Source organism: Haemorhous mexicanus, chromosome Z, assembly GCF_027477595.1.
Source record: "Haemorhous mexicanus isolate bHaeMex1 chromosome Z, bHaeMex1.pri, whole genome shotgun sequence".
NCBI lineage: Eukaryota > Metazoa > Chordata > Aves > Passeriformes > Fringillidae > Haemorhous > Haemorhous mexicanus.
The window spans coordinates 7,150,051-7,280,606 of NC_082381.1; the positions used below are offsets into that span (position 1 = coordinate 7,150,051).

The 130,556-nt window shown below is 39.2% G+C and overlaps 2 protein-coding genes and 1 long non-coding RNA gene across 3 annotated transcripts; 2 read left to right on the plus strand and 1 right to left on the minus strand.

Annotated features, from left to right (window-relative positions):
* Window positions 1-65,389: 65,389 nt before the first annotated feature.
* Window positions 65,390-66,286, minus strand: LOC132322132 (nascent polypeptide-associated complex subunit alpha, muscle-specific form-like). The gene has a single exon (XM_059836421.1). The coding sequence runs from the start codon at window positions 66,284-66,286 to the stop codon at window positions 65,390-65,392; it is 897 nt and encodes a 298-aa protein (XP_059692404.1).
* Window positions 65,950-119,875, plus strand: SLC12A2 (solute carrier family 12 member 2). The gene is made up of 27 exons (XM_059874126.1): window positions 65,950-66,785; window positions 82,326-82,445; window positions 83,474-83,549; window positions 84,066-84,161; window positions 85,782-85,921; window positions 86,706-86,816; window positions 89,703-89,811; window positions 90,233-90,360; window positions 90,448-90,532; window positions 94,500-94,660; window positions 99,161-99,268; window positions 99,887-100,010; window positions 101,225-101,326; window positions 102,436-102,591; window positions 103,336-103,435; window positions 104,250-104,361; window positions 106,502-106,642; window positions 106,844-106,950; window positions 108,494-108,573; window positions 109,863-110,000; window positions 110,720-110,767; window positions 112,239-112,361; window positions 112,524-112,635; window positions 113,118-113,204; window positions 115,039-115,174; window positions 115,909-115,976; window positions 116,727-119,875. Exons 1-27 carry the CDS (start codon window positions 66,285-66,287, stop codon window positions 116,860-116,862), a joined length of 3,405 nt encoding a protein of 1,134 aa, XP_059730109.1. The 5' UTR covers window positions 65,950-66,284; the 3' UTR covers window positions 116,863-119,875.
* LOC132341958 (uncharacterized) lies at window positions 66,803-71,464 on the plus strand. Its single transcript, XR_009490360.1, has 2 exons — window positions 66,803-69,924; window positions 70,023-71,464. It is a non-coding gene; the product is annotated as an uncharacterized LOC132341958 (long non-coding RNA).
* Window positions 119,876-130,556: the final 10,681 nt, after the last annotated feature.

Sequence of the window (130,556 nt, forward strand, 5' to 3'; positions counted from 1 at the left end):
CTGACAGCAGCATCAGCAATCCAAAGCACTTTTCTCCCTCTTCTCAGCATTGAAGGTTCTGCTTAGACAGACACAGCAGAATTTCAGGAGTTCCCTACTGAGGATTTGTCATGTCCCTTCACTGCAGCCACAGACACTGTTTGGAGAGAAAAAAGAAGAAATCAAGACAGAAGAATTTGCTGATTACTCTCCAGCAGAGATGTGTTTGCACTGCCAGTTTGCACAAACCTCTTTCCACTTCTTTTGAGAGGAAAGATGCAGCTCTCCCTTGAGCACCAGAGGAACAATTGGTTCAAATAACATTTATTTAGTAGTACAACTATAGAGGCCCTGACACTGCAAGAACATGAGGCAGAACAAACTTTGTGAGACAGTGTATTCCACTAGGCCAGCTCGTTTGTACATTTAGAAAAATACAGCAAACTTGTGAGCACACAAGGTTTTCCCCAGGTTTGAAACTTCAGTCTTGACTTGAGTTCTTTCCTGTGTCCATGAACTGTCCTTAAGCCACACTGAACCAGGCTTTGAATTTTAGAATATTTGTATGTCCCCCACCTATTCTGTTTAACTATTGTTCCACGACTAGTTATGAAGGGTTTCCTCTCTGAAACAAAAACTTTGATATTTAGTCAAAATAAAGCCCAGAAGCATCATCATACCTGCTTGAAGATGTTTAGTCCAGGTTTTGGGTTGGGATTTTTGTTGTTTGCTTTATTGGGAGGGTTTTGTTGGTTGGTTTTTGGGTTTTGTGCGTTTGAAGGGGGTTGCTCCTTGCCTTTCCCTTTCCCTTTCCCTTTCCCTTTCCCTTTCCCTTTCCCTTTCCCTTTCCCTTTCCCTTTCCCTTTCCCTTTCCCTTTCCCTTTCCCTTTCCCTTTCTTCCCCTTCCCCCTTTTATTTTTTCTGATTTTTTCCTTGGACTTCTACAGAGTTGAAGTTTTGAGTTATAAAATTCCTCCTGAGTTCAGTGTTATTTGGTTCAGGGATAAAAATCTCATCTCTTAATTATTTAGGATATTGTGCAGATATTTAACTGCACAGAAAGCTCAGGCAGATGGGAGGACTGACTGCTCAGCTCAGGGTCTTGAGGTACCTGTGAAGATTAATAATTGGGATAAGCAGAATTCCCTCAGCCCCTGAACCAGACTGCTGGATGGTGCTGTGGGGTTTTTTGCCCCCTCACAGTTTTCTTTTTGCTGAGGCAATCTGCTTGCCTTATACCTGTTTTAAGACAGAAGTTTTTCACACAGGCTCAAAATCCCTGAAAGTGGTAATTATGCTCTTACAGTGACTCCAAGCAGCTGTTGAAACAGGAGAGAGAACAGGTGAGGGAGCATGACATATAAGATTCTTGAGCTTGCTGTTCCTCAGATTTCCTCAGAGCAGAAGAAATGTTACAGCCCTGCTTTTTGCTTTTTTTTTTTTTTCCCTTTCTTGTCTTTTTTTTTGTTTGGTTTTTTTTTTGTTTGTTTTTGTTGTTTTTTTTTTTTTTTTTTTTTGTAATAGAAACTGAATAGCTTGTTCTTGTTTTTCCAGTTTTTTTAGGAACTCTCCCAGAGGAAAAGCGTGGGTTGTATAAATCTCCATCTGCCCCAGCTGTGATAACCTTCCTGCAGACACACACAAGCACAGGAGGAGAACTGGGGACCAGGACCTCAGGCAAGGCATTTGAAATCCTGCCAATTTAGCCAGTTGCCTCCTGCTCCAGAACTAAGCTGCAATCTTGTCAATCAAGGAGCTAGACAGCAGTGCAGGAAACTGGGATCCAGGCAAGAAACTGATGAATCTGCTTTAGATTATTTGATTTGCACAGGACAGCAATTCTTTTTGCTAACTTTACACGGGTGCTTTTATATAGGAGCAGAGAGACAAAAAAAAAAAAAAAAATCCCCTTTTGAGTCATCTAACCTAATCTTCCAAAACAATAATTCTCAAGCCCTGAAGAAAGGTAAAAGCACTGAGCTCCAAAGTTTGGGTCTCAGTTTCCATCAGATATTGGGATGATGAAGAGGGAGAAGCTGATTCCTTCACCTGGAAAGACAGCAGATATTGAAGATAGAAGACACAAGTCTCCTCTCTCCAAAATATTATTTCCTTTGGGGGAAAAAACCCAAAAAGCAAAACAAAACAACCAAACATACAGCTACAAAAAGAAATCCACCAAAACCCCCCCCAAAAAAACAAACAAAAAAACTACCCCAAAAAATAAAAAGCAAACCAAAAAAATATCCCAAAGGCAAACAATCCCAACCCACTTTGTATTTACTACTGAAATAATGTTTCAAAAATTCAGACATCATCCAAGTGCCTGTTACTGTAGAGTCTGGTGAAATAAAGTGGGGTTAAGTTACTTCTATTCAGAAGTACAAAATTATTACTAACATCTTTTGCTACCTGTGTTTTCTTGATGCTGAAAATGAAGCAGAGTGTGGCTGCTTCATGTAAGTCTCAAGTCCATAATTTGAGTAGGCAGGGCAGGGTTTGGAGTTTCAGCTGACAGATGCTCAAAAATCTGAGATCTGGGTTAAAAACTCGACAAAGACAGAAGCTTGTTAAGATTTTTCAGGGTTTTCTATCTTCATGTGAAGCAGGAAAGAAATTTTTTTCATGTCTGTTCCCATTTTATCAAAAAATAATAGGTTACCTTCCTCTTCTTTGAGCATTAAATTAATGCTCTGCCTTTTGGATTGAGCCTTCTTCAGGCTGGCTTTCATTTCCAAAGATCTGCTATTCTTTTTTAAATTCAATCCCAATCTTGAGAATATTCCAATCAATATAATAGGGAGATCACACCAACACCTGAAACTGTTCTCTTTCACAGAAGAAGAAGAAAGCAGCATGATTTTATTAGCTCTATAATTTATTGGACAGAATGAATTATTGCAAGGTAATTCTGTTGGGAAGAAAGGAGAAATTAGATAATGTGCTTGTAAAATTGGCACATGAACGAATTGATAAAAATCCTCAGTTGTGTCTGCCACCTAAATAAGTAATCACAATTTCTTTTTTCTGTTCGGACATTGCAGATCTAGAAGTGACATGTGAAAATTGATTTTTTGGGTTTTTTTGAATGGAAGGACTGTTGAGATTTTGATGTAATTTAGGTGTCTGGCTATCTTCCCACTTACTTTGTTGAAGAAAGAATAGACGGACAGGTGCAGTGCTTCTGAGGTAAATGAGGTTGTAACTGGAGTAGGTGAAGTTGAACCACAACAATGTGGTTCTTAGCCTGTGGTAACCATAACACATAATAATGTTAAAGCTGATAGAATCATGTATTTTTACCTTTGGTGCCAGATAAATGCCAAGAACAATTATTTTTAGAACCCTATAAGATTGCTAGATACAGACAGGACAAATACTTTTTTTATTCCATAAAAAAAAGGGAGGGGGGGAAGTTTTTGTAATTAAATAAAGTAGGAGATTTTGAGACAAATTAGGATCTAAGTAGACTTAGGGAATTGCCTGTCTAAATCTCAATGTCTCAGCAGTAAAATAGACAAATAATTGTGAATTGCATGGGGATTTTTAAAATAAAACAGGCATCTAACTAAAGAGATCTCAACATAACCTTGTTTTGGTAGAGAAATGGGCTAAAAAGAATCACAGCATCACTTGAGTAAGCAGTGTCAGTTTTGAACTTGTATTTGAGGATGCTAATTAAAAAATATGGTCTCAGAAATCCTACATCCCAAGTCCTGGGCTCACTGTAGGGTTCAGGAACAGCTTAAATGGAGCTGTGAAGTGCAGACACTAAAAGGCAGTGGTGGTATTACCAATATTATAAATCTTCAGTCCATATCTGGCAATCAGGATTTATTTTGAGCCAGCAAAATCTGGCCCTGATTAGCTGAACCCGTGACCAATTTTGAGACTTTGGTGACAGTGGGAAAGGATTAAATGTGTTTTCCTGTGAGACAGAGACTGATGATGCCTCACCCAACCCAAATTCAAGAGAGAGATAAGCAAAGAGGTGAGAGGAGGAAAGTTGGAGAGATTTGAGCAGGCCTGAGGCAAAGAGGCCTGGGGGCATTTAGGTCTGGCAGATATTAATTAGTTTTGGAACAAAGGAGAGCCCTAGGAAAGGGGCATGACAGTGCTGAAAGTCACTGTGGGTGTGACTCATGAAGACATGTCTCTATTTTCCACCTTTTTTAGTGGCATTTTAATGTTTCAGTGTTTTCTTTAATACTGGCAGTTTCCTAAAGCAGATGCTTTGGTTCCTTTAGTTTAGGAACATTTGGGGAAGAAGGTAGCAAGTTCATTTTTGGCAGAAAACATTCACCTCTGAATGAGAAAGAAAAAAAATATTTTAAAAAAAGCAAACTTCCTCCTGACATTGAGTAAAGGGCTTAAATAGCTGTTTCATGAACATTTGTTCCAGGAGTCCTGGGTTGCAATTTTTTTAAGGCTGCCTTGACCTTTAGAAGCCAAGTTCTTTAAAACCTGAGTTCTGAACACCTTGTTCCTGGAGGCAGCCAGTGGGGAAGTTTTCTGGAGCAGGCAGGAGTCTGGGGTGAGTAGGTGGCATGGGGACAGCCTTTGCATCAGCAGGCAAAAAGACTTTTGTCAGGAAAAACATTTTTCTGTTGAATTCTAAGTTTAGTTAGGTGGCCAAAAATCACAGAGACACGGAATGGTTTGGGTGGGAAAGGACCTGAAAATCCCATCTTGTCCAAGACCTTCCACCAGACTTTGGTTTCTCAAAGCCCTGGCCTTGAACCAGGCCAGGAAAGGCATAAAAATAACCTGAACGTGGTAAAGGAGTAATTCCTGCTGCTGTCAAAATGAAGAGCTGGCAAGTTCTCAGAAAATTCCTGCTGCCTGGACCTCCTGAGTGAACTTGTGGGTGCTGAGGATCCTTGAGGTATCCTGCTCAAGACTGAACTTGGGCAAAAATAACACTCATATCAAGCAAAAATACCTAAGGGTAAAAAGTTCACAAAGCCAAAGAAATTAATGGCTGTTTGTCCAAGCACCCCTGGGAGCTGCTTTCTATAAGTGAATTTAAAATATCAGATGGCAGCAGATGACAGTAAACAAACACAAATTCTCTCACTACAGCCAGGGATTATATTCTTCCCTATGACGGTTGAAAGTGTCCAAACAGCACTACAGATGTTGCTAAAATTATGCCATTGTTATTGTTATTATTATTATTATTATTATTATTATTATTATTGGTATTATGATTGTTATTATTAATTATGCTAAGTTTCAAATCACTGCATTGCATTTTTTAATAAATGTTTCTCTAGAGTTTTCAGGAGAACAACATCAGGAAAAGACCTGCACTGGTCAAAACAGCTAAAATAAATCTGGGTATCACAGGCAAATTCTTATTTCGGTTGCATGAGAGTTCAAGGAGAGCTCAACTACACAAGATGATCCTGAATGTAGAATTTTTTTACCTTCTGAGCTGTTAAGGATGAAGGACTAGGGTCCACTGACTACTGAATTATTACTGAGGTCATTAAATAGCATGTGATTTCTTTTAGAAAAGAAGTGAAGGCTGAAAAAAAACCCCAAAGGTTAGTATTTAAAATTAAACTTAAAACATTTAAGGGAACGCTTTGTCTTTGTATACAAAGACAAAAATATTCTCTGATGTAGTAGCTATTAACCAGTGATTTCTGATTCTGATTTTTTGAAAAAAAAAATTACTTTATTTTGAAGAGACACATCCTAAAGTCTTCATTCATTATTCCCCAGAAATAAGTATACATTGAGGTGTTGGCATGTTAAAAAGGTAAAAAATTGGTGGAAGAAGAAGCAGAGAGATCTGAAAAAAAACAAACCCCTAAGTACTCAACAATTTATTTTCCACTTTTTCAAGCACTGTTCATGTTTCCTTTGTTTACATTGACACGCCCTGCTGGACTCCAACCTCCACCAACTCCCCCCTCCTGGATTTATGACATTTTATCCTCCCAAAACTCATCAGATTTGGCCCTGAGAGCTGCAGATGCTGCGCCAGGTGCGTGACACGGGGCTGGGCTGTGTCACAGCACTCAGCACCACGTCTGTGTACACCAAAACCCCTTTATCTTGGGAAGGAAGGGGTGATAAGATTAAATGTCCTTCACAGAGGTCTAGAAAAGGTGTCTTTTCTCAGCTTTCTGAGCCCTGCTCCAGGACTTGGCCCTTTTAGGTATTCAGACAGCGAACCTCTCTCCTTGGTGTGTTGGAAGAGCAAGTTCCAGACAATAATTGAACAAAAGTCTGCAATTATTGTGTTCTCTGGTGAGTTATGCAATGAACCATCCATTTCAGAGCTCACAGGAAAGGTCTGAGTTCATCTCCACTAACACACAATGACATCAGAGACAAATTGGATTTTTTTTTTTTTTTGCCCCTAAATCACAGCAGCACACGGGATATGCTGGATGTTGGTGCAGCATCTCAGTGAAGTTACCTCAAGGGGTATTTTTTTCAAAAAGTAATAGTTTTAAGAGGAAAGGAGTACCTTGTTTTAGCAAATTACACACCAAAACTGGTGTAATTGTTGCTTTTTCAAATGTCTGGAGCACTGTATGGTGTAGCTGCTCTTGCCACAGGGATGGGCTGCTCCATTCCCTCGACTGCAGGCCGGTAGATTTGCATCTTACAAGCAGTGGAAAGTATTTGTAAACAGAATTTTACATCATGAATGATCGTTCACATCAGCTGAACTGTGAGTGAGATGGCAGGAGATCCTCTCAAGGGCTAATTCTTATCCCAAGTTTGCCAGCCACTGCATGGTTATGTGCATGTTTCATGTAAACATGCAAGGGTGAGTGTACCTAAACACACAAGTATGTATATATATAAATATATATGCACTGAAAATGGGAGCAGGCTGCCCAGGGGAGTGTTTGAGTCACCATTCCTGGGAGTGCTCCAAAAATGTGCAGATCTGGCACTTGGGGACGTGTTTTAGTGGTGGATGTGGCAGTGCTGGGTTGGTGGCTGGACTCAATGAATCCAGAGGTCTTTCCCAGCCCAAACCCCTCCATGGCTCTCTGGAAAGCACACAATCACACAAGTGTGCAATTATTAGATGGTATTTTGTATTTAAATAGTATATAAATCATATATATTTTAAAATTAAACACGCACACACATATATGCAAGGCCTAATCCAATTGTCTTTAATTAAATAAAATCTGGCTCATTCTAAGCAGGAAAAGAACTTTTTCTATAGTGAATATAAGTAATTTTTAAGTTTCATGGATGACAAATATTTACTAAGTGTGAATGGGAAGAGCAAGATACAATGCTTAGAGCACCACAGTAATTTCTTTTAGAGAGGGGTGTTACCAACTGAAAATTTCCCTATTCCAGGTTCTTACAGGCTGACTATGTTATTCACTTTATTCTTTAAAGATAATGCATAATTCATAACAACGCTTTCAAATCTGCTTTAATCTGCATTTATGAGATGAAGTATATGCAGCTGTGAACAGTCTTTCATTTAGCTTCAGAATAATCTGGCATTAAGCAATAGTTTGCAGGGGTTTATTAACAGAAGTTACAGATGATTTTGATCAATTTCTTTGTCTGTTTATCACACAGTATTTTTTTACTCCTGTAGCGTGTTATTTTCTTCTTTCTTTCTTCTGTGCCAGGTGCAGAATTAAATCAAATAGCACATGCTATAAAAAATTTTTAAAATTAAAAAAATTAAAATCTGCTTGCCTTCCTTCATTGCTGCTTTCTTCCCCAGTCAGCACTGCCTTATTTGAACAAGTTTGGTCTGGTTAAAGTCTTCCACTGTGAGCTCTGCAGCATGGGCTGTCTGCAGTGCTTCTTCACGTCGTGCTGGTGCAGTGGGAGAGTAATCAATGGCTGAACACTCTTGGTATAATTTTACACCAGAATTCAGAGGCCTTTTGTTTGTTGTGGTTTTGAACAGCAGTTGGAAGACAGCTAAACCAACATCCACATAATTTATTCCTTGGCTCTGAAGAAATGACAAAACATCTGAGCTCTGGGGAAAATGAGATTAGATTTTTATTTTAAAGACACAGGAAGAGATGAAGAAGACTGCTGGTGATCAGTATGTTGTATAAAATCAAAGTCTTCATCAGGAGAGAGGAAACCCTTAAAAGACTAAAATCAGTCACTGAGATGATTCCCCACCCTATTGAACATTACATTATTCGATTACTAATTACAATATTCTTTCCCCACATCTAAGAAGTGATGGGGTTTAAGGCTTTATCTGTGAATATCCATGAAAATAATTTAAAACCATTCCTGATGTTCAGAAGACAGAGCAGATATTCTGGGCAAATACCTTATGTTCTCCCCTCTCCTCCCAGTTCCTTGCTGAGACTGAACCTCCTGTGCTATTTCTAGTAAAAATAACCACTCAAAGATTTCCCTAGCCAAAACCAGAGAATAACACCCTTGTCTTCAGCACTGCAGCTTCACCTCTCTTGTGTCTTTGAGAAGTGACATTCTCATTTAATTGGACTGATATTGGCACGTACTGTGTGCATTTCACCAGTAATGATTTTTCCTATTATGATGAAAAATTTGCCACGAATTTTCCGCGGTTTCTCGGTGGAAAAAATTATTTCTGATTTGTTTTTTTTTGTTGGTGGTTTTTTGTTTTGGTTTTTTTTTGGTTTTTTTTTTTTTAATCCTGCTGCTCATGAAAACATTCCAGTATCAAACTGCAGAAGTTCACGGAGGGAAGCTCCTGGCAAGTGCCTGAGTGTCACCTTCAATAATCATCTTGGTCCTCCTGCTGGCTGGGCTTCCTAACCTGACCCCACGGCCCTGAGACCACCAGAACCTTTTCCCCAAGAAGAAGGAGCAAAGTGAGGATGCACGGATGAAACCCAAGTTGTCTTCAGGGAAAGAAGAGGGAAAGCTCAGCCTCTGAGCTACAAATGCTGTGTGGAGCACAGAAAAAAGCCTGCTTTGGAGTTTTCCAGCCCAAACTGGAGATTTTCGCTGCAGAGAAATGGGGAGGCACAGAGACCTTGTCCTGCTCCCACCTGATCATCTCACAGAAACTATTTTCACATTTTATTTCCAGCAGCTCTGCTAAACAAAGGCAGACGGGGGAGAATGTGTGAAAGTTTCTTCCTTTTGGTCCCCTGGGTCTCACAAATCCCATGCACTCTGCAGTCATCAGTGTAAATGTTAGTGCCATACCTTTGAGAGAACATTCCAATCCCTGTTCCACAGAGTAGCCTGTTTGGGAAGAGACATCTTTACCTGTCCTCTCAAGGGTCAAACAGGGCAGATGAAGAGCACTGGAGAGGCAGCTAACAAACTTTTAATTCATAAACCAAGCCTTTGTTAGACAGGTTAAAGAGAAATAATGCAGACAGTAGCCCCAAGCCTGGTCTGGGGGGTTTTTTTGGAGACTTTTCAAGGCAGAACACCAGCAGGGAATGCCTACAAGACATATCCTATGCTCCTGTGGCTAGGACTTAGCCAGGACATCACTGCAATTAAATCTTTAATCTGTGTACACAAACGTGCCTGGCTGGAACACCCACGTGAGGTTTCTGCACTTCTCACAACTTACATTGGGGAAGAGACAGAAACTTCTGAGTTGTGCTCCTTAAACCTCCTGCTTTGGACACTTTCACAAGGACTGGGGGCCATTTGAGTTGGAAATAACTATTGATCAGCCATTCTATGGCTAAGTAAAGGGAATTTTCTCTCCTTTCCTGTGGCACAGAGCCCCTGAGCTGAGCATGGACTGGCCCCGTGGCACTCAGGCATGACACAGCCTGCAGAGAGCTCCAAGCAGGCAGCAGGTCTGGCCTGGGGGCTCTGGCTGCTTCAGATTGCTCCTTCCTGATTAGTTTTGCTCTGCTCTGCTTTCCCCATCAGATGGATTTGTGACTCACCAACCGAGCTGACCCAAGCAAACCTCACAGCTGTGTTCCCCCCACTCACACTCACACACCTGAGAAGAAGGGGAGAAGCAGAGTGGGGGAAGCTCAGTCACTAGTGCAGATCTAGATTACATCTAGGCATTTGTGTTTGGAGCATTATTGCCTTCTTCAGCATTTTAGAGAGTTTCATCACTGCTTCCTTGTGAGGAACTCGATAGGGTCAATTTCCAAGCTACAGAGCAGTGATTCCATTGGAATGTACCCCAGCAGGACAAGGAATTAAAGCAAGGCTTATATTTTTCAAGTGAACATTTGGTTTTGGTTGTTATTATTTTTTTTTTTTTCCTTTGTAGTTTCTTCTAGAAAGTTTTCTCCTGTCCCACAGTCTGGTGTGCAACTGATTTTTATCTGATTTTCCAACCTTTGCTTCATGAGCAATAGTGAGTAAAGCATCAAACTTTACTGCTCTGTCTGGACCACAGACAGTGATAAAGATCTCTTCTTGAGAAGATATCTCTTGCAGGGCAGCTGCTCTCCTTCGCTGTGAAATCTGCCATGCACTCCTCCCCAGCTGCATCCACTGGATGATTAATAATATCTGATGCCTGGCCATGAAGCCTACACCTTGGACATATGTGCCTCTCATAATCTTTTTTTCTCTTTCACACTCTTTGGACAGCACTAGCAAAAATGTTTTACAATCTCTTGTGTCATTTACCTTACACTCTTGATTTTAAAATTATTGTCCATGTGCTTCTTTTCTCTGTTCCCTCTTTCTGCTGGATTCGGGGTTGGGAATTTGGTTTGGAACTTTCTGCCATTCCCAGTCAGACCACTAAGTACATTAAATGATATTTTTTATGTTTCTGTCATTGCATATCCTCGTTTCACACCACCCTTGATGGCTGTCAGCCCAGACAGTTTTCCTTTGTGGTGACTTTTCTATTAACAAGATGAATATGCAGTAGGAGCCTGGTACAGGCACTATCACACAGCTTCTGAGGGGTTAAAACCTGTCCATTCACACTTTACACTCAGTGTTTTCACTGAAGCCTCCATTCTCTGGGGCTAAATGCCAAATTAAAATGTGAATTTTCATCTGCTGCATGTTCACAGTCAGGAAAGAGAAGCTTGGAACATGAAGGTCATTGCAGGAGTGTAAAGACTGTGATTTTGGTTAAAACTTTGGGGTTGGGAGCTCTGTTTCAGAAGAGAAGGCATCTGACAATACCTTTGTCCTTGACAGAGGTTTCTGGAGGTCACCTGGCAACCCAAGCACAGCAAATCTTGTCTGTGACCGTTCCTGACACTGGTGCCTGAGGACCTCAAAGTGAAAAATATCAAAGTATGTAAATAAATCACAGGAGCCAAGGGTTTAGATTAAAAAGACATTGTACAATATAATAAAGCCTTTCTCCTATGAGTGACAGGGCCCTTTCACACTTTATCCTCCTGAACTCCTGCTTAAAAAAGTAGCTGGGCCTCAGAAACACATCATGTACTTCCCTTCCCTTCCCTTGTTCTTGTTTAACGAAAATATTTAGATAAAAAAGGGGTCCTTATTTCCTAACAGTTCATCCTCCTCTCCTGTTTATTCTCTACCTGGTGTCACAGTCCTCTGAGCTTTGGCAGCGTATTAATTTCCACAGCAGTCCTGCTGGGATGTCACAAGCAGAGCATTAGGATTTCAGACTCTTAATAAGTTAAAAAAGAAAGATTAATGCTTAAACAAAGACTCCGTCTTCAAGTAAATATCCTCAATAACGTACAATAAGGAAAGAAAAACAGGGGAAATGTCTAATACCCGAGCAGAGCTGTACAAAAACAGTTTAGCTTTTTCAAACTCTTCCACAAACTCCCAGATGGGCTTCAGGAATGCCATTGCCTTTTGTCTTCCCTCTCCATCAGAAAGCTGCCTCTGTATTTTTTTGGGGGCAGAAGAAAGTGGACTGGCCTGAATAAAATTTTAATGACCTTTTTTTTGCACAGCTAAATGGCAGGATCCCACCTTAAACAAAGGCCTGGATTCCCAAAACAAACAGAGAGGATTCCTGTCAGATGGAGGCAGAGCAAGGTGGGGATGGGATGGGCTGGGGAGAGCCAGGCTGTGCTGCTGCTGGTCACATTGAGGGCTTGGGGCTGTGAAAAAAACATCAGATGTGGTTCTGAGGGGGACCCCAGTAGTTTTTTTAGGGCTGTTGTGTCCTGCATGGTGGATCACACCAAAACAGGGAGGTGGGTTAGCCAAGCACACAAGTAACTGAGCTGGTAAGATTTTAATTCCAAGCACTGTGAATCCCACAAAGCACTTAGGGTTTGCACCATGAACACAAACCCCCAGGTGTAGCTCACCTACCTGAGAAGCAAGCTAAAATAATCCCTAGGGGCCAGAGTGTGCCATCAGGATTCCCATGAGGACGTTGTTTATTCTCCAAGTAAATCTCTTTGAAACCCATCCTGTTTGGAACAGCAAAATCTGCTGTAAAATAGGCACCAGTGAATGGCCATGTGGCAAAAAAGAACCCTATGAAAAATTATGCTTCCACGTCTAAGTTGTCTGACAGAGTTACTAAAATAAGGCTTTAAATGTATTTTTACTGTTACCAGAATAATATTCCAGTGATAGCTCTCCAAGTCACAGCATCCCAAGATGGTAGGATGGTACAACCAGAGTCCTCAAAAAACCTTCATTTTTTTCTGAGAGGAAATCATACTGATATAAATCCCAAAATTCTGAGACCTTCAAAAAATAATGTCCTGTTTTCCATGGAACATGTTCCACTGCAATTCTGCACATCCTGCAGGCAGATACTTTAATGCTTTGGCTAAAAGAAGCAACACAGTTCTTAAAAAGACTGCTATTTTAAACATTATATTTTGTTTTCCAACAATGGTAATGTCTTAGGTTAAACACTTCTCTCCAAAGCACTGGATTGCTTACCTACCTGTCTCTGAGGAAGTCCTAAATTCCTGAAAATTAAGCCCAGAATAAAAGTGGCCCTTGAGTACACTGGATGAAAGCTGTGCCATGCTCTTGTTCCAGCAGGTTTTCAGGACTGGATTTGCATTTCATGTGTGAGTTACCTGGACCAATTAGTAATACTCTGATGAGTTTTCTTTTACGTGCCTGTAGCAAGACATTGTGTAATTTGTTCAAACTGTGGTTTCATTTGCACATGCAGTCATTACAGCTATATTTGCAAATTAAGCATGTATTCATAGACACACATGGGATAACCACAGACACTTATTTATTTTATTATTTGGACCATATCTATATTTTCAGGTCAGCACTTATCCAGTTTGCACAAGTCTTCCTTCTGGATGGGAACAACTGTAGCCTGCAAAGTACTTACCTACCCCAGAAAAGGAGTTTGCTGGCATTTTTACAGCTCCATCCCTACACCAAGTTGTAGAAAATTGTGATGTCAGAAAACTCTCCCCATTGCAAGTGCATTTCTTGGTGGCTGGAGTGCCAAGCCCTCCAGAGCTGAGCTATTCCCTCTGGCAGTTTACCTGTTGCAGCATTGTCTAATCACCCACATATTTCCACAGCTTTTGGGGTGGATTTCTGGATTTCTGACACTGAATTCTGCTGGTGTAGGTGGAGTTGCAATGGGTTTTACTACAAGCTGACAGGTGCCCCCTTTTCCCCTACCCTGTGCAAGTCATTACATACACACAGACAGCCAGGAAAATCAGGGAAAATGAGAACTGATTGCCACAGGGGGGCATTTAGGGATTTGGATGGGTTTCTTTGCATGGGGTGTTTTCTGGGTTGTGGTTTGGGTTGTTGTGGGGTTTTGGGGTTTTTTTCCTTTTTTTTTTTTTTTTCCTTCATTTAGAAGAAAATGTGAGAAATTAAAGGCAAGAGGCAAGAGGAGAAATGCCAGGTGGGGTGAATGTGTCACTCCAAATTGTTTTCCCCTACTGAGCCAGAGTGGAGCAATCTGTCACCTGTGGATCAATTACACATTGGCAAGTGGTGGCAGGTTCCAGCTGCAGGTAAGTGGCCTCCAATAAATTTTGTACACTTAATAAGTGTAAAAACACTGTGCAGGCATCTCTGTGGATGAAAGGTGTGTCACTTGTGTACTCTCAGGGCTTTCAGGTGCACCACCACCACTCATGCTTTACCCAAAGCATGCTGTGAAATCTCTGATGTGAAAAAACTCCTTGGGTTTGTTTCACTGGGAGAATTTTGATAAAGAACTCAAAGGGGTTTTTTTTCTTTTTTTCTTTTTTTTTTGTTCACAGCATCCAAATCCAGGCAGCAGTAAACACTTCAAAGCCCCCAGCCCTTCAAGAATCAGTCCTGGGAAACAGGATATGGGACTTAGCATGCTGAGTAGTGAAAAAAAACCCCACCACTTTTATGTAGACAACATTAAAATAACAGGAAAGCCAACTTCTTGTAGAGCCAAGGATCCCTGAGGACTTTAAACAGGAATTGTCTTTCTGCAGTTGCACATCTGCAGGTGCAGATGGAAACATCTTTGAGCGGGAACCACAGAGTAGATTTTTCTCAGCTATGGGTGATGGAAAAATGTGTGTTTTGAAAGTCAGAGGAACTTCCATAGGATTTTAGGGTGTTCCTGTTTTAAGCTGGACAACCTGCTACCACAAAATCCTGTTCAATTCAGGATTCATTTAATTTATTGTTCCTGAAAGACTGGGCTGCAAAACTACTGCTTATGTCTCTGTGAGGCTGAGGGGCTACAGGGAACACAAAATCAGTTTAATATCCCTTTGTAGGTGTGCAAGGACCTGAAAAGGTGCTAACAAGGAATGCAGCTGCTGCAAGAATAAAATGGCTACACATTTTTAAAAATCCATTATGAAAAAAATCTAGGAATTCCACAGCCTTGTAATGGTAATGTGCATCCTAAACTGAATTTTGCCTGCAGCTTCCACTAAGGAAGCAGGCTCAAAAGTGCACAGAGAGGGGGATTCAGAGAGAGGGAGTTTCTTTTTGGAAGGTAAAATGGAGTTGTTGCACAGGACAAAGTTGGGAAGTTCTTTATTTTCTGACTGAAGAGTTGATCCTTGGATGGCCAAAGGACCTGGATTTAGGCTAGGCATTACAATAACAACCTCTCTGGCAGCTCATTTTGGAACATTGTCTTATTTTATTTTTTTTTTAGTTGACAACGATTATAAAGAGAGAAAAACCAAAACCATGACCTGGCAGAAGAGAATTTATCTGGGGAGGGGACAGTGATGCTGTGGTTTCTGACATTGTATTTTTTTTTCATCAGGTACCTCCTCCTGCTCTCTCATCTCCATCAGGTCACATATTGGGATTGCACTGGAAATACAGCACCCCCTCTGTAGTGGTTGGGTGGCTTTCCTGCCTTTTTCCTTGTTCATCACTTATTTCTTCTGTGAATCATTACCATAATTTTGTGCTAGGCATATTTGGGGTTGAAAAATAAGGTATTTGTGTCTAAAAATCAGAATACTGTGGAGCTTTACAATGTCAGGTCTACTCTATTTTATTTTAGGAGAAGAATTTTGGTTTGGTTTTTTTTGGTTTTTTTTTTTTTTTTTTTAAATGAATGAAAGATAATCAGAGTTCTTACATTTTTAGGATTCACTGAGGTCCTTTTGTGGACCACAGGGTAATTTCTGGGACAAACAACTATTATTTTATTTTCAAGCTTTTATCAAATGCATTGCAACTAATCAACCAATTTATTATCCTTACCATAGGAAATGAATGGCCCCTCATTTGCAGCCTCAAACTTCCATGAAAGAGTATTGGATAATTTGTGGATCAATATAACACCATTCTAAGCCATTTAATGGGATATTTTCATGAAGCAAATTATGTGAGATAAATACTTTTACAAAAATATTTTCTGTTGTTTTCCTTGGTGCAGACAATAAAATGTTTCAGCACTGTGCTGAAGAAGAAGAATTAGAAAACAAATTGAAATTCTCTGTTTTCATTTATCAAGATGAGAGGAAAATCAAATGACATTTCTATCAAATGATAGAAATAGCTGTTCAATTTGTCATGTTGTTTCCTTTTAAATTATCAGTTGTGGAAGACACAGCTTTCTTAGGGCTCATGGGATGCATCTGGATTCAATCTCACTGAGCTTAGGGGTAATATTTAGTTTTGTAGGGACTGTTGTTACTGAGAAGAGAGACATTGTGAGTTTAGAGCTGGTTGGGAGTTCTTCTGTTGTGTGCAGGCATTTCAGCTGATCTGAAATACCTAAAAATTACTAGAAAGATACTAAATGTACTAGAAATTTGTAGCTTGGCATTGTCTGGGTTTTTTTTCTTAATTTGTGTGGTTGATAGTTGCTACTTTAATGTGCTGTACTTCTTCAATTATTCTTCTGCATTACCCTGCAATAAAGTGAAATTATGAAATGTGGCCAATATTAAAAATCCTTGAAATATGAACAGCAATTCATAGCATGCAACTTTCCCTTACACAGAGAACATTAGAAAAATTGAAAGAGAAAAATCTCCATGCATGTTCAATTATTCTTTTTTCCTGTAGAAAGTTTTATATGGATCTGTTCAGACTGAGGCCTTCTACTGTGCTGTAATTTTTTGCTTTCACAAATAAACAAAATTAATGTATTAAGAATTCAGATAAGAATGTCAGTGGGGTTTGGTGAGTTACCCATATATCCAAATGCCAGCCAATTAAAGGCTTCGCAGTGTGGTAAAAAAAAAAAAAATTATGTCTTTAATGACAAAAAATTTTGCACTATAGGAATTAATAATTTTATTAAAAGGAGCCAGCAAGAAAACACTAGACCTCTAAAGATAAGTCTTTTTTTTCAAAGGCAGAGTGTGTCTGTCAGTAATTTACTTCAGAGTTCCTGAAATTGCAGTGAGATTTTTAAAGTGTTTATTAAATTTTAAATTAATTTTAAAATTAATTTAATATATTAACCATTTTAAGTGTTTATTAAATCTGGTCTGGAGGGACTGCTGAGGTTAGTAATGAATTAAGGTAGAGAAGATGCAAATGACCTCTGTGTGCTGATCAAGCTGTGATGGGGGTCCAAACACTTGTTTAACACTGCTGGCAACCTAAATGAAACCCCACATATTGCTTTACCATCAACAGGAGTCATGCAGGAGTTTGTCACACACTGCTTTGCTTCCCAAGCACTGTGTAGCTGTGCCAGAAAGATAATTCCTTATATTGCCCCTTTAATTTGGAATCCAACCTTTTCTTTTTCCTCATGTTTGCATTCTAATATCTTCAGTGAAAAACTGGGGGTTTTTTATCTTGGAACTCCCAGGTGCTCTAATAATGCAAATAACAATACAGTGGAACAGGAATTCTCTAATTTGTCTTAAAAGAGGGGGAAAGGGATCAAAGGCTGTAAAAAAAACAGCTTTAGCACACCAAGGGAGATGGAGAAAGACTTTTTGCCAGGGCTGTAGTGACAGGGAAAGTGGCACAGTTTTCAGCTGAGATATTTAGACTAGGTGTGAGGAATTCATTTTGTGGGATGGGGTGATGAAACACCAGGACAAGACTCCAGGGAAGCTGTGGACGGATGCCCCATCATTGGATGTGCTCAGGGTCAGGTTGGAGTGGCCTTTCATGACCTGGTGGAAAATATCCTTGCCCATGCTGGTGGGGGATCTCCAAAAATCCCCTCTAAACTAAGCCACAACATCAACTAACTTTCTTTTCCTGTGACAGCTCCCTGATTCTCCACTCACAAGATCTCAGGCCCCTCCAGTTGTGACTCCCTCTTTGCTCCCCCATAACTTTGGGAAGACCTGGAAGGTCTCAGGTGAGTTAGTGCTGGTGAGTGCCAAGGTGGTTTGCAGGCCAGGCTGCATGAAGGTGCATTTTTTATTTATCCCATTGATTGTCAGAATCATGAGGAGGCTGAAACAATCAGGTGCTCACCCAGCAGCATTGAACAATAGGAACACTGAGTACATTTCCAATGTAAAACACCACCTGAGGTTTCCTTGCCTTCTAACAAAACTTGTCACAGGTCTCAAAATAAAATAAAATGTCTATTGACTTTTTTTTTTCTTTCCCTCTGCCCCCAAAGAACGCTGAATTGCACAGGTGAAGTAAAACATGTATTTGACTTTGAGATTGTACTGAAACATGATATTGCTGCAACCTTCTTTTGCACTTGTTGCTAAGAGGGGAAATTGCACACAAAGAACAAAGCTTTCTAGAACAGTCTACAGCATTAAATTCCATGTAAACATATATTGTTTACATGGAATTTAATTCCATGTAAACAGGAAATGTTTGCCACATAGGGACAGTGGCATGTTTATATGTTTACCATAAAAGACCCAGTGCATATGGTAGGAAGGACACAGATTTGCAGCTTGGGGAAAGCCAGTTCCTTCTGGCAGGGCCTGGAGCTTTCTAGGAGGAGATTTTATTGCACTGACCTTTATTTATGGTTTCTTGCCTCGTATCCTGTGTGGTGAAACATTCAGCATTTCTTATCTGAAGCTCTGCTTCAACTGTTATGTTAGAAACAAAATTTCACATGGACAGGTACATTGCACGAGCAATTTATTGAGTGGTGGATCTTTTTTTAGCTTCCCAATGAAGCCAATTTAAAGTGTAGATACATGGAGATTTTTTCAGTTGGTATTTAAAAAAACAAAGCATTAGTGAAACAAGTTGTTAAATGGTGAAGTCTACCATAATTGAATTAAATAAGTAATTGCATATAGAAATATAGGAGTAAAATATCTGGTACTCTGAGAGAAACTGTACTTCTGTAGAGAGTTGAGGACACTGTCCCTTATTTCCATGTGACTAGTGTAGTAGCCTGTGGCTTCAAAAAATGGGTAGTAATCTGGATTATGTTTTCTTCTTGTTGTGGTTTTCTGGTTTTAAGTTCCCCCAAGCATTTGCATTTCTGCCCTAGGTATGTGAAACCTGTGACTAGTTCAAATATATCAGCACCGTTGTGGATTATCCAGTCCTGTCCTGGCTAAAACAAACTCTGATCTCACATTGATGTGGCAGGTTCATGGGCCACTTCAGTGTAGCACTGACTAGTTCCACTAGATCCACAGCATTCTTGTGCTCAGACACAAGGCTGCTCTGAAGAGCTCCAGAGTCCGAGCTGGTTTCTTCACCTTTTTTTTTTTTTTTTTTTTTTTTCAGGCAACAAACTTGTTTTAAAACAAGTAGGGAAGTCAAAACTTTAGAAATCCCAAGAACCAACCAATAAATGAGCTCACAAAGCCTGCTGTGATAGGGACCATTCTTCAAGGTGATTCAGGTCAAGGTGGCAGCTAAAAATTTGTGTTACCCTCACTGGTTTAGGTGTTTTAGTCCCTTTAAAAATCTGGCTTCCACCCACATGTACTGTACTTAGACATCAGAACACTGGCAGTGATTCTTTTACAACTTACATTTTGTTTCTGAAGTTTTTTTTAATGCATGATTTCTGTGAACACTATACTGACCATATCTCATGTGCTTTTCTTCCTGCTGGGTTTCCCCTTTTTGTTCCTCACCTTTCCTCTAGGAAAAGAGTATGGAAATAAAAAGTTGGATACTGGATTTGAAGAGCTTCACCTTTTTCATTGTGTAAGGAGCCAATAAATCATCAAATATTCAACCTCATTCTATGGCAGACTTTAAAGGTTCAATATCTGTTCCAAATTCCTCTCTCTCAGTATCATCATAATTGTCAGCTGTTTGCAGCAGTGATAGCAATCTGTCTTCACATAAAAATTATGGATAAAAGATAATGAGAACTCTTCAGACACAGCTGCTCCAAGTTCTAACTTGAGTTTTCCAGCAGGAACCCACACTTGTCAGCTTCAATTGCAGCTCTTTAACCTGGGTTGGGATTTTTTTTTTAACTTTTCTAGGAATATGAGTAGCAAAGTCACCAGAGGAAAAGGAAATTTCTCACTTGTGCCAAGTGAAATGGAACAGGCTTGTTTTTTTTAAAAGTTTATTTTAAAGGAAAGCCTGCCAGAATAGGTCTGTAGAGATCTCAGACTGGTCAGGGAGAGACATTAGACTTTGTTTCCCTCTGCTGTCATTTTACTCAGGTTTCACTGTAGCTTTAGAAGAGAAAGCAACCGGAACAAACTTCAGAGCAATGTGAAAAGAAGATGCAGCAGCTGGTAGCAGATTTGGAGTCCAAGGCTGTTCTCCTTGCTAAAATCTCTTGGAAATATTTACCAGATGTACCAAATGGTAATAATGTCAGGATAAATCTCACTGAAACTTCTGGGAAATGGAGGTTTCTTAAATGAAAGCACCCAGTTTTAATGTGGTATCAAGCCAGACAATGTCCACAGAGTTCTCAGAAGCAAAATGTACAGTAGTAATTGTATGCTGCATTCAGCAATAAACAGAAGTTCTTCTGCTTAATTGTTTCATTTAGAAATAGAAAATGGGCAAATTTCAAAGCCAAATCAGGAGGCTGAGGCTTAATGATAAGTTTATTCATCCAATTAGCAAGGTATGAATAACCTTGGGTGAGGGAGACACAGTATCAGTTAAACTGGAAGAAATTCAGCCACCACACTCATTAGGGAAAGCACTGAAAAACAAACAGAAATTCTGGAGCTCAAAGTTACTAAGCAACTGCCTTAAAGGAAGAAATATTAGACTATGCATTTATCCTTGTTTGCCCTACTTATTGAATCCACTGCAAAATTATTGCTAAGCAATAAACTAACCCAGGAAATTTCTTAGGTATTATCTCAATTTTATTCCCAATGTTTTTTATTTGCCTGGGATGCATTTCATTAACCCTTTGTAAATGTTTATGACACTAAAAAAGACAGCCTAGGCATCCTTAGGGAATTTGCCCACTTGACTGGAATTATCACACCACCGAGATGTGGTGTGATAATTCCAGTCAAGTCGGCAAATTCCCTAAGGATGTGAAGACTACAATGCTGCATGGAAAAGCACAAGATCTGTACTTTCTCTCATGTCTGCAGCTGGCTAAAAAAAGGAAATAGAAATACCAATTACCATTCTACCTCGCTCAGACAGCATGGTGGGAGTAATACTTGGGTAGGGGGAAGACTTTTTGAAAGAGAAATTTCAATAAATCCAGAACCACACTGTGACCCTGGTGCAGAACTGAGCTGACCAAGAGCCTTAAAAATGTGATGGATCAGTCAGAGCTGCTGTCTAAGCACTTTCCTTCTTTTCCTCAGGTGATTTACATCCCACAGGATGGATAGAAGTATGGTCCTGACCACAGCTCATCAGCAGGAAAAAGGGGAGGGATGTTACTCCTTGCAAATCAATAGAATTTTTTGGTGGGCTTAGGGAAAACTTTTGATTTTCATTTCTACCATTCCATGGCTGAGTATAAAACTTATTACAACATGAAATCTCATTCATTCTCTGCAGTCTCTAAGGACAACTTTAATCTCCAGGAGAGCAATCCTTCCTCATGGCAGCAGCAGTCTTTCTGCTGTACATTTAATTTAGACTCTCCCACAGACTCCACAGTCTCTCCTAGAGACTGAATTTGTGCCTCCCAACTCCTACTTGTGATCATACTTAAATCTTTTTTGCTGACCTACAAGCTTTTTAAGATCCACAACTTATTTCATTTAATCACACAGTTTGGTGAGGAAAATCTAGATAGACTTTGTATCATTTTAGGACACAGACATTCAGTTGTGTGAAGAAGGGCATTATGAGATATTAAAACACTGAATAGACCCCTGGATCCCATTCAAGTGACAGTTTAATTTTGTCACATGCCATGAGATGATATATCCAATTGGCCCCCTCTGGACTTTAGGAGGCTGCTGAGACTGTATAGCATCAAATTAAAGGTTGGTAGAAAAATTATGTAATTGATTTTCCACTAGAGAAAGCTGCTGTGACAGAAACTTCTTTGTTGAACAAATCATGGCACTTTTGATCTTTGGCTTTTTCGTAAAAATAAATACTGGAAAATGTTAAAAAGTATCCAAAGACCCATTTTTATATTTTAAATGTATGTTTTATTGATAATTTCAAAATAACTATTTGCTTTTGGATTTTCTAACAGGGTTTCAAAGGAATTTGAATTTAAAAAAAAATGTTTTGCTTTTATTAAAGTAAAATACTTATGTTCATTCTGTTTGGTCTTTCCAGACACGTGAAAGTATTCATGAGCTTAAAAATCAATTTTCTGACAAGGCATAACTAAGACTATGGCAGAAAATATGAATTAATATATAATAATATAATAATTAGCAAGATCAATAATCTCATATAAAGCTGTGAGTCACTTCAGTTACTCAAAGAACAAATACCCTGTGGCCATGTCAAAATTTAGTAAATTCACAGTAAATTAAGTTCAAAGCAAATTTACTTTTACAGGAAAGTAAGAGTTATTTCAGAGTCAGTCCTTCAGGAGTGAAAAATCATCATTTTCAAAGCCAGGACCATCAGGTTATACTCAAATAGTGATAGTTGCAGAAGGCTGAGAACTACAACTTCATTTGATGGGTCTTGCATTGACTTCACCTTGAGTCTGGAGAAACTGAGGCCCAAAGCAGGTGAAATGTACAGCACAAACAGACCTTCAGGTTTCTGTGTATTTTAGAGGCGAGCCAGCATTAATGTTCTCGTTTGACAGACACAAGAGATGTGACTCCAGCGAGCTGACACGGGCAGACAGGCAGTCGTGGAGCTAAGACACAGCTCTGGGAGGAGCTGCTCTGAAAGCCCTGACATCCCACAAGAAACAAGGACAGCTGAGGAACTGCCCAGAACAGCCTGTGTGGGTTTGGTACAGCAACCCTACAAAAACCCCAAAGCGCAATATTTAAAATTTTTAGAATGGATTATTGCTAGTTATGGCCCTGATGAAGCACAGAGCTTCAGCATAATCTAATCCCTCTGACTTGAATGAGCTTTGAGTCAGTTGCTTTTTTGTGCTCATGCCCTTTATTGTAAGTGTTTTCTGATGCAAAGCAGAACCAACGTTGGTTGTATTGCCTACTTGCATACAAATGCCGTGGTTGTTGTTTCATATGGTTAGCTACCAAATCCTCAACCATGGAACCTGTCCAAAGATTCCAAAGCAGCATCATATCACACTCCTTATTGGCCAGCATCCCTTGTACACAGCATAGTATGTGTGGAAATGTGATCCTACAAGGAATTTGGTGTTCTAAAACTTCCCTTACTCTTTGGGGCCTCACTTACCCTTTGACATCTCTTCAGAGCAATTACACAAAAGAAACATCCTGCCTAAACAAACAAAAAATGTTCATTCTGATTTTCCTGTGATTTAAAACAAAATAACGTGTAGGTTTGTGACTGGGATTGCTTCCTCAGCAGTGTCCAGTGTAATATTTGCTTCAGTCAGGAAAAATTCAGCAGGTTAAGCTAAATGTTTAGTCAAGTGAGATGGTTAAAAAACAAAAACCACACAAAACCACCCCTCCATCTGTATAGTCCCTGTGTAGGACATCTAGAAAACATCTTCAAAAATGATTAATAAGAAATGTAAAAGTTAATTTGAGCATTTCTGCAGGTCTACCACTATTTTATTTCACAGTCACAACCAGCTGAACACAACACATCAGTTTTTCTCTGTTTAGATTTAACAATTGTTCTGATTATACCCTACTCTTAATAATTTTTTCCTCTTTGTTCAGTGTGAAATGAGATCATCCCCTACATACAGACATGCTAATGACTCATTTCAACACTTGAAGGAAGAAAGGCTCAAATGAAAGCATTGCACAAAGAGACTTTGCCAGTAGGTCTGAACCACAGCATTGCAGCTATGAACATAACTGGGGGGGGGGGGGGGGAAGAACCCTTTTAATCAATATTTGGTTTACGATTGGAATGTTTTTCTCATTGATTTCATTCCTACAGGTTTACAATGCAGTGAGAGCAAAAGTGAGAATGGTCGAGTTCTATCAGTAACCTTGGAAAATTAGACAACTCATAAACTTGACAACTATTTCTTTCTACTTAATCATGATGGAAAAGTACCAATTCCCAAAGATGTAGCCAAATAAATGGTATCCAGAGGGGGTATGTGGGAAAGGCAGCTGAGATACACAAGCAAATATAAATGACTTTGCAAAACTTAAAAAGTGCTGTCTGAGTTGAAAAATTAGTGCTGTCATTAATACGGAGGTCCTAAGTAAGTTTGCCAGATCAGTGTGAGAACCATGTAGAAAGTAAATTATTAAGCTTTTCCTGAGCCTTGAATAAAAGAACTGTTCACTTTTAAAGAATATGTCCCTGAAAGGATATGTTTGCACAAGGGAACAAATAGCTTTACACTTTGCTTTGTTTTGTTTCCTCTGAAGAAAGTATATGTCCGTTGTGAGAAAACAGAATAAAAGCAACATAGGAAGGAAGAAGAGACCCAAAAATTGCTTCGATGTGTGTAAAATGATCTGTTTGTATAACAAAAGAAAGCAAGTCCAAAGGAGGACCACAAAGGGGATCAGAGGGCTGGGGCAGCTCTGCTGTGGGGACAGGCTGGGAGAGCTGGGGAGGTCCAGCCTGGAGAGGAGAAGGATCCAGAGAAACCTCAGAGCCCCTTCCAGGGCCTAAAGGGGCTCCAGGAGAGCTGGAGAGGGACTTGGGACACGGGATGGAGGGACAGGACCCAGGGAATGGCTTTACACAGAGAGAGGGTAGATTTAGATTGGATGTAAGAATATTAGGAGGAAATTTTTCCCTGTGGGATTGCTGAGGCCCTGGCACAGGGTGCCCAGAGCAGCTGTGGCTGCCCCTGGATCCCTGGCAGTGCCTAAGGCCAGGTTGGACACAGGCTTGGAGTCCCCTGGGACAGTGGGAGGTGTCCCTGCCATGGCAGTGGGTGGAACCACAGGAGCTTTAAGGCCTTTTCCAACTCAAACCATTACATGATCCTGTGGAAACACCAGATTCATATAGTGTGCATGGAGAGTATACCAGATTCATATGGGTGGATCTCTGCTGACCACCAATGGTATTAACCATTTTTATACACTATTTATTAATATTTATGTGTTTAAATTAAAGAAAATGGGGTCTGATCTTAGGAATTTTGGAAATAATGCAAAGTCTTCCCCTATAGTTTTGTGCTCACTGGATTTATTTCGTGGAGGGTAGAAGAGCAAATGTGGAGGAAAAGCCTTGATTATGGGCTCTCTCCCAGACCCTTTTCAACTTGTTTTTGAGTTTTGCCTGCTCTTCTGGAGGCAAAGGTTTGCAATAGCTTTCTGTAAGTGTAGTTTCCTCACTGTTGTGTGTATGGAAGTACATCTCTTGCAGAACTTACAATGGAAAAACCAAAATACACTGCCTACCCATGCTTTAGCCATCTCTATTGCTGTTTTTCTTTGAAGGCAACTATCACCTGAGCATGTTGCAGTTTTGTTTTTAAGTCACTGAAAGGACTCAAGTTGTGGATAGAAATCTCAGTGTGACTTTTAAAAGCTGAAATTTATCTTTAATTTAATTAGATATGCAGGGGGATTGCAAATTCTGTGTAGGTGTATAATTTTCAGATACCCTTAAAACAACTAAATACCAGCACCTTGATAAATACCAGTTTCAGTTTTCAAGGACATCCTTCCAGGAAGTAATAAGCTCTCCTTGTAGAACAAAATTAATTTCTATCTGACATTTATTGCACATGCTCACTGGTTCAAAAAAATGGGTTATTTCAGGCTACAAATTGGGAAAAACAAAGAAGTTTGTAGGATTGCTACACAGATTATGTAGGAAATAAAAACATATTTCTGAGATGATTAAACATCTAAGCACTTAAGCCCTACTATCAAATGTAAATTATTGAAATATGTATACTGCCATTCATTCACATTAAAGCAATTCATGGAGAATATACAGATTGAGTTTTATTTTTTAACTCTTGCAAGAAGAGGGGCTCAGGCAGATGTTTTTGCCAGATGTAGGATGGAAGAGGATCTAAACAAACAGCTCCCATCCACTGAGATCTTTAGTCCTGCTTGCCATCTTCGTGGGTCTTGCAGCTCTCAGGTCATCTTGTCTCTCTCTCTCTCACTCTCTGTAAATCTCTCCCCACATGAGGTCCAGTGAGTGGTGGGTTTTCTACTGGTTGTGTTCTGAACACGCAAGCACCACAGCAGCTGGGACCAGTGACCATTTTCCACTTTACCTCCAACACCTGTGAGATTATTTTCATTTCAGACAGCCACTGGTGTCACACAGCTGTAAATCAGTAAAGACACTTGCCTCTTGTATTCCCTCTTGCCCATACCAAGGCAACAGGTCCCTCTCTCTTTTCCTTCTCAGCCCAAGGCATGGGAATTTCCACACAGCTTCCATCCCCAAGGGACCACCCACCCCCAGCTGCTGACAACATTTACTAGATATCGTGCATTTCCCAAAGAGAAATTAAGCCACATTCTTTGACCTTTCATTTAGCTCTCACAGCAGCTTTGTTCCACTGACAATGCACGGTCCTGCCTAGCTGGGTTCTGCAAGACTGGCTGTAAAACCAGTTTTAAGGGTGGATGTTTACAAGTGGCATTGCTTGCTCGCTCATTAACTTCTCAAACAGCCAGAATCCAGGAACTGAGTATCACAGTTATGAGTTTAAAAATAAACAATTGGGATTATTATCCTGTTCACGCTGCCCTCCATCCCCTCTGTGTCCACCAAAAACATCATGGTGCCACAATGTGAAGCCAGGAGCTGCCACATCCTGAATTCTGCATGCAGCTCCGAGCAGCTTCATACTGAAAAGCAGCAGGATGAGAAAAGGCTGACACAGACCAGATAAAGGATCAGATCCATGAACAGGAGTGGCAGGGAAGTGGGAAAATACACACTGAAGCTCCTCAGGCAGCAGACCATAAAAATCACAGGGAACATGCAGGTAGGCAATGGCTTGATTGCTTCTTTTATGAAGAGAGTTAGGAAACATCCAGCAACACACCTAACAAAACTACAGCCTTGCAGGTTCAGCTAAAGCAAGAAAGGAAATATGAAAATTGTCCAAAAGTGACCATAAAAACTTCATGGAAGAACAGTTCAGCAAGAGCTATTAAATATAGTGGAGAAGACCTTGGAGGGGCAATTACTGGAGATTGTGACTCTTCTGGGAAAGTACTTGTCCTCGGTTCTTATTTTAGGTATGCAGTGTTGAGGGCCATTTCCTTTATTACTCCAGTTATTTTTGGGCTTTTCTGCATATTTTAAAAGCACAACGCTGACACTGTTTGCTGCTGTCATTTCTTTTTTTCTCTTTTTTTAAATTTCCACAAGTATCACTGCATCTAGCACGGTGATTGCTGCCCTGTCACTGCAGGCACACTACCACACTCTTTCCCAAAAACAGGGGATTCCCAGCACTGCAGGTTTAATTCACTCAGGTCCTTTTTGGCAACAGCCATCTTTGTCCCTCTGGATAATTGGGAATCTCTCTCCTCCATTTTGCTACACTGGCCACACTTTATATCTGACTTCTTTGTGCTTATGTGGCAAAATCTGTGAAGCAAACCCCACAGACAAGAACTGCCAGTCAAGGAACAGCTTCCCTTCACAACAAATCGCTGGATTTCTTCAGCATATTTATTCTTACACATTTTGGTGCTTATGAAAGACTCCATGCAAGCAGCCATTTCTTGGTATATCTTACACAGCCAATTTCCTCCTGTTTGCAGGTAGAGTGTAGCCAGAACTCATCTCCATGCTTCTCGGGCAGCTTCCACTCTCCATGGCCTGGAGAAAAGCAGATTGAGAGGCTACCATGGAATCCACTCCAATCAAACTTGGTATTTAGAGTGATCCTACCAATTTACAGTGCCGGGAAGGTCAAGAGAGAAGCTTTACAAAGAGCTGTGTGACTGAGGAGCTGTCAGGAAAAAAACCAAAACTGCCTGGTGGTGGTGGGGACTTCTGCTGAGTGGAGCCTTGGATCCAATGGAAAGAGGAAAGCCCTGAGAGGATTAAACAGAGTGACAAAATAAGCAATTTAGGTGGAAAAATAAGCAAGTTAGGTGTCTTACACAGCAGAGCCTTCAGCACTTCTTATACCCACACACCAAAAACTATTGACTGCAAAGCCTGAAAGGAGAAACCTGCAGATTTTTCCTGAGCTTCCCTGCAAAAAACTAAGGAAAGACTTCTGGAATTGTGTCCAAGGTGAGACCAGAGAGGGTCTGGTCTTTTCAGCACAACACTGTGCACTCCCTCCCCTGTGCTGACCTGTGGGATGTGGAGTATTAGTGCCCCACTGCAGACTGATCTGAAAGTTTTCTTGCCTGAAGTACAGAAATAAATCCCACATTTAATGTTATGTTAACTCCTAATCAACTCCCCAGTAGCTGTTTTCCCATTTTAAAATATTTTTTTCATCTGCTGTGAATGTAGTAATAGAGTTTTTCACATTGTATTCATGCTTTTTGCATTCCCCAAAGATACAAGAAGAAATGCACCACCTTACTGACTTAAAACAGCGAGCCATTCATTTTACCTGCCAGGGACAAGGACAGAAAAGTCTCCTCAGACTTTTTTTAGCTTTGAAAGGGATCAATTATTTATATTTTTTACTATTCTTGTAAACTGAGAGTGTTAGCACTCCCATATTCAACAAAATGGGCACAAAGAAATATCCAAAGGTTAGACTGAGACCAACCTCCTGGTTTGACTTTGACTTGACAATCTCGCTCAAACTAACAGGAAACACTGAAAAACCTTCTCATCAACCTTCTTTTCCTTTGATAAACCCTCATATACATAAATACAGAAAAACTTCACCACTGTCCATAGGTGCAGCTTTAGGACTCCAAAAGCAGCTGCGTGCAGACCTTGTAGGGCAGGCACATTCCCTGGAGGACCGCAACAAAATTCCTACGGTGTGATCACAAATTGTGTCACTCCTCAGAATAACCCCCTTTGCTGCAGAACTCTTTGTTTCAGCCCTGCTCCCTCGTTGAGACACCCAGTCATGGGAAACGGCGATTAAAATCCTCCTCCTAACACACTGTGGGAAGAGTCCTTTCAGTTGCTGCCATGGCTACAAGATATAAGCCAAGGTCATTGTTTGTTATGATTGTAGCTGAGCATGGGTTTTTTGGTTTGGGGTTTTTTTTTTTCTTGGGTTTTTTTGAGGTTTTTTAGGGTTTGTTTTGTTGGTGTTTTTTTAATCGACAGCTGTTGCATATCAGGGAAATTAAATCATGTTTGAGGCAGATATAAAATGTAGGATTTTTCTAATTCAGGTGAGTCATGCTGGTATTTCTGTCTTCTCTGATCTCCATTATCTTCACCCTTTAAACACAGAATCACACACCTAATTGTGCTGCACCACAAAAAGGGTATCAGAATAGGTAAGTTCACATTAATAGCTTGAAATAAACTGGTAGCTACAGAAGTGAGTTGTCTGCACGCTTGCAAACTTTGACATTTTACAGACGTGTTTTCTAAAACTAATGACATTGCTGGCAATCCGCACTTGCGCCTTATTTAAGTCGTATTATCCTCTGAATTAATCAGATTTATCAGATTTATTCTCTGTGGATTTAGTATCAGTCACTCACAAGCAACTTCAAAAACAAGATCAACAAAGAGACATGGTGTAAAAAAATAAGGACCCCTCTCTTTATAGCTGATAGGTTGATTTGGCTATTTTTGTGGATATTTCTATTTAAATAAGTTACTTCTAAGTACCTGGACTATAAAAAAAAATCTGTCATGTACTTTAAATTAGACTTCTGTAAGTAGGGTCACTTCCAAGCATGGTGAAACCACACCACAGGATGCAAAAAGCTGGTCCAGAGCCCTCTTCTTGGGTTTTTTTCAGGCAAAAACAGAGGTAAACCCAACTGCTAAAGTAATTTAAAGCAGATCCTGAATTGCTTTATTGTGTATGAACTGGAATTACTTCCCTAAGTGACTAAATGCAGGTCAAAATTGCTGCAGCAGTGTAGCAGGGCTTTGATACAGAGCAGAAGCCAAAACAGTAAATGTGACACAGTGTGATTCTGGATCCAAGACTAATTCTTCTGTGTAGCTTTTCCTTAGCAAAACAGAGAGCTAAAATACAAAAGGCACAACAGGTAATGTTTTGTTTTTTATTTACTTTCTGGTTTTTTAAAGCCCCTTTTCAAGTGTAGCTCTGTAAAATGGATAACAATGGTTATTCAGGTATTCATCACAAAAGTGAAATATTGCCAAGACTCGTATTTCCCTGCAGGAAACTTTCCTTGCTTCTGTATTTTCCTTTCAAACATGGTGTAAAACAGTGCTTTGCATCTCTAGATGAAATTTGAGTGGTCTCCAAACATCTACTTCCTTAAAAAAAAAAAAAAAATTATGTATATACACACATATAATCGAAACTGTGCTTATCTTCCATTTCATGTGGGCAGTCATGTAATACGTGTTCTTAAATGCATCCATGACCTCAGTTAAACCTTAAAGGGCACGCTCTTGTTTTCCATCATTTCCTTTCTGACAGAGCTGACACTAAGCCAAGGGAGCAAGAGAGAATCCCTATCTTGATGTATAAAGAAATAATTAAGGGCATTACTGTTCTGGGGGCAAATCATCCAGTTTCAGAAAAACATATGGAATGAAACAGTTTAGAAAGGATCTCAGAGCTAATTATCTCTTTGCTTTCAAGACTTAGCATATTGCAATATTTCCGAATGTAAACAGACTGAAGGTTTGTTAATAGGGAGAATACTTGATGACAAATTCTTGGGTAAAATTATTTACAGGAAGATAGGAAATGAGTCAGGATTCTCAGGAAAAAAATAGCTATCTTACAGCCGTCTGAAAAAATGTCCAAAGGGTTTTTTTAGATGGAGAAAGGAAGGGGAAATGTATCAATAGGAGTTACAAATCACAAATTCCTAGCTTCCTTCTTAGCTGCATACCAACTTTGTCTTAAGTTTTGTCTTAAACATCTCGTGCTAGGCACCAATGGGCAAAAGAGAGAGATTGTTGGCTTTATTCTGTATATTAAGGACTCCTTGATGCAAGCACCAAATAGAACTTGATTAAGTAATTTGCTCTGCTCCTGAAATTCTTTGGAAAAATCAATAGCACTGCACAGAAAAGGTTTTCGAAAACTGCTTCAGGAGCTTTTGATATGCAATGCAGAATGCATATGCTAAGCAGAATAACAGAATAATTAGTATGTAGTGTCTATAGTTTTGCATGCTCAAAAGAATCCAGACTATTCATGGAGAGAATAAGGAATGTATCAGAGCAAACAATCGCGAAGTGACATTATTTAAACTTTGGTATTTAAGAAAAAATGCCTTTCTGGTTGAGGAAAATAAGATTTCAAAGCGTCATGCATTACATTCTTTGGGGATTACTTGTCATTTCCATGCAGCAGCACATGAGGTGGATGTCTTTCTGCATGCTCAACTTTCTTCTTTGCCTTGCTACCAAAAATACTGAAGAGTCTGTAAGACTCTCTCTAGGACCAAATGAGACAAGTTGCATCCCAGTCAGACATTTGAGGTGGATGAAGGGCGGGGGAATACTGTGGATACTTTTTATTTTGCTAAGCAATTGAGAAGAATCCTCACTCCTAAAACACGAGTTTGAAAGTGACACTGAGCAGAAGGAGGGCAGGAGGGCTCTGCAGAGGGGTCTGGCCAGGCTGGATCCACGGGATGAGGGACAGCCAGGGGAAGTGCTGGGTCCTGCCCTCGGGTCACAACAACCCCATGGAGCTCCAGGATGGAGGAAAGGGGCTGGATCAGGCCTTAGGGGTGCTGTGGCAGCAGCTGGGCACAGCCCCGGGGTGCCCGGGTGGCCGAGAGGCCGATGGCCCCTGGGCTGTGCCCGCCGCGGGCGGCAGCAGGAGCGGGGCAGGGCCCGGCCCTGTGCCGGCCCTGCTGAGGCCGCACCTCGAGGGCTGCGGAACCTCCGGGCCCTCACACAGGGAATGGAGGGGCTGCAGCGGGGCCGGGGCAGGGAACGGAGCTGGGAAGGGAATGGAGCCCCAGCAGGGCCTGAGGGAGCTGGGAAGGGGCTCAGCCTGGAGAAAAGGAGGCTCAGGGGGGCCCTTGTGGCTCTGCACAGCTCCTGTCAGGAGGGGACAGCCGGGGCTGTCACCGTGATGTTTTCTGAAAAATCCCCTCACCGGGATTTCTTCTCCTGGGAAGCTTCAGCCTCTCCATGTTTTGCTTCTCTGGATGTGATTTGGAGAATTGTTTGCCCTGGAGGTGAATTGTTTTTAAACAATGGCCAATCACAGCTGACTGTGTCAGTCTCTGAATCTGTCGCAGGTTTATATTATTCATTCTCTCCTAGCTTTCTAATGTCTCCTTAATCTTTCTTTAGTATAGTTTTAGTATATAATTTCTTTTAATATAATAAAACAATATAATAAATCAGCCTTCTGAGACCTTGGAGTCAATTCTCACCTCTCCCCTTGTCCTGGGGACCCTCACAGCAGCACAGCAGGGGGGTCGGGCTCTGCTCCAGGGAACAGGGACAGGAGCAGAGGGAACGGCTCAGGCTGGGCCAGGACAGGTTTAGATTGGATAATTAGTAAACTTCTCTTCAACCAAAGGGTTGTCAGGCCTTGGCACAGCTGCCCAGGGAAGCGATTGAGTCACCATCCTTGGAGGGATTTGAAAAAACGTGCGGATGTGGCGCCTGGGGACGTATTTTAGTGCCGGCCTTGACAGTGCTGGGTCGGTGATTGGACTCAATGTTTTTAAGGGTTTTTTCCAGCCTAACTGATTCTGTGTTTCTAAGAACATGAACCTAGGGAGAAAGGGCTCGCTTTTCCAGGCAGTCTATTTAAGTTTAAAGAACAGCACATTGTTCAAATGGTTTTACTGACATAGTGGCAGTAAAAGTTGTCAGTGCCTGAAGAAAAGTGAGTCAGGATCTCTGTGCAGAGGAGCTTCCATGCTGCACAGAGCAGCTGCTTCTAAGGCCTTTTCCCAGATTTGGAAAATCTGGGTATTTTTCAAGTAAACTGTTGTCATTGGCTTTAAAAATTAAGCCTTTAAGATTAACCAGACCCAGTCTTTTTTTTTTTTTTTTCTGTTTTAGAAGGTCAGATTATAGCCCCAAAACCCACAAAACCATTGACTTAAATCAACTCTAGAACATCTCCTTCTCTTAGTCCCAGGTGAGCCCCAACTTCCACAACTCTAAATCTGAGCTGTTCTCAAGCTCTTTTAAAAGGTGGTGATTCCCTGGAAAAGTAAGTTCATGCCAATGAAATCTCACTGACTGAGGCCTTTTTTTTATAGTACCCATAACTTAGTTTATTACAATTCTCAGGTACACATAAATCAGCGGTAAAAAAGCCAGGCCAAGAGGCTTTAAAGAACTATAAATTTCCATCTACTAAGAAAAGGCATATGAAGATAATTCATAAAATTTGATTGGTGTTTTGTTGGTGGTTGATTTATTTGGTTGGTTGGTTGGGTTGGGTTGAGTTTGGGTTTTTTTGTTTGGTTGTTGGTGTTTTTGTCTAACACAGAAATGCTTAGGTTGAATTGTTATGATTATATTTGCTGCTGTTCCCCAAAGTGCATGTTTAAATTCAGGACTGCTTCTGAATAAAAATACCTCAAATTTTGACTGTGAGAAACACATCTTCTCTTGTGTGATGGTCCCATGATTTGGCAAAACAGGAAGAAAATCACATAATTGATTCTCTGTACTCTTCTTATACATATATGTTATTCCAGGTTAGATTGCTTCTTAGCTTAGCTCAGCTTAGATTACTTATTTCCGAAAGTGCAGAAAAGTATTTTAGGTAAGTAACCTCTATTTTAGGTAGACTGTGTTCTTTTGTAAATATTATTGATTGAAAAGAAATATTTAGGGTATTTTTATAGAGAACAGATCAGTCCCTTCTTTTGCAGTTCCCAGAGTGGATGATTATGAAAAAATGAATATTCAGCCAGTAATTTAAGCAATCATTTGCATTATTTATTGACCATCATTGATATTGCATTGCACACAGAGAAAGATCAATGTCCTCCTGGATTTTTTCTAGTAGTCTCATGATTTTAGGACTTCTAATATGATTTCAATATGTTTTTTAATATGATTTCATTTCTCTCCAAGGTCCTCCGTCTATTTGCTTTTGCAAGTTTTTAAAAGGTCTATTTCATTTTTGGGTACTTAAAACCTTATTTCAAAATCCTGAAAAATATTTATGATATATTTGTATCTAAGTCCAGAAGCCAATGCAAGTGTGTGGAGCCAAAGTCCTGGTCTCTCTCTTTAAGGCAAGTTTTTAATAAGTTTTCCTCCTTAAATTAATGTCATGGATTACGCTGCTCTTTCAGCCATGTAGGCTGAAACAACAATAGCTCTCATTAATTAGTTAATGAGGAGGATAAGAAAGAAAAGAACCAGCTTATCACAAATACATTCAACAGTTTAATCATAATAAGGTGCTCTTATCACCATGTGACCTTTCAGTATACAGGACTGATCCAAACAGGCACAACTTTCTTTGTAAAGGTCAGATGCTATTGAAATTTCTCTTCCACGTGGAACAGAATTTGTTTTACCCTCCAGTTTCTCACAAGGTGAAACTTGTCAACCAAATTCAGTTCAAATATCTGATTCTAGAGTCCTGGTGTTCCAGCATTTTTGCCTTTTTAGCTGAGAAAATCTACGAAGATTAGAATAATTTATCTAAAGCTCCTCTGAAATTGAGTAATTTTCATCTATAATGATATTTCAGCCCCTAGTTCCTACAAGTGCCAGATTTCTCTTTTCAGCTTTGAATCAAGAGCACGTTCTGTTTCACCAGTTTTATTTAAAGGCCAGAAAGTTGTTTACGACTGCGGATCATCCCAAAACCTGGATACAGCTTAAATATGGTGGTGAGGAGGGAGAACAGCTAGCTTTAATGATATGAATAAAGCTTTTTGAATCATCTTGGCTTTTACCAATGGAGTTTTTTTCAATATTATAGCAGCACTTAAGAATTTCAAGAAGGACTGAGTCCTTATTCTGTTACTGCAAACACAGTAAAAACAGTCTGAGCTCTGGTCTAACCTGAGACAATAGGAAAACCATGAAGAGAACATGGAAAGTCACAGAAAAAATGTGATATCTAGTTGCTATATATAGCCACCTGTTGATGATCTTAATGTGTTTGTATACTCCATATTAGCTTTCTTGTTTTTTATTTCCCTTTATATGTAGGTATATGTATTGTCCATCTATGATAGCCACCACATCTGCGCAGACTTTCCCACTGTAACAACCTGCACGGAGCTGTCAAATAAACAGAACTGTTTTAGATAACTAATTTAAAGATCCATACTCATGTTTGTCACAGAAAAAAAACACAAAAAAACCCCAAAATCATCACCAAAAAAACCCCCCAAAAAACCCAAGAGAAAACTACACACACACACACACAAAAACCAAACAAAACAACAACAACAACAAAAAAACCCCTAAAAACTAAACAAAAACAAACAAACAAAAAACCCCAACAACACCCCCCCCAAAAAAAAAAAAAAAAACAACCAAAAAAAACCCACACAAAAACCCCACAAGCCTGGGAACACTGAGGGCAAGTTTAAAAACTTGTCTTACTAAGAGTAGTACCGTATGATTTCTGTAACGTCCGTTATCAGTGAAGTCTCACATTACTGCAGCAGATTCACTGGAGCACGACAATTTCATTTCTCATGAAAGATAAACCAGACAGACCTGTGCAGCTGGCAAAAATTATAAAAAATAGAAGATATAAAAAACCCTCAGGTTCATTTTGGCCTTCTGCCTCTTAAGGAGAAAGTGAGTCCAGCAATATAAATTTTCCACAAAATTAGGACTGCAAAATAAGGGAGTATATGAATCATGGCAGTTGTAGCTTAATCTTTTATTATGCTTGCATTTTCCCTCAGGACTGCAAGGCATTGTGCTTCTGGAATTAGGATACTAGACTCAAAAAAGAAAATGAGATATTCTTCCTGATCTCCTGCTCAGGAAGTTACTAGAATGGTATTTTTTTTCAGTGACTAAACCCTGGGTTAACCATGGCCCGGATTAGCAGGGCAAGTCACCTCTCCCAGCTGAAAGTGTTTTGCTTTACCCTGTAAATAACTAAGCACATTTTTCAACACATAAGAACCTTGAATTGCAGTAATTAATTAATGAGACATCACAGTTGAAGAAAACTTGTCCTGTTGATTAAATTCTTGGATGGGCATCAATGGTTTCATTGCTGGGATGTATTAACTTTTAATTATCATTGCTGTGTGCTCCATTGCAGGGAGGGGATTGCAGGTGGCTGAGTGAGAGGCACCCAGCATCCAGCATCTTGGAATTAACACAGAGTGCTCCCTGAATGCAGAAGCACTGCACAGAGGAAGAGGAGGGCACAGTCTGAAGGCCCTGACTCACAGCTGACTCTCGGTCTGACCTCTCTTTCTTGTAGCACAAAATGGAGAGGACGGGGTGGGTGTTCCTCTGGTTTTAGAAGTTTTGCTGCTGTGGCAAATGGGCAGGCAAAGGTGATCCAACCCACAGGAGGAAAAAGAGAGGTGTGGTTTCGGTAGTTTTAGAGGAATTGGATGGTTTGACAAAAATTTCTTTCACTGACAAAAGGGAAATTTTTGAAAATTGACTGGAAATGAATTGTCAGATACATTTTCCTTCTCTCTTTTCTTTCTCCTCTCTCATCCCAGTACTGTCTTCCTCCACTGAAGACAACAGGAGTATTTACAACTTGTTTTTCCTGTTTCCATCTGAATCCTTTTCAAAGTGAGGGCAGATTGATAAAAGACACAGATTACTTGTAATATTTTCCTTCAATTTTCATATTTTTATAGTTTGTGAGTGACCTACTCTGCCACACTGAGCTGGATATTCATTACATTTCCTGAATATATGCATATATGCAAATTATTTCAGTGGATTTATTTGCATATAAGTAGGGGTCTTCTGAGGGTCTTGGTGATCATTTAGGAACATCCATTCCCCAGTTTTCCCTTTTATGGTTCCAGATCTTCTAATTAATATTTTCTCCTTGAGAATATCTCGAGTATGTGGGCAGGTCGAGATGTACTTGTGTTATCATTCTTTGCTCTGACACACAATCCAAAAAATAAGAAGTCTGCTACTACATTTTATCACATATTAATCACTGATGTAGGTACAAAACATTATTGTGCTAAAGTTAAAAGAATTTTCCAAGATCTTCCCCCACTTCTTCATAAACTATTTTTTAAAGTTCTTGTTGGGTAACACCATCAACATTGGTTTTGATTAGTTCCTTGGTTTTGCTTTTTTCCCCCGACTTTTTTATCTGAAAATTATTTGTCTTATGTTATCTTGCTGCTTTCAGTGATTTTCTTCTAAATTTTTGTTCCATTAGGAGAAAAAAAAAAAAACCCAAAACTTCTGAAGCAAAGCTAAAATTGGTCGATAGTAACCATTTAGGAAATATGCCTGGATCACTGTACACATGTTGCACCTACTGCTGTCCCCATTTGGTATGAAGTTGGTGACAGAAATGTTGTTTTACTTTCTTCTGGAAATGGCTCCAAATGACCATGCAGGAGTCTCCAGGCTCCTGAATGTCCTCTCTTGGTCAAAGCAAAGATTTTCTTATCAGATCTTCTTCCACCCCATGGTGGGTACAAGCACATGTCCAAGCAATTCCTTAAAAATGTGAGCATATTCTCCCCTGGAACAGTCCACAGTGTACCTTTTTGAACTGTTTTTGTGGCAAGATTAGAAGAGCAAAGAAAACATTATATATTTCCTAAAGTTTTTTTTTTTTTTTAAATTTCCTCTCCAGAAAACTGCCATTTCTATGAGATTCCACACAGATTTCCATTTCCAGGGCCAGAAGAAGTTCTTTTACTTGGCGTTATTTGGTATTTTGAGTAGACACATGGTTACAAATCTTTTTTTCTCTAACAAAGGAGGAGCTGGAATCCTGATGTTCAGAATATGCCAGAGTGTTGAAAAGATAAATACCGCTGCTCCATTAACATCTTAATGAACTTACAGAAAAGCCTATCAGATGTCTTAAACTCATGTTTCACACATGCTGAACAGCCTTATGTTTCTTTCACATTCCTTTGAAGTCCTTACACACAGAAGACCATCAGAGGATTTGGGATTTTTTAACATGAAATATTGAGAGCAGTTGCAGGTCTGACTCCAGGCGCGTTGCTGACTGCTGGTATCTGGCAGAGCAGAGAGAAAACAAACTGCCAGGCCTTTGTCATGAACACCACCTGCTCCAGACACTGTCAGCCTTGCAAACTTCTTGTCCTGCTGCAGACATGGCAGTGAGAGGGAGGAAAGGGAGCTGGGGAAGGACAGAAAGATTTCAAGGCAAAAGCTCTAAAAACAAACTGCAGTTTCCTTCCAGCCCAGGGAGTACACCAGAAACGTCCCTGCCTGAAACAAAGCAGAGGGAGGAAGGGTGAGGTTGAATTTTGTGGTTTACAGTCTATCTCAATTCCACATGAGCATTTGTTATAGATCTGGCCTGTAACATAGTTATTTCTGCAGCAGCACAGAAGAGATCAACTTGTTTCGGCATTTGCTTCACAAAATAGTTTTGCAGTTTCACAGGTACACTCTGAGATGGACCATTTCCAAGGTCCTTTAAATCTGTGAGACATATGACAACTATGAAGGAACACAACTTTCAATCTAAACCCTTCTGGCAGTGATTTTCAAAATTCTTTGAAAGACTGAGTGGAAATTTAGTATTTAACTCCAATTTTTAAAAAATTCTTGCATTGTAATTTCAGGAATTTTATTTTGTAACACTATCAGACTCAGTGTTTAATAAAATGAGATGAAGGCATTTAATTTTTCCCAGTTCAGGTGGAGCAATTATCTGTAGGGTGATGATAAAGAAATTGCTCCTCTGTGATGTCAGCATACCACAGCCTAAAAGGCTAAAAACATTTATGGAAATTTTAACTCCTGACACCAAGTCATGGGTCCTGGGAATAATAATACTGTGGATCAACTTTTTTTTTTTTTTATCATAACATCCCATGGGTCAAGGTTGACAGACATAACCAATATTACTGCTCAGACTGGGAGCTGCAGAAAGGGTTTTTCAGGGAGAACCTTCCACTGAGTCAGCAGGTGTGGAAGGGACCCCCGGGATTTCTAAACTCCTTCTCAGAGTGAGGCTGAATCCAATCCCAACCCCAGACACAGTCAACAATTTATGTCTGAATGATTGTATGGGTGTAATTGAACCTTTGGATTAAGGATGGCACATCAGACATATGTATATGAAAGTAAGTTATTTATTATAGTTGCCAGGTGAATAATTGTTTGCACCTGGTGCCTAAATACAATGCTTATTCTTCAAAAATCACTGGTCTATGGAATCACACAATGCTCATTCTGTAGGAAGAAGAAATGGAAAGCAATCAGCCCAGCTGTGCCAAGTTTTACCAGTTCACTGGGCGGTCAGGTGTGACTTGGGGTCACCAACCAGGAACCACCACAGACACCCCCAGGACAGAAGAATGCATGAGCAGAGGGGAGGGAACACCTCCATGCCAATGATTTCAGGAAAATTACTATCATTGTATGTTTTTCCTGGGAAAACCTATCAATATGTATGTAAAATATAGTGTATAAACAGGAGCTTTTTCTGCAGTCGGCAGGCTCAGTATTTCAGAGGAGATTTCCTGCATCCTGCTGAATAAAGAATGCCTTCTTCTTAATTCTACATTGGTGTTAAGGAGTTTGTATTTTTACCTATTTTTGGTAAGATTATGATAATGATTGGACTACAACATCTCAATCAGAATTCTTTACTACACAGTACAGGTAGCAATAGCTACTGTATAGCATAGTGCACTATTTTTTAAATAATATTGAAGCTCTTGTAGTAAGGCTAGAAAAATCAGTTTTTATCTAGAGTTTGGTGTGGCTCATCCACACCCAGATGGGGGTAAACCTCTGCCTTTAGCCTCAGGAGATAACCTGGAGGGAAGTCCGCTCTCCACGGAGGAATCTCCATACACACTCCAAGAAGGGGTGTGTGATAATATTCTGCCTTTAAAAAATGGACCTGGGCTTTTACAGTATCAGGTGATGGGCTGTCAGTCAGATGTCCCCAGGCCAGCTGTGGCTCAGCAGCCTCAGATAAGTTATCAGTATTATCACTTGCTGTTCCTTCATCAGGTACTTCACCACACCTGCCACATCCTCACCTCACTCTCAGGATGTTTGATTTTTGCCAATGATGAGTCAGGCTGGTCTTAGCATTATTCAACACTAAAAATACAGAGATGCCCCCTTCTCCATCCACCACTGACAGGGTATTGTCTGAGTTGTTTTACCCCCACTCCAGGCAGAGCATCCTGCTACAATTACTTCTTTACTCCTCACACTTTTTTCCTCTGGAGCACCTTAAGTGCTGGATGTGGGTTGGAATACTTCTCAGAATGTTTTTCCCCTCTGATTCTGATTGTATGGATGGACAAGCATTTACAGAGAAGTTGTTTCTTTTGTTGCTTGTGCTTTTTGTGGGGTTTTTTTGTTGGGGTTTTTTTAAGGTCCTTATGCGCTGGGAGCAACATTCCCACCTTCAGAAAGTTCAACCAACTGGAGTGCTTGGATTCTGGGAGAATAGTCCTGATTTAATTACTTACAATGAATGATGTTGTCAATGTGCAAACAAGCTTTGAAAGCTGCTTGGCAGAATAAAAAATGGTATCTTAAGGACACTTGTGCTGCTTAAGGTAAAGCAAGTGTTTTAAGGCACAATGGAGACTTTGAAAAGCAGCATTGGCTTGTTGTGATTATAATTCATATTTATGTCACTTCAGTTGTCACAGACTCAGAAAAGCCTTACAAACTTGAGTCATCCTGGATAGCATCCAAATCTCCTACATACAACCTGTAAAAAATGGTCCTTTATAAATATATATCTGAAATATATATACATATCTGAACCCATTTTCTGGAGTGACTGTTTGATATTCTGTTGTCTTTGTGTTGTAGGAGCCTTATGCATAGCAAATAATATATAATTTCTTACTCTTTTCCTAGTAAGACCTTAAAATCCTTGAAACAGGTAGGAGTCAGCTTCCTAATAACATACACACTACTGAGAAAACTAAGAAATTATTAGGAAGTCACTACTCTTCTGGTACATGCCACAGATGTTCCTGTAGACTGGAATTCAATTTTTTATATAAGCAATGAGTGAATATGAATGAAATATTCTCAAAGTACTTCGAACATCCCAGATCTGCCATCGAGCACTGGACCTCCTGGGCAATTTCCCATCAGTGACTCCACATGAAAAGTGGGAACCAGAAGTAAGTCTCAGAGCCCTAAGAGCACCCAGTATTGACATTTTAACATTTTAGTATTGTTCAACATCTGCTGTAGCAGATGTTGAACAATACTAAAAAGGCAGAATTCAGTTTTTGGATCAAATCTGGAGGAGTCTGTGTTTTGCTGTGTCTCTGCAATTCTTGGGAACATTGCTTTACGAGATGTTTTTTAAAATCGGAAATAGAAGCTTTTTGTGTTTCCCTGGTACATACCATGGATAATAAATTTGTCACTTGAAATCATTTGAGATCTGACCTGTACACGACCTAACAGGGTGAGCTTTATATCCCTTTCTACTCCCTCATCAGGTACCACTCACTGCCAGCCCAACTTGCCACTGAAGGAATTTGGGTTGTTTAAACATCCTGAAAGTTTGTGTTTGTTTTGTTGACATTCAGAGTGCTGTGTGCTCAAATGAAATATGGGACCTTGGTAAAACTCTTAACATACAACCTTATCAGCAGTGTACCAATTTTCTCACGTTGTTTCTGGGTCTTCAAACTCTGAATAAAATGTGCTTTTAGAGTATCTAAGACACAACTAATCCTCACAGCAGCTTATTAACTGCTGGATTCTTCTAAAAATTATGCTGGCAAATATTTAAGGGGGGAAAGGGTCCTTTTTAGAAACTTGTTTGCTCACCTACTACATTGTCATAATCTCCCTTTTAATTGCTGTGCATTTATTGGATTCTGACAAAGAGTTGCAAAACATGCCTCTGATGATTGCATACATTCAAACACATTTAGATAGCACTTGCCTTAAGCAATCGGTGCTGTGAAAGCAATCCTTATGTAAAAGGGGTGAAAAAACCCTGTAAACTAAAGAGGAGACAATGATCTGTCATCTTCAGAAACACACAGTCAGTCAAACAATAACACCAACCATGCTAAAACAGTGGAAAAACCCCAAGCATTGTGCGTCAGCATTCCAGTATCTTTCACAAATGATTCTTGCAGCTTTGTGACAAGAAGACACAAGACATCAATCTTCTCCCTATCTGCAGCAATAAAATCATATGCCACTTGGGACATGTAATTTATCTTTTCTGTCTCATGTGCAAGAAATGATCTCTGCATGCACTAAAATGCTCTGAAGTACACGTTACAGTGCTGTGCCAGTGGAAAAACCTCGTTGGTATAGTATCATAATAGTGATAAGTGAGGAGTAAGGTATGCCAGGGTAGATTTCCCTGCTGTATTTAGACATCTGGAAAAACTATTTGCACAGAGTCATCTAAACAGTTGACTTGGTTGCCTTAATGGGTCATCATTCTTTTCTTCCTACGAGGAGGTCACCAGCATTCACAGATCACCCTGACGTCATCATTACTGTTGGCACCTGGTTCCCTCTGACAGCAGAAGGCACCAAGGAGGGTGCCAGTTATGCCAAGAGGGAAAGAATGAGGGGAAGGAGTGCAACACAAACTATAACTCAGGGAAAAGGCGTCGGAAGTCGCCAACATGATTAAACCAAAGAATTCCGCAGCAGAAGAATGTTCAGGGGCCTGTCTCTATCACAAGTATTTGTTAGGGCACTGGTGTGTCTCGAAAACACTTCCAGTGCACAGTGGGTTCTGCCTAAAAAACCCATTAAATAACAGTATTGGAAAGTGTGTGACTGGCTGCCCAGCAATTCGAACATGTGTCCTCCTCTCCGCATGCCTGCACTGCCTCTTGCTTGAATTTAGTAAGGAAGAAGATTAAAGCTGTCAGTTACATATAAGGGTTAAGAACTCCAAAAGGATTTATGATCCCTGTGCAGTCTCCAGGGAGAATAAGCCGACTGCTCCCTGCCAAAACACTCCTAAGCTGCCCTGCAGTGAGGAACATTACAGGAAAAGTACCATTTAGACAGGGGGAGGGGGAAAAGCTAAGGAATAGGGAAATGCAGCTGTCAGCATCTTACCTGCTGTGTGTATTCCCCATTCTTACTTCACTGTACTTCCTCTTTTCTTTCAAAAAATGTATTTAAATTGACTGAAATTTAATGCAAAGTTTAATTAAATCAAGTTACAGCGTATTAGTACATCCTCTGCTTCATACAGAAACTTCCTTAGAATAATGAACTTCAGGAACTCAGAAATAATGAACTGCTAAGAATAGTGAATTACTAATGAAGATGGCTCTTTTCTCAATTTGCTTATTCCTTGCTTGAACCAATATTAATATTTTACTACTGATGGATGAGAACAATTATTATTGTTTTAGCACTCTCCTAGAGAACAGTGTTTATCAAACTGTAATGAAACGTGACTGTATTTTAGTATCTGAAAATCCCAAAAAATAATTTGCTTTCAGCTCCTCTCCTCTAGGTATTAATAAAAAAAAACCTTCTGGAATTATCATAGGTCAGTCTCTTGTCAAAACATAATCATATCCTCTGCCCCTGCCTTTTTGCACAAATCTACCAGTCAGCAGAGGTCTTTCAATCACTTATTTCCCAAAGTCATCGTGAAGGGGTTTTTGAGAGGACAGAAACCCCAGATGAGGAAAAAAATCTGTGATTTGACTGCAGATCTGCAGCTGAGGCCAACAGTTTATGAGCCACAGCTGTGTGAAGCCTCCAGCTGGAAGAACACGCATCTCTGTAAATATCAAAACCATCCCTCAACTGTAGTTCACCTTGCCGAGCAGTCCACATTTCCACAGCTGCATCAGACTGTGGCAAAGGTGATGATAAAGGTTTACAAGAGCTTAAGCTCACCCACACGCTTAATCACGCGATTCGCGTAATTTGGGCTGGCGTTTCTAAAAACTGCCCCATTGGCACCAAATCTGCTGCACGGGAGCACAGTCAGTAGGGGTCAACCCAACCTCGAACGTGGAGCTGGGACAGGGGGAGGTTGTTTTTCACTGCGCAGCTTTTCCCCGTGAGTGATGAAGAAGCAGAGTTTTGTCAGCCCCAAAAAGAGAGGAAAACAAGCCAAAGGGAGGGTTTCACTCTCTGGCACAGGGAAGGGCCATGACGACTGCAGCTGAGTAGCCTTTTCAGGCATAATGTTGCATGTCCTCACTTGTGTAGCAATTTATATCTTGTTTGCATAAGGTGTGTGAATGAGATGCATCTTTCCTGTGAAATGGGAGCATTTCTGAACAGTTATGTAATAAAGGTATTAGCGTGCCTGTCTGCATGCTTAATGCCAAAAGAAAGGGAGAACTGTGGCTGAAACTGGAGGAAAAATTAAAAGGCTTTAAGCTTCTCTATACCTCCAAATTTCTGAGCATCTTTTGGTCATCTTTTGGACTTCTTCACATCATAAAACACTGGCAGATAGGGAATGCAGTGGGGTGCAAATTGTGCACAAACAACCAACTGTGGCTCTGAGCTCCAAGTACTGCCAAAACTGGGTAAGGAGGTCAAGAATTTGATACCTGTGCATATTAGACTGACTCCAAAACATACATTCTTAGTCTATCCTCAGTCTGAAGCAATTTTCACATCATTTCATTGGACATTTTAATCAAATGACCATCCGTGTGTAACAATTCATGTAACCAAAAACCCAGCAGATCACTTAGGGATGGAGCTCTATCTGGACTATGCACTTCAGCACAGTTTGGGTTAAATTGGCTGCCAGAATGACTCATTGAACCTGGATCATTACATTGGAAAAGAGCTCTTCTGGAAGGAAATTAATGAGCTGAAGGTACAATCTAGCAAGACCCAGGATACCAGTATCAGTTCCAAGCAAAAAAAGGCAGTTTCTTTATGGAACACGTGTATTTTTGGATAGCACTAAGACAGTGCCATAAGGAACTGTAGGAGGAGAGCAGATTACAAGCCAGGATCTCAGAGAAAGTCAGAGGCAGGAAACAAGCAGAAGAAGCTGTGGGGAGCCTGTCTAAATCCAAAAGTCTCTTTGGAAAGACAGAAGTTAGAAACTGAGAAGGCACACAAAGAGAAAGACAAGTTAATATATCTTCAAATTATATAATGCTTCTATTGTTATCCCCATCCTTTCCATGCCAGAGCTAATAACTTCATAGATCTTGCAACCCATTTTTTGTCAGGAAATTAACTGAAGCAGTACTTCAGCACCCCCTTTCTCCTTTTAGCTCCAGTGCTGAGCCTGTGTCAGTCACTTCAACAGCAGACTTGTTCCTTTTTCAGGCAATGCATGACATTTTAGCCTTGCATGAATCCCTTTCCAGCATGGTTCCAGCATGTGGCCCAGAAGTCCCAGGCAGATGGCTGACAGCAGTTCCCTGCATTTTGTCTCCAGCCACTCACTGAATATGTAAAAAATTCAAAGTAAGAATAAATGCAGTAAAGTGACAGCCAAATTATCAGGAATACAGTTCCTTCTAGCATTCCACTGTTAGACACTAAAATCAATGTAAAACAAGGGAAAAAAAACTTATTTTTTCTTGTTTCCTCAAGCCTCATGATTTAGTTTTTTGCTTAAGTTTAGCAGTAGTCTCATAGTCAGGTGACAGTAATTCCCCGTAATCCCTGACAAATTCTTCTGAAGTTTTCCTTTTCTGGAGTATGTCATTTTGTGGGATTTCTCTCAACTAATTTTACCTGTTTGAAAGTTAGATGTCCTCCATAAGATTTAGGTGGCTTCTCCAATGGAAAGACAGGCACTTCCCATCTATGTTACATTTTTGTTTTCAGGTGGCTGAATCATTCACTGGAGATGCTTATCTCTCTCCATTGGTGCACTGTGAGAATAGGCAGGTAAGTTAAAATTGGTGTTTAAATTGAGATGGTTAAAATTCAAATAAATCAGTCTGTTGGTGAATAGATTAAAAAAAAAACACATTGTGGACAAACAATCTTTATTGAAAGCATTTATCATTAACTCATTAATATCCAGAATATATTCAGAGCACATTGACTAGACGTTTTCTTTTTTCTGGTCAGTATTAGAACCATTCTGCCTATGTTGGCAAGAGTTAGAAAGGAGAATGTAATAATTTTTAAATCAAAGCCCAGTTTATTGGCAGTACTCCATTTCAGGTGCATGAGATTAATTTTCCTATGTTGAGTTCTGATAGTACATTCCCATGCTCCTATGTTTCTATCCTAGGATGCTGTGTTGAATTATGCTGAATTCTGATACTCTGCTGAAATGTGCAGGAGCCTTGACTATCACAGGAATAGCAGTCTCTAGATATCTTTATTTGGCTTTTCAGGATCAGGAGTTGCTTTTGAAATCCCTTGAATGTTCTTTGAATGATAATTTGAGGTGATTCCCAAAGACACCAGCAAACCTAGTAACAAAGCCTACTTATTCTCAACTTGCTGTTTAAAATATGAGGGTTTTTTCCTGTTTTCTACCACAAAATTGGAGAATTATAATCACAGAATACCAACACCTTGTGCAGCTTGTTTTCAAGGCAGCCCTGGCTGCATGGATGAAATTCCCGGGGGCATTCACACATCAGTGTAATACTTGGGTAACTCCCACACTTTACACATTTTCTCCCTTTTTTTCATACTTTTTCCCATGAATCATTAACTGAAAGCATTATTTTCTTACCAATAACAAAAAAAGGCAAACCTTATTTGATCAGGACCATGACTCATGACCTTGTCCAGGCAGCAAATTGAAATCTTGGGGCTACACAACTGTAGACTCAAGAACAGAAAACTTCCACAGCTTGATCCCTGCAGAAAGAGAAGCACTGCAGCATCCAGGAAATGCCTGTCTTCCCCAAATTTTGCTTGTTTGTGTTATTTGGAGCTATCTGCCATCTTGGTACAAAGTGACTTCATCCCAGAAACTTGTAACCCCTTACAGCCAAGTGTCAAAGAATGCAAACAGTAAGGCAGAGAGTGTGGAAGTTTAATATTTACTTAGTGTTTTAAAACGTAACATCTATTCCAACATTCGTAGGGGTTAAGATGCTGTGGAAAAAGCAAAGCTCTCATCTGAGGAGCAGTGCCCCAGCTATTCTTATCCTGTACTTTCCCTCTTCTCTTTTCAGCTTTAATGAGATTTCACAAGCAATTCTGTTTCCACATCAATTTACACATTGCCATATCCTTGTCAGAGTAATTTTTTGTAATTTTTTTTTTTTTTTTTGGTCTGGAACATTATGGAGAGGAGAGGTAATTGGAGGATGTGTGTAGCTTCAAGCACTCATAGATTTGTATAAAGTTTGATAGTTTCTTGTTTATGTTTCCCATGACTTACAGAACTGGGAAACAGGCCCAAATCAATATGTTAGGTACATGAACTGTATAAATATGGGCATATCCCAATGAGAAGCATTAAATGGTAGGGGACTGGACACTAGGCAGTTTTTTGTTGATATTTTGCACATCAATATGTCCTGTAAAAAGGATAATTATGTATGTGGCAATCTCATGGCCTGTTTCAGAAATTAGAATACTAACATTTAGTAGGTCTTTATTCGTAGTTAATCCGTGTAAGTACAGGTTTAGTCTTTTATTATTCAAAATCCTGGCAACAGATATTAAGACACTACTCTCTAAATCCATCCCTTTATGTTCTAGGTAATAGTTCAGAATAACCCAAGCCCAAAGCACCATCTCAGGCACTGGCATTTTGATATTTTTCTTGGAGATGGGTACAGTACTTAGGAAAGCTGTTTCTCAAAGGAATGGCCTTTCAGAAGATAAAGTGAGCACAAGCTTGAAAGAAAAGCTTAGGAGAGGAGCTTATGACTAATCTGATTCAGCCAGCTGATAGGCATGCCTCTTTCTCAAGATAATCAGCCTTCAATCCTTTCCTGGTGGTAGTAATCATTCAAGAAGCTTAGTTTGGACCTACTAAACCCCTGTACTTTTCATTCACTGCACTGGCTTCCTCTTGTGTATTCCTTAAATTCCAAGTGTATTCTGCAACAGTCCCCTGTTGTCTCTCACTATTATGGATCTGTCTTCTCTGATGACTGTTAAGTAATAATTATCAGGCATATTGTAAGAGAGCCAACGATAAGGAAAGGCTGCCTGGGGCTCCTGTTGTGACTATTTCAGCTGTGGCACCCACAGTAGTCTACCTCACATGTGGCTAGACTGAAAACTCCTAATCCTAACCCTGGTAACAAGGTTATCGTGAGAGCCAGCTCCTGGATGTCAGCAACATCCAGTCCAGCCAACATCCAGGCTAAATCCACTGGAAGCTCGTGTCATCTGCCTCTGGCCTCACAGAGCTCTTTTCTTTTAGCCTCTCCATATGTTTTCTGGGGTCCAGCCTTTGTGAATTCTTTGAGAGATGGTTTGTAACACCTGGAAGCTTGGTTTAATGAATTCTGCCTTTTCAGCCTAACAATCCACTCTGGGGTCCTTAGGTCATTTGAAGTTGGGTTTTCCATAATGTTTTAGTCCTAGGGAGGCACACTGTGGTTTCTAAATATTAAAAGGTAGAAAGAAGAATAGTAGAAGAGAGTCATCTAAGTAAGTCTGAGGTTTTGTGCTGGGCCAAGATAGCAAAAAACCCCATGAAATTGCTATCATCACTTGCATGTCAGCGTCTCTTCATCTATTTATTAATATTTTTGCTCCAGTAATGACTATAAAGTCAGCAGGAGCAGGTCCTTGCTTATCATTGTATAAAATTAAATATGTAGAAATATATATTGTTACTTTTTTTGGTGCTTTACATCTAAAGTATATTTGGAGCCTCGCAGAGGTACATGATGTCCTGCTTGCAGCCAGACAGCCAGTAAGAAGATCAAGCGTTCTGTGCTATGCAAAACTGACATTCTGAGAACATTGCACCTCCTCAACATTAGCCTGAAAGCAATTTACCAGAGTACAAACCTGCATACCATCAAATAAGAGAGATCTTACTTGTTAATGTGGGAGTAAAGTGATAGGATGATTAGGAGAAACTCTAAATGACCAGAATCATTCTGGTTATCAGAGATCAGCCTAATCCAAGTAAACTTCAAGTTTAAAAATGCTCTGTAGCACCTTGTGTGATGTGATGCTTCAGATCCACCTTGTTCACATCAACACTTGAATGATCATCTTGCATTCGAATTTTAACCCTTAAACTTAAAACACTTGAATTTTAATCCTGCAACAGGATTAAAAAACCTTCTCACTGCTGCTTAGGAAAATTTTCAGAATATTTGCTTCTACCTCTGCTTTCACCCATCATTTTGTAGGCCTGATGGAGGCATTGGGGTGGCCCTGCCCATGATGTGAGAAAGATGTGGTGCTTGCAAAGCAGAAACAGTGGTACAGGCACAGAAGAACTGATCCTGGCAAAAGTCTCCCAGGGAATCACCTAACCAAGGAGACAAAGCTCTAAGAACATTTTCTTGTCATTATTGCTTTCAAAATATGAGAGTTGTTTCCAACTCCCTGACTACTGGGCATCTCCAGAATAGTTTAGCACCTTCAATATTGCTACACACACTGCTCTGTGAGCTCTCAGCCTAAGGGACATTCTTTTGTCTCCCTCTGTAAATATTTAATTACTGGCTACAAGCATAATACCCAGTTGACATAAGCATGCACACATCCTGGTGTCTACATTTCCATTACCTTACAGTCACACAATATTTGTGAAAAATATCATGTTGGTTTTGTTTTTTTTTTTAACACTATGCATCATGTAAAAATCACCATGCATCATACTGGGTATTTTCACAAAGATTTGAGAAAATCTACACATAAACTAATAATGTTTGGTAGTTAAAATTTAATTTAATAATACTGCAAATGTATTCTTAGGCATAAGAAAAATACTTCTTTAGAAAGCTCTCTTAAAATTCAGAGATCTATTTTATAGAAAGTGGACTTAGAGAAAATATATTCCTGCATTTTGGAATATAACAATGCATGAAAATTCTTACACTGCATTGTAACTCTAAGCTCTGCTGTAGTATGTAAGATTTTATGAAGATATGACAAGTAAATTGTTCATATCTGCATCACAGCAATACAGCAAATATAACCTAAGGTTCAAAACATAGCAGAATGCATATAAAATCTCAACATTCTTTGTTTGGATGTGGGATAGCTTGTTCCATGTTTAACATTTTCAATAGAAAACAAGTAAACTCAACACTTGAAAGTGAAAAGAAATGTGAAAGCACTAATAATTTCATGACAGTGTAGAAAAGATGGCACCATCTTTGGCTTTATTGTTATTAAAATCAGTGTTTCTGCAGAGAGCCACTTAGCCTCCTGTGCAACAAACTTCTCCAGCAAATGCCAGCATTTAGGCACCAACAAATTATATTCCTGATCAACAAAGCATCTAGTCAAATTTTACAGAGTTTAGATTTGTATAAAAATTGTAAATTTAAGTGTGTGGCTCTAACTGGCTGCTCTTTCGACAAAGAATTGTATGTCACATGAATGTAAATACCATAAATTAAACTGAAGCTGATATCATTCACTTTTAATTTTAACCTTACTCATGGAACACTTAGTTTGAGGTTATTCTACTGAAATTAAGTTTTGTTATCATGAGGGTTAGATTTAAAGTTTAACTTTAAAAAAATCCGAACCAACAACATATTTCAATCCATAGCTAATGGTAGTTTCTAATGCAGATTTCTAACTTTTAACAATATAGAGGATACTGTTTAAATCTAAATTCCACCAAAACTTAGTAAGTAACACACTGCAAACAAAGGAAAATGTTGTATTCCTCAAAGTGCAAGTTGTCAAAGTACCTCATAGTTCTAATAATAGCTTTCTGGCATTAACAACCTAGAACACAAATGACATCCACTGAATATTTGTTAATTGTGTTTTTGAATTGCTTATGGCTACACCAGAGGATATATTCCAGGCTCTGATTTCTATTAATAGATGCCTGCTTTGGAAAGCACAAACCTCCCTCTGTCCTATCCAACCTCTCCAGGGCTAAAGACAGCAAGTCCCCATCTTTTAGACCACCTGCTCTCAATAAAATACAATAATCTTCTGCTCTCCCATAATATACAGACAATATCCATGTGGATGCACAAGGTGCAGCTCTGTAGATTCTGTGAAACCCTTTGTGAGCCCTTAAATGCAGAAGTTTAATTAATCTGAGCCAGCAGTTGTATTTAATGCTTTCACAGACTCCAGCACTCTGTAATCCTTCAGGAATAGGTGAGGTTCAGTTCAAAGGGATGTTTATCACAGTTATCTAAATGTATTGAGATTAGGCTCCACTGTAAATAGAATAAAGTGAACTTTCTTACTAGGCATCTATTAATTTCTCTTTTGATCACTCGGAAACAATTCAAGTGCAATCAGAGCCCGAGCCAAAACCTGGGACTGTGGAGTTATGAAGTTTACACAATGTTTTGATAACAACTGTTGAGTTTCAGAAAGTTCTGACAAAAACTCATGTCTGCATTTTAGCTCTTCAACTTTATTGAACTAACTGAATCTAAAAAAGGATGTAAGTTTTCTCCCCAGGTTTGGGACTCTACAAATCTAACTGCTAGTCCATATTACACGAGCACAAATAATCTGTCCCACCATCACTGTTAAGTCCCCCTCTGTTCCTACACCCGTGAGGCAGAAGACACATAGTGAAGTACCTGCTTCCACATGAGTCCTTCCAATAGAAAATACAGGATTTTTTTTTAAAAGTCAGAAGTTGTAAAGAGGGCAACATGATTTAATCCTGAAAATGCTGTGGAATGACCTCCTCAGGAGATGTCATATTGCAGCAACGAAACCAGATCTTCTAAAATTTTCAGTATTTATTATTAAAATGTTATAATTATGGTGGCAGTAACACAATTAAATTAATTGCTCTTTTTGTTTAAGAAGGAGATAGTCTTTTAATAAGTACTACCCCGTTTTTTCCAAAAATGTCCCTGAAAAGTACATACTGACTGCAGACACAAACATTTACATGTTGCAGCTCGTGGTACAGATAAAAAAAAAATTCCATGAAAACATATTACGTAGGTATTGACAAGTTGGATAAGAATGCAAAGACTGATCCAGGAACATGTATCTGCTACTTTTGGCATGGAATGAGCCTGACATTACACCTGCCCTGGCTAGGTGAAAGATTGCCTAGATATGAAAAGGCAGAACAAACACCAACAATGACGCCTTGATGTGAGAGGCTGGAGAACGTTGTGGTGTGAGGGTAGGGCAGATACAAACGTCTGCTCAAAAGCTCTCCAAGGGCAGAAAATCAAAGCTGCTTAGACACCAGACGAGAGAGAGGCAGGGGGAAATCTACCGTTGTGGGTTTTATTGGACAAACAAATATTCTGAATGTCATTGGGGCAGTTGATTTGTCTTATCCCAAAGCTACAGTTACACACCTTCTGAAAAATCTGTTTTCCTTCCTCCTCACCATGCCCATTATTGTTCTCTCATTAACTGAGTCCATTGCACATTTTTCTTGGTCAAATCTGCCTCTCTACATCACCTGAGGCTCTGATAACCCTACAGCCTCTTTTCAAGAGGGGGAAAAAAATCACAAAGAAACATGCACACATTGAATCGAGAAGCAAAGGTTCTACTGTCCAGTGGCAGAATCCTGTGTGATAGAAGGTCTCTCCTCACAGAACAGGTGACAAAATCCTGCCCTCTCCTCTCCTTACCTGGCAGCATCAGCAATCCTGAGTTTCGATGCAAGCAATGACTAAACTTCTTGGGTTGCATGCCAGCTGCCTAATTTTGCAAAGTTTAAGAACTGAGCTGGCCAATCTGCTCTGCACAGCCAGCAGAAGGAGTTAGGACCCTCTGGAGGGAGGGTTGGAACAGCCAGTCAGGCTGACTGCCTCCTAGAAGTTCTCCCCCACACCAGTTCCAGGCTGACTCTGGGAAGATGAGGTACCTCATCTGAACAGAATAATTCCTTTCATGTGAACTGAGGCTTCTGTGCAGTAAAACAAATTATTTCCCTCAGAGAATAGGATTGCAAAACTGAAGGGCTCTTAGAGTTAACCTTTAACTGGAATGGCTAACCCAGTGCTTTGTCTACTGAGGGCAGGCAAGTTCCTAGTGTTCCCATCAGAAGGGGAGGACAAGGTGCTTTGGCACAGACAGACTGTAGGATGCTCGCACTGGGAGACAATTCTTGTGGGAGCTCTGGAAGAGGGTGTTCTATTACTGTCTTCAGGCAATTCCCATCCAGGCCAGTCCTGCAAAAGAGAAATGAGGAATAAAAGCAGCAAATTTATTCACAGAGAATGGATTTCTGCTGGCTAAAAGTCATGTTTATGGTGGTGGCTCTCTCAGGTGGGGAGCAAAAGAAAGACCTGGCTCTAAGTGCCGGTGGGTAGGAAGAGAGAGAAAGCAGGGGAAGAAAAAGAACAGCTTTACCCCAGCAGGAGAAGAATGGCAAGAAGGAGAGGAAAGAATTTTCCCTGCACACTTTCCCAAACAGGAACACCACTGAGGAAGCATCTGATTTAGTTGTCTGAAGGTTGTTTGCATCCTTGAATCTTTGGCAATAATTTGACATTCAAAGTAGCTACTCCTATATTGACCAGCCAAGAAAAAAATCAAAGTACAGGATTTCTTTTGCAAAATTAAGACAATAAATTATTGAGACCAAATTAATCACATGGCTTATAACGTTTTTTGGCAAATGTCTATGTGTACATTCATAATTTTCTAAAATTATACTACCTAAATTAGACTGTTATCATTAATTTACATTTAACTAAAGAACCCCCGCTTTCCTGTATAATAAATAAATAAATAAATAAATGGGGTTTTGAGTTTTCATTTCCAACAAAGTTTTAATGCAAGAGTGATAATGTTTTATCTTCCCTATGTATTCATAGTCCCTGTAAATTACTGGGGTACATCTCAGCTGGTGCATTGTGATGATGAACCTATAAAGCTTTTTCTGAAAAGTCACTATTTTGAAGAAATGCCACTTTATTTTCCTAACATTTATTTAGAAAATAAATGTTAGGAAAATACAACTGACAGAAAGATACTAACTTACAGACCCACTAAAACTCAGAACAAGATAAAGGGGTATCTATTACCAAACCTGTAAAAAAATTTGAATAAAGGTTACAATATTTCACAGACAGATCAGGATTAAAACAGATTGATAATGTATTTTGATCTGAGGGTTGCTTTGTTTTTTTTTTTTTAATAATAAGAGTAAATTAGCAAAGCATTTAATTTAATTTACTCAATTTTTTTCAATTAGATTTTTAAAAAGCAGCACAACATAAATGTAAGTTAAAGACAATCTCACTACAGAGCAATGGAAAAATTATCCAGGAGAACCTAAGTTTTTTCTTAGTACTGTGTTTGTCCCTGATATCTGCAGAATAAGTCAACTGGGAAAAAACAGGTCTTGAATTTGACCCATGTCCAAGTCAGAATAAAAGTGAAGAAATCAAGAGTGACTTCAATTGTGTGTGTGAAATGTTTAGTGTTCAATCTGACATTAGCCAGATTAAAAACAAGAATTTTGGTACATCTGGATAGTACAGAGAGAGGGATAGCAACAGCTGCACAAATTTAAAACATACTGCATCATAACTTTTTGTCCTGAATTTTTAAACTTTCTGCTTTTAGCCCTGACCTTTCCTTCCTGTGCATACTGGATAAACAGAAAACAAAATTTTTACTGTGGACTCTCAGGGAATCATATTTGTATTTATGAGTCAGTTATCTTAAAGTCAATAATCCACTAAAATATTATTTATCAAACAAGTAATTCTTTTCCAGAACTGTAAGGACTACATTATGTTAAGTGCCCATAAGAAGCTAACATAGCAGTTTAAATGTAATTTTATTTTTTCATTTCATTGTTCAAGGTGGTAAAATTATTATATTATATCATGTTTTAAAGTCATCCTGGTTTCTTTGAGAAAAGAAATTCCTTCTCTTTGGGAACAAATTGATTTCTAGTAGTTTTTCAATTTTTAAAAAAAAAGCTGAAAAATTTTCAGAAATCTGACTGAAGAGAAGATGCAAACACAAGCAAAATTAGTAGATTATGAAGTCAAAGTTGCAGTTTTCACAGAGCATTGCTAAGTATAAGGTTTCAGGTAATCTTATTAGGGAAGGCCTTTCTGGCATCTTAAATTATATTTAATAATGTCCACAATTTAGTATGAAGATAAAATAGTAATATTTTGCAAATTGACAAGACAATTTATTTGTATCTAGTTGCTAAATGCTTGAAATGTCAAGACTTCATCAACCTGTTGACAGAGAATTAAGGAATGAGTGGAGCAACAAGCCTTCCAAAATGCCAGTTTCAGCATTTACCTATTTTGCTCATTTGAAAAAGAGAACACCTGCTCTCCTGTTGGAACATGAAAATATATCTGTCACTATTCTACCTAAACAGACATAACTGTCAGCTGAGCAAAGTAAAGGTGCCATCCATATTGTAATAAAAGCAGGAACTTAGAAAAAATGCCCACATTTTTCTATCTACAATTACATTTCTGAAATGTATACTTTGCTTCCCATTAAATATGCTGTGTGTTACTTCCTGCAAAGGTTTCCCCCAAACAGCATGCAGAATTCCTCCTTATATTTAATACAAGAGCATGTTACAATGCTATGGAGGGATGGCAGTGTGTGCTCACCCAAAGAGCAGGAGTAAGGGTCAAATGGAAAAACACAACATGAACCATAAGAGAATCTTTTCTGGGGGTCACTGTCTGTGCCTCTCAACTAGGCTCAGTTGCTAGAAAACTAAATCCAGATAAATTCAATATAAATATCTTTACTCACTTCTATTTCTATTTTTTTATTAAATACACTTCCTTAAAAAATAAAGAACAAAAAACAACCAAATTAATTACTTCAGTGACAATATTTAAATATAGCTGATGAGGGGGGAAGTGTTCAATCTAGAACTCCAATCTCCTTGTTAGTGTCTATGTTTTTTACCTTTTTTTTTTTTTCCCCATGCTCCAAACTGCCAAATGAAGGATTTCTTTCAGCAATCCACCTCTGGCATGTCTCTCAATCAAACTGCTTGACCTTAGTGAGCCTCAGCAAGTTTAATGCAGAATTCATTCTTCAGTGCCTTGCTGAATGGCATAGGAGACAAACACATGCTTACATAATTTGCTAAGTCGGGTGTCTAGCTATGTATATAAAACAGCTATTCAACTGAATATTTATTTCAATACAGTACAGATCATTAAGATTTTTTTAAAATTCAGTGGCCTACAGTACTGAAAATTTTAATCTGGGATCAGATACCTTTCAACCTGCTAAAGCTCAAGATCTATTGCTGAAGAAGGCCAAGAGGAAAGACAGAACAGAACAAGACAAGGATAGCAGCATGAGCTTTAGGAGAAACAAACAAATAGGGATTCCAAATTTCTCACATAAAGGAGACAAGACAGTGGCAGAATGGAGGCAAATCCTTGTCTAAAGTGAGTCTCTGCTGTGGAAGATAGCTGGTCACAGAAGGAGCAAGGTTTGTCTTTACAGGACAAATAGAAGCAAAAATGGAATGAAGAATCAGTTATCATTTCCATTACAAAACAGAACAAAAATATTCTTTGAAGAGATCATACCATAAAGGGACAGAAGGAAAAACTGCTGCTTGCTGACAGAGTAAAGAGATAAGAAAAAGCACTGCCAAAAGACAAAATTAGTTATTTTTGCATTTTGATGTTCTAGTTGAGAAGGATAACCAGATTTCAAAAGTAGAGGATTTTCAAAAGTAGAGGATGTGCAGAGAGACATACTGCAGGACAGTATTTCTGCTGCATTTTCTTCCAGTCCATCCTGAAGATTAAGGAGTGCCTAAGATATTAATTCCCTTTGACATAAATGGGTGATGACAATAAAATGTGATGTGTGGGGGTGATGTTTGCCATATGTTTTTGACACTGTTGAAGGAGTTATTTTTGAAACTGGATAAAACAGATTTTACAATATGACATGTGGGATGGGAATGAGCTATAGTTACAGCAGAAGTTCTCCCTCTTGGTCTGAATGAGCTGCATAGAGGATGTTTTGAAACTACAAACTAGTAAATCGATCAAAGCAGTAGCAAGTCAGTGTCTGTTTCAATGGTGCTTTAGGTACCTTTCATCAAGGGAAAAGCAAATGATAAAAGAAGATTCTCTTTTGAACGTTTCTACCAGGATTTGTATCATATTTTGTGCTGCCAGTTCAGTTTCCCAGCGTTTATAAAGGTACCTGATGTCCACTTTCTCCACCAGATCCCTCTGAATAGGGGTGTTTTCCTAGAAGCAGGAGCACTACAGGAGGTAAGTTAATGCAAACATCATCTGGAAATCCAGTCTCTGAAGGGACCAGTGCCAGATGCAAGCATGAGAAAATTCAGATAGCAACTTATACACTGATTTTGAGAAGGAATTCTGTCTAATCCTTGCTAAGAGTTCACATATATTTTGACAGAAAAAGATTAAGAGCTCTAATATTTTCCTCTGCCTGAAAACTGCTGATGTTTTATTGGTCATTTGAATGGCTAGGCCCTTCTTCCCACCTACCTAAGTCTATGGCATCTGCAAGCTTATTATGCTGCTCATCATAATTTTTAACTTAATTGATAGTTCTATTACAGTTGGAAGATTGACTGTAGCTCCCTATTCTCCCTCTTCCAGTGCTTTACAGCATTTTGCACACATGTATTAAACCCCTTCCTATTTGACCCATCATAAGAACCACAGCCTTTTTCAGTCTCTCATTTTTCCACTTCTAAGCACTTTTATTTGTGCTATAGAAGCTATAGAAGCTATTTTATTTCTATTTTCTAGAAAACTGGAAATTTTTGTCTATTGTGCTTTTTTTTTTTAAATGCAGACTAATCAAACTGAAGGATTTAAATGAGGAAGAGTGGCTGACTGAATATTATTATAACAATTTCATAGAATCAAAAGTAATAGAATCATAGAATGGCTTCAGTTTAAAGGGACCTTAAGGATAATCTCATTCCAACATCCTGCCATGGACAGGGACACCTTCCACTATCCCAGGTTGCTCCAAGCTCTGCCCAACCTGGCCTTTCAGGGCTGGGGCAGCCACAGCTTCTCTGGGCACCCTGTTCCAGGGCCTCACCACCCTCAGAAGTTTCATCCTTTTTCACTTTTTTGCACCATGATGGTGTTTTCATCTTTTTTTTTTTTCCTTTGAAACAGTCATGTTTACTTGGAAGTGTCATATGCATGTTAGCTACATGCTATCTTTTTCAATTAATTTTCATAAACATTAAATTTCCTTAGCACTCCCAGGGACCATTCATTCAGGTCACCCTGAACTTATCCTAGAGAAAGAGTTCAAAGACATTTTTAATGATAAGAAGAAAAGCATTTGGATTCTAGCCCTATAAAAAGACATGGGGCTACTTTTTTTTTTTTTTTTTTTTTTAATAAAATGTTGGTGTAATGATTTTCAGAGATTAGTGATAAACTCTTTGAAAGGATGCAGGTGAGTCACTATCTAAGCATTCAAAGACTTCAGTAGCACATACAAAAACACCCCAAGAAAAAAGAACACTTGACCAAAATACTAAGCATTGTTCAGGAATACAATATACAGCAACTTATCCTGCCAACACATCTTTAAAAGTTACACAAAGGACCTACAACTAGTATCTGTAATGCAATCTGTATTTCTTAGCCTGAAAGCAAGGGAAAAAACAAGTGCTTGGCTACAAAACTGCGTTTTCAGCTTCCAGTGCTTATAAGATTAGAATGGATTTGACTGCCTTCAGTATTAGCAATTACCCCAATGAATCTGTGGGTGGAACAAAAATGTGGAAATGAAAACTGAGAAGGTATTGTGTGTTCAAAATAATCCACCTCCACACTCACACAGTAGATTCGATTTGGGCTGTCATCTCTCTATGCCTCAGTTTTCCCATCTGTGAAATGGTTCAAGTCAGAATATGTTCTTTTACCACTGTATATTCTTTCACCTTGGTTCCTTTGTGCTCCCACACTAATTTCCTGTTCTGGAGATGAAAGGAGAGAATAGTTATTAAAACTGATTATGAACAAGCTTCCTTGATTCGCTCCCAGTGGTGGCACTCCAAAGGCTGGACACATGCTCCCTGTGCAGACATCCTCAGGGATGTGGTAAAGGTTCATCTTCCCTGCCTGGTCTCCAAGGATCCCTGGATCCCAGGATCTCCTCTGATGCTAAATATATACCATGCACATCCCAATCATATACCATACTTCCCTAAAGATCTGAATATGAATTAAAGTTAAGGAGTAAGAGATTACTTTGGTGACACTTGATAGAAGTAATGCAATCCTTGTTTCCCATAATATTAACTTCCTGAACATGTAAACTCTACAAACTTGTACATTAACATGAAAAAAAATCTATAAAATACTGGCTTAACTACACTTGGTGCTGATGGTATATGGAGTACATTTTGTTCATCATATCAGAGGAGGGTATCAAGATTTCCATTCAAACAATTGGACTTTTTCCTCCACCCTGAACCACTCAGTTTTAAGCTGTTACAAGGCATGACATAAACAAGGAGTTTTCTAAATACTGAATTAAGTAGGCAAAGTGAAAAAAAAAAACAAAACCAAAACGATGACTGTAGCATAAATTATTGGTAACTTCCACTCAATTTTGATAATGAGTGTTTATAGAATATGAAAAAAAAAATATTAATGGACCAACTGTCATAGTACAAGAAGAATTAAAAGAAAAGGACTGAAAATTAATTGTATGAGTAGAATGTGGTTGGCTGGCTTGAGCTTCTGGAAATATAGATATCTGTGGACACTGGTGGGCTGCTGGCCAACCTGTCTCCTTTGGCTTCTTTACAGAATGGGTATTTGCTCCACAGGACATGCATTTCAGCAGATAATGAATGGGACACAAAGACATAGAAGCTATTTTATCTTCTGGAAACATAATTAAGTAACTAAACAAAAAAAAAAAAAAAAAAAAAAAGGCCCAACCAACCAAAAAAAAAACCCAGCAACAAAAATTAAAAACTTTGAAAAAGAAAAATGAGAAACAGAAATCTTTTAGCTATATGCCTGAATGGTAAGACATTTCCTAATCCCTGTGCTCTGGCTATCTCATGACTATAGGCTACAATCTTCAGAAGTTTTATGTGTGAGACAACTTCTTGCTTGTAGTTCTAGAGAGCAAAGAGATGAACTGATGAAGGAACTGAAAAATGCGAAATGGACTTTGCTCACACAGAGGTGTCAGAAAGAAACTATCAGAACAGGTTCCTAGCTCACTGAGGAATGAACTAGGAGGCTCTCTGGTGAGATGGACTGTATGAGCACTGTCCTGAGCAGCTTAGCTGCTTGGTTTGGAATCAAAATTAGTGTTCAGTAGTCTGGACTGAAGTTACCGAGTATTCAGGCTGGCCACTTTACATTTCAGCAGCACCTCAGTGATAGCCTGCAGCTTCATCTGTGATAAAATTCCTTAGAAACTGAGACATAGAAAATACTAAAACTTTGCAACAAAAGAAACGTAACAAAAAACCCAAAATCACAAAGAGCATAATTTTATTTTGAAAATACATTATACTGCACAAAAGGCCTGTTTGTAGTCTTATTTCCAGAATTCTTGCCCAAAGTTCATCTATATTCTCAAATCATTCCTGATGCATCTGCCTATAGCCACAGCACTTTAAAATAATTAATTCCATCTCCCTTTGAATAATTTCTTCTTCCTAACAGATGTACGTACACACTGCAATTTTCAAATGCTGGGCAAAAAGAGGAGTGAGTCAGACAAAAAGTGCTCTGAATGATATGTGGTAATTGAAGTTCGTAATTATAAGGTCTGTCTTTGCATTTAATCTCCCTGTGTCACATGCACACCTTGGCAGTGGTTTCTAGAGCCTGTGGGCTTTGCTGATCTCAACCAGACTGTTATGGGCACAGGATGAAAGGCAGTTTCTTGGGTACCAAGACAACCAGAACTTTAAAGATAAACCAGTACCCTAAAACTAGACATGGAAACTCACACTCAAGGCAGAAAGCAGGTGCTGAATATCCTTTGTTGAGCTACCAAAATCACACAGCATCTTGCAGAAACTTACATTTTTGGATGGACATAAGAGGTACCCTGCACCTCTCTCCTAAGCAAATGCATTGGTGACAGAGTATTGAAGAAGCTATCCAAAATGTATCTTGCATGTCAGTCTTCAGAGAATGTTTCAGTGTCTGAACATTCTCTGAAGAGAATGAAATTTTAGGACTAGCATAATTATGGTGGTGGTCTCACTCCCACCAGGTCCATAAAAACAAGGACAGTGAAATACTGAAGACACACAGGGACACATCTAAGGCATGAACAGAACAAGAAAGGCCCCCTGGAAGAGATTTTCCAGCACCACATCCGGCTGCCAGCAAACGGATTTCATTTCTAAGTGTCTTAATCATAGGATTTATCTGGCAGCCTTTCAAAAGTGTTGCTGCAATTACCTTTTTTTTCTTGTAAGCTAGGATTAGTGTAATACAAATACAGGTAAGTTACCACATGACAATACCGTATTTGTTAAGACTTCATCCAGATTTCTTGGATAATAAATTATTACTTAAACCTGATTTAGATGAACACCTCTAATAATTATAAAGGACACAATAAACAGCGCAGTAGGAGAATACAAATGTTAACTCTGCCTCTATTTTCTAATGAGCAGGAAGAAAAAATAGAAGGAAATAAATAATATGCAGGAAATGAAGAAAAAAGCAGAACAAGGAATCAGGTTGTGTATGAGCTAAGGAAATGGGGGACAAGATGCAAAAAACAACCTTTTTACATTCTAATGATGACTGCATTAAGGAACAACCAGGTAGATGACAATCCAAGCAGGCAAATATCCTCAATATGGTTCAAGTAGCACATGCACAGAGCCTGCTCTAAAATTTTAGCACTGAAGAACTGCAGAGAAACAGTGACTTAAGCTTACTCTACAGGACCAAAAAGCACAAAAAAATCCCAAAATCCACCTATGCTCATCAAAAAAAAAACCAAAAAAACAACCCACCAACAAAATGAGGAAACTGATCTAAGACAAAGGAGGAGACGAAAAGGAGTTGAATTCTTACAGGTGCCAATTGCTGAAAAAAAATAATTACAGAGAGATGACAAATTTGTATCACCAATCAAGAATGTCTTGAGAAAGGCTGAGAGGAAGTTGGCACAAACAAACAGCAGGAATAAGGCAAGTTACTAGAGAAAACCTTTTCCATGCAAAAGCGGAAATGTATTAAAACCAAATCTAAACAGATCATGAGCATGAGATGAATGCTCCAATATAAAATAATATACAGAAAAAAAATTAAATTAGCATACAGATCTGGAACAGCAAGCCCATCAAGAGCTGAAGGCCAGTGGATGATGATGATGATGATGATGATATAAAGAGCCCTCAGAGAAGAAAAGGCCGTATCCACTTGGCAAAATGAGTTGCTGTCATCTGCTTGCACTTTGGAAGAGAAAGACTTAAAATTACAGTTCTTCTGCTTGGCAAAGAGGCACACAGGAGTGAGATCTAGTCTAAACAAACAGAGCAATCATAATGGCATAAAGTGCTTGCATTTTCCAGTGTTTCACATTATTTATCAAATGTGAGCCCTATGAAGTATCTGTAAATGGCAAGCTCAAAGCAGAAAGTTTGTCAAAAGATACTGAAAACCTCCACAGCCCCTCTGTCCTCCCTTTCAAAAGAAAAAAAAAAAACCAATTACTAATGTTCTGTGGTAAACAATCTTGGCCAGAATAGCAGTAATTTAGTGCTTGCTTTTATTTAATGTGTTATGATAGTTTCTTTACCAATAACACCCAAACTTTACTGCAGTGCTATTTTAAGCAGTGGTATGTAAGAAACCATTTAATTGTCAGCTTAAAGTGAATATTCTTTTATTTTTTCTCTCAAAGTATATTTCTTACTATCGATGACATTTTAATTGGCAGTTAATGGGAATTTGTGTGCCCTTTATTCTCCCTTACAGCTACAGAATCTCTCACCCTTCTCATGAAGTCCCAGAACCCTGATGAAATCTCAGTTCAATTTCCTCTTGCTGTTGTTGCTAGCTTCTCATACAGTGGTAATTCCTCATCTTTTTGACCCTTTTAATTCTGAGAGGCTTGCATTTTTCTCATCAGTCTTTTCCTCGTGTCCTCCATTCCCTTGTCTTTCTTGGGGGCTGTGGAAGCATCCTCAACTTTTTGTTTTCTTCAAAGCCAGTATGAAGCGTTATCTCACATTCATAAAACCACAGAATCACAGAAATGTTAAGAACTGATGCCAGACAGGCCATGGGCCTTGCAGGTGTAGCCAACACACATCCACTCATCCATGGAGGGTGTCCTTTAAAATATCTAAATATTGCAATACCATCCCACCATCATCAACTGTATAACATCCATGGGATTTCACTAGCTGCTTCTCTCCAATGCTTTCACTTATTTATACAGGGAACTGACAGAAATTGCCATTTCCAAGTCTAAACTGTTTCCAAACACCTTATCACATGACATTCTATGCAGATGTTGATCAAGAAATGTTTATGTCTAGTTATGAAAAATGTAAGGTGGATTTTCTTTGCATTTCATTTGTTGTTTAGGTGCTGTTTACTTTCAGTTCTGAACAGAAATCTTTTATTTTGACTCGTTCCCTTCATCATCCACTGTTTTACAAGTGTTTGCAGCCTAACAAAAGTAAAAAAACTTCACCATGGCCTAACCTTTTATTTTCCAGCTTGTACAGAGATTTTTTTTTTCTTCACACTCTGAAAATTTGCCAAATGTTTCAAATATTTTCTCTTTTTTCTTTTTAAATTTGTGAGTCTATCAAATAAGGTCTCAAAACCATTCTGAAGTGATATTTTTTGTTTTTCCAGAACAGTGTTTAAACAAAGAATGATCAGTGTACCCATCTTTTTAACCTACTGAGGCATCCTTAGCTTTTTTAGGCATGTACACATCCCTAGAATTGAAATACTTCTTCCTCTAATTGTTATGGAAAAGCGAGCTTTGTGTTATAGTTCCAGTCATTTTCTGTTGGATGACGTCACCAGGTTTGTTGTTAATTGAAATAAAACAGTAGAGATGTGGTGAGCTAGAAAATGGATGCTGGCACTCAGAGTTTGCTAGGCGGAGGGAGAAAATATACAGAACTTCACATCAGGGGGAAAAAAAAATATTTGGAACCTAGAAGTACCAACTAAAATGTCACTGACATAAAGAGGTGGCATTGCTCAAGAGGCCTGGCTGAAGTGAATTTTTGCTTGATGATTTGTAGCAACCTAAATAAGGTGAAACTGTTTTGGAGACATAGCCCACCTCTCCTGATATTCTGTGAGCTGCTACCTTCAAGTATAAAGACAACAGAAATACACAATGAAAAATCACTGGTGAGCCCCTGCTTAAATTCTGACTGTGGAAGCTGAAGTATTTTACTCCCATCTGAGGTTTCTTTTCACAAAGAGGCAACTTCATATGCTTTAATGGATTATCCAGGCACTTATGTTCCAGTGAGAGCAAGGAGGCAGAACGACTTCACTTTTCAAATTAAAGAACCATGCATGCTTCTGGAGAAAGAATAAACTTGAAGAGAACAGGGACAAAAAGCTGCAGCAGAGGAGACAGAAAAAGGCACTAGTGGCATTAGATCTATTATGCAAGTGGGTTTTACAGTGCAATTGGCAGAGATCCAGAGGCTGGAAGGTAAAAAAGGAGGATCCAGGGGGTGTGTGAAGGGGCCCAGGGGTGTGTGACGGGTGCAGGGGGTCTGTGAAGAACCAGGTAATGTGTGAGCAGGTCCGGGGGCAATGAGGATGACGGGGGCACTGGAGCATCTCTCATGAGGACAGGTGAGTGAGCTGGGCCTGTTCAGCCTCGAGAAGAGGCAGCTGAGAAAAACACCTCATCCTTGTTTATAAATATCGAGAGGGGGGGTGCCAGGGAGATGGAGTGGGGCTCGGTTTGGTGATGGTCAGTCACCAGGGCGAGAGAAAGGGCAGGAACTGATGCACAGGAACATTCCACCTGAGCATGAAGAACTCCTTCCCTGTGCAGTGAACGAGCACGGGAACAGATTGTCCAGGGAGGGTGTGGAGTCTCTGTCTCTGGAGACATTCCAGAGCCGTATGGCCACAATCCGGTGCCATGTGCTTTGGGATGACCCTGCCGGAGCAGGGAGAACAGACCAGATGACCCCGTGTGGTCCCTTCCAGCCTGACCCAGTCTTGTGGTTCTGTGCCGTGGTTGAGGAACTGTGGGGTTCGTCGGGTGTGTGATGAACCAGGGGTCTGTTAGGGGATGTGTGGGTGTGTGTGAGCAACAGGAGGGATGTGAGGGGATCTAGGGGTATATAAGGGGCCCGAGGGGCTGTGTGAGGCACCAAAGCATGTAAGAGCTCTGAGTGTGTGTGTGAGGGGAACTGGGGGGGATCTATGAGGGATGTGCGAGAGGTCCGGGTGTAGGTGTGTGTAACGGATCAAGGGGGTTCTGAGGAGATCTGGGGGTGTGTATTAAGAGACCGGCGGTGTGTGTAAGGGACTGCAGAGGGAACTGAGGGGATCCGGGCGTGTGTGGGACTGCAAAGAGAACCGAAAGGCTCTAGGCGTGTGTATGAGAGGTCCGGGATGCGTGAGGGCTCCGGGGGTGTGCATGAGAGGTGGGGCCGTGTGTGAACGTTAAGGCGGTGTCTGAGGGGATCCGGGGGTGTGCATGGGAGGTCCGGGGGGGTCTGAGGGGATCTGGGGGTGTGCATGGGAGGTCCGGGGGTGTCTGAGGGGATCTGGGCGTGTGCATGGGAAGTCCGGGGCTGTGTGTGAACGCTCCGGGGGTGTGTGAGAGACCAGGGAGTGTCTGAGGGGTCTCGGGGGCTCCCGAGGGGTCCGGGCTCTGTGAGGCACCGCGCGGCTCCGAGCGCCCCCACGCTCCTCTCGCGAGACGTGGCGGCGGCCGGCGGGGCTGTGCCGGGCGGGATCGCGGCGCGGCCCCCCTGCCCCTCCCAGCGCCGCCGCGGGGCGGATGCGGCGGGGCCGCCATAGTGCGGGCGGGAGGAGCCGCCGCCGCCCGGCCGGGGACGCGCTCCCGCCGCCCCCTCCGCCGCAGCCGGGAGCGGGCGGAGCCTGCGCGGCGCCGCCGGTTTTTTCCCCCCCGCATCCCTCCCGCCGCGCCAGCCGAGGAAGCGACCGCGCTCTTGCCTGGGCAGAGCGGGATCGGGCGGAGGGACCGGAGGCACCGTCACCTGGCGCTGCGGCGGGGGCGGGGCGCGGCGCTGTGTCTGCGGCAGCCCCGGGGCGCTGCTCGGCCGCTTAAAGCAGCGGAGCCGCCGGCCGGGAGAGGCGTTGGGAGCAGTGGCGGCCGCAGAGCGAGGGGAAGGCATGGAGGGCAAGGATCTGGCCACGGGGTCCGCGGGGGATGAGGGCTCCAAGGATGCGCTGGGCAAGCCGCTGGGTCCCACTCCGAGCCAGAGCCGCTTCCAGGTGGACCTGGTGGCCGAGGGGCCCCGCAAGTCGTGCGGGGACATTGGCGTGGCGGCTAAGGGAGGCGAGGAAGCCAAGGGCAGGTTTCGGGTGAACTTCGTGGACCCGTCGGCCGGTGGCGAGAGCCCCGGCGAGCCCGGGGGAGGCAGCTCGGAGGGCGGCAACGTGAGCGGCGTCCAGAACGGCGGCGACACGGTGATGAGCGAGGGCAGCCTGCACTCGGGCGGGCACCACCACTACTACTATGATACCCATACCAACACCTACTACCTGCGCACCTTCGGCCACAACACCATGGACGCCGTGCCCCGCATCGACCACTACCGGCACACGGCCGCCGACCTGGGCGAGAAGCTGCTCCGGCCCAGCCTGGCCGAGCTGCACGATGAGCTGGACAAGGTGAGAGCGGCCCCCGGGCTCCCCCGGTGCGGGGGGTGCGGCGGCTTCTCGGAGTGTGTCGGCAGAAAAGCTTAAAAAAAAAAAAGAAAAAGCCGAAAGCTCGCTTTCGAGCAGGCGCAAATAGCGCGGGTGCATAGCTTGCGTCTCAGTTGTGTTATATATTTTTTTTTTGTCTTCGTGACGCAATGGTATTCATCCCCCCCCCCCCCCAGACACGTGCTTTTGGGAGATGGTCCCCCAGTGCGAGAGGTTTTTAGAGCTTTAGGTCTGTTTTCCCCGTCACCGAGCGGGGATCTCTTACGGGTTTTCCACTTCCAAATCGCCTCCAGCAGATAGGGTATTGATTCGGGGGCTCGCCATGGGAATCAGTCTGGGAAGGGAAGTGAAAGCACTTGGTAGAGACGCTGGGGGAAAAAAAAAAAAAGTAAATAAATAAGGATGCGCTTGCTTTGGTAGCAGCCGGAGGTTCACGTCTGCGGCGCCGAGGCAGAGCCCGCTGGATCCGATGGGATCCGGATCGGATGCTGCTGGATCTGCACAGACACGGATCCTGAGCGAGCCTTCCCAGGGCTGCTCGGTGGCTCCTGCGCCGCCGTCAAGGCTTGAAAAATTTCGGAGCTGTGCGTCTGAAGCTTTTTCTATTTTGGACTACGAGTCCGTGTGTTATTTGAGACGAGTTGACAGTAAGAGCCTTCTTTGCATTGCAGGCTGGCTTGGCTAGAAGACCAGCTTTAGCTGAACGTAGAACTAATTTCCTAGACTTTTTTTTTTTGTTTTTAAACTGTCATCACTAAACTAACTCCAGGTTAAGATTAAGCTCTTGCAGTGCTGTTTTCCTGACAGTTTGAAAACTGGTATATGGCTGTGCTCAGGAGGCTGTGTTTTGAGTGAGGTCTTTCTGCTGGGTTTAGGGAAATAAAGAAACGCATGGGCCACATTCCAAGGAAGTGAATATTTTGTTTTCAGAACTTTTTTTTGCATCCCACTTTTCACTCCTTATAGGTGGAGTTCCATGAGGAAATGTGTGTTTTCTCCAGATTTACTTGTTTCACACCATTATTAGGCTGCTCAATGCATCAGCACTGATATGTGGGGTTTGGACTCTTTTTAGGGAGTGTTGGTGATCGTTTAAGTGTATTTTTGACGCTGGCTGTGGAATTGTTCCAGTAGAAATAACTGGTTGGTGTATAGCAAAGATACTTGTTTGTGACATCTGAGATGAGATGTCAGATTTTAATTACTAACCATAAATGCAAATTACTCCTGCCTTCCAGGTCGCCTTTTAATGGAGCTAAATGATGATCTGTGGTCTGACTCTAAACTAGTATGAAATCGAAATTGGCGAGTACTGCCGTGTGTTTGGTATTGGGTAAACTATAAATAAAACACATATATATGTGCTCATAGTACATGTGAAACCACATTAGTTTTCTGTCCTCCAGCTCCCCAAAATTTCTGACTCCTGGTCCATGATGGGATGACCAGGTGTTGGATACTCAGTTGTAAGCAGAACATTTCTCAAATTTCTAAGATTGGCAGGTAGCTTTTTCTAAGGTTGTCAGGTAGCTTTTTCAGTGTGTTAATGTTGCAGCACTGTGGAAAGCTCTTTTGATACCATTAAGATATTTCAGTGCAGAATGCAACATAGTCTGGAAGTACAATTTCTAAAATTGTAATTTCTTTATTAAGAAGAAATTAATGGCAAAGAATTTTCTTTGTAGTCTGTGGCATAGAGGAGTGGTAGACAACCTAATTACAGGATCATTATCAAAACAGTTTCATAGTGAGCATTAATTAAGTCAAATTATTAATTTCTTAAGTGTCATTAATTCATTCTGCAGTGTGGATAGATGAACATGTGAAGATACTACTTTTTCTAAAGCCATACTCTGTCTGCTTGGGCCCTTCCTCCCATCAAATAAATATTGGGATGGAATATGGAATTTTGGTTGCATTTGATATTAAGTATTAATTTTTTGAAAAGGTCATGGTATAAACTTCAGAATTTTAAGTTGAAATTCAGAGAAGTAACTCAAGTTTTCTGTCGCAGGATGTTTAATACCCAAAGCAGTTAAGGTGTTAGCAGCTACTTAAGCTTATAAGAAGAAGGGAAGCCATTAGTTTTTGCTTCCAGCTTAGCAAAACACTTTCTAGATAAAGCTGTGAACAGAAAAGCTTTTAATAAGGGTGTGTAGTGCATGCTAATAGCATTGGATACTTACATTCCTGGCAATCTCATGTCAATCTCACACGAGTGTGAAGTACATCCCATCTCTGATTATATACTTGGTTTGTCAACACAGAACCCTGTGTTAAATCAAGACGGTGCTGTACTTATATGTGGAAGATGTTCTCAAAGCTGTTGTGCTTTTTTTTTTTTACTGTGGCCAGGGGGCTTATTTTCTCCATTCTCAAAGTGACTTCAGTTCCTGCAGACTAGCAGGTCTCTACTGTTGAATAATGCTGTGCATTTGGGAAAGGAGCTTGAAGAATTAACCTTGCTCTTTAGCTGTGGATTTTGTACCAATTTATCAGGTACAGCATGTCTGTGCAAGGGAGCTGGAACATCCTAGCACCCTTACATAAAATTTGCACAGCCTATTGTTGTGCCTCTGCTCTTGACCCAGTGCATCAAGAGTGGCAGATACTTTGTGTAAAGAGTGATCCAAAACTGTTTACCAGCAGTATGGTTCACTGCTTTGAATGCAGCTATTTTATCCAGCAGTTAGAGTTTGTGCTATTCCATTTGCTTTTAATAGGTAAATAAATGTGAGGCAGCGTTGGAGCATTGTTGATGCTAGTGCCCAATATAGAACAGATTTTTTTTCTTTAGCTTTGTTTAGAAGCTTTATCTGTCTAACACATCTCCTGATTCTGTTCTCACAGAAAAGCAGTGTTGGAAGAAGAGTGGCTGTTTGAGGAAGACACACACATGCACTGGAGGGGTCCCATTTCAGAAGGGTTTGTCCTGCATTCCTGGTGGGATAGGTGTTTGTGTGGTCATTCCAGCAGTGGCTTTTCTCATAGGAAGGGGATTATTCTTGAAACGGGCTGTGGAAACCCAGCTGGGTGATGCTGCAGTACTCTGAGGTGGATGAATTGCATAACACTGGTCTTGGTTGATCATATTAAACTCCAGGTGAGGGGTCTTGTTTTAGTATATCATTGACTGCCGATAACTAAGGTGATCAATCTGTCCTTACCCAGTTGGTGTGTATTGATTTCTCTCTGCTTTAGAGAGATGAGAGAGAGAATTTGGTGATGCTGTTGTAGTTGCTGGCTTGTAAAGAGAATGTGTTGCTGGAGCTCTGGTCTCCGGAGATGTTGAGGTGAGAGGATGTTTATTAGCAAAAAAGTGGGAGGGAAGTCAGCATACCATGACATGCAGGTTTTTGTTGCCATGGTATCCCCTGCCCTCTTGAGGGGGATCTGTCTTCAGACCATGGGAAGATGAAAAGTGTCCTTCTCTTAATTTTTTTCCTGTCTTACGGCTTTTCTTGGATCAGCTACATCTGTACATAAAGATATAGCCTGTAAAAATACTGCACATGCCTTTGTGCCCCTCAGTTTATCAATACCATGTCATAATATCACAGCCCTTATTGTTCTGACAAGTGTATACTGTTAGGGTATTCAGACTTGCACACTGTAACCCACTGAATTAATTTAGGATTTTTCTGTATAGCTTTTATTTGGGGAGGTTATTTTTTTTTTTCCCTTAAGACTAGATTTCGCTGTGTATGAGTGGTTCTGATTGGATCTTTGTGCAGTCCCTCGCAGCTGTGGTGAGTGGATGTGGTGTGAACCAAGCCCTCTGCTGGCAGCTCTGCTCTGCTGTTTGTTAAATACTCACCGGGAGCACTGGCAGGGTAAGGTACTGATCTCAGAGGAAGATCCTTACACCACCTCCACCCCATCCCCATCAGGATCAAATTATTAATCAAAATAAAAGGAAATCCAAAGGTATTTAAAAACATAAATGTGCTTTGCTTCCTCCCGCACAAAAATCTGTGAACCTGTCATTTGAATTTGGAGACAGGTGTAAGAAAAAAGGCAATTACTGGTAGTCCTGATACAAACTGAGGGGGTTTTTTTTTGTTTGTTTTTACTCAAGCTGGATGACTGTAATTGATTTCAGTTGTCTTTCGGGCTTTGTTAAAGTTTTCTCAAACATTGCAGTTTTTCCTCTGACCTGACTTCAAATGTTTAACATAAGTGCAGTGTAAAGGTCTGTGTATGGCACTGCTTTCTAACAAAAATGTATTCTGTCTTGAGAGTGCTGAACAACTGCTGCATCTCTAATATTTGTTTAGTTGTATTTTCTTTCAATTTGTGGTTTATGTTTGTTTAGCCTGTAATAAAAGCAGAACTCAGCTAAAGATGCATAAAAGACTAAAAGATGATTGTAGGATATCAAGTTAGCTGACACTGTTATGTAGAGTCTGTCTTTAAGACCTCCTTTCTTCCTTCTCGCAGTAGATTGAGACCCTCTTGCAGATGGTTTTTATTGCACTGTGCTGAATCTTGTCTACAGTCTGGAGGTCTCTTTGTTTCTTCAGTCCTTGTTATTTTCAATTTAAATTACATTTCCTTCTTTCTGTCCTTCATAGATGTGAGCAGAATTTGAATCTTCTCTCTGAAGTTCTCTGTACAAAAATTAAACAAGAGAAGCTCTCTTAGTCTTGGTCTCAGTGCTGTTGTATGTCCCAGAAGCCTATAATTGGTAACTGTTCTTTCATCAGTTTTAAACAGCAGTGACCTTAATGCACCTGTACTCAGTGAGGCTTTACTTGCATTGTGCAGAGGAATGGTTTCATACTTTTTTAGCCTGTGTCAAGAATCCTCACTTTACTTACCCTGATACCCCACTTAAGTACAGCTATTTTTATCAAGGAAAAAATGAATGTACTGCTCTGTTTGCAGCAGTAAATAATATTAGTGTTCCAGGGGTTGTATTTTATAAAGACCTTGCATAATTTGTATTTTTATGTTGCTTGATGCTTGTATGTCTTGAATCTTTGATAAGTCTTTAGTCCAGAACACCCATGGAATGCTAAAAAACAAGACCTGCATTCAACAAACTGCTAATATTGTTCTTACTGCTTTTTCTTCCCCCACATGTCCCAGGGAAGCTGGAAATAACTGAACCTTTAGTAGGTTATATAGCTCACAGCACTAGTGTGGACTGCTGCTGAAAGGAGTGAACTTTTTGCTGTCACAGATCTTAGTTGGATCTGATACAAATCTGATCTGGTTTACAGAAAGCCTACACCCCCTCAGCTGCAAAATCTTGTACTGCATGTGATGATTCAGTTCCCTGATCCAATACTTAAGGGTTCTCCTCAGTCTTTCACTGCACACAGGCATCAGTAAAAACATTTGAGTCTGCACTCCCAATATAAATATATTCATTTACTTTACAATTTTATATACATGTGCTACAGTACAAATAATGTGTATAGCATAGAGTAAAACTTCAATAGTGATATAAAGATGAAATTCACACTTCCTTTTTTTCTCTTTATTAACATTACAAAAAAAGTGTCACACCCCCAGAGGACTGTTTCAGAGGTGATTAAAGAGGAGGGCTACAGAATTCATCTTCAGATTAACTTTTTTTCTCTTTTGGTACTGTACTTGATTAGATGTCAAATGATTTTCATTCTTGAAGAACATTCTTGTAGGGGAGGAGCTTGGCAAGATCAGTATCTTGGAGTAATTTTAAACCAGTGTATTACATCTTCTGTTGAATTCTTCAGATTTTTTCCTAAAGCCTCACAGAATACTCATTCATGAGCAACCGCAAACCCATTTTCCCCACTTTTTGGTATAGGTAATAGCAGTCACACAATGGTCATTGTTCTGAATTAAGATTTTTTTTTTTAATTAGTTGACTTCAAATTATTTGCCTTTCAGAGTTTTGGGAGCTATCCAGTTTTTGCAGTTTAAATCCAGAATGATCTTTGATTTATTTCTGTACTTCACCCTACTGATTATACCTGACAAACTTACTGACATTTCATTTATGCATAAAAAATAACCTTGGATGTATTGTCTGTGCCTTGTAAACGTGACTGATTTAAGGATAAGGTGACAAAAAGAGTAAAGAAAGTCAAAAAAATTAAATTAAAGTTCCATTTTGATAAGGGGTTATCTCTTGCATCTGCATTTTGATAGTTAACTTCCCTTCTTTGAGTCCACTGCTTCTACTTCAGATGATTCAGTTGTTTGGGTTTTTTTAAATTCTAAGAAAATAGCTCTGTTTCAGCTGTGAGGGAACTGTGATGCTACTCAACTTGGTCTGTCAGTCTCCATGGCAGAGACTCCTAAGACTATTCTTAGTAATACTGCTTTTGGACTGTAAGCAATCTGGCAACTTTGGCTGAAATGTGGTGCTGTGCCAGTGCAAGTGAGTGCTTTTCTGTGTGAACGTACCAGCCCTGCTCAGTGCTGGCTCAGGGGTGTGCTGTAGCTGCATTCACCACTTCAGAAGATGACATTAAAAATTCAGGAGTACTTTAAATGATTTTTTTTAGGATTGCTTCAATGGGCTTTTTAATCTGTTGTAAGCCAACAGGTAAAATGTAATTTTTCAGGAACTTACTTCATTGAAGCTGGACTTTTTATGGGAATGGGATGTTTTATTAGGGTTTTACTATTGCTGCTTAGGGTCATTTGCTCCCGTTTCCTACTTCTTGAATAGAAGGTGCACCATGTTTTGCAGAAGTAGATGAAAACCAAAAGCTGTTAAGAGCAAGAATGCCTCAAATTAACCTTCATTTTGGGCTGGAGAATAGATGATTTATGTGCTGGTTTTGGCTGAGGTGGAGTTTATTTCCTTCCCAGTAGCTGGTATGGGGTTCTGTTTTGGATCTGTGCTGGAGACAGGGTTGGTAATTCAGAAATGTTTTTCTTTTTGCTGGGCATGACCTGCACAAAGCCAAGGCCTTTCCTGCTCCTCCTGTGGTCACGCTGGTGAGGAGGCTGGGGGTGCATGGGAGGGTGGGAGGGGCACAACCAGGACAGTGACCCAGATTGACCCAAGGGGTGTTCCAGGCCATGTGACATCATTCTCTGTATAAGAAGTGGGGGGAGAAGGAGGAAGGGACATTGGGAGTGATGCTGTTTCTCTTCCCAAGTCCCCATGATGTGATGGGACCCTGCTCTCCTGGAGGGGGCTGAGGAGCCTTGCCCAACCATGGGAAGCAGGGCATTAATTCCTTGTTTAGTTTTGCTTGTGTGTGTGGCTTTTGCTTTCCCTGTTGAACGGTCTTCACCTCAACCTGTGAGTTTTTACCCTTCAGTTCTCTCCCCAGTCCTGCTAGTGGAAGAACGAGTGAGTGTCTGCTTGAGGCTGGGCTGTTGGGGTTGAGCTATGATGACTTGGAAATCTGATGTGTCCAAAACATCTTCTTGACAAGGCTGGATTCTCTTTTGTACTTAATAGCAGAACATTGTATTTCTTGGGCTACACTTGAGTATGCTAAACTTCTCTGCAGGAGGCTTCCTAATTGGATTTACTCGAGCTCTTATGCAATCAAGTGCTGCTTCTGCTTCATTCTGGAGTGTATCAGGCTTCTGTGTTTCAGATACTCATGTGAAAACTACCCGTGTTCAGAGCCTGGATCCACTTTTCCTGTGAGGTGTGGTTTCTCCTTCCAGGACAATGGATAGCCAAAGGAATATTGCATTCAGTGCGCAGTAAGGAATAATTACTTTTGTAGATCATTCAGAGTGGTGGTTCTGGGAACAGTCATACACATCAGTGGAGAAATGAAGGTGCATTCTTGAGGTGTGAAGCACACTGCTTACATTTCTCTCCCTTAAACTGAAGGGATTGGTTGCCCCTACACTTGTGCAGGAAGTCTTGCCTCCTGCAGCTTTCTGTTAACCAGAAGTGGAGAGACTGGACAAGGAAATGTGGGCTTTTTGGGGGGACGTTTGGTTTTTTGGCAGGAAGGCCTTATTTTAGCTACAAAATTTCTGGGAGTGCAGACCATAAGCATTTATGTTTTCCACCCTGCGAAGCTACTGAACAAAGGCCTTTTCTTGTTTGTTTCTAATTCTCATGATCAGCTTGCCCAGAATTTTCATACCCTCCTGTGCTTAGGAGGGATGTATGAATCAAGATTTGAAGATGTGGGGAAGTTTTCTTTGTTTTGCAGAGTGCTCTCATTCTTTAATTAATGTTTATGCCAGGGGGCAAAAGCAAATATTATTTATATTTCTGACAGGATACTGGTCTTGCATACCTGTAGATGTCAGAAAAACTTTGCTGCTTTATCCCATGTCAGAACTGCTTCAGAGGGATGTAGCCTTCATGTAATAAGCTTAGAGATTTGTCAAGAAAACTGTGTTGAAGTAAGACATTAAAGTAGTGCTAGTCTTCATAAACAAATCTATTTATTTGTAAGTATACCACCTTGAAAGAAATCAATTGCCTGAGTAAGTTTCCTGATTAGGTCTTGCTAACTTAGTTAATACATCATACTGCATGGAAGAGCTGGGGGATGAGTGGATGATTATCCCTTTAAAAGAATTGAAGTTAAAATGGCTTTTTAAAATTTGTTCTATATACAATATATATATATGCACACACATAAAAAAACACACTGTTTAATGTTTCTCTATTAAAAGCAGTCTGCAAGACAGAAATACAAGCTGATGGCAGAGACACATAGCTAATCCTTCAGTTGACATGTTAATTGCAACTATAAATTTCTTCTGTTTAAAATTGCTCTGCTGCAATCACAGTACAACACTTTAATTTCAGCTTAAGATAACATTAATGTTCAGTGTTTGATGCAATCTCTTTTAAAATCTCTGGAAGTGTATGCCGAAGGCATTTGCTACTATATTTTAAATGTATAATTGTAGAGAAGGTAATATAGTCAAAGCACTTAAGTTTTGGTCTCTTGGCTGCAAACCTACATAGGATTTCCTTTGACTGAGGTGAGTAACCAATGATTGTAGCTGTTCATGTTTGAATCCAAAGAATCCCAAGTTTTAAGAAATGACTGTGTTTTATCTGGGCAATTTAGCTCCTGCTGTTCTAGGTAACTTCTGGGTGCCATTTAATGGCTTAGTAGGCTTTTCAAAGTTAAGACTGTAAAGACACCGGAGTGGGAATTATGGCAAATTTGCTAATAGAATTTATAATTAATTCCTGTTTTATAACCAAGTAGTAAAATACCTAATATGACTGCTGAAATTTGTGAAGTGCTGTCAACAGCAATGACTAGTCATTGTTCCCTGATAGTATTAATTTTTTGAATTAGTTCTTTGAAGAAAATGCTAAGAAGGTGTTAGGTAGACTTAGGTGTCTTGAACATGTCTTTGTGCCATGTTTTCTTTTCTGTGTGCTACCTGACTGGGTTTTTTTCCCCACTGGGAGTAATAATGATCAGTCAAGCTTCCCATTAACTCCTGAAAAACATGAGCATTTGAATCTTTTTCTTTAGCTTGGTTAACTATTTTTAACTAATAAATAATCAGAAATCTGTCAGTTGCTCCAGGTGTTCTGTGGAAGATACTGGCTTTCTGAGTAGCAATTTCTAAGTGAGGGGTAACCTTGTCTTAAGTACCAAAGATTCAGATTGTTACATCTTTTAGAATTCAAATTTTCATCGCTCTTTCATCAGTATGAGCATTAGTTGAGCGTTGTGCATGCTTGTTCTTGGTTTCCATACCTGTCACCATCCTTATTCCAGCAGAGCAGGGCTAGTTTACAAAATACTGACCAGTCAGATTGTTCTTTAAGAGAATGTTATGCAGAGTAAGATTTTTTTTTTAAAAGTCATTATTTGTGGTATTTCCTCCCTTTGGAGTTGTTTGTTTTCCTTACAGGAATAAAAACCACTTGAAAACTATCAGACTTGGCAGAGCTGTTTTCCAAGTTTAGTGTTAAAAACTCACCCTGATTTGTAGTTTGTGAGCAAAGTTAGAAATAGTATCCCAGCCTCTATCAAGAAGTGGTTTCCTGAAAAAATGGTTACAAACAGTAGCAGGTGTCACCAGCTTGAGTCAAAGACTGGTGAAAACTTCTGTTTCCTGCTATGTATTTAAGTACTGAAATACTCTGGAATCTCAGGCAACCAAACCCAAGGCTTTTCTTGCTGAAGGACTTATCATAAGACTGCCTTGTGTCCCTGGGCAACAATATGATTAAAACCATTCAGTGGAGCTTTAGGTGTTTTGGAAAGGAAGCTCAGTCCTCTTGATCTCTTTCACAACTGTGTAGATAAAAGCAGTAAAAGATAAAAACAGCTTATCAAACTGACTTGTAGGCAAAACCTGGGAATTTTATGATTACAGACATTAACATGCTGCAAAAGTAGTGTTTAAAGAACAGATATGTTTGATACGGCTTGGTGTCCTTCAGACAGCATTTAATACCTAGCTTACAATTTATTCTTTATCAGACAGCATCACACTTGTACCAGTACAGACTGTTTTCAAAAGTTCTGTTATATAAGAGGTAAACACCATAGCAGGAAGATTATTCTATTATTCATAGTTATTCTATGCATGAAATACGTTTATCACTTCTAAAGTCTTTTTTTCAGCTCCTTGGACGTGTCACAGGTGGTAGGAGCTAGAGTCCAAAACTTCATTTGCTCTTTGAAGGAAAAGATCTTTGGTAGTGTTTAAAAATCCTTTGTCATGTTACCATCATTTGAGGCAAAATGTCTAATAATTCCTATGTAACTTGATAGCTTTATTCTGTCATTTTACTATATCTATGCTCTGGCTAAAGTATCCTTTAGTTAGATAAAAAACCAAACCAAATGTTTATAAGCTCTTTTTTCATGTATGTTTCGAACTGTGTTAATTCTGAAAAGAACAGGTTTTGTAGCCATAGTCTTAATAGTGTGCAGGACTGGAGCTGGGATCTTTGGGAGTATAATCTCTCCAAATAATGATTCTTCCTCTGAGACAGATGGCCTGCTGCATCTGGATCAGTACCTTTTACTGCTTCTTCCCTTCCACAAAATAAGGAACATCTTAAAATGGCAGTGCCTACAAAATTAACCTTTGGGAGATGGAAACAAGAAATCGTGGTTGTATGGGCTGTGAACAGGTTGGCAGTGGAGCTGTGAGCTGCAGTACAGAAGATGTGTGAGAGAGCATAGATTTGTTCTGTCAGTACTCTTTGGGCAAAGATGGTTCTCAGGTGGCTTCCTTCATTTTTTTTTTTCTGTTCTCAGTAAGCTTGAGAGAGCTATGCTTATTAATAGAATATAGGTATGCAATCAGAATAAAGTATGTATCAGGATATAGTATCAGAATTTGGAATGCAGATACAAAGCAGTTTTAAGTGTAAGCAGCTTGATTAGATGTAGTGGAAGGCCATTTTTATATTTCTTTGCAGAAGCTGCAGCTTGAAAAGATTAGACTCTTGATTTTTAGCATTATGATAATATAAACTATTGAAACCAGCTTCAGTGCTGTATCCTGCCAAGATAGGAAGAAGCTGCTGTTGTGAAGCCTTTCTAGGGAGATTGTGTGAGAAGAACCTCATATTATATGACATGTGCTAAATCTGTAACTGGCCAAACTTGAGGAATGGGAAAAGCAGTTAAATGCTGTAGTCTGAGGTGCTTCTCTGGCCTCCTTTTTTTGGCACAGGACTAATAGCAGTGGGAGGGATTAGCTAAAGAAGTCAGTGACTACTTGGAACACACCAAATCAGGCAGTGACAGCAATCTGCCAGGAGATCCAGAAAATAGACTTACATGCAAACTTGCTGGTGGTCCTGCCCTTTACTTGCGACTTCCAAGCTGTGATTCTTGAAAAGAAACAAGACTTCATGTGTGTTTATTCTGGTATTACCTCATACGGTGCAACATAGCCCAAGTATGTTGCCATTAAGATGGGATTTAGATAAGTTCACCACAAAAAAAAAAAAAAAAAAAAAAGCTGCATGACATACACCACTATCAAGACTCTTAAATAAAGCAGTTTTTACTGAACTTTTTGATGCACCAGTGTATTACAGGCTGTTTATGAAAAATCTCAGATCTCCTCTACCAAAATATCAAGTATTTTCTCATTACTAATCTATGTCTAATAGATGAGGAGACTATTCACAGTTGTCACAAATAACTTATTGTTATGATCCAACACTGAGATGAAATAGTAGATTATCTGTGTAGGAGCAGAAATTAACTGTTTCTTGTCTGAAGTCCTGTCAGTGTGTGATAGAATTGTCAGTTGTAAACATACATTATTTTTCCCTTAACAGTGCAAATGAACACCATTACTATTTTTGGACTGATTATTTTGTTTTAAGAATTCTGTTAATAAGATTGTTTCTGGTCTTAAATGCTAAATCCCCTTTTCTTTCCCCTTTTGTTAACACCCCCTCCAAATCCACAGTGTGTTAGTGTTTTTTTCTGTTTATGAAGATCTTATCGTACATGTATTGGCTGTTCTAAAATAGTGCTAGGGCAGTTTTTTCCATTCAGTGTCTGACTTGAGTAGAAGCATTGTTTTCTTGTGAGCCTGAGCATGAAAAATACTACGCCTGCTTGATTTACAGCTGAGACCACAGTGGTTCTTTCTTAGTATCGCCTTAGAGGGCTGAACTTGGAGCCTTCTGGAGTGAAATTCCTTTGTGCCCACACTCTGTAATATCTGTTCTCAGTAGTGCTTTATTGGGCACCCACCAGCCCTGATAACCAGGAATAACCTTTCAGTTATTACATTTTGCTTGTGCCTCAAAATATTTTCCTAAGAAATATTGCACGGTGTGGAGAGACGAGACATACAGAACAAAACTTTCCTGTGTTTGCAGTGTGCAGTATCTTGGAGTTGATCTGGTAACTGATAACTCAGAATACCAGTTGTGACCCATTATCTTCTCCCCAGAACACAACAGGCTGAGCTATGGGCTTGTTTGGGCACTACAGGAAAATGTGTAGCTGCCACATGGTGGTGGAGGTTTTGGGGTGACCTTTGGGGGTTACGTTGGCAATGTGTGCAGGTTTTACCAATATTTGGCCTGCCATGCTCACATGATGAAGTATGTGATCCTTTCTTAGACTAGTTACAAAGGTACTTCTCCACCTTCTTACCAAACCTGAACTTGCAGCAAACAAACTCCAAGCTTGTTTAAAAAAAAAAAAAAAAAAAAAGGCATTAACCACTTTATTCACATTTCAATATTTTAAGACATGAAGATAAAGATTCCTCCTATGGTTCCTTGATCCTCCATGATCAGTCTTCTCAGAGAACAATTTTGTTATTTCTTATTACAGACATGATGTATGTTGTTGTAATAGCAGAAGATGTTATCTAATGTTGGCAAGTTTTTTTGGCCAAAGCTTAAAAATTGTTTAGATAATTTGAATGTGGCTCCTTTTATGTAATGGTTTAAAATAGAGTTTATTCCAAGTATAATGTGGTGGTTTTCTGTGAGGAATAAGAATCGGTTTTATATGAACAAGTGGTTATACTGTCTCATGCTTGATTGGAGGTTTTGGCATAGTTATGAACATGTTTATAATCTGCCCCTTGTTTTAATGCATCTTTTCTCTTTGTTTCCTCCCCACTTCTGAAAGAAGTCATAAAGGGATGCATTAATGCTTAGAGGGATTTCTGTAATTTATTCTGCACTTCTAAGCTATTGGAGCAGGGTAGGTGGTCGGCTCATCCTCTTCTGGCATGAACCTCAGGCTTGAGTAGGAGATGTTTTCTTAGTTCTGTTTCAGGCAGGTCAGCATTTCTGAAATGTAGCAGCATTGTAATTCTCTTTTTGGTCCTCACTGTTCTTCTTACCACTCTTAATGATTGCATGCCACTACTTGATTTAGCTTGAGTGCCTGAATACAAATAATCAACAATCAATAGATTCATCTGGTCAAAGGCTGTGCAAATCTCCCAAGAATTACAGCCATTAGTTCTATCCAGGAAAGCTGCAGTTCAGCAAACTGGGTAACTCCTGATCAGGTTTCTATTTGTCCTCTGTTTAGTGTATATAACACAGTATACAGTACATACACACACACACACACAAAAAAGAAAAATTATATATATAACACATAAAGTGTCTTTTTTTTTTTTTTTTTTTTTTTATTGTAATCCCTTCTGGAGGCAATGTAATGTACTCTTTAAGAGAGTAAACTGTTAAAGGTAATGATCTGGAAACTGATAATGATTCTGCCTAACAGTGGAAGGCTGGTGCCTTAGAGGATCACCAGATGTGTTGCAGGTGTATCTGTTTCTATGAGAATTTCATAATTCCACATCAGTGAGAGAAGCACTGGCATGAATCTGTGCTACTGACCTTTGGATAAGGTTGACATAATCTGTTTTTAAAAATCTGGTTTGTATACTTACTGCTGATAATAAGAGCATATGGATGACACCCTTCATAACTGACAGGTTTATAAATATTTCCTCTGAACCCTGTGCTGAGTATATATTTAGTACTAATGTATCAAGTGTAGAAAGTATTTGGTAAAATACCTCACCCTAATCTTTATTAGTCTTTCTCTGCATAGACTTAAAAGCCTTATTTGTGTCCACTCTGTTTTGTGTCTTACTTAGCAAATGTAGCTTTTGCCCTTTACCTCATTGTGATCGACCCTCTAATTGTTTAAATGTTTTCTAAGCCCTGGCATGCAGGCTGCTTCACAGTATGCTGCTTGAGCTGGTTTGTTGAATGTTGTTCAGGGTCTTTTTACGTATCCATTCTTAATACTTGCTGCCTTGGATAAACTAACACACTTAGCTTAGAGTGCTTCTTGCTTTCTTACAGAAAGTTTGAGTTTAAATGTTCTGGTGCTTGCCTGGCTTGGCAAAACAAAATAGCCTTTGAAGCAAGCATGTATGTGTGTGTATACACATATATTTTGAATTTATATTTAACGTTGAGATTTTCTGAGTTTTTGAAGTTGAGAGTTGAATTGTAAATAAAAGACATAAGTTGGCCTTTGTCCATGGGGCTGATGTTTTCTCCATCTGTGATCCTTCCCATTTAAATGGAGAGCAGTGTTTGGGAAAAGACTTCTCTTCCCTCCTTCTCCCTGAAATGCCAGTCTCCCATCCTTCCTTTTGGCAGCATCACCTTACAAAGAGTAGTAGAATAGTTTACAGGGAAAATGAATAATTCATTTCCTGAAAATTTGATCAAATGACAGCGAAGTCTGAAACACAGGAACTGCTACAGCAGAGAGCAGTAACTTGTGGTAAAACAGTCCGTGCTTTCAGATTAAGAAGTAAAATTTCTTGTGCATTTGAAATATTCCAGCTGTTTTTCTACAGACCAGGTGTTTGACTTTTTTAGGGATCTGAGGCTAATTCTTATTTACCACACTGGCTGTTAACAGTTTGCTTTTGTAAGTTTGTTTTACATTCCTTTAAATCCAAGATGTGCGTCACACAAGAAACATAAAGGAGCAGCTCAAAACTTCTGCCACGTCTTTCTTTTAATTTTTCTGTTTACACAAGATGAGGGGTTTTTTACAGGATAAGATTCACAAGCCCACTCTGCTCTGTCAGTCACTCAAAGTACAAACTTTTTTTGTGTTTTCAAAGGAGCCCTTTGAGGATGGCTATGCAAATGGTGAGGAGGGCACACCAGCTGGGGATGCAGCTGCTGCTTACACACCTGACAGCAAAGGGGTGGTCAAGTTTGGCTGGATAAAAGGTGTGCTGGTAAGTTTGCTGTGTGGTTCTTCAGTTTCTTACAGGTGCTGATCTATTCTTAAAAATCTTTCCAACTACCTCCTTTGTTGACAGGCATCGTGATAGTGTAGTATTAGGATTATATGTATGAGAGGTGTGATGAATGCCATAATTCTAGGAAGAGTTGCTCCTATTTCAACTGAATTTTAAGGCAATAAGTACTTCAGGGCTTTAAGTTCTTAAGAGTTTATGGTTTCTTAACACAGGTTTTAAGAGTTTTTACATTGCATTATTTCCAAGGAGGAAAAAAATACTGTAGTAGAAAAATACATACTGTAGTTCTGTGGTTTGGAGAGGTTATCTTTTTTTTTTTGTAGGATTGATATATTACTCTTTAGGGAAGAGAGAGACCCAAGATCTGTTTTTAGTCTCCTGTCTAAATTCTGTGCAAAGCAAACTCTATTTTTATTGAGATCTAAGAATTGTAAATACAAGAATTTAAAAAAAAAATGCACACCTCTCCATCCTGTTATTGTGCAGTTGTGTTGTAACATATAAAAGTGACAGAAATGGAAAGTTGCAGCAGGGTTTTTGTTCTTTAAAGAAGAGTAAGTTACTTAGTAGGGTGTTGCTATAGTGCATGGGGGTTTTTTTTGAGAGAGATTTGTGGGAGATGCAGACTGGGATTTTAGACCTCACAATATTATAGGCTTCTATCTTAATTTAAGTCATGTATTCCGTAGTGTGAATTTTGGATCCTAAGGTTAGGGTCTAAATTATTATTATTGTTTGCTTACGGCATACTGCCAGTGTCAGATACTGAACTACTCTTAACTTTATGTTTAAGGTAGTAACTTTTGAATAATATTTAAGTCCTTTTTTTTTTTTAACCAAACTTAAACTTTTATGGTAACATCACATTCTTGTGAAATAATTTGAGAAGTGGTGAGGAAATACAGCAAAATAATTTCAAGAACAGTAACATCTGAAAGGAAGAATTAAGGAAAATGACTGCAGATGCAAGAACTAATTTATGTTAAATTTCTGCTTTATCCTAGGTACGATGTATGTTAAATATTTGGGGTGTGATGCTCTTCATCAGACTATCATGGATTGTTGGACAAGCTGGGATAGGTATGGCTACTAATGCTGCAGTTTTTTTTCAGTGACTTTCAAATGTGATCCTGAGCTTTTACTTCAAACAGGAATAGGAAATTGCCCTAATATTGCCAATTTTTATGGTAATTTATCTTATCAAAAACTTCAACCAGTTACTAAGACTTTTTCATTTAGGTACAAGGCAAGTATTTTAAAATTGACATTTGTAAGTCTTCAGTGAACTGTAGAGATAAACTTTTGATCTCTAATTATTAAACCCTGCATATAGACTGTGTAGTATATAAGCAAATCTTTTCAAAGGCTAAACTTAAGTGTTGGATTGATCTCTAGAATACAGCTCTTACCTTGCTGATTAAAGAGAATCTTTGCCCAATTTTATTTTTATCCTTATAGGGGAAAGAGGAAGCCTTTTTCTTGAAAGTAAACTTGTGTTCTATTTGCAAGACTTGAGTATTTAAATGAAAATAAGTTGAAGGTTTGTACTCTTTAATGCTGCATGGCTTACAGTGTTTTCATCTCTTTTCCCAAAAGGTCTCTCTGTCTTGGTTATTGGAATGGCCACTGTTGTGACAACTATTACAGGACTGTCTACTTCAGCAATAGCCACAAATGGGTTTGTAAGAGGAGGTAATGCTATTTTCATGAAGTTTTTAAAGCTTTCCTCACTCTGGAGTCCACACTTTAATGTTGCTGAGGAGCAAAGCCTTCCTTGTGTTCTGTGTGTGATTAAACAGTCACATAATTAACAAAAAGTCAGTAGGTAGCCTACTAATTAGATTTGAACTAGTACCTTGCTTTTTTGCTGTAAAAGGAACTTTATTGGTGTAAATTTTTGTAATACAAATATTTTTAAGGCTACATATCCAGCAATGAGTAGGGTCTTAATATTCTCCTGAGCTGCACTAGTTGGTTAAGAGTGTGCTTGTATGTGTTCATGTCCTGAAATAAACCTTCACACCAGTAACTCTCCAAACTCTCAGTTAGCTCCAGCTTTCCCGAGGGTGATGGTTTTCATTCTCTTCCGTGGTTTATGTGGTGTTGTCAGCTATTTTTGGAAATGGTTGGTGCCTCTGACACGATCAAACTCCTTCATGACATTACAAGACTGCTACTAGGGAAAAAATATGGTGGAATTAAAGTAGGAGCTTATAAAACTATCTTCATTAAGATTAAGAATGAAGAGAAAAGCCTCACTATCACGAAGTAAACAGACTCACTCAATGGGAAAAATCAGCTATGAGTGTTAGCATTATGTCAAGCTTTGTTTCTGAATGCCCTTCTGGTTTTTATGGTTTTTAATTATATGATGTATATCAGGTTTTCCCATTTGTATAGGAGCTTCTTTTTTTTTTTTAAGTCACTCTTGAAAAATAGTACTTCATTAGAAAACTTGAAGCTCTGAATATTGGAAGAACTGTAGAATTTCACAGGAAAAATTGTTCCTGTGAAAATGTTATATTGCAGTAAGTTTTTTTAATGCTACATGAGAAATACAGAGTGTGGCCAATCTGGGTACATATATAGTATTTTTACAAGAAGTCTAATTCAGTGGAATTAAGTATTTTCTGTTGCAGATTTTTAACATGCACTCTGTTATTTCAGACTGGAGCTGGAGGATTTTGTTGCTTCTAGAAAGCTTCACCTTAAGTTTGAGGAATAAGCCTTTGCTACATTTTCTAAACTTTACCTTCCTGTAATACTCCAGATACTCAGATTTTCTTTTGTCATGTGGAATTTGTTGTTTTTGTCCAGCTCAAAAGTACAAAGAACAGGCTCTTGAGAGTCCCATTGGAGGGCAGAAAATTCATTTAACAACAGAGCTTTTAGGAACAAGTCTGAAACTTCAGTGGGTTTATTGCAGTCTGTTTTGCCAGTTCCTTGATCTTGACTGCACAAGTGCTTTGAGCACTTTGAAGTAAAAAGTCCAGTTATACTGCAGCTTGTGTTCTACAGTTCTTAAACTATAGAACTGGTTGCCTACCTGATACGCAGTAATATGAGGTGGTGCATGAAGGATGGCTATTTCCAACTGGTCTCTTTTTCTAAGAACTTGAAATACGTTCTGAAACTTCAGCATATCTGTCCCCAAAATACTGAGTTAAGGGTTTTTTCTAATACATCAGAGAATAAAGAGTGAGTAGATTCTGGCTTGTGTAAATGTTAAAGTGCTGATGACTGTCTGTTACTAGCTCTGTCATGCAGAGAACTTTTTTGTAATTTTGTAATTTGGTTTTCTTTTCCTTCCAGGAGGAGCATATTACTTAATTTCCAGAAGTCTGGGGCCAGAGTTTGGTGGTGCCATAGGTCTGATTTTTGCATTTGCCAATGCTGTGGCAGTGGCAATGTATGTTGTTGGTTTTGCAGAGACTGTTGTCGAGTTACTCAAGGTATGTGGATGGCAGTGCTTACATTGATTATACTTTATCTGTAAAGTTTTACACCTCATATAAAATGTTTGAGTATATAAAGTATATACTTTATATGTAAAGTTAAAGATTATGCTTGGTTTTTGATTCACCTGATCATAAAACTTCTTGGTTTGGAAGAGACATTTCAAGGTCACTTAGTCCATCCCCCATCCAGGTAGGATCACAGAATGGTTTGGGTTGAAAGGGACACTAAAGGCCACCCAGTGCCACCCCCTGCCATGGGCAGGGACACCTTTCACTGTCCCAGGCTGCTCCAAGCCCCATCCAGCCTGGCCTGGGATACTTCCAGGGATCCAGGGCAGCCCCAGCTTCTCTGGGCACCCTGTGCCAGGGCCTCACCACCCTCACTGTAAAATATTTCTTTTTTACATCTAGCCTAAATCTGCCATCTTTTAGTTTAAAACCATTATTCCTTGTTCTGTCACCACAAGTCCTATCCAAAAGTCCGTTCCCATCTTTCTTGTAAGCCCCCTTTAAATAATAAGTGATGGCTGGAAGGTCTACCTGGAGCTCCCCTTTCTCCAGGCTGAACAGCCTTTATCGTTTCCATTTGGAAGATTCATTGATTTAAAAACAGGGCAAAACCCAAATTACTTGTGTCCTTAAAGGGAATTTGCAATCAGTAAATTTGTGTTGTGCAGGTTAACTACTAATAAATTATAGTGACTAAAACGGTGTTCTTTAGTGAGGAAGATACTTACCTCATGAAGTACATGACTGTATTTTTTGTTTGTTTTGTTAGGAAAATGGAACGTTGATGATCGATGAAATGAATGATATCAGAATCATAGGGGCTATCACAGTGGTTATACTGCTGGGCATTTCCATTGCAGGAATGGAATGGGAAGCAAAAGTAAGGATTTCCCAACTTTTTTTTAATTCTCTGCTTCATAATTTTGATTGCATTTTTGTACCTTAGCTGTCTGATTTATTTCTAGTGTATTCAGTATTGAATGATGGTGCATTAGAAGTCAGTTGACTTTTATGCAGTAGCTCTTGGTCTGGCACTAGCATGTGCAGCTCTGAACAGCATTTCAAATCTTAAAACACTTCACTGGAAGCTTAAGCATCTGTGAGAGCCTATACTCCAGCATAATCCACTCTTAATGACATTGTCAGATGGATCAATGGTATTTCCCTCTTCTGGGCAATTACAGCAGAGGAGAAGGTAAGAACTTCAGCATGGGAATTTTCCCTTACTGTGAGCTTTAGGCACATTCTGAGGGTGAAAAACATAGGGCTGGCTTCCCTTCTCTTTCATTCTCTTCTGGTTTGATTTTCACCTGGAAACAGCCAGACAGTGGGATGCATTCACTAGACCCAGCATGGAGAAGGGTTTTGAACACTGGTGGTGATGAATGTGTAGGAGGCAAAACCTCCTTCCCTCAACTTGTGGCTGCACAGTCTTAGGTCAGCTCTGACTGAAGAGATCTTAACAGAGAAGCTCTTCTACCTTACCACCAGTTTTCTGCTTGGCATTATGAGGCACTGTAGCTTGCTCTCTGTTTTCTGCAACTTGTAGGCTTTTTATGAATATCTGTCCTTAATGTGGTGAAAAAAAAAAAAAAGAAATTGAGAGGAGCCTCTCACTGGGGCTTCCTTCCCAACTTACTTTTGTATCACAATAGCTCCTATTTTCTTCACTGAGAGGCAGATGAAGGAGCCTCCTCATGAAGTGTTGTAAGTTTTCTTATGCTCCTCCATCAAGAAGATGATGCTATTTATAATAAAAGTGAGAGGGGTTTTTTTATCATTGTTGCTTCCAAGAAATAGGGATCCTAGAAAAAGTGAGTGAAGATCGAGTGCATTGCTTTGATCTACTGGGGAGAAAAGAAACTTACAGAAATTGACTTTGGCATGAACTTCTAAATTGAGCTTCTGTAGAAACTGCTTACCTTTCTCAAGTAGCCCTTCACTGTCTATAACTTGAATTTGTGATGCTTTCTTTATCCACCTGACTGCAAACAGGGCTGACCTCCTTATTCTGAACTGTTTTGAGGGAATTATTTGTTAATAATCCTCTGGCTGCTGCCACTTGAAGTTGCAAGTAGTATCCTTGTTTTGCTGTGTAGAATGAGCAGTTATATAACAATAGTTTGCATGAAAATGCCCCTGTTTAATGTTTCTACATCAAACCTGAAGTGTGGTATTACTGCAGAGCCGTCCTTTTTTTAGGGGTAGCTTTCAAAAGTCCTGTCCTCAATGTAAAAGTCAAGACTTGGTTTCTCTGTCATGGAAAGAGGCAAGTGGGAGCAATGATGGGCAACTGAACCTGTCAAACAAGCATTTCATGTGGGCTAACAGAACTCAGCATAGCAAAACACCACTGTCTCCATCTTGATCTGTGGTGTTCTCTATGCCTTAGCCATGTCTTAGAGAATGCCTTGGAAAATGGAACAGGGGAATCTATAATAATGCCCTTGAACCAGATCTAAAAGTGAGGAGAGACTGGGATTGATTCCAGAAGTTTGCTTTAAAAAATGGCTTTGTAGAGTTTGTGGTGTTTACTGCTCAGCTCCTTGTGTTAAGTCTTAGAAGCCCATTCTTTCAGACTTTGGAATTTATTCAGCAAACATCCCTAGCTTCAGGAAGAAGCCTAGTTAGTTACTGGAAAAATCCACTGGTGGCAATTGCTCTGTGATAACTTCATGTTTATGTTTCTGTCTTACTGAAGACTTATGTAAGCACCCAGCTGTATCCTCACACCTTCCACCTATTCTCGAGGCATTACAAAGATTTAAATGCAGGGCACAAAGTGTTTTTCTTCAGGTGGACTTTTAAATCTGCTCCAGGCCATTTTGCTCTGTTTATCACAGTTCCACCCTGTTTTCCTAAGAGGCTGTGTGAACTGAGAACTTTGTTTTGTAGGCATGAACAGTGCCACAGTGATATTGTGTATTAACTCCTGATCCTAGGCCTGAAAAAGGTCTGTGAATAGCTTCCCCCAAGCTACTGGCATTCCTTTCTAAGGAATCAAATAACCCAAAAGATAACAGCAGCATGATTGCTTATTTAAATGGGCGACCTGGACCATCCCTGCAGTACCTAGATTTATCTTCGTACACACTCTTGAGATGTGGGATGGTTTAAAGTACTTCTTGTTCAACTTGTAGGGCTTATAATAGTTCTGCAGAAAAGTTACTAAAAATCTAGGTTTTAATAAAAGAAGTGTCAAAACTAGGAATTAACAAGTAATTGTTGCAGTTTGCAATTTAAAGTAAGGATTCAGAACATGAGAATGTAGCAAAATGAACTATTTCCTTGCATAAAATAGGAAACAAGAACTGTTTCATTCTGAATGTAATAAATTTTTTAGAAAATACCACATATTAAAGTATAAGAGAAAGGATGATCATGGCTAATAATGCAGTAGTAGCATTTGTGTTGCATTTGGCTATTTTCATGTAAATTTCTTGAATCTCCTCAAACGCATTCCTTCTGGAACGCTTATATATAAAGGAATTAGTCCTTTTAAGCATTTTGTCTTTACAAGTATAATTTGAGACATTTAGAAATAATAAACCTTTTTGATTAGGCATAAAACTTGGAAATTATTCCTATTTCATAATTAAAAATCCTTGTACAAGTCCTCTCCAGCTTTCCTCATTTTTTTGCAGAGAACATGCTGAGAAGGTGAAGCTGAATTTGGAATCAAGTAAACATTTACATTTTATAGCACAGCACTTGATACTATGAAAAGAACAAGTTCTCCTGTCTGACAGCAGTCATTGTGTTTCAGGCACAGATAGTCCTGCTGGTGATCCTCATACTTGCTATTGGAGACTTTGTCATAGGAACATTTATTCCTCTGGAGAGCAAGAAGCCCAAAGGTTTCTTTGGTTACAATGGTATGTTGGAACAGTTTACAGTACAGTAAACAATACCTTTCTTTGCAAAATCAGCTGCTATAATTAAATTAAACATCTAGTATATTTTATAGTCCTGTTTAACTGTGGAGACTTTTTTCCTGATTTCTTGTCGCTTCTGCAGTTGGGGCAAAACTTGAGTATTGCTTAATATTGAATATATATTAAATTTTTAAAAGCTGGATTATACTGTAAGTGTTTTTTCTACATTTAAATCTGCTTAAGTTTATTGTGTTGATTTTGACTTTGAGTTGAAGTGATAAATTGGGGCTTAAATGTTCAACATTTAGTTTTAAGAAGGTCCTGTGACTGTCAGCTTTTTTTACTGGTCTGATAGTGGCTGGAATGAGTTCATACTTCAGCTTCCATGTGAATATTGACAGACTTAAATCTTCCCCTGCAGCCGACATATTCATGGAAAATTTTGGGCCAGATTTCCGACAAGAGGAAACTTTCTTTTCTGTGTTTGCTATTTTCTTCCCTGCTGCAACTGGCATACTTGCTGGTGCAAATATCTCGGGGGACCTTGCAGTAAGTAGTGAATTAAAAACATTTTTTATGACCACTCAAGTGTGCATTGACCTCTCTCATCACTGTCCACTGATATTTTTCTTTCAGGATCCTCAGTCAGCCATACCTAAAGGAACGCTGTTGGCCATCTTAATCACTACAATGGTTTACGTAGGAATTGCAGTATCTGTAGGTAAATAGAGAATGTTTTTAACTTTATCCTTTCACGTTTGTTCCGAGGTTGTGTTTTGATATGGTTTTATGTAATTTGTTATGCAAAGTCGTTATGTAATTGACTTTCCTGCATGGGAAAATAATAGCCAAAGGTTTCTTGTTTTTGCTGTTGGGAGGTTCAGTTTTCAGCTGGTTTTATAATTTTGTGAAATAGCTGATGCTTTTCTAAGAAAAGTGACTGCTTCAGACTAAAGATGACAGAAGACTTCTATCAGTGTTGCCTCATTGTTGCAGTTATTTACATTAAAGGATTTACAGTTTAGCAGTGGGATAATCCCTGGATTAGAAAAGCCTATTTTCAGGAAATACTCACTGAGAAAACACCTGTATTGTTTTGAGGATTATGGTAATCAGCCATATACCTGCAAGGAACTGTGGGATGATCAGACTGCACTGTGGTGAGGATGCTTGAGCAGTAATTCCCCAGCTGAGGGAGGAGACCAGGAAAGGCCTTCAGTTCTCATCAGCCCACTTTTGGAAGTGTCATGTTCTTGTGTAAAGAGGAGAAGTAATCACAGACTGATCTCAGTCTTCTCTTCCTAGTCTTTCCCACCCCACAGTTGTTTGAAATCCTTTGTAGAAGTTGCCCTGGGGTTGATACCAGTCTTGCTGTAGAGCACCAGTGGTTTACTGTGTTCTTCCTACACATAAAATAATTCTCATAACATTAAGATTACAGGATTGTAATTGAATCATGCGCATTTCTTGCCTGTGATTGGAAATCCTGGGTTGGATTTTTTGTCGTGTCACATAAACTAGTTTCTGACAGCAATAATAATTTTTCTTATATGAAAGACCTTGTTTTATAATAGCTGTGGTGCCTTTTGAATGAAATTCTCATTTCTAAGAGGACCACTGATCTTACCACTAATGATACTTCCTTTCCAAAGATACCAATCTTGCTAGTCTGCCTCCGTTGGCTAACGTGGGACTGTAGCTCTGCCAAATAGTTGCTCTGTAGTGATTGTGCTTTATGCAGCATAATGAGCTACACTCATTTCCTAATTAGATTGACTGCGTGGACCTCTTGCTACCAAATTTGAATCCTTTGGAACCTCAACCCACACAAGACTAAAATTATTGTTAATACTCGCTTATTAATGGAATACTTTGATCAGCTTCCAAACACAAAAAATGCAATATAAAAACTGACAAAAGAAGCAGTTTGCAAAACCAACTGGATGTGAAATTGATTCATCAGAAATGTTCTGTGTACTGACTTACACTTGGAATTCTGCTAGTTAGAAAAAGGCAGCAGGAGTCAGAGATCATGAGTGAAATTTATCTCGTTTTGAGGCATTGGATTAGGAATATTGGACAAATACAAATAATTTAATTACTTTCCCAGAGTAGTGTAAGAAGTCACTAAAAATTTGAAAGGGCTAGTAGATGTTGCAGAATAGTCATATCGGAAGAGGAGGAAGATATTCTGAACTTAACTCACTATTTGTATGCTCTGTGGTAAGAAGGCTAAACAGAGTAGAAAAGAAAGAAGGAAAATTACTGATCCTGCTGCTAGAGTTAGGCAGCTATTTCAAAATGTTGGTATGCAGTTTCATAATTCAGCAAAGGACTACTAAGGCAGACATGCAGGTGGCATGAGGAGGCAGATTTCACAGGCAAATTTGCTTAAAAGATCTTGGAAGATAAATTTCAAAGAACTACATTTGTCACTTTAAGAACAAGGGAAGCTCTAACAAGAAAAAAAAAAAAAGAGTTCTGAGTAGCATTATGACCTGCTTCCTGTAGTTATGAAAGTAAAACTAATTCACAAGAGGCAAAATGTGTTTGCAGCACTAGTAAAATTAAACACTCTGAACTGCACTCTGAAGGGCTGTAGTAAATTCATATATTAAGGAGATAACTTGCTAGAGATCACTGTAAGCTTTTCTCTCTATTAAAGCCTGGCAAAGCTCTATTTCACTTTGGCAGGAACATGCTTATAAATGCCTGTGAAAAGGTGAAATCTCATTTTCGCAGGAGGGAAGACCTAAAGACTTCTAGGGAAAATGCTGCCAGAATCATATAAATAAATGAAACTTTTCTGAATGAGTCTTAAAGAAAGTAACATTTATTGTTGTTACTTTTACCTAAGTGTTTTTTGCTGAGAACAGAGCCTGCCTGCCTGGCTTCTGTTCTACATTCTCTCTCAGTAAGGCCCACATTAAGTTTGTTCCTACTGCCATGTCTCTTTCTGCCATATTTTGATTGCATGTCTGAAAGTCCTGCCAAAGCTGAGTTTGAACTTTGACAAAATGAGGAAGAGGAGGGCTGTGATAGTGCACTGTAGGTATTTAATGAGTTGTTCAGTATAATTGGCCTGTCACCTGCAATCCTGTCACCAACAAAATGTTGTTTACTAATAGTTCAGCTGAGAAGTGTGTTGTCAAATCCATTTTATACTGCTTGAGTGGCTGGGGCAAATACTTGTATAGTGAAGAAAGAGAAACATTTTCCTTTTACAGAGCTCTCTCCCAGTTAAACAAGAAAACAATTAAAAAAACCTCAGCTCCTCCACATACTCACAAGAAAAGCATAAGACAGGTATTTAGTGTAGGAAACTTATTGTAATTTCACCAATTAGGCATAATAAGTAACTAAAACAGAAATGAGGTGTGGAAGGATTAATTAATGTCCACCTACTAGGACCAGGTGTTGTGGTGGGCTGTTAATCAAGTTCTGATGGCTCACAAGAATTTAAATATGGTATAACTAATCAGGAATTAATTTTCCTCATGGAAGAGAGACAGCATACATAGATGCCTAGGAATATTACTGAATAAACTTAAGCTTGCAGCAGGTCTCTGCCTTCTTACTTAATTTTTGCAAGCAGTTAATTTAGGTCCTTAGCTGTCATGGGGTTTTGTTGTAAGGCAGTTCTTGTCATTCAGATTCCTAAAAGATTAAGGGACTTTTATTGACTCTGTTGACTTTTCCCCACTCCTTATTTAATTGTAGTCCCCAAAGTATTTCCTGGTGTTCAAACAGTTTGATTACCTCTACTATTAGACCACAGAATATTAAATAATACTTAGTCTCATCTGCTTTCTGTCATATATGAGACAGAATCCCCTTGAAATAGAAGACTAATGGTCTTCTAGTACTCTTTAGTTTTTCTTAATACTTATAGACGGAAATGCTGTTTCTTCAGCATTTTCTTGGCCAGCAAAACTAAAAGTAATCATAGATGAACAAAAGACAGTAGTTAAGGTGATGATTATAAAAGAATGTGGGAGAAATGGTACTCTGTTTTTCAAGAAACCAACTGAAAAATACCATGGTCACATAGGAGGTGCCTTACTGAAACATTGGGAAATTGCTTGGAACGGGCTTTTGTGAAACTTATTTTTTTAATGGCTAAGTCAAAGTGGCTGGAAACAAACCAGCTGCAACAGAATTTGTACCTGTCTGCAAACATCTATACACACAAAACAAATTTGCACTCATCTCTAGGAAAATTGACTAAAAGAGAAAGTATAAAGTCATAAAACTGTAAAATGTCTTGGGTTGGAAGGGACCTTGAAGATCATCCAGTTCCCACCCCTGCCATCTCAGGGACACCTTCCACTGTCCAAGGCTGCTCCAAGCCCCAGTGTCCAGCCTGGCCTTGGACACTGCCAGAGATTGTGCTCTTAAATTTCTGCAAGTCTGTTGACATGCTTTTCCTCTGTGCTAAAACCTTCCTTTTCTTCTTACAGTCAGATATAATAAAAAACTAAAGACTGTTTCAGCCAAGGGAGCAGTTGCTCTGTTTGTATTTGTTTTTCATAGTGAAGATGGGCTTAGTACTGTAGCATGTTAAAAATCTAAATGCGGCATTTTAATGTTGTTTTGTGAGATTATTCTTACATAAAAGAATTAACACATATCCTTAAATTCAGGTTCAGTTTGTTAATGCTTTTTTTTTATTGTTGTGTCCATTGTAGGTTCCTGTGTAGTTCGAGATGCCACAGGGAATGTTAATGACACCATTGTCACCGAGCTGGCAAACTGCACTAGTGCAGCCTGCAAACTAAACTATGACTTCTCATCCTGTCAGTCTCAGGCAGGGGCAGGATGTCACTATGGGCTGATGAACAATTTCCAGGTATAAAACTTCCTCCTTAATCTGTACATCAGGTTTTGTGTTCGGGTTTTATTGGGGTTTGGGGTTTTTTGTTTGTTTGTTTTGTTTTTGCTGGTTTTGGTGGGGTTTTGTGTTTGTTTGGTTTGGTTTTTATGGTGTTTTTTTTGTTGGTTTGGTGTTGGTTTTTTTCCTTAGTTTTTTTGTAGGGGTTTTTTGTTGTTTTTTTGGGTGATTTTTTGGTGAGATTTTGTTGGGTTTTTGTTTGTTGTTTTGTGTTGGGGGAGGCTGTGCAGATTGTTTCGTTTGTTTTTTTTTCTGTTTTTGGGTTTCTTGGTTGGTTTTTTTGGGATGGTTGGGTTGTTTGGTTGCGTGTTGTTTTGGCAGGTCTTGTTTGTTTTTTCCTTGGATTTCTTGGCTTGTGTTTTTTTAGTTGCTTGTTAGGAAAAGTCATGGGCTATATATGCTCACCTCCATAAATACAAGTTTTATCTGGAATAGGTGTGTGGTACACTCTAGCTGGTATGCAAAAGAATGTGTGCATGTTGGAAACTCTTAGGTCTTTATACACAGGTGGTATAAATATTTACTCTTTTTCTGAGCAAAGTGCTTAGATTCAGGTGGTAGTGCTGCAGCTTTCTTTAAGTACCTGAATGTCATCATTCACTAGTGGGGGTAGATGTATTTATTTTTCAGTAATCATGCTGATTAGTCATAGGTAGTCTCTGTCAGTAATTTGCTTGCGAAATTTTTAAGGTTTTTAGTAAATATGCTGATTCTTTTTTAAAGGCTGTTTTACATGTTTATCACAGCATCCCCTGTAATGATAATAAGGTCATAAATTTTCATTAAACATGATGTTACAGTATGTAAAAATCTTCTGGAAGTTAAGGGGTAATTCACAGTCTTTCACTGCAGCCAACTGGTTTGTTCATGAACTACTGGTAAGGGCTTGAAGGAATGCAAGGAAAATGAACTTACTGACCACTGATTCCAGCTTGGTTTATGGTAGTCCCATCTTTGCCCAAAGTTTTTCTAACGTGTACAAAAAATTGGCTAGAGATTGACTGATGAAATTGTTATAGTGGAATAACAATGTTATTAGCATTGTTCTTTGTTCTTGTTCAGAGAAGTCAGAATTGCTGTTGTGGGATTGAAAAATTTGCAAAATATGATGACTTTCATTGTTTGTTTTAAGCTCAAAAGAACCAACATATTGTCAAATATACAGCTGTGATTAGCCTGTAACTGGTTTCCTCTGTGTCTTTAAGTCACAACTGTTGTAAGGGTCTTAACATAAATGTTACTTGTACCTCAGAGTATTTCTGCCTCCCAGATTATTCTTGCCTCTCTCTGTGGCAAAAAGAGTTTCTGTCTATTAGGAAAAGTCACTTTAAAGGTCAGAGGGAGCACAGAGAATGCAGGGTCCCTCACACCCCCCTGCTTTGTTGTAGTTTTGAGAACCTTCTCTGTGAAATTCCATTTTTCTAATATCCCCCCAGTGGGACTCTCCCTTGCTGTTTTTTCTCTCACTCTCCCAGCTTTTGGTGTGCATCTCTGAGAAGAGTCTGATTCTGTCTTCTCAGAAGGTATCAGAAGGAAAATGTTTGTGTGATAGGCTGTTTATCTAATGAGACACTTGTCCATTTCATAACTGAACTGCTCACAGCTTTGTATCTCTGATTGTTAGGTGTAAGGAGAGATATTTTTTTTTTCATGTGTAGTGCATGGTGTGTGTGGGAAGGGGGGTGTCCACACTTGTGCATTTCTCAAGTTCTTTTCTGTATGGTAAATAACTGAGAAGAAATACTGCACAAACTGAAATTAATCCCTAAGGTGAGGGAAGATTCTTGTATTTCTCTTCCAGCTTGAAAACAGACGGATTCTGGGGCAGAAAGTGCCAGTTTGTGTTCACAGTATAATGACTTCATCTCTTCAGGACACTCTGTGCTTCAGTCAGTTTTTTTTGGCAAAGAATTGATCTGAGGTTCTGCTGGGTCAGCTCAGGGTTTGGGTGTTCAGGCAGCAGGTAGATTACTTGTAGTGTGATTTACCTGTGGAAATCTTAGATTAGGAACTCTAAGTGGGGACAGGAGGTGAGAGAGGCTTAGTCAGACCTGCCTAGGAAGACCATCTTTAGTTTCTGTTACAGTGAATTACAGGTCCTGACAGACTTCTGATATTTCTGTTCAGTGTTTATCCTGTGCCCAGACTGCCACCTGGTAGAAGAGTATTTTCAAAAATTTGTTCTGGGCTCTATAGCCTCAGCCTAGAGCTTCCCAACAAAAAGTTACAGCTTTGGGTAATTAAAATGCAGTTATTTTTTTCAACTTTGGATGAAGGCAGAAAGTAGAATGAAACTCAGTTGTTTTAATACAGCATTTTTGTTTTGCTACACAGTGCTGGACCAAGGAACTAAATAGTCAAAATACAGTATTTCATGATCCCAGTGTTTGAAATTTAGGAAACTGCCTTAACTGTAAATGCCAGGCAACATAATGAGGCCCTTATCAGCAGGAACTGTGTATCTGTGTCAGCACAGCAGTGGTTGCAGAGCCATCCTGCCCTTTTATTCTGCAGGGATGAAAATTTCAATGCTGTGGATAGCTGCCTTTGTGGGCTCCTTGGCTGGGATATCTCTCAAAATCCTAAAAAAGGGTAATAGTCAAAACTGGAGAGTGTCAATAATTGGAGGCATTGGACAGAACCTAGAAGGAGATTGTAAAATATGAGTCGGTTGTCAGAAGCAAATAGCAAGTTGAGGCAAGTGTAGTAAAGTAAAGGCATCAAAATGTTTTACATATGAGAAGAAAAGTGAGGGAAACTTGTACACAGATTCCCTCTGTAATGAGGGAAGATTATTAAGCCATCCTTGCAGGAAAAAAAAATTAGATTCTGCTTCTATAAAAATCATTGTGCATTTGTTAATTATGTTGCTATAGTATAAGTTTCTTTCTACAATAGTAGTAAAGCATTTACACCTCTTAAATTTTATTCTGTAACATAATGTATGGTTATTAGAAACTGCCGTTGAAAACTGTAACTTTTCGTGTTGGTTATAAAATTAAATTGAACTGGGGCATAGGAGGGATAGCTAAATAGATGTGTTGTTAGTCTTACTCCTCTATGATTATAGGCCTGGAATGCCTTTTTTGTTGTTATTGTTGTTATGAACTTGCAAGTAGGCTTCAGGAAGTTCTCTCCTTCGTTTGTTACACTACTCTGACAGATACTTTACCCTAATTTTTTTGCAACATCCATTTGTTAACTTTCTCATTTCAAGCGGGTCATGCCTTGGACTGACCTGTGAAATCTGATGAAGTGCACAGATTCAGCTGACTCAGAGGCCCAGCTGTCATTGTCAGTCTGGTCTGGAGAAATCCACTAAATTTTACCATGAATTTAGCCAGTGAACAAAACTTCATCAGTCACCTGTACCTTATGTCTGAGAACATCTGACCTACTAAGAGTTACTTAGACAGCAAGATTTTACAATTTCAGGTGTCAGTAGCTAAAACAGGAGATTTCTGCATGTTTTTTCTTGCCTTCCTTTGGTTGCTCTCCTGATAATTTAAATGAGATTTCCAGGCTGAAAAAGGCAAGTAAGCAGTGCAAATGATGCAGAACCATATTGTGCTTGAAAAGCACCCTGATGAGTTTGGTCTGTTGACTAAAATTCTTCAGCACTGGCTGTCTTAGAGGAGCCATCAACTTAAGCTTTTTTCCCCTTTAAGGAAAATATTCTATTAAACCATGAACATTTTTAATTACACAGTTGTGTATCTTAAATCACATGATAGATGCAAAGCTGCATGCAGCTATGGTACAGATATAATCTCTAGAAGAGTGGTCATAAAGTGGTTTGGGTTGAAAGGGACCTTAAAGATGATCTTCCAGTCCACATGCCATGGAGAGGGATCGCACTCACTTTTTATAGGCTCCCTCTTTTTAAAGGCCCCTTGAGGTACTGGAAGGTACCAGCTCATTACTCATCCAGCTTACATTTGACTTCTGTCACTGAGATTACAGAGATGTGCTGGGATTTGATCTTGGGGAGATAGAAAGCAAGGTTGTCTGGACTTTCAGGTTTTGACTTGGAAAAAAAAGCCTAACCTAAAATAAGAGATTCTGAGAAAAGTGATTTTCACGTGTTTGATGACTTGGGCTTTCTGAGACCATGCTAGTCAGCAGTAGGTTAGCTGGAATATGTAACACATTCCAAAGTATTTCTTTTTCCCATTACTTCCTTCCAATTTTCTTATGAGCCCATGAAGACTTTTGCCCTTGATAATTTGAGCTTCAAATTAAATTGTATGAAAAGCCACCACCTTTTGTCCTGAAATCAGGATGCATTTATATTGCCTGATCTGTCTCTAGTTCATTAATTTATATGAATACATGATATTCAGACAGCTTTTAAGTGAAGAGTGTGTAGTATTTTTTTCTGTTTGTATAATTAATGGTGACATCTGTTTGTGTAGTGTACTTTTTTACATATTTTTAAAAAATTATTTTGTTTTTCAGGTCATGAGCATGGTATCAGGATTTGCACCACTGATTTCTGCAGGTATTTTCTCAGCCACACTGTCATCTGCATTAGCATCTCTTGTGAGTGCCCCTAAGATCTTCCAGGTAAGTAAGGGAAGAAAATGGTAACATTTTGAAGAATAATTAATTTTGAGTCATGATTTTTGGAAGGGGACTCTGACATACTGCCATTATTATCCATATCAGATGACATCAGTGGATTGTTCTAACATTTACCTGTTGCTTAGAAGGGGAGAACAGTTTGTTACTGTTTGTTGGGGTTCCTGAGTTATTTTGCTTTTTAACTGTTGAATCTCCTTCTCTGTCTTAATTTGGGTTAAAAAAAGTTAAGTGGGGAGTCAGTTGTATTGATGCAGAGAACTAGTGTGTATATTGGGCAAAGTTTCCACTTCCTGAGAAAATACAATCTGTAAAAAAAGACTTTTTGTGATTTTAAGGCAGTAGTCAAGTAAAATAGACAGTTACTGACAGAAAAGCAAATTTGCTTCTTGCAGGTGGGCATTACTGAGGGATAGAATAGTGGAAATGCAAAATGTCAAGATGCAAAGACAGTTGAGAATTTAATTAGTCCATGGTGGTTATAAACTATCAGGAAGTGTTCAGAAAGATAGTAAGCAGTAGAAGATGGCATGAGCAAAATGCATGTTGACTCTTGATTGATTTTTTTTTTTTTTTTTTTTTTTTTTTTAATTTTCCTCTTAGGCTTTGTGCAAGGACAGCATTTATCCAGGATTTCAGATGTTTGCTAAAGGCTATGGGAAGAACAATGAGCCACTGAGAGGATACATTCTAACATTTTTAATTGCTCTTGGATTCATACTAATCGGTTAGTTTGGAATTTTAGTAAATCTCAATCCCCTTTTGTCCTTTAGAAAAACATTCCAGTGCATGTTGTGGACTTGATGATAGGGTCCTAGAGATCTAATGCGCAGCTTAATTCTAAGTCAGCATTCTAAATCTGGTTATTTTGAGGCTTAGTTTCTCCTGTCTTCTAGATACAACTCCTATCTTTATAGATACAACTCTTTCTAGATACAACAACAGTGAATTTTAACTGCCCTTCTCTTTTTAATCATAGGTATGTGTCTTTAGGTGCTATCAGTCAATAGAAATACATCCTTTGCTTGAGACAGTGTTAACATCCTGTAAATATGAAAGTTTATTTCAGATTTTTAATAATGGCAGCTTCAGTAAAGTGCAAACTTGAAAGAGCAATATTATTTAAAATGTGCTTTTCTGTTAAGTTACAAATGGTAGAGCTGAGTGCTGACACTGCTGTTGCTGAAGGTTCTCTACATATAATTAATTACACATGTTCTCTGGAAAACTAATTGTGCTGTGTCCATCTATGAGTCCTGAGCCAGTGCTTTTAACTTCTTTTCCCAATTTGCTCTGTCCTCCTTCCTCAACATCTGCTTGAGGCAGAGATACACCCTTGGGGTCCCTGCTGAGCCATGCTGACTGGAAGCTTGATTGCAACTAGAAACTTGCAGACTAGGATGGCACATTCTACATTTTTATCACTTTCTTCTTTTTTTAACGATGGTGAGAATACACACAAAAATGTTTTGTACTGTGCTGCCTCAAGGAAAGGAGAGAGCATCAGGTTTTTCCCTCTCACTGAAGGGGGATGTAAGCATCACTGTTGTGATGCTGTTGCTCTGTAATATTTAAATCTTCTGGAATTCTTCAGAACCCAATGTTTTAGTGCACCATTTGATCCAAGCCCTGCTGGGAATGAAATTTTCTCAATTAATGATCTTGAGAAAGTATGTAGTGTGTCCAGAGTGCTTCTAGAACACTTGGTAGTGCTTATATTTTTGAAGCTGAAAGCTACCCTTCCTAACTGTTAAAAAGATAACTTAGTAAATAGATCATTGACATAAAGTTCTGTCAGTAAAAAGGGTAAACTGCATTTCCTTAGAGTATATAAAAAAAATAAGATTCTTTGCAGCAGGTTTTTTTCATTGTAATCTTCAAAACCGTTGGGTGATACCTTTGATAACACCTTGCTTTCTTTTTTTGTTTTTCATTTTACAGCCGAACTGAATGTCATTGCTCCAATTATTTCTAATTTCTTCTTGGCTTCATATGCCTTGATTAACTTCTCTGTATTCCATGCTTCTCTTGCAAAATCTCCAGGTAGGAACTACTCATGGCATTAAAAACTTAATATGTTATTCATAGGTCTTCTGAAATTTTGAGAACTGGGTGATCCAGTAGGGCTTGGGGGCTACTAATTTTGTCATCTTTGTTGAGGGAACACAGGAAAATTCAGAGTTTATTCACAACTCAGGAAGAAAATATTTTGGCTAATTCAGTAGCTGGTGCTGGCCAGCTACCAGCTACTGAATTAGCCACCTTTTGTTGTCTTCAGTTTCTGTTAATGTGTTTCATATTCCAGACAAGAACAAGCTAGAATTGCTGGTGGTATTGCCCCATTTTTATAGTGTTTAGTGTGGGTTAAAACCTGCAGAACAGATGTACATTATACCCAGTCAACATGTAGTTGTACTGGAATAACACCCCTAAAAGCTTCTTAAGATACTGAATGGGTAGATTTATTATTTTTCTTCTCAGAGAGTGGGTATAACTGTTTGCACAGCAGTTCTAACTTTAATAAATCTATATTTAATACACTTGTTAATCTTGGATGTGTTCATGGCGGTGTGCGTACCTGATTTTTGGATAAACTTGTGGCAAATAATGTAAAACTAGCACTTCAGTACTTGGAGGTGCACCTCTAAGTTCTGTTTGGATATATCTGTCCATTTCATGTAGTGAGAACTTCTGTGTGAAAACAGTAAAAATACTTAACTAAAAACATGTATAAGTATATAAGAAACTGAGGTATGAGATGATGATTTATACTTTTCTACCTTGGAAAGGAAAAATCGAATGTTGTCAGGCAAAGCTATTGCCAAAAGTTCCCTAAACCTGGTTCAATGGTTCAATATTGGGACAAGCATCCTCCAACATCCCATCTGAGCTGTGTTTCTAGGGGGAAAAATTAGGAGCTTTTACATATCTGTGTGAGAAAGCTGCAAATTCATTTGAAAGGTGTTGGAAAATGGAAAGCATAAATGTGCCAGTCTGCGTTTTGTACATCACTGAAAGTCAGATGTTCACATGTAATGGATGCAGAATACCAGGGAAGGGAAAAAAGTGCAGTGCCTTCCTTCTTTTACATTTTAAATTTAAATTAATTTCCCCCCCCGTCTTTCTACCCTCCAAAATTTTATTTTGACTAGGTTGGCGGCCTGCTTTCAAATACTACAATATGTGGATTTCTCTCATTGGAGCTATTCTGTGCTGCATTGTAATGTTTGTCATTAACTGGTGGGCAGCACTTCTAACCTATGTAATAGTCCTTGGGCTTTACATCTATGTCACTTACAAGAAACCAGGTATGTGCAGGGGCTTCTTTCGGTTGTGGAAAGGGGAAAGAAGGGAAAAAATGATGGCCTTGTCAGGGAAAAACCCCAGCTACTTCTTTCTGTTGGGACCACTAGATTAAATTTCTGTTTCAGGCTTTTAAGTTGTAATTAAATGGAATTTTTCCTGGATAGTCACTGCTGTTTCCCTTCCTCCCAAATTATGAAGAAGCCACTTAGGCATAAATGTCTGAAGGATAATTGGAGGAAAAGGTGCATATGGAAAATGGTAAATTCATTGTGGCTATCAAGAGATGTATATGGGAGGAAGATGATGATAGTGGAGTCTTCCTCATAAAAATAATAATCTGAAAGGATCTGCTTAATCTAGCAGTTTTCCACTGAATGTATCTGAATTTGTTTAGGCAACGTTTTGAGATTCAGTTTTTCTTTGCTGTGGTATAAAATAACTCAGCAAAGCAGTTTTTCCTCAAGGGGTATTCTTTTGACTGTGCAGTTGTTGTGGTCTTTGAAATGTGGAGATAAAAGCCAGTGACTCCCTTCCTTAACTTTTTTGCTTAAGCTTCTACAGAAATATTAAGTTTAAATATAATTGCCTGTTAAGATGTAGGGTTTGTTGACTAGTATTGTATAAAATGTAGCAAAGTGTAGCTTAAATCTGTGGGTTTAGTCAATGTCCAGCATTCATTTTGTGATCATGAAGCTTTACAACAGACAACTGTAAATAACACACTGGAACCTCAAATCTTTGAACAGATGTGAACTGGGGATCCTCAACTCAAGCCTTGACTTACCTGAATGCTCTGCAGCATTCCATTCGGCTCTCAGGAGTGGAAGATCACGTGAAAAACTTCAGGTAACACTTAAAGACAGGAAATTCTGTGTTCACTAGGCTGCTGTCACAAGTTTTGCTGTCAGGGTTTCCGTTAAGGCCTTGTTCACCTCCTGTGATTCATCCAAGTAAATGGAATTACAGATTGAGTGGGATTCTTAGTACAGGTGCCATCTTCTGGGGTTATGGAGAACCTGTCAGCAGCGCAGTTTCAACAAAGCACCCATGAAAATGAAATGGAGCAGCTAAAGAGATTGAGAGAGATTACTTTAGGGGATTCATTTGGTATCACCTATTAATTATGATGATGATGAAAAGTGATCTCCTGTAATGACTTCAGAAGTTTGGACACTTCCTCTTTTAAAGTTGATTTAGAAGTTGCCTTTGACTTACTTGCACTAGGTTGGCTCTGTCTTCTGAAGGAAAGTAAGGTAAAAATGAGCACATGATTCCAGTGTTTCTGCTGGACACAGAAGAATATAAGTTACAAAAATGCAAGGGATGTAACTTACCAGTGGAAAAGAAAAACTTAATCCCTCTGACCTAGTCTTGTCTTCAACTTTTTTTGATGTGTAGATTTTCAGATTTAATGGGATTATTGAATTTTTATGCAATTAGTCATAGATCTGCTGACAGCTGGGTAACAACTGGGAACTTTTCTTAATTTAACATAGTCTTGTAAAAGTGGTGAGGTTATTACATTTGCAGTGATGAATATGTTGTTATGTTGTTATGATGAATATGTTGATATTTGGAAGAAACTTTTCTGTTATTAAAAACCCCTAGAACTCCAGATTAATTCTAACTCCAATCTTGTTTTTTCCCCTCATAATTCTAGACCTCAGTGCTTAATTATGACGGGTGCTCCAAATGCACGTCCAGCTTTGCTTCACCTTGTCCATGCTTTCACCAAGAATGTGGGCTTGATGATCTGTGGCCATGTACATATGGTAAGTTTATTCTGTTTTACTTTATAAAGTTACCTGGGTGGTTTTTCTTCTGTCTGCTTTGGGGTTTGGTTTGGTTTTGTTTAACCTGTTTGACTTTGTTTCTGGCTCATGTTTAAGTTTTGATTTGTTTATTTGTTTGGATTTTTATTTTTAATGAAAGCATCATTAGACATTAAAAAGCGCATGAAGAGATTTACTAGTAAGTTTTGCTAATGTTTGGGTCATCACTATGCCAGTTAGGTGTACGACAGGGAAAATTTATAAAAAATCAGTACCTTTGATAGTTTGATGCTTAAATGATGAAGGACCTTTTACTTATTACTGAAGTGAACATTGGGAGATTGATTCCCTTGTAGAGTTCTTAAAAAGCGTGGGAGAAAAGAAACCTTCTTGAGCAGGGAACTCAATATCAGTTTGGCCAATAGCTACAAATTGCTTTTAACCTTCCAATTAGCTTTTTATTCCTTTAGTTATCAGGTTAATTTAATTGTCAAGTGTTTCCTCTTCTCCTTCTGACCAGCCCCTGATATTTCACTAAGTATCCTTGGGTATTTTTGTCAGAATATCAAGTGAGGATGTGTTTGCAGAGGTTCTGCAAGAATATAATTCTAATAGTTCTTACTACTTAGTGTCTTACCTGGCAAACTTAAGTGGTTTTGTGATGGTAGAAAGGAAACAATTTTCAAGTAACTTTTCTTCAGAATCAGCTTGTCAGGAGTTGTGTTGACTGAGATACAGAGTTGCTGTCATACAGTGATCTATACCAAAACTTCTCTTTAGAGAGGCTGTGGCATCTCTGATAAACTTAGATAATGCATTTTACCACACTGGAATTGTGTAGTTTTGCTTCCTATCTTATGGCCAAACTTCTGTCACATCACTAAGAACATATTAGCAAGTGTGTGACTGAGATGTAATCCAGGACTGGCACATGTCACCTACCCAGACTTCTGCAAGGCCTTCAGCACAGTCCTGTGTGACCTGGGTTTGAAGGGTGGACACAGCCAGGACACAGCCACGGAGTTGTGGTCAATGGTCAATGATGCCATGTCCAGCTGGAGCCTGGTGATGAATGATGTCCCTCAGGGCTGTGTCCTGGGACTGGGGGTCTTCATAGGTGACGTGGACAGGGAGAGCAGGACCACCCTCAACAGGTTTGCAGCTGACACCAGGCTGAGGGTGCTGGTGACATACCTGGAAGACATTGAATAAAAACATGGATTACTCTTAAATGTGTTTAAATTTATTACATTTACCAGGTGTGACTTGTTTCTGATCTAATGAATAGATTAAAGCAAATCAGGTTAATGCAATCCAAGATACTCTGTCTTAAAAAGCTTTTAATTTCTGTCTATATAAACTTAATATTTCAGTGAATAGGAAAGGACAAACTGAGGAATGCTAGGGAGATACCACAGATGTAATCACTGCCATTTAAAAGTAGGGCTGTACAGGAAAGAATAAGCTGGTGTCATCCTTCTTGTAGGAATGCATCTCTGAAGATTCTTAGGGAGCATATCCTTTCTCTATTTAAAATGACTTTCTGAAAGGAAGGGTGGCACTGCCTCATTCTTTAGTAGCTTTGACTATTTGGTTGAGTCTGTGTCCTTCTGCAAAAACTGGGCTGCTGTGTTCTTGATTATTCCTTGTCCTGTATTCTGCACTTTGATGTCTAGGAGAAACACGAAAGATTCACCCCGACAGAAAAAACATAAAAGAAATATTTAAAGAGGAGGTGACTTTGACTGCAGGATACAAAGACTCCCATAAAGTGTAATATTAAGTCATCCTGCATCTGTGTATATTTTTTTACAAAGCCCTTTTCTTTTGAAACCATGTTAATGCTTTGGAGGACAAGCTTATGCCCACCCCCTGGGGGAGAGGGTTGTGCTCTGCAGGAACACAGTTTGAGCAACCCTCTTTCTAAAGATAGTAAAAGTTTTTCAGCTTTTGCTGCTGACAATGCCTGGTATTTTGTTTTTTGGGGTGTTTTTGATAGTGTGCAAGCATGTTTTGAGGTTCTCTGAATTTGAATTAGTTTCTAGCAGTGACTAAAAAATTGGGAGGGGCTTTTTTACTCCCATTACTCATATTCCTAATTCTTGTTCCCTCCCCTCTTTTTATTTCCTTGTTTTGAAAGGGTCCTCGGAGGCAAGCCATGAAGGAGCTGTCAACTGATTTGGCTAAATATCAGCGATGGCTAATTAAAAATAAGATGAAAGCTTTCTATGCACCAGTGCATGCAGAGGACTTGAGGGATGGAGGACAATACTTAATGCAGGTATTTAAAAACAAAAAATGTTAAAGTGCTGAAGATGCACATAAAAATCAGAACGGACTTTATACTTTGAAATGCATTCCTTTTGCAAAATTATCTTAAAGCTTTGATGAAAGGTACTTTATTGTTCTCTTAAGCAGAAAACAGAACCTTTAGTTGTGTCAGTAATATGTTGTTTTATAAAGTACTTCTTGTTCTTCTTAGGCTGCTGGTTTGGGTAGAATGAGACCTAACACCCTTGTTGTTGGATTTAAGAAAAACTGGAGACAAGGTGATATGAGAGATGTTGAAACCTACATCAATTTATTCCAGTAAGTAGAAAATACAGAGTTCTAGCTGCTATTTTCCATTTCAGTATGTTTGGTAGTAAGAAAGTTCTTAGTTACATGAAGTCTCTTTCAAGTAGACGTAGATTTTACATTCAGCAGTCTTGAACACCTTGGGACTTTTCTGATATGGAAATTAATAAGCATATTAATTTCTCTCTCTTTATGTATCAAAAAAGAGTTGTGGCAGAGGTCTGAAGTTTGAGAGCTACTGTCTGAAAAGGAGGAGGAACACTTTGCTCACAAGATACACAGCACTGACACCCAGGCTAATACAGAAAGGAGAAGGGAGATTCCAGAGTAACTTGACAGTACTGAAAGGCAGACCAGCTGTGGCTGAAAAATTTAATAAGAGTAACTTGTGCTGCTACCCAAACACTTAAGGAAAAAACAATGCCTATTTTACCTAAAGAGAGGTTTTTGTATTCAGCTGAAGTGCTGGTTAACCCACTTTCTTTGTGCTTGATATTTCTCATTTTCTGTTCTTTTAAGAGAGAGAGGGGATGGGACTTTAAGCTTTACAGGCAGATATTAGGAAAGGACCAAAAAAAATCATCTCATCTAGGTCTTTAAGAGAAAAGCAGGGGCACCAAATACAGTGGAAAAATAAGGAAAAACGTTGGTTAGTTTTTCTTTTTTTCCTATTTTATTTTGGGATGGCTTTTGCAGGAAGATCTGTCAAGGTCAGCAAGTCATGTGGTTCTCCACATCCCTAAAGAAACCTCAGGAGGTAATAACTGCAGGTCAAATGTATTTCTGGAAAACTAAAAGTTTCTGAAGCGCACAAAATAGAAACACATCCAATCTCTACAAATCTAACACATTAAATAATAAAATTAAAATGTTCACTAATAGACAAAACAAATCTTAAATCAACCTCAATTTTTCTTGCACTTAATATAGAATATATTGATACTTCAAACATTTTTAATCAAGTCTTATCACTTCTAAAGGAAAGTGTTTAATTAGTGAAATCCTGAGAAATTTGTCTGTGGAAATGATAGGGGAGGGAGTTCTCTGATTTATGGTTGTTTGTACTGAACAAGGTATTTATATGTAAAGGACATTGATTAATGCAAACTGGTTAAGTTCATCTTTTTCTTGTCTTATATTTTTGGGGTGGGGTTGTTACTAATTATGTTTTGGCAAGATGTCAGAAGTCTTTAGTCCTCAGATCAAAAAGATCTACTCGAATCTTTCTTGATGGATGGAGATAAAAATCTAAATTTCTTGGAGGATCTTACTACCTGTGCAGAACTTGAGTGACCTATTCATGATGATTTAATTTAATCACTGTTTACATAGTGGAGAGAGGGAGTAGAAGGAATAGATATCCTTTCTAAATGTTAATTTTCCTAAAATGATGTTCAGTTGGTGTTTTGGAATTGAAACTGACATTCTAAAGCAAATTTATAATTTGGGACTTCCAAAGGCAGTGCTTAATCACTGGAATTTGTTCAGGGAGGGTGCATTTTTCATTTGGAAAATAAAAAGCTTTAAAATACTTTAATTTGTCCCTTTTGTTTAGTGATGCCTTTGATGTTCAGTATGGTGTAGTCGTCATTCGCCTCAAGGAGGGCCTGGACATTTCTCACCTTCAGGCCCAAGGTATGACTTTGTTCCATCTGATGAATTTGCTGTTCTAATTCCCTTCTAAAACTGCATTCTGAAAATATTAAAGCTGAGTAAAAAAAACCAACAAAACATCACTGCTGTGGTACAATAAAATTCAGTGAAATTATAAGTGTGAACTGTAAGATAACTCATGATCAGCAGCAAAACTTGGATTTTCTGTGTTTCACAATTTTGTATTTGCAAATTGTGTGTATATTTGTAACTGCTTCCAGATCTCCTGCTTTCCTGAAACTAATTAGTGATGCTGGCAAGTTGCCATCAAATATTTGGGGCTCAAGCCCAGAGATTGTAAAATCACAGCAAATACTGCACTATGCAGGGATGCCATTGAGTTTGGTGTGGGTTGCCAACATAGACTAGTTCAGGGACTCTGGTTCAAATTTGGAAAGGTTTTCTATGTAGAAGACTTGCTTATACTTTCTGAGAAGTGTTCTTAAGTGGAATGGTGTAATTTTAGTTGAATTCCAAGTCTGTGAGCTTTGGTGCAGCTGCCCTGATTTGATCATGTGTAATTTGTTAGGGGCTTGCTCCATACAGTGCTGCTACCATGAGGAGAAATGACCAAAAGAGGGGCATCCCCCTGAAAGAGGAGGTTCTCTCACTGGAAAAGATTAATGTTTTAGCCTTTGGAGAGAGTCAGGGAGCCTGTCACCTCCTGTGCAGGAGGAGTGTGAGAAATGGCAAGGAGTGAGCCTGCAGTGTGGAAACAACACTGCTGAGAAAACTGGCAATGTAACACCAAGGTGTCAGTGGGATCTTGGTGCCCACTGGGGACTCTGTGAGTTTGCTTCAGCTCTTGACAGCTGCTCCACAGAAGCCAAACCTGGAAAAAAAGGCTTGACAGTGAGACAGACTCTTGGTCTGTGCTGTGCCTGAGGCTCATCTTCCTCTTGGAGTTCAAAGCAGAAACAGAAAACATTTCACCAAGTGATTTTTTTTATTTTTCTTTTTCATTTTCTAGTTGTAGTTCCACAGTGTTATCTAGCCCTGGTTTTAGGTGGTGTGGTTGCAATCAGCAGCCACAACACCTGGGAAAGGGACAGAAAATGACAGCTCTGCTCAGGGGAGGAGCTTCTCTGTGCTCTGAAGAAGTTCACAGAATATTTTTGTGTTTGTTTCCCCCTCCTCCCCTCTTTGCTGTAGTCTAACAGTTGCAGCATCATGTAATTAATTTTAAACCGACTCAGAACAGGCACATACCTCTGTTGATACTATTTGTAACAATTCAGTGGTTTCTAATAGGTTTTTTTGCTTTCACAAAGATTTGCTGTCATCCCAAGAGAAGTCTCCCTGTGCCAAGGATGTCATAGTAAAAGTGGATTATAGCAAGAAGTCTGAGACAGACACTTCCATAGCTTTTGCTCCATCATCCAGTGAAAGAACTCCCACTCCACGCAAAGGTAACTGCTTGTTAGCAATGAACCTTGAATTCTCACTCTTTCTCTCTCTCTTTCATTCCTCCTCAGTTCCTCTCTCTCTTTATCCAGGGATTATTTAGGGGATTTTTTTTGTCTGAGGAATAGAAGTGTAATGCTTTTATAGATGTTGATGTCTGATCTCCTAAGTACTTTGTGTCAGGTGTTGCCAGTATGTAAAATAAATACTTGTTTCTAGTCCCCTAAATAAACCAGCTGGTAGGCAATGGTTTACCATGGATTATTTTTTGTTGTTGTTGTGTTGTTGTTGTTGTTGTTGTTTCTGAGTTTGAGAGACAGTCAGAAGTGTTTTAGGATTGTGCCCCACATCTGTATGTTGCAAGTTGATTGGAAGGCTGCTAAATTTATGGAGTTTTTTTCATCTCAGACTAGAATATTATGTGCATATTAACAGGTACAAATCATTCAAGATACTTTGACATGACAATAAATAACTTTATTATTTTCTTACAAGGCAAAAGCCTTAATAGTTAGAAGGGTAGTGAAGGTATATATAATTTTATTGAAGTAGAAATTAATCTTAGTATTTGGTAGACTGCATTTGTGTGCTTTTCTCTGTGCAAAAAAAACCTACTTCGTTTCACATCTTTACTTTATATTTTTTTAATTTACATTTATATTGTGTTCATTAATATCACAAAGGAAATTAACCTTTTTATTTTGTGTCTTTAAAAACCTTCCAGAGGAGGATGAGGATGGAAAGACTCCAACACAACCACTGTTGAATAAAGGCAGGCATTTTCCATCTTTTTGTGTTAAATCATTCTTTCACACTGTTGATTTTAATTTTCCTTTTGTAATTCTTTCTACACCTAAGTACCAGAGAGGAAAATACCAACCATGCAATGTTTATTTGTTTCTTCATATCTGCTTTAGTATGTGCTTCATCCTTAGGAACTAAGCCGTGGGGAAAAAAGGCAACATTGTGGAAATTCCCAGAAGAAGTTGCTACTGAGAAAGGATAGTGCATAAGTGTAGGAATTAAAAAAAAAAAAAAAAAATTTTAAATCTCTTTTTGTAAAGTAACATTTGAAATATATTCATGACCTTTCTGCTTTCTCAGTTCTGTATCTCAGGTGTCTGTCTGGGTTCTTACTTGGTTCAGGAAACAGCGTCTGATGGTGTAGTGGAAGTGCTCTCAGTTTATTCAGTGTACCTTCCAAAGTCATGGTTGTTGCTCTGTTATTTGCAAATATTCAATATCCTCAAAATTAAGGCTTAGTACAGCTACCCAGTGAAGTGAACATGTAGAAATAATTCAAAGTATTCTTTCAAATCAGCATTTTGAGAAATTAACTGAGCAGTTTTCACCAACTTCTTCTGAGTTAATCAGGTATTTTTGCCTTAGCTGCAATTCATCTGAACTGTTTTGATAATTTCTTCGTAATTTCAGCAGCTAGAAGCTTTTATGTTTTAATAATGGAAAGTGAGATTATATCTTGAAGCACAAGATGGCAGTTTGGAAGAAGTCCCAGTATGCAATAAAGTAGTATATTAATGTAAATCAGTCACAGATGTGCTCTAAATTTAAAAAAATCCTATTAAAATAAGGACAGACAAATGTCAGACTCCTGGCTCTTGCTCACACTGAGGTTTTAATTAAGAGAAAGAGGTTAGGGATTTTTTCCTGCAGTTCAAAAATGGGATCTGTATTATTCTAGAAAATGCTGTTATTTTCTTGTTCTCAGTAAATCAAATAACTTTGTTAAGCGGAATAGTACTATTTGCGAAAGGGCCCAATATGCATGAATAGCTTTTAATTTTACCACATGCTTAAAGAAATTTGGATTTAAGGAGAGAATTGCTTAGGACATGACATTTACTTATAAAATCAGCTACCTACATGTTTTTAGGGAAGTTTTGTAATTTGCAAGAGGTAGAGTGTGTTGCCTAAAGCTCTGGAGCAAAGTTAATTAAATTGTCCAGGCAAAAGTCTGTGTAGAGACCTCACACATCCTTTATTTCTCAGATGCCTGCTGAAAGACTTCAGCTGCTGAAATTACGAGTATCTAGACACCCTAAACACAGCCAGCTCAGTTTATATCCAATCCATCAAAATTTGGAGTTAGGTTGGAGGCTGTAAAGGAAAATTTTAATTTAAAAGTAGGTACATCACAAAACGTTAAAAGTTGCATTTGATGATTTTCAAAGCAATTAAGCAAAACACTTCAAAACCAAAATTTCACCCTCTGTTTTTTCCAGATTCAAAGAGCTCCTCCTCTCCTTTAAATGTCACTGACCAAAGACTTCTTGATGCCAGTTGTCAGTTCCAGAAGAAACAAGGCAAGAGCAATATTGACGTCTGGTGGCTCTTTGATGATGGAGGTAATGTGTTTCATAATTTAAAACCTTTAAATGCTGATTTAAAAAAATACTGGAGTAATTCTGTATTGTTAATAGATATCTGTCAGCCAGTTCATATAAAATCTGTACTATGTAACAAAGTGCAATTTTCTGAATTTGTATGAAATTCTGTTCAAAACACAGGTTTGACACTGTTGATTCCTTACCTTATCACAACCAAGAAGAAGTGGAAGGACTGCAAGATCAGGGTGTTCATTGGTGGAAAAATAAATAGGATTGATCATGACAGAAGAGCGTAAGTGTGCCTTAAAAATTCCATTTCAAATGCTAATGCAGCACCTTACACACTGGATTACTTCTCTTCTTACTTGCCTTATTTCAGTTGTTCTCTGCTGAAGGTGTGATCATATTCTATTGCCTTTCTGAAAAAAAAAAAAAAAAAAGTTTTGTTTCCCCCAGATTGGTTTTGGATGAGTTACCTCAAAGTAATTTTTCTGCAATGTTATCTGACACTATTTCCAGAAATTTTCTGAGATTATCTTCAAGAGAGAGCTCTTCTCTTATTTTAAAGCCATAAAACTGTTTGGGGTTTTTTTCCCAAGGCATGTTGTTGTTAGTCATATAAAGTCAGTTTGATTTTTGTCCTTGTTACATTTAAGATGCTTTTTTTTGTTTTGTTTCTTAAACCACTGGTTTTTATTACCAAACAACTATCTGTTTAACCTGTGAAATAATTAAAAGTATGATCATGTATAAAGGTTTGCTTTTCTGATGCAGGATGGCCACTTTGCTCAGCAAATTTCGGATAGACTTCTCAGACATTATGGTCCTTGGGGATATTAATACTAAGCCAAAGAAAGAAAAGTAAGTATCAAAACACATCTTGTTTGTTCATTGAATTTGTCATTTCTTTAATTTAGAACACTTCATTCTTTCCTACATATGGTACAAGATGCTGTGTTGTTCAGTGCTTCACAAAAATGTGGGAAATCAATTAACAGTAACTCCCATGTCCAAGAATATAGAAATCTATATTTTTTAAAATCTTTGGCCCTTAGATTGTAATAATAAATTTATAAAAATTAGGTTTAAAAAAAACCCCACAAACCTGAATTGTCTGGAGCAATCTTCTTTAAGAGAGATGTTCACCAAAACTTAAATTATCTGAATCTCATAATGTCTTAGTTTAGTGTAAAAAAGCCTGGTCTTGAAATAGCCTGATTTGGATTTTTATTTATTTTTTTTTCCTTCTCCCTTTTTAACTTGCTTGGACTTTCAGTATACACATGATCATACATATGATATTTCTTACTTTCAAGTTCAAAAAAGCATTAATTGTAGATGGCTTTCAGCACAAATTTAGAACAGAGTGTGTATGATCTAAAAATACCCTCCTTTGCATTACCCTCCTTTCCCTTCAGGCCTTCTTGAGTATGCTGAGGCTGTAAAAATATCTTTTATTTGGGCATACATTTATCTGAAAGCCTTGATACACCATGGAAATTGGGAAGTGTTATTTTAGAACTTGGCTAAATGCTAAAGTTAATGTGAGTTCTTTTGTACCCTTTTTAGCAGTTTTTTCTTAAATGTACAGAATACACTGAGCAACTAAAGCAAAGGAAAACAAAGTATTTCTGGCACTCTGGTGCTTTTGGATATGCAGTTTCCAGGAACCTGCTGCTGTGAAAGGTGTAAACTCTGATGGAGTAGAGATCTCACAGCTGAGATCCTAGAATCATGTGGAATTATTTTTGTTTATTAGAAGTGATCCATGGATTACTTCTGAGAGCATTTTTCTTTCCATCTCTGTGGATACATCCCCACAACATATCCAAAATATTTCTCAATGCCATTTAGGTATTAACAACAGCTGGAAACCAAGTGGAGGAAGATTAATTTTCAACAGGTGCTGTGCTGTATAATAATGATGTTATTATTAGATCTCCTTTTTGCTCAGCCAAAGAATAGCAGATCACATTTGTTTTCTTTCTTTAGATTAAGGTGAAGTCATTGTACAGTAAAGACCACCAAGGATAGAGATAAAGATGTTTTGTTTGTGATGTGGGTATTTCCTGGAGGAAATGTAGGTAAAAAAGTAGGGTAACGTGGGTTCTTCTTTCCAGCAGAAATTAATTCCTCCTTGATCTTCAGAAGATTTTATTCTGAAATTCTTACTCTAAAGTCCTAATAAATCCAGAGTATTCCTATTCTTACAAGTGCAACAGGAAGACTAAGTTAGATATCTGTGTTTTTTTCATTTGAATGTGGCTCTTGGACTGTACTGGAAAGAGATAAAAGAAACAAAGTAAAAAGATCAAAGCCAGAATGCCAGCAATGGCATGAGACTTGATAGCTGATTTTTACTGTAACATGTAAATTCCTCCTCCTTCAAAGTTAGTTCTGAAGAAGATGGTCCTAGATACTGTCCCTTTTTTAAGGATGGTACTGTTCAGCTTTTACAATTAGAGGTAAATTTCTGAACTGAGTAAACCTTTAATTGTGTGGTGAATTGTTTGCTGAATCACATCATCTCTGTGTGCAAAAAGCTGATTTGATGTTCTAAGTGCAGCAGGCAGGGGAAAAAGAAACTTCAGTTCATTTTTACATACCAGTAAAACTTAACTTCTGGTGCCATGAAAATAATTTTCGACATAAAAACTTCTATCTGCTCTAATGTTTGTTCATTTAATCCTTCCAGTATTGCAGCTTTTGAGGAAATGATAGAGCCCTTCCGACTTCATGAGGATGATAAAGAACAAGAAGTTGCAGATAAAATGAAGGAGGATGAACCATGGAGGATAACAGATAATGAGCTTGAGCTTTACAAAACAAAGGTTCTGGCTTTTTCTGGAATGTTACATCAGTTAAAACTTCCTTCTCCTACTTCATTTGTGGTTGTGACAATGATGAGTTAATTCCTGTTATTCTCTCTCTTACATAGCAGTTTTTTATGAATAGCAGATAAAAAGTAGCATCTAAAACCATTTAGATGGCTGACAAAGGCAAAAAAGTTCTGCATTTGAGTGTGAGCAGGGCCCAGACTGCTTTCCTACAGTATTTCAGCAGTTAGTTTATAATCATTTAATCTATAGCCAGATGTTTGTCTTTGTTTCTTTTTTTTTTGTTTTGTTGTTGTTGTTGTTGGTTTTTTTGGGTTTTTTTATCAAGCTAATAATTATTTTTAAAAAAACACCACTAAAACCAAGCAACACTTTGTGGTGCAGAGGAGCAGTTGAAGGTTTGACATGTGTCCCAAGCTATTGTGCACCACAGAGACACAAAAGTATTTCTTCTCAGGTGTTTCTTTGCATGAGAAAATAAATGGCATCCAGTAACAGGATAGCACTTGGCTTACTTGGGCATTCTGAGCTTGCTGCTTGCTTTTTTCCCCGCCCTACAGCCATAGAGTTTTTGATAATGAGGAGTTTCCATATTGAGATGGAAGTACCTGCTTTTTAATTAATTGCTCATTCCAGTTGGTCATACTGTTTTTCGCTTATTTTTTTCTAAGAAATTTTTTGTAGTTTTTAAAGAAAAGCTGTTCTAACAAGTTTCATTTTATTCACAGACTTACCGACAGATTAGGTTAAATGAGTTGCTGAAAGAACATTCAAGTACAGCTAACATAATTGTCATGTAAGTAAATTATTCTAACTTGTGGTGTTATCTGAATTGATATGGTGCTGTAATTTGAAATATGAGTGTAGATCAGGAACAAGAATTTGCCTTGGCATTGAGGTATAGAAATTTTCAAGATTTAAATGCTGATTGTTTTTATTTATTTGAAGTATGGAGCCACCATTCTGCTCCAAATAAAAGGGCCTTTTTAGTGTTGTGCTTTTGATTATGCTGCTTTAGGTGATCACCTCCACATTTGTGGTGCAGCTCAGGATTCTAACATTCTTTCTACTCCTGTGTGCAGTTTCCCCCCTCTTTCACAATCCTTCCTTTGATTTCCTTTTCTAGAGGATCTCTCTATATAAAATTAAGTCATTATCTTGCTCACAGATTTTTGGGGGATTGCTTTTAGGTGTGAACAGGCAAGAGGCAGATTTTTTTGTGGGTTGTAGATTTCTTACTGCTGTACTTTAAAATGCTGAAGATGAGTAATGTCCTCAGCTTAGGAGGATTCTGCACGAAGCTGCCTGAATATTAAATGGTGTTAACAGGCCAAAACTGAGGGGGAAATAGATGAAAATGCCTGTTTCAGATACAAACTTTAACTCATTAATTCTAAGGAGGGTAGAAAATAAAATGGAAAAGATAAGGAAATTTGACCTAACATTTTGATCTTTCTAGAATCATCTGTCATATTTATTACAGTCTGACTTGTAGCTGGTCAGGTTTTTCTGCTCAGTGAAAGTTGTTTTCCCTTGTGGCTTGCAGGAGCTTGCCAGTGGCACGGAAAGGGGCAGTTTCCAGTGCACTGTACATGGCCTGGCTGGAAGTTCTCTCTAAAGATCTGCCACCAATCCTCCTGGTTCGTGGGAATCATCAGAGTGTCCTCACCTTCTATTCCTAAGAGTGCTGCACGTGGCCCAGCTGTGATGAAATGGTACTGCAGTGCCCAGGGGAGAGTGACTGCCGTGGTCTATAGCTCATTAACATCACAAAGGCAAAAAGTGACTCTTCTTTCACTATTTCACTGACTTGAAAGCACACAAGGAAAGTCACTGTATTTCTAAAGTTGTGACATCTTCAGTTTTATTCTATATTTTCTGTAATTTAATCTTGCTTAATGGGGGAGGAGTCCTTGTTAGACTGAAGAACAAGACGAGCTTTTTGTTTGCTATTTGAATAGCAGCAATAAAATGTTGTATTTTTGATCAATGAAAGGATTATAGATTTATAAAAGCCTTTTAGCCTTGAGGTGCCTTCTGAAATTAACCAAATCTCACCCATACATCCTATTTTGTAAATTTATATAGAATGTCAAAATCTGCCTTCAACTAAGAGTTTCGATCAGACTTCCTTTAGTTTCTAGTCTATTCCATATTACAATAAAAATGAATGCTGCTTTTCAGTCTTCCATTGAGCTATTAGTTCTTAGTACTGTATGTTTTCTATCGTCAGAAAGTTTTTTGGGTTTTTTGGTTTTTTTTTTTGTTTTTTTGTTTTTTTTTTATTATTATATCTGTTAGATTTAAAGGTGAGAATTGGGGCAGGTCAATTGAACTAAAGCGAATCCTTGATTTTACTGCCACTAAGTTTTGTAATAGTTAAAATAAAACTAATTCTGCTTGTAGAGAGGGTCCTGTTTCTCAAATTTGACAGTGTGTACTACTTTGGCAGTAGTCTGAGACAGACAGCTGATTTTATCTACCTTGGCAGAGGGTAGTATCCTCTTAGTCTTACCTCTGCTGTGAAATCAAGCTCCTGTTGCTGGCTGAGGCTTCTTATCTTAATACAAATTGGAAGAAAATAAAAGACCTGTCCTAGTTCTTGGCCTCTTATGTTTTAGTGTCACTTTCAACTTATTTTTGAAATAAAACTCGACTTAAGGCTTGAATGGGGATAATATAAGCAATGTGATGCTATCTAACAGAAAACAGTAAACACTATGTGGAATTGTGCTATCCAGTATGAAATGTAAAAGCTGCAGTTCTCTTGCATTTTTCAACAAATGGTTAAACGGACCACTAAGTTCTTAGGGGAGATGTTTTTAGGTCAATTCATTCAGTTGTCAGAAGATGAATTTAGTCTTATTAAATAATACTCAGGTTCTATCGTCTAGCAATTTTGATCTATTCCATACATCCTACTTTATACATTTTCTATGTTCAATAAAGAAACTGCCAGTCTTGTGTGCCCTTTCATTGTATATTTTGGAAACTTCATCATTTAGTCTACTGCAAACACCTGCAAAAGAAATTTCACTTGAGCCTTTGTCTAAAGGTTAGTAATGTGAACTGTTTTTTAAATTCCTAATATTTTTTTGGATAGAAAGGATTGCCTAAAAACATTTCACAAGCTTTTGATATTAGCATTGGACATGCTACTGGATCAGTTTACCAGTGGGTGAGTGATTTTCATTTAAGGATGCACAGAAAAGGTTTTTTTGGTTGGTTTTTGGTTTGGTTTTTTTTTTTTTTTTTTTTGGCCTTTTTGTTTCTTTGGTTTGTTTGAAGTTTTGGGGGGTTTTTTTGTGGTTTTTTTTTTGTTTTGTTTTGTTTTTTGTTTTGTTTTGTTTTTTTGCTAAATACAGGATCAAATTGAAATGTAACTGTTCCTTTTGAAGGACAAGGTATAATCATTGCGTGGCAAGGTAGAGCTTCAACTTGTGATTAAAGATAAAAATAGACTGTGCAGTGTACACTGTTGTCAAGTTCTTGGTAAACTGCTAAAATCCTTTTTTTTTTTTTCCCTCTTTTTTTCTTTTTTTTAATTTTTGCTGTTTCTGTCAATTGGGTTTGAGACTATGGAATCATTTCACTTTTGAAAAACTTCTAAAGAAAAACAAACATGCATGTCTTGCTGCTAAGTGTGAGATAACTGATGCCAGCATGAACCCAGCTTGTTATGATAAAACATTGTAAGACAAGACAGACAGTGTGGGGTCAGAGTGATGTTTCCTTCCAGGTGAGGGGATGTGGATCAAACTTACCAACATAAATATCACAGGTTTTACAGTGTTTTGTAGGGGATAAGGCAGTCACATTGTGCATATGGAACCATTGCCACGTTTCTCCTTGTTTTGTGGGTAACATTCTTTTGAGCAGATGGACAGTATGGCATGGACTTAGTGCTGCTATCTTTAAAAAATATACAAAATCAAAACGTGCACAGGTACACTTATTAAAAAAGGTTTATTTGCCCATTCAGGAATCCATTGCTTGTGGTCTGTAAACACAACACAGAAACCAAATGAAGTGTGTGTATACATGCATATATGTGTATAAAATTATATAAAGTATATCTAAATATGCATAATGGGGATAGTTAAGGTCATGTCTGTGAAATACCATAGGATGCTTTTCACATGCACTCTCAGGAGTCCACTAATGCTAGGGATGAGGCAAGTCCCAAGATTATTTGCTCACTTAAATTTGAACAGTTAATGGTAATTGTCTGCAACAGATGTCAGTTAGTGGCAGTCACTCCAACTCCTGCTTTGAGTTTGAAGCCAAATTTACTTACGTTCCAATCATCATTAATTAAGTGGAAAATTAAATCACTTACACATGGCAATTCATACCTTCTTATAGATTAGGTTCCTTCGTATGGGTTTAGAAAGACAATAATAGCTGGTGAAAATCAATTATTTATTTGTCACTTGTATTTAGGTTTCCTTTTACATACATTCTTTTTATATGCTTTTTTTCTGACATTACATATTTTGAAAAAATTAACTAAAAATAATTTAAAAGATTTGAGCGTTAGTGGGTCGTGGCCCACTTGGTTTGAGGATGTAAGATTTGACACTGTACTGTAACTGTCCCACACAAATGCTTTTCTAATGTTTTAACGTAATTATTGCAGTTAATACTTTGTACCAGGGGGATGTCACTGCAATAAAAGAAGTGAATTCAATACAACTCTCTTGTCTAACAAAGCTTGCTTTTTTCTTTTTTTTTTTTTTAATGGGATGGGAATAATGTTCCTAATTCAAGGTTAATGCTGAATTTGGTTCCCGACATGAATATGCTTACTGCATCCATCTAAAAATTACCTCTGTAGTGGAATTTGCACAGGACCAGTGGAGCTTAAAGCAGCTCATGTGTTTGGTATAAGACCAAAACCATGTTGTTTTTTGGGGAGGAATGTTTGCCTCTCATAGGTCTAGAAACAGCAGTCATTGCTTAAGAAATTAAGTATGTAAATTTGTAAAACCTTGTAAAATTTGCCATGGCTTGCCAGACAGCACAGACCCATCCTCAGCTCCTGGTGTGTCTCAGCTGGAATGGTGGTATCTGAAAATCTGCTCCAATTCATTTTGCCCCTGAAGGAGACTCTCTTAACTCCTCTTTCTCCCATTAAAATAAAAGTCCAGTGGGACATGGAGTGTGTTGTGAATAGAACTTCTCAGAGTGTTACAAAGTTGCTTTGTAAGCAAGACATGTTTGTCCCTAACTTCAGTACACTCCACTAAAAAGTACTGAAAATTTGAAGTTTAAAAGCATAAAGGGTGAGTTCTGTTGTTAAAATCCTACAGAACACTGAAAAACCTTCATCATCTCATCAGTTTTGGTATTGGATCCCCGCTACAGTCAGAGCTGTTCTGCATATCCATTCTTAGTCGTGTTTAAACCTCAGCAGTGAGGTTTGGAGGCCACTGGGAAGGGAAAGCTTGTTAAAACTTCCCTGCCACCTCCCCTGGCATTGGCTCTACCCTGGTTTATTCTGTAAAGAGGCAGAGAAGGTTTGCAGCAGCTTTTCCTACATCCTCCTGTTTGCTGGGAGCAGTGTGAAGAGGTGGATCTGGATAATGACATTTCCTTGTGCTGAATTCATACCTTAGTGACCTCAAGCATGCATTTGAAGGTAAAAAATGAGGATTTGATCAAGGTCAACCCCATCACTTTGCAGAAGAGTGAAGTCTCACGCTGCAGAGAATGAGTGATGTGATTTTGGTTTAAAGCAGGGAAGCAGGACACCCCTCACCCTGGTACTTGTCTTTCACCAGCCTCTTTCCAATTCTCACACAGCCCTGTGGGGTCCTGTAAATCCCAAAACCTGGCTTGTGTTCAGCTGGGGTGGGAGCCACGCTTCAGGCCAGTGCAACCACACAGGCAGCAAGTGGAGCGCCTCAAATCCTTCCTGCTGTTCTGCCTTTGTGTGCTGCAGAGTTAACTCTGACTTAGGTTGATGGAGGCTGCTCCCTGTGTTCAGGACAGAGAGAGCTGGTCCAAAGCTTTGAGGGTTAACACGGAAGGAGAAAACAGCAAAGCAGCAGCAGGGAAGATGTTTCATTCCCCAAACAGCCCCAGGGAAGGTGTTTTTCTTCAAGTGCAGCAGGCTTCCTGCACCCAGAGGTGCATCTGGTGCTGACAGACTGTGCTCCATCCTTGGGGCTCCTCTGGACTTGCTGACAGCTGCACCAACAGAATTCAGCAAGGGAGCCTGTGCTGGCTCTCACACCCCTGTCCTTGCTGATCTCTCCCATGATCTGTCTGCTGTCTCTTCCAGAAAACATTGGCTTCTCATCCCCAGGAACCCTCTCTGACCCTGCCTGCCCAGCCAGCTTTAACTGCACCTCACAACACAACAGGGAGCAGCGAAAGGGAATCCCTCAGGATTTTAACTGTCAGGCCATGTTAAATTTACTTTTCAACACATCTTCCCCTAAAGATCTCTCAGTAGTGAGCCAATGTACAGAGAGAAAACAGCGAAGGCCTGCAGGGAAATGTCAGCCTGCTCTGCCTTGTTGATAGTGCTATAAAAATAAAAGTAAAGCAGCCTGTCCTGTGGCCCTCACAGCCCTCTCATCCCCGCTGACAGCAATTAAAGGCAGTAGCCCCTGGCTCTGAGAGATTTTTGTCACAATCCTGCTCCCTGGGATCTGGGGAGAACTGACCCCGCTGAACTGCAGCCAAAGAAAACTCCAGCGTGAGGCTCCATGTCCAGGTGCATCCCCTGGCAGCCCCTCAGATCCATGCACAGTGATAATAAAACTCCTGCTAATGAAACATCATTTTTAGTGAGGGAAATCCCATTCCTGTTCAGTTTCCAGGAGTTCCAACTAAAATCGTATCACCAGGTGGCACCACTGCCTTTCAGCATTTCATGTGAAGCCTAAAGCTGCTCTATCAAATGCACTCTTCCTGCCCTGTTCCACTGGATTCATTCCTTAAACAACTTAGTACTTTGAATGAACAACAAATATCGGCATAATAACATTGTTTTCCATTTTTTAAAAATAATTTTGACTTGATTGGTGAAGAGTTTAATATTAATTCTGCCAGGCCCTGTGGGGAAAAATACTGTAGTTTTGCTCTTGAGAGATGCATGTACCTTCAAGGAGAAGCTGCCTGATGAGTTCAAACAGCCTTTTTACCAACCTTGCTTTTCTCAGTGGCTTTTTCCATCAGTGTTAACCTTAAGAGAGCAGAAGGAGAAATGCTGCAGGCAGAGAGAGATGTTAGAACACACTGGCATGCCCCATCTGCTTTCAGAGAGATGTATGACATTCCAATAAGGCTTTTTACTTCATAAGGAACAAATGACAGATGTCTGCCACTTCCAACTACCAAAAAAAAACCCAAAACCAAAAAACCCGGACAAATAAAATGCTTTGTGTCATCCTGAAATATTCGGGTACTACTGGCTGTTTAAAGTACTGAAGGAAACTGAATCGTGTAGCACTAGACACATTTTTCAAGTTAATTTAGCTTGAAAATAACTTTATCACCCTGTTGAGCAATTTTACAGCTACTAAATCTTGGAACATCTCTGCAATTAAATTTGTCTATGCAAAACAGATGGTAACATGGAGTCAGTCACGAGCAAAGTATTTATTTCCACAGGCTCTGGCTGAAAATTAAAGAGCTGGGATTAGCCTTGAAGTATCCTCCCTGTGAGGTTACTCAATTTTTCAGACCAGGCTCTCTGGCTGGATGGTTTAACCACAGCATTGCAAATTATCAGGGCCTCTTAAACAATTCCATTGCACTGCTGTTACCAATTGCATAAAACAACATTTACAGTAGTATTAAATATAATTGCACATCAAGTAAGGGGTGGGACATCAGTGCAAAAAAGAATTTTGTAAACCCTGGGGGCAATTTAATGCAACTCCTCCCTCGTGGGTAGCAGTGCTGAAGAACAATTGAATCAAAACCACTTGATAAGGTGCAAAAATACCAGCACAAAAGTCAGGCTTGTAGTTTAAGCACCTGGAAACCATGTGTCCTAGGGTGACTGTTATCCCCATTCGTGTGTGTGTAATTTATGCTGGATATTATGTTCTGTGCCTTTAAGACTGGTGGAGTGAAGGTTTTGTTTTGGCCTCTTATCAGCCACTCGGCGGGACATCCAGATAGCACCAGTGCATGTTGCTGCTTTTTGCTTCTTGCCCCTGCTTTTTGCTTTCGCTCTTGCTTCTGCTTCGCTTCTGCTTTGCTTGCTCTTGCTTTCCCCCCCACCTCCTCATTAGTTAATTTAGCTAAACAGTCCAAATTCCTTTCTGGACTGTTCCCCCCACCCTGTTGGACCTGCTGACTGCTCCGGACTGGGATTTGGAACACGGAGAGAGTGAGTTTACACCTTGTGACTGCAGCAGCTGCCTCAGCGCCGGAGGGACTGATAACAGAGCAAACCCCCAGGAGAGACTTTTCTGAATTTGTCATCTTTGTCAGAGCAGTGGAAGAGTGGTGTCATCCGGTATTGTTCATTGTGTGTGCTGGGGGGTGCTGTGCTTGTCAATTAAACAGGTTCTTTCCACTTCTCTCCGAGGAATTCTTCCCGAACCGGTTGGGGGAGGGGTCGTGTGGGGTTGTTTTTTGGAGAAGCCCTTTTTGGGGATTCTCTCCCAAATTTGCCCTAAACCAGGACACCATGGCAGGCCAAAGCACAGTGCCTGCCAAGAGGAGCAAACAGCACTCTGCTGAGTCAACCAAGGACAGCGATTTGCAGATTTAACGGGTGAAATCAAGGCTAAGCACACACTGGTGTGGGCTTCCACGTGGGATTTTGGCTAACCTCACGCAGATTTCTTTTTATGGAGCATGGTTAAGAGTCTTTGTTCTCATTAAAATCTCTCTGTGCCCTTCCAGCATTAACAGTAGTAGCTCAGGCATGGCAGGATTTATGAGGAAAAAGTTCAGCCTTTGGCAAATGCATGGCAATCCTTGCTGAGCACTCTTTATTCATGATATTTTAATTTTCATTGTATTGCAGGGCTTGGGGGCAGCTTTCATGTTCTTGCCATGTTCTAGAAAAATGAGGTTTGATTCTCAGCTGAGACTTGGAAGTGCAAGGTTACGATTTCCTCTCCAGCCAGAGCACAGATCTCACTTTTTCCATCCTGTTGGCCAACCCTCAAACCCATCAGTCATTCTAGAAAACCCATCCTGCCCCGGACACAAAACATTCCAGCATTAATTTGTGGGTTTGGAGCCTGTCTCTGCAAATGCATCCTGTGCCATCACCCCAAATGCATCACAGTCAAGAAGTTTTCACTTTCCCAGGTTTAAACAAGGGTAGTAATAAAACCAATCTTCTCCTACTGTAGCTTTGGCTGTGTGTAGTCAGTCTCTAAATAAAGGGCAGTAAGCTCTGAGCTGATAGTTTTGTCATTGTTCTGAGAGTAATTAACCATATTCTATGGCAGCTTTTATGCCAGGAAACAACTTAGTGGTAGATTTGGAATTCAGATAAAATCCCCCTTTTTTTTTTTTTTGGTTTTTTTTTTTTGTTTTTGTTTTGTTTTGTTTTATTTTGTTTTGCTGTGAATAATAATAATAATAATAATAATACTTTCTTTTAATGGGAAACACCTAACTTCTTTTTGTTTTGTTTTTGTAATTTCTTTAAAGTCACACTTGAAAATTATTCTTTGTAATATACTTTAAAACATTCCTGAGGGAGAATTAATAGTTTCTCATAAAGAAAAATTCAAATACATACACCGGCTTGTTCCTTCAGTCCCTGAGCATAAGGGAAGACACTTCCCAAACCTAAACAAGTGCAGGCAAAGATGTGTGGTTTCACTGCTTTCACTGCAATATATGTACAGTCCTTTTAAACTGGCCTGTGGTGTGTGCAGCTTGAAGGAATAACAATGTTCCCCATAAAATCTCAGATTTTCATGATGGTTTCAGTAAAAGTGAGGCTGCTCAGGTCACATTGTCTGACTTGTGGAAATTGGTGCTCTTTGTCCTCCAGGTGAGCCACTTTGAGCAGTTTTTGGGGGATAGGCTGCAGTTTTCTAGGAGGTTGCTTGTTTTAAGAAACAGAAATATTCCTGTTTCTTAAGAGATGTAGAAATTTGTCCACTCTCCCACTTGGCCTTCTGACCTGTGGGAGCACACACATTTCATGTGTGTTCTGGGGCACTTGAATGCTCCTGTCAGAACAGAAAGGAATAGAACAGGAATAGAACAGGAACAGAATAGGAGCAGCCACCTGCAGAACTGCTGGAGGCATCTCAGGTCTCATCTTGGGGGCTGAGAGTTGTGAAAATTTGTGTGTCTGCCGTGAGAGAAGCTGGGAGATGATCTGGTGGAGGGAACTGGCAAAGATGAATCCCTGAGAACGAGATCCTGTGGTTCTGAGTTCTGCTTTGGAAAGGAAATCAAAAGTGCTGTAAGGAAATTACACGTCAGGACAAGGAGGGTGCATGAATGCCTTCTCTGCATACTGAATTTTTTTTTTTAAACACTTTGTACTATGGAAGGGCTTAAAGGGGTTTGCCTTTTTTTTTTCCCTTCAATTTTTTTTTCCTCATTTTTTTTTTTAAATCTCTCTTTTTTTTTTTTTTTTTTTAATATAAACCATTTAGCTATGGGATGCTTGCTATTTGATCACTGAAAATTTGGGGTTTTGACAGCTTGTGTGGGCCATATTCTGGATTCTCCTTTCTCTTATTTGTAACAAATCTTGGTTTTTCTCTGTGTCAGTTTATCATATTTGTTCTTGGCTACCCCCACAACCAGTTTGTTTGGTGCAGACTGCATTCTACACCTGAGTGCACAGTTCTTTGCATGGTACTGCATGCCTGAGAGTGAAAAATTAAGAAAACAAGTGGTTTTTGTCTTTAATTAAGTAGCAACTATAAACAAAAGCAAGCCTTTTTATATGATACTTTCAGTATTTAGCCTGGATACAAAGAACTTGACAATTAAGACTGATTTCTTCTCATGTATAGAAGAAATTTCTATTTTATTCATTTTGGAAAGTGTTGTCTGGACAATGGAGAATGCAGATCTGGCACTGTGATTGAACATTTTTAATGTTCTGTGGATAAATAGATATGACCCCATTTTCTGTGTTCATCTTGGAACTTCAGAAACATTTAAAAAAACCACTGCTTTCCACAAAGGACAGGTTTGCTGTTTGTGGTTTTGTTTGTTTTTATTAACCATGCGAAGTTATATCCATATTTCATGCCCTTTTCATGTTGTCACTTGCTGGGTTTGTCCTGCTCTTGTCAGCAGCAATGTTTTCATGGGTGTTGAATGTAACTTTATGGAAACAAGATCTTTTAACATTTTTTTTTTTTTTTTTTTGCTGGTGCTCCATTCAAGGTTTGCTTGTTGTGGTTTGCTCTGGGCTGTGCATGTCCTGAGGAAGGGCAGCTCAGTTTTCCTCTCACTGGAGGAAGCTGGGGAACACAGAGGAGCAGCCAGAACTCCAAACACAAACCCAGGAGCCAGCTCGGGCCATTTAATCATGTTCTGCCCAGTGCTGCTTCAACCAAGCGTGGCTCCTTCCCATGGGAAAGGAGGTTTAGGCTAAGGAAGTGCTGGGTGTAAATCAGTTCATCCAGCAGGGAAAAAACACTCTGTGATTAGCTCCATATTCCACAAACTCTCATATTTTTAACTCTCTGTGTGTGTGTGGCTTTATAAAATTTACATCTGTGTTCTCAGCAGCTGGGAAGTTGCTTATAACAATAAAATTTATTTTAGAATAAATCTTCTGCTTCCATCTTGGCCTCAAACTTGGGTTCCCCGACAGCTGCTGTTTAGCCAAAAAACCAGCTGTTTTGGGGCTGGATGGAGCTCAGTATTCCGTGGAACACTTAGAAATAGCATTTCTTTGCATCATGTGATAGGAAAGGGGAGGAATTTCAATCTGTTTAATTAATGGCATGTCTGGTACACTCGGTATTTTCCATGGAGTGATATTAATAGATGAGCTACACCAGGAGCCATCCCCAGTGGATCTCAGCTCTAATTCAAGAGCAGCTATTTGAGACCATCACCCTGTGCTTCAGCCGTGCAAAAATAGTACACAGTGAAGGGATTTCACTAAGTTTTAGGCATGCTGAAATAAGAAAAGCCTGAAATGCTGTGCCTAAGGATTCAATGAATGATTCAGGAAAGGGTTTTTATACAAATTTCAGAGGCCTGTGGAGAAATTCACTGCATTTTCCAGAGGTGTGGGTGCTGCTGGCAGAACTGTCTGGTGATCAATTTTACTGATCAGGATTGAGGGACAGGGAGCTGAGGTATCTCAGCAGCGAGTTTGGCCTTAAAATACTGCAGTTGGGGTTTTTATTGTTTTAATTTATCTTATCTATGCTCTGTGAAACACCTGATAGATTAAACAACAGGCATTTCAGGCTCAATCTCCATTCTTAACTATGGGTTTTCAGTCTCCCAGCTGTGTGTTTGAAACAATGCCATGAAAAGAAGGCATCCAGCCAAACACTGGCTGTCATTTTACAGCACAAAATGTAAAATTGTGACACAGAATTTGTTAAGCTAGTGTTTGGATAATTTATGAGTAATTGAGATGGGCAGGGTGTGAAAAGGAACTCCATGATTATCATGTGGTGAGGGATTGCAGACTTCATTCTAGACTTGGAGGTTGTGATTATCCCTAAAACTAGGGCTTGGGAATGAGGGCAACTTGGAAGTGAAGGATTCAATATCAGGAAACTGAGGCTGGCATTTTAATCTTAGTTTTAAAAAATTAAGCATAAAGTATGAAGCCTATACAAGTCTAAAGCCCATTTGGAAGAGGAAGGAATTGCTGGATTTTGCCAGTTTGTCTCAGAATTACCAGATCTGACTGCTTTTTGACATTGCTTCTCTCTGGCTGTGCATACACCCAGGTAAAAATATGTGCACAAAATTTTGATCTCAGCTTCCTACCCAATTCTAGCACACCAGATGTGTTGTATTTGTACCACACTTTTCCTTGTTGATGTTAAATGTTTACACCTGACTCAGGCCATTTGTGCCTGCCAGTGTTCACTAGGAGCAGTTCTTCTCAAACGTCAACCTCACATGCTCAAAACTGCTTTTATTTCTGATCTTTAAGAATTTGTGGCTTTCAGAAATGTGATATGATTTGGGGAGAACAGTACAATTACCTTTTAACCTTGGGGGTGAGCTAGTTTCCAGGGTTTCTATTGAATTAATAAGTTTTTAGTCAGTTCCTTTCAGCCTTCTGCTGGATGGTTTTTCTGGAGCAAAGACAGCAACAGTGAAATTTGTGCCTTTGGGTGTTATGGTTGCTCTGTATGTTGACTTTTACCTTAAAGCTAATGTTTTTCCTAAAAACTGCATGTTCATCTGAATGCTATGGTCAGATGCTTATTTGATATTCCCCCTCCCCACCCTGTGTGGGGCTGTCTCCACATGCAGAACAGCAATGCCTGGAGATAGGAAAATTATTTCACAGAAGGCAGAGAAGCCTTTGTATTTCCCTCATTTAGGTACATAATGAATTATTTTTGTTAAATAAGTAAACTGGGGGTCAGATCCTGTTGTTTTGAATGCGTATTTATTCTTCGGATTCAAAAGCACAGGCTCATTTTCACCTGTAAGTTTGGTGATCTGGCCTAAAATTCCAAGTACTCCCAGAATTCAGGTGTAGTGGTGACAATAATTCCTCAGTTCTCATCATTGCCGAGAAGAGGGAATGTCTGTCTAGCCATGTGCATATTTGTGTTTTGGTTTTGAATGTTGTTTTCTTTTTTTTTTTTTTTTGGCAGCTTCTTAGTAATCTTGCCCAGGGGCAAATGTTAGTGTCAGCTGACAGCATTTTTTGAATCTACATTGTTCAGGAAATGCTAGAGGCTGAAGCAGAGAAATACCAAATATTTCTATATGTATATGAGCAATACAGAAATACCAGAATTGGACAAAACTGCAGAAAAGTATTGCATATTTACTTTAAGTATAAACATTAGTCACAGGATTTTGAAACGTACCAAAAGAACCCTGCTTGTGTAACAAGTGCTTTTTGAGGCAGCAAAGGCATGGCACACCAAGAGCAGCTCCTGCTGGCATTCTCTGTGTCTGGAGTTCTGGTTTTGGAGGGGAAATGGAAACGCTGTAACTGTCTAGCTAATATTTAATTAGTTGCTTTAAATAATTGTAAGCAGAGACCACTTTTAGCCAGCACGAGTCAGGTTTCTTCACAGACTCTTATTGTTCCTTCAATCACTACATCACTGAAAACTTAATTTTGCTGAAACTAACCCTGAAGATTCAATACACAAAGCCAAAAGGAGTTGAAGATTGGACATCTGGGATCCTAAATTCATGGCACTTCAAGGATGTTGGAGCAACCAGAAGATAAGGAGGAGATGAAGGCCTGGAAAGCTGAGAACTCCTGTCTGAGAAAATGATGACAAAAGGACTTAAAATGTGGGCCAAATGAGCATGAGTGAAAAAGAGTGAAAAGAATAAGAGTGAAAAATCAATAACCAACAGAGGAAAGAGTACTAATTAGTGGAGAGAATTATGTAATTTGGAACCAACAATAATTTCGGTCTTTGCAAGAAATGTATAAATGAGTGGAAAATTTTTGCACCAGCCTCAGTGTGGAGGCTGAAAATCTGATAACCACACTCACAAACCCTGGCCAAGAATCAAGCCATGCCTGACTTGCTAACACAAAAGAAAGACAGTGTTAGAGAGGGTCGTATTATCCCTGACATTGTCATAGGATCTGGGTAACCACCTCATTTTTGACAAGCCTGGGCAGGAAGGAGGCCTTGGGAGGGTTTAGCTTGTGCTAAAACCGTGCCCAAACACACAGGTCTCTCTGTGACCACCCGTGCTGAGATGTGGTTGGCTCCTTGGGAGGTGTGAGAAACCACCTCCTCCACCAGTTCTGTAATTCTGCAGGAGCAGAGAACTCATTTCCTATCTCTGCCACAGCAATTTGGTGACAAACCTACAAACAGTCACAACAGGGACCGAGGATTTTATCTCAGGTATGAAGTTCTTCCCTCTCAGGTTTCATTTCCCCCTCTTGTGGTGTTGTGAGGGTTCCTGTGAAGTGAGAGATGAGAATTGACTCCAAGGTCTCAGCAGGCTGATTTATTATATTATGATATTATATTATAATAAAAGAAATTATATACTAAAACTATACTAAAGAAAGAGAAAGGAGACATCAGAAAGCTAGACAAGAATGAATAATAAAAAACCTGTGACTGACGCAGAGTCCAACACAGCTGGCTGTGATTGGCCATTAATTAAAAACAGTTCACATGCTGGGTAAACAATTCACCAAATGACATTCCAGAGAAGCAAAACAAGGAGAAGCTGAAGGTTCCTAGAAGAAATTCTGGTGAAGGGATTTTTCACAAAATAT

Bases quoted from the DNA above. Each gene is read 5' to 3' on its own strand.
- SLC12A2 (XM_059874126.1), top strand. From the start codon at position 66,285: ATGGAGGGCAAGGATCTGGCCACGGGGTCCGCGGGGGATGAGGGCTCC. The intron at 100,011-101,224 runs GTTAGTTTGGAA...TTCATTTTACAG, and splicing joins TCTTGGATTCATACTAATCG to CCGAACTGAATGTCATTGCT. The intron at 112,362-112,523 runs GTAATGTGTTTC...TTCAAAACACAG, and splicing joins GTGGCTCTTTGATGATGGAG to GTTTGACACTGTTGATTCCT.
- LOC132322132 (XM_059836421.1), bottom strand. From the start codon at position 66,286: ATGCCTTCCCCTCGCTCTGCGGCCGCCACTGCTCCCAACGCCTCTCCC.